Source organism: Coregonus clupeaformis, chromosome 7 (assembly GCF_020615455.1).
Source record: "Coregonus clupeaformis isolate EN_2021a chromosome 7, ASM2061545v1, whole genome shotgun sequence".
Taxonomy (NCBI): domain Eukaryota; kingdom Metazoa; phylum Chordata; class Actinopteri; order Salmoniformes; family Salmonidae; genus Coregonus; species Coregonus clupeaformis.
Genome location: NC_059198.1, coordinates 2,166,510 through 2,299,826, shown reverse-complemented (window position 1 = coordinate 2,299,826; position 133,317 = coordinate 2,166,510). Strand labels below are relative to the sequence as shown.

Here is a 133,317-nt window from a genome sequence, read left to right as displayed (position 1 = left end):
TTTTGGGTTAAGTGGGCGGGTGCTAAGAAGCGCGGTTTGGCGGGTCATGTTTCAGAGGACGCATGACTCGACCTTCGCCTCCCGAGCACGTTGGGGAGTTGCAGCGAAGAGACAAGATCGAAAAAGGGGGTAAAATACAACAACAAAAAATATATACTGTGGTTGATACAACAGGAAGCACTGTGGTTGATGCAACAGGAAGCACTGTGGTCTCTGTGCAGAGTTTGCTCTTATAAGGACAGCAAATAAGGAGGCAGGTGACTCATTTGGGTAAAGAAGGCCTAAACTAACTCTGTCCTTCTGGTCTGTGGGATGCTGTGGTGTGGAAGGAGAACAATGTAGGAGATTCACCATTATCCATCCTGGCCCTGGGCTGCATTCAAAACACAACAGGGATGCTGTGAATAGGACAAGCAAGCAAAAATCCAGTGGGGAAAAACTTGGCAAAACAGTTTAATGACGGCTGGGGGGGGGGAGCTGAAGAGGTAGATCAACTGCATGAGCCTCACCTGCCCGGCCAACACTCCTCCGATCGACAGGTGGTGTAGGTACGCACCAGTGGAGGCTGCTGAGGGAGGACGGCTCATAATAATGACTGGAACGGAGCAAATGAAATGGCATCAAACACATGGTTTCCATGTATTTGATACCATTCCACCTATTCCGCTCCAACCATTACCACGAGCCCGTTCTCCCCAATTAAGGTACCTTCAACCTCCTGTGGCACGCACCAAATCAAATTTGTCACATGCGCCGAATACAACAGGTGTAGACCTTACCGTGAAACGCTTACTTACAAGCCCTTAACCAACGATGCAGTTCAAGAAATACAGTTAAGAAAATATTGACTAAATAAACTAAAGTAAAAAGTAAAATAAAAAAGGCAACACAATAAAATAACAATAACGAGGCTATATACAGGGGGTACCGGTACCAAGTCAATGTACGGGGGTACAGGTTAGTCGAGGTAATTTGTACATGTAGGTAGGGGTAAAGTGACTATACATAGATAATAGGCAGTGGGTAGCAGCAGTGTAAAAACAAATGGGGGTGGGGGCGGGTGACTGGAGTCTTTGACAGTTTTTTGGGCGGTCCTCTGACACCGCCTGGTATATAGGTCCTGGATGGCAGGAAGCTTGTCCCCAGTGATGTACTGGGCCGTATGCACTACCCTCCATAGCGCCTTATGGTCGGATGCCGAGCAGTTGCCATACCAGGCGGTGATGCAACCGGTCAGGATGCTCTCGATGGTGCAGCTGTATAACTTTTTGAGGATCTGGGGACCCATAGCAAATCTTTTCAGTCTCCTGAGGAGGAAAAGCTGTTGTTGTGCCCTTTTCACGATAGTCTTGGTGTGTTTGGACCATTATATTTTGTTGGTGATGCCAAGAAAGTTTCACCAAAGAAAGTTTCACCAAGAAACTTGAAGCCCTGTCGATGTGAATGGGGGTGTGTTCGTCCCTCCTTTTCCTGTAGTCCACGATCAGCTCCTTTGTCTTGATCACATTGAGGGAGAGGTTGTTGTCCTGGCACTACACTGCCAGGTCTCTGACCTCCTCCCTATAGGCTGTCTCATCGTTGTCTGTGATCAGCCTACCCCTGTTGTGTTATCAGCAAACCTAATGATGGTGTTGGAGTCGTGCTTGGCCATGCAGTCGTGGGTGAACAGGGAGTACAGGAGGGGACTGAGCACGCACCCCTGAGGGGCCCCCGTGTTGAGGATCAGCGTGGCAGATGTGTTGTTGCCTACCCTTACCACCTGGATCCAGTTGCAGAGGGAGGTATTTAGTCCCAGGGTCCTTAGCTTAGTGATGAGCTTTTTGGGCACTATTGTGTTGAACGCTGAGCTGTAGTCAATGAACAGCATTCTCACATAGCTGATCCTTTTGTCCAGGTGGGAAAGGGCAGTGTGGAGTGCAATTGAGATTGCGTCATCTATGGATCTGTTGGGGCGGTATGCGAATTGGAGTGGGTCTAGGGTTTCCGGGATGATGGTGTTGATGTGACCAGCCTTTCAAAGCACTTCATGCCTACCGACGTGAGTGCTATGGGGCGGTAGTCATTTAGGCAGATTACCTTCGCTTTCTTGGGCACAGGGACTATGGTGGTCTGCTTGAAACATGTACAGTTGAAGTCAGAAGTTTACATACACTTAGGTTGGAGTCATTAGAACATGTTTTTCAACCACTCCACAAATTTCTTGTTAACAAACTATAGTTTTGGCAAGTCGGTTAGGACATCTACTTTGTGCATGACACAAGTAATTTTTCCAACAATTGTTTACAGACAGATGATTTCACTTATAATTCACTGTATCACAATTCCAGTGGGTCAGAAGTTTACATACACTAAGTTGACTGTGCCTTTAAACAGTTTGGAAAGCTTGGCCTGTCATGGCTTTAGAAGCTTCTGATAGGCTAATTGACATAATTTGTGTCAATTGGAGGTGTACCTGTGGATGTATTTCAAGGCCTACCTTCAAACTCAGTGCCTCTTTGCTTGACATCATGGGAAAATCAAAAGAAATCAGACAAGACCTCATAAAAAATTTTTGGGACCTCCACAAGTCTGGTTCATCCTTGGGAGCAATTTCCAAATGCCTGAATGTACCACGTTCATCTGTACAAACAATAGTACGCAAGTATAAACACCATGGGACCACGCAGCCCTCATACCGCTCAGGAAGGAGACGCGTTCTGTCTCCTAGAGATGAACGTACTTTGGTGCGAAAAGTGCAAATCAATCTCAGAACAACCGCAAATGGACCTTGTGAAGAGGCTGGAGGAAACAGGTACAAAAGTATCTTTATCCACAGTAAAACGAGTCCTATATCGACATAACCTGAATGGCCGCTCAGCAAGGAAGAAGCCACTGCTCCAAAACCGCCATAAAAAAGCCAGAATATGGTTTGGAACTGCACATGGGGACAAAGATCGTACTTTTTGGAGAAATGTCCTCTGGTCTGATGAAACAAAAATAGAACTGTTTGCCCATAATGACCATCGTTGTGTTTGGAGGAAAAAGGGGGATGCTTGCAAGCCGAAGAACACCATCCCAACCGTGAAGCACGGGGTGGCAGCATCATGCTGTGGGGGTGCATTGCTGCAGGAGGGACTGGGGCACTTCACAAAATAGATTGCGGAAGGAAAATTATGTGGATATATTGAAGCAACATCTCAAGACATCAGTCAGGAAGTTAAAGCTTGGTTGCAAATGGGTCTTCCAAATGGACAATAACCCCAAGCATACTTCCAAAGTTGTGGCAAAATGGCTTAAGGACAACAAAGTCAAGTGGCCATCACAAAGCCCTGACCTCAATCCTACAAAATTTGTGGGCAGAACTGAAAAAGCGTTGGAGAGCAAGGAGGCCAACAAACCTGACTCAGTTACACCAGCTTTGTCAGGAGGAATGGGCCAAAATTCACCCAACCTATTGTGGGAAGCTTGTGGAAGGCTACCCGAAACATTTGACCCAAGTTAAACAATTTAAAGGCAATGTTACCAAATACTAATTAAACTTCTGACCCACTGGGAATGTGATGAAAAAAATCATTCTCTGTACTATTATTCTGACATTTCACGTTCTTAAAATAAAGTAGTGATCCTAACTGACCTAAGACAGGGAATTTTTACTAGGATTAAATGTCAGGAATTGTGAAAAACTGAGTTTAAATGTATTTGGCTAAGGTGTATGTAAACCTCCGACTTCAACTCTAGGTATTACAGACTCGTCAGGGAGAGGTTGAAAATGTCAGTGAAGACATTTGCCAGTTGGTCCGCGCATGCGCTGAGTAAACCGTCTGGCCCCACGGCCATGTGAATGTTGACCTGTTTAAAGGTCTTGCTCACATCGGCTACGGAGAGCGAGATCACACATTCGTCTGGCACAGCTGGTGCTCTCATGCATGCTTCAGTGTTGCTTGCCTTGAAGCGAGCATATAAGGCATTTAGCTCGTCTGGTAGGCTCGCGTCACTGGGCAGCTCACTGCTGGGTTTCCCTTTGTTTGCAAGCCCTGCCACATCCGACGAGCGTCATAGCTGGTGTAGTAAGATTCAGTCTTAACCCTGTATTGACGCTTTGCCTGTTTGATGGTTAGTCTGAGGGCATAGTGGGATTTCTTATAAGTGTCCAGATTAGTGTCCCGCTCCTTGAAAGCGGCAGCTCTAGCCTTTAGCTTGGTGCGGATGTTGCCTGTAATCCATGGCTTCTGGTTGGGATATGTATGTACGGTCACTGTGGGGACGTCGTCCTCAATGCACTTATTGATGAAGCTGGTGACCAAGTTGGTATACTCCTCAATGCCATTGGATGAATCCCGGAACATATGCTACCAAAACAGTCGTGTAGCGTAGCATCCGCGTCATCTGACCACTTCCGTATTGAGCAAGTCACTGGTACTTTCTGCTTTAGTTTTTGCTTGTAAGCAGGAATCAGGTGGATAGAATTATGGTCAGATTTGCCAAATGGAGGGTGAGGGAGAGCTTTCTATGCGTCTCTGTGTGTGGAGTAAAGGTGGTCTAGAGTTATTTTCCGTCTGGTTGCACATGTGACTTGCTGGTAGAAATGAGGTAAAACAGATTTGTTTGCCTGCATTAAAGTCACCAGCCACTATGAGCATTTTCTTATACGCTAAAGGCCTTATATAGCTAGTTGAGTGCGGTCTTAGTGCCAGCATTGGTTTGCGGTGGTAAATAGACGGCTACAAAAAATATAGATGAAAACTCTCTTGGTAGAGCTTATCATGAGGTACTCTACCTCAGGTGAGCAATACCTCGAGACTTCCTTAATATTAGACATCGCGCCACCAGCTGTTATTGACAAATAGACACACACCCCCACTCAGACGTAGCTGTTCTGTCCTGCCGATGCACGGAAAACCCAGCCAACTGTATATTATCCGTGTCGTCGTTCAGCCACTACTCGGTGAAACATAAGATATTACAGTTTTTAATGTCCCGATGGTAGGATAGTCTCGAACGGAGATCATCCAGTTTATTCTCCAGTGATTGCACGTTGGCCAATAGAACAGATGGTAGAGGCGGGTTACCCACTCGCCGACCAATTCTCACAAGGCACCCCAATCTCCGCCCTCTGTATTTCTGTCTTTTCTTCACGCGAATGACGGGGATTTGGGCCTGGTCTCGGAGAAGCAGTATATCCTTCACGTCGGATTTTTAGATTTTGAAGGTGTAAGCATTATGGTGGACGCACCACCACTACACTCCCTATCGAGACCCTTCAGATCGGCCAACATCGAAGGGTAAGGCCCAAGGGACCAGCTGTCTGTGTTCATCTCCATGTCTTTTAGTCATAGGCACAAACCTGATAAATGATTTAGATCTGTGTCTTTGACTGGCCAGAATCCATGCCCAATCTAAGAGGAATAGCCTCTGTCTGCTGTTTCATACATTTTGACGGAATTTCCTATCCTGTCTGCTTCTGGCATAGATTTATACAGCATGTATGGGTCTGGCATGACCACATCTATTATTCTACCAATCTGATCCTAGGATCTGTTGTGATAGAATATGAATTGATGGGTCTGTCAAACACTGATGCGATATGAGAGATTATGAGGGTGGGTGTGAGAGGTAGGGGGGCCAAGAGAGGACAAAAAGGGCCAATTCAATGCGTGCCCAGTCTACCCACAGTCAAATGACGTGAGGATGGCACAAGCTGGTCCAGACTGGGCGACAGGTGGCACCGGGTTTACACAGCGGGCCGTGGGTGTGTGCGCTCTGCCACACAAGCCCTCACACAGGCACACAACACACACACACACACACACTCCTCCAGGGTGACTGAGTCACCAGGGGAACAGGTTCCATGGAAAGCTACTCAGAGGGATGTCAGCTGGGGTGAGCAGAAAGAGACAAAGAGACATAATAACATACAGCAGGACAGTAGTCATGGTGACATGAGGGTGGTGTTCAGTAGGCACAAAATGGAAGATAATGGGGATCTTCTGGTTTCTAGATAGCACACCACAAAGTAAAAATTGGCTAACAAAAAGCCCACGCAACTCAGCCTTCCTGTGTCCCCACCCGCCTGACACAGGAAGTCCCACCCAGGTGACATACTGTAGTACATATGCTTCAGACAACTGAACAATTTTCAGAAATTTCCTAGTCTTTACATAAAGGGCAATTCCGCCACTTTTGAACCTCATATTCATTATTTTCAGCACCATACCAGTGTCAAAATATGTGAAAAATGCACGTTTCTATGATCTGTGGTTAAAAAGACAAGAGTTCTTAAAATATGCTTCTCTGTGACATCACACGGTAGGATTAAAAGTAAGAAAAACAGTGATTTTTAAAAACCTGCAACGAGTTTCTAGCCAGTTAAGGGTATTTTCTTGCTCCCTACGTCACTGCGAATCTCAATGTTTGAAAATCACTGTTTTTAAAATGTTTTATCTTTTGATGCCATCAGGTAGAACTTTTTAACTTGATATATTTTTACTACAAAACATAGAAATTGGTATTGTGCTGGCGATAATGAAAATGAGGTTGAAAAGTGGTGGAATTAAATCAAATCAAATTAAGTAATTTATTATTTATTATTTGTTATTTGTCACATGCGCCGAATACAACAGGTGTAGACCTTACTGTGAAATGCTTACTTACAAGCCCTTAACCAACAATGCAGAGGTTGTTGTTTTTTTAAGAGAAAAATGTGCTAAATAAACTAAAGGAAAAATTGTAACAAAATAAATGAACCTTTTAAGTTTTCTGTGTAACTGTTCTATATTCCTCTTACTCAACTGTTATCTTTCTCTCACTCCCTCTTGCTTTTCCTTTTAGTAATTGCCCTAAGGGGACAACAAGTTGATTGAATTGAATTCTCCTCTACTCTCTATTATTTCTCCGCCTGGCACTTTCCTGTGATTTGTCCGTCCCCTCTGTAATTTGAATGGGGGTGCAGAAGAACAAAACCTATAGTGCTTTCTAAATAGCAGTGTCCAAGTACACAACCACAGAAACCATGCTGCGTTACCAAGAATCCACCTCGCTTTTCATTGAGCCTTCTTTCTCCTTCACTCCTTCTCTCCCTCCCGCTCTTCTCTGACACCCCTGGCCCTTCTCACCCCATCCATCCCCCTCCTCTTCCCCTCCTCTCCTCCTAAATCTCCTGTATGCCTTTCTCTGTTGGTATTCCGTTACAGCAGGCAGCTAGTGTTGAGTCACGCTGTTTCATCAATTACCCCTTCAGCAATGTTTATTATTTGATTTCCTCCCTGACCACCCTGCCTGTGTGTGTGTGTGTGTGTGTGTGTCAGTTTACTCCGTCACAGAGAGCTTTTCACCGGAGGACAGGGCGAGGCAGGGAGGGAGAGAGGAACGTCTTAATAAAGGTTCAATCTTGTCATTGTGTGTTTGTGGAGGAGATCTATTCCCATGACCTCCTATTTCCTTTCAGACTATGGAGGAAAAGATATTCAGCAACTCTTGCTTTGTTTGTTATTGTTGAAACCAACACGTTTTAGTAAATAAATAATACTAATAGGTCATTGACTGTCCCCTGACCCCTCAGTAAACCCCCTTCAGGTTGTTGTGACCAGTGGAGGCTGCTGAGGGGAGGACGGCTCATAATAATGTCTGGAACGGAGCAAATGGAAACCATGTGTTTGATACCAGCTCATTGATTCCGCTCCAGCTGTTACCACGAGCCCGTCCTCCCCAATTAAGGTGCCACCAACCTCCAGTGATTGTGACTATAGACCTAGTTTTATTTCTAAGGTTGTGAGTGACACCCTCCACCTCTCTGGTAGTGTGGTAGTATATTTTGTTAATCTCTCTGCCAGACATGAGGGAGACATGATGACAGGTAAAGAATGTAGGTGGGCTTCTGTTCAATGGCTGACATCAATAACCAGTTATCCCCCTGTCTATGAACTGGTTCTGTTCAATGGCTGACTTCAATAACCAGTTATCCCCCTGTCTATGAACTGGTTCTCATCATTGGCTGACATCAATAACCAGTTATCCCCCTGTCTATGAACTGGTTCTCATCAATGGCTGACATCAATAACCAGTTATCCCCCTGTCTTGGAACTAGTTCTGTGCAATGGCTGACATCCATCACCAGTTATCCCCCTGTCCATGAACTGGTTCTCATCAATGGCTGACATCAATAACCAGTTATCTCCCTGTCTATATTACCGCAGGACATCCGTGCAGGGACACTCATCCTCCTTCTCAGCCCCGACACAGACACACACATGCATGTACTCATACAAACACACACACACATGCACACTGTGCACAGATAGGCATGTACACAATGGAGGAGATGTCTGGGACCATATGGCGTGGCTCTTTGTAGATGGCTTTAAGACGTGACATTCTTGGTTAGCATGACATGGTCTATTTAGTTAAAATGACACTGTCCTTCCTCTTGCATATTAAGGAACACACACCCACACACGCACACGCACACACCCAGACACAAAATGACTATCTGTGCTAATCATTCATTAAAATCATGCGTACAATATTCATAGTTGAATTAATATATCCCATCCCATTCTACTCATCCCATGAGCGTGCATTCTAAATTAAACAACATTCAAACTGGTTAGAATGTCATCCCAGTAGAGCCTTACACACCAGTAGTCCCTAGCGAGGCATCTTTCTGGAACTGGGTTTAGGTGAGCTGGTATAGAGGCTGAAGGCTCCAGAGGCTGGTCCTGGTGGTATAGAGGCTGAAGGCTCCAGAGGCTGGTCCTGGTGGTATAGAGGCTGAAGGCTCCAGAGGCTGGTCCTGGTGGTATAGAGGCTGAAGGCTCCAGAGGCTGGTCCTGGTGGTATAGAGGCTGAAGGCTCCAGAGGCTGGTCCTGGTGGTATAGAGGCTGAAGGCCCCAGAGGCTGGTCCTGGTGGTATAGAGGCTGAAGGCTCCAGAGGCTGGTCCTGGTGGTATAGAGGGGATCAGTGTCTCTGTCATCCATACGCTGCCTTCATTCCATTTAGTTCCATTCAGCCATTTGGCAGGAGGCTGTGTGTGTGTGTGTGGTGGTGGAGGAATAGGTGTTGCGTCATGTGTGTGTGGGCGGAGAATGAATGAATGCTGCGTGTGGGCGGAGGAGGAGGAGGAATGGGTGCTGAGTGTGTATGTGTGCAATTACTGCAATTACGTGCATTTGTGTGTAAATCAGAGGGATCACTCCAGATCTAAGGCGAAATTCACAGTTTGTGCAGGTCCGCTGGACGTCGGGAGACACTGTCAAAACCGCCCCCAAAATTAAATAAATAAATAAAGAGCCCTGCACTGGGATTGAACCCACAGTCTACAGAGCAGGAGTTCATGGCCACTCCACCAACCGTCCACAACAATTTAGCAAGCCCAGTCAGAGTTGTCTCTGTTTTAACCCTATCCCAAACCTTAACCCCTAATTAACCCAGTCGGAATTAATGCCTACACTTCACACTAGAGTTGTTTCTGTGTGCCTACATTTTACAAGTCAGTTTACTCGTCAAAAATAGACGTTTGTCCAAGGACCTCAGGACACCAAGTCAGACTGTAATATCTTGTTGGTATAAATATAGGTTTGCATGTATGGACTGTATGTCTGTGCCTATACTGTATGTCTGTCTGTGAATGTGTTTCTAAATGTATCTGTGTGTGTGTGCGGGGGCGGGTGTGTGTGGGTTCCACTCTGTGTGTTTGCGAGTGCGTTTGCGCGCATCCGTGGGTTCTGCTCTGTGTGCGCACATGCGTATGTGTGTGTGTGTGTGTGGTCCCTCTGTGTTGTGGCAGGGTGCAGTGGGAGTGCCGTTGGTGTATAATTAGTATGTCGAGCGTGATACAGCTGTGCCGTTGCGGCGAGGTGTGTGTGTGAGAGAGAGAGAGAGAGGTGACAGATGCTCCAAACACTCCCCTTCCTCTCTCTACTCTTTGATAAAAGAAACGCTAGCTCTACCTCCAGTGATTTAGGGAATCTATTCCCATTGTGCTTGTATCTTTTCTATATTTGAATGCTGGCAGAATCGTGCTCCCCTCCCTGCAGAAAAGGTAGCAGTAGTTGTTTCCTCTATTCTCCAGGGGAGACTTTAACTCTCTACCGCATGGAGGTAAAAAACAGAATAAAGGAGAGGGAGGATGGAGAGAAGAAACGGAGAGGGAGCAGTTAAATTGTTCTTCTCCCTTCCCCCTTCCCCCTTCCCCCTTCCTCGTCTCTCTTCCCACTTCCTGTTCTCCCACCACTCCCCATTCCTCCCTGCCCCGGTCTTTGACATCACGTGCTGCGGCCAATCGGAGGCTTTGGTCCGCCCACTTTCCTCTCCCTGGCTCCACCCCCTCCGCTGGGCCCTTATATATCTCCCCACAGTCCCGGCAGCAGAGTGTACAATGTGCTGCCAGAGAATCAGCAGCAAGCAGAGCACAGCACAGCAGCAGAGGGAGAGACAGGGAGAGTGTGAGTAGGATTTCTGCGCTTTCTGACCAAAACCTCACAATACTTTCCACTCTAGCTCTTCCTCCCTGTCTCCTCTGTGCTCTGAGACAGAGAAACCTCCTCTAGTTGTCTCGATTTCTTGCTCCAGGCCAGTGCTGACTACTACTCAGGAAAAGATAGCAGAGGCAGAGGCAGCACCAGGAGGATCTGCTGCCTGGTCTGCACCTCCAACCTCCACCTCCTATCCCCTTGCGGAAGGCCGGGTTAGTCCGCTAGGATGGGCTGCACCACTGGTAACCTGGCCTGCCAGCCTCCACCCCAGCCCCCAGGAGCACCGGCCCCTGGACAGGACAACCAGGCCCTGAGCCAGCTGGAAGCCCAGGGTCCCAAAGTCCCGGAGGTCCTATCCAGCCTGGAGCGCCTTTCCCAGGCCACGGGCGGCATGGAGAAGTCCTGGTACCGCTGCATCTTCCCCTTTGGCATCATCTCGTTGGTGATTGGTGTGTCCGGCACGGCTGTCACTTGCACATATAACGACCTGCCCCTGACCAAAGTGGTGACAATAGTGTTGCTTATAGCCGGCCTGGTGCTGACGCTGACCGCCACCGCCTGCTGGATGGTCCACAAGAGAAAGAAGAGGAAACAGACAGAGAGGGCTGCAGGAGCCGGAGGAGGGAGCTCGTTTACCTCGGAGCAGTGCCCCTTGTGAGGAACGCCTGGAGCCTGGGATATTCAGACGACACAGGGACATGAGAGAGGAGAGAAGCCCCAGGAAGGGAGCACCGCTGGGGGGTGGGCTAGCCACCCCCACCAGCCCTCCCTAGTCTTTATGGAGCCTGGCTGCTCTTGGCTCAGCTCATAGCTCAGGAAGAGGTGTGGAGATGAGGAGGTCGAGGACTCAGGAAGAGGTGTGGAGAGGAGGATGTCGAGGACTCAGGAAGAGGTGTGGAGAGGAGGAGGTCGAGGATGACTCAGGAAGAGGTGTGACGAGGAGGAGGTTGAGGACTCAGGAAGAGGTGTGGCGAGGATGAGGGCTCAGGGTTCACGGACAAACGAGCGGACGGGACTCTGAAGTACCTATGGAACTCTGAGGAGAGAGACAGAGAGAGGGAGATGGATGGGTCTTGCACGTGGGTTCAGCACCTCCTCACACACACACACTTTTACCATCAGACAGCAGGTGTCCAGTGTCAAAACAACCTCTCAGGAGACACGCACACACACAAACACCCTGAGACCCCTTCACACACACTGACAAACGCAGCGGGAGCCTCACACAGACACTTGACCTGCTATGCCGAGCTGCTGCCGGAGTCAGTGCTGCCGTCACCGGCCGCGTCAGTCGCGGCATTCCTCCCGGCCAGGACAGGTGACAGGCCGTCCGACCGGGGAAAAGTGGGCCAGCGACGGCAACTCGACACCGGGCCGAAAGAGGAGTGCACCCGTGTCAGTGCCCCGCGTCATTCACTCGTCCTGTGACACCGCAGCAATGTGTTGGGGCTTTTTTTACGCAACGGGAGAGTGGAACCTGAGTCCACCAGGATCTTACTGGCAGCTGGTGGGAGAGGAGCAGGAGAGGGCAGGAAAATTGTGTATTTATTTGAGAGAGAGAGAGAGAGAGAGAGAGAGAGAGAGAGAGAGAGAGAGAGAGAGAGAGAGAGAGAGAGAGAGAGAGAAGGGGGGGGGGGGGGGGGGGGGGGGGGGGGGGGGGGGAGAGAGAGAGAGAGAGAGAGAGAGAGAGAGAGAGAGAGAGGGAGAGAGAGAGAGAGAGAGAGAGAGAGAGAGAGAGAGAGAGAGAGAGAGAGAGAGAGAGAGAGAGAGAATCTGTGTGCAAGCATATATGTGTATATGTATGTGTGTGCGCATAACAAGAAATACATTCTGCTGGACCGAAAGAGTATGTATAGAACCTGTGGACTTTTTCCAGTGTAAGGACACAAGGAGTAATGTATGGAACAAAGAAATCACACATCCAGTGTGACCAGTCCCTTCAGTATTACAGTAGTAGGTCAATGTCTGTGCCTTTCAGAGGCACAGAAAAGACTACTATTCTAGATGGTGGAATACAGACCAAGGAGGAGAATATTCCACATGGAGACATAAAGGCCCTAAAGGAAACGATGTCTCTCTGCCTCATCCATTGGTAACACAAAAGTCTGAGTTTTTAGGTCAAGCACCGGTGTTACTCCCTGTAGTGGAAAAGGGACGTAATGGCATTTCCCCCCATGTTTTTCTCCATGAAGCCAGTCTGAGAGTGGAGTAGAGAGAGCTGAGTGAGTGACTGGACTGCACACCTGACACACTGTAGTGTGACTATGAGCCTTGACCTCTGTCAGTTTCTCTGCAGTCATAGGACCTCAGCTCCTCTCTCATGGAGGGAGATCTCACAGAGAGAGAGAGAGAGAGCAGGGGACAGGATGGGATTAATGAAGGACATTACTGCTGAGGGGACATGCCACCGAGGGACACTTTGACTTGGTGACACTTCACTCTGAGGGACCCCTCCCGTCCCCGTTTCAGTGCCTTGAGCGAGTGGAGCTGGATCATGGAAAAAGGCTCTGACTCTTTCCTCCACCTCGACCCTGACAGACAGACAGCTATCTCAGGGGGAGATCAACCCCCCCTCCCTCCCTCACATTACTATTACCATTCAAACATTTCACACTCCCTCCTCCTCACCCCTCACCATTTTTCTAATCTCTCTCTGAACACCCCATTATGACTGGGGCTACTGCAGCACGACACACACACACACACACACAAACACAAACACACACACACACACACACACACAAACACACACACACATGCACATACACACGCAAACACACACACACGCAAACACACACACACACAAACACACACACGCACAAACACACGCAAACACACACACGCAAAAACACACACGCAAACACACACATACACACAAACACACACACAAACAAACACAAACACACCAAGACCAGTTTTCCATCCTTTCCTCCATTTCCTCAATGTTCCCGAAAAATGTGGAATTGCGGAATTTTCTCTCTCTTAGAGGAAACTGCTCAGTGATTTGATTGGACCATCCTCCTTTTGTACTGATGAATCAGTGTTTTAAAATGATCTGTACAGGTTTGTGTCATTAGGGAATAGAAGTAATGTACTCATCTAGCTTCTCTCAGTAGATGTTCTGAGAATGAGTAGGCTAGGCTACACAGTGTTACTGAGACAACCACTTGGACTGATTGTATTGATGATAGAACTAACATTGATGGTTGTCTTGATGATAAAACTAACATTGATGATTGTCTTGATGATAGATCTAACATTGATGGTTGTCTTGATGATAGAACTAACATATTGATGATTGTCTTGATGATAGAACTAACATATTGATGGTTGTCTTGATGATAGAACTAACATATTGATGGTTGTCTTGATGATAGAACTAACATTGATGGTTGTCTTGATGATAGAACTCATTATGTTGTCTGATAGAACTAACATATTGATGGTTGTCTTGATGATAGAACTAACATATTGATGGTTGTCTTGATGATAGAACTAACATTGATGGTTGTCTTGATGATAGAACTAACATTGATGGTTGTCTTGATGATAGAACTAACATATTGATGGTTGTCTTGATGATAGAACTAACATTGATGGTTGTCTTGATGATAGAACTAACATATTGATGGTTGTCTTGATGATAGAACTAACATTGATGGTTGTCTTGATGATAGAACTAACATATTGATGGTTGTCTTGATGATAGAGCTAACATTGATGGTTGTCTTGATGATAGAACTAACATATTGATGGTTGTCTTGATGATAGAGCTAACATTGATGGTTGTCTTGATGATGAACTAACATGCGTAGAGAGAGTTATATGGGAAAATGGAGGACTGAGTGTAGATTAGAATGCACAGACACGTGAACAGAGGTAGAGAAGGGAGTCTGGCCTTCGGTCTGGAGCGGAGCCTGTATTGAACGGGCTCTCCCCTTGAGAAAAGGGTAATTGATTAGCCAAGTAATGACCCAGTCCCATAGATCACCAATGGCGTCTAGCAAGGTGTTAAATGTGTCTATAGATAAAGAGAAATCCGATACATAACCTTTCAGTGCCAAAGACTCTGTCTGCGTCCCAAATGGCACCCTATTCCATATACAGTGCACTACTTTTGACCAGAACCCTTGTCATATATAGTGCACTAAATAGGGAAAAGGGTGCCACTTCAGACGCAGCCTCTCTCCCCTCATAGGTCAGCCTCATCTCTATGGTTACATGTCTAGTGTAGTAGGATAGACATGCAATGGCATGGATCAGCCCATTCTCCTGATTTTGCCTTTGGCCTCAATATGTTGCAGCTTATTGTGTGTAAATGTACTGTAAGTATGGCGTCTATTGAAAGTGTTAGTCAGCACAGCTTTTTCTTATATCGTCTATTCTACTGATCCGAACCAAACTGAGGTGAGCTGTACTGCGCTGGCCTACTGGAATTATGCTGGAAACATTTTATGAACTAGCACAGTATGGTTCGGGTTAGAGAGAGAGAGAGAGAGAGAGAGAGAGAGAGAGCACCAAGGCCAGTCATGCAGAAGGGAATACAATTATTCTTCGGAGTAAGAATGCTTTACTGGAAACGGCACAAAAAATGTCAAGTTAACTGATTTCTAAACTCTGGCGCAGGATAAAGGCAGCGGTCCAGGCGCCAAGCCACAGAGGAGGAATGCTGCCTTCTTGTCCTTTTTGTTAATGGACAGAGTAACAAGTTTACTAGCTTGTTGGCGTTTCTTAGTGAAAAGACTTTCCGGCTTTACTGGCTGAAGTAACTGGGTTCTCCAGTACTCCCACTGGGCACAGATGTCAATTGAACGTCTATTCCACGTTGGTTCAACGTAATTTCATTAAAATTATGTGCAAACAACGTTGATACAACCAGCGTGTGCCCAGTGGAATGTGTGTACTATTCTATGTGCTTTACAGCCAACTCTTCTGACTTGCGTCGTCACGGCATGCCATACATTGTTAGTCATGTTTGGCATGACAACGGACACGACCAAGGAGTCAGGCTGAAGCTCAAACAGGTCTGCCACCAGCAGGCTAGCTTCAAAAGGCCTTTTCACATTGTGGTTAGCCCAAGTCTATCCTTAACCCCAGACGCTCTTAGTCCAGGGCCATACCAGCTAGAGCAGGGGTCCTCAAAGTGGAGTCCGCCGACCCCTGGGGGAGGGGAAAACTGAAAAGTAGCTGTTATTGGCAGAGAGGTTTGGAACTCTCTTTCTTATTGGTCTATTAACTAATTTACCGTCAGGCAGGCCAAAAGTCCATCCCACCAAAACAGGCTGAAATTTCAGGTGGTCTTTTCAAACAGCTCTTACACTAAAAGGGCATTATCATAATTTTCACAGTATTATTCCAACCTCATAGTGTGGAAATAATACAGTGTGAACACGATTAAAGAAGACTGAGAAACATATTTATTTTATGAGTCTCTGGTAAGTTATGCTCCTGCATCAGCATTTCTCTTTCCGTTGAGTATTTACCACAAATAGTAAGAGAGAGAGAGTATATACTTGCTTTGGCAATGTTAACACACGTTTCCCATGCCAATAAAGCCCTTAAATTGAAATTGAATTGAAATTGAAATTGAATTGAATTGAATTGAAATTGAATTGAGAGAGAGAGAGAGAGAGAGAGGGCCCCAGGTGGTTATGATGTTTACTGATTACATTTTAACCAAATCTTTCTCTCCCTCTCTACCTTTATATCTCTCTCTCGGTCTTGGTCTGTCTCCACGCTGTGCAGGGTGTTAATCTATTAGTGTTCAGCCTGAGGCTCTCTCCAAGAGACTTTCTAACAGGCTGCTGCTAACAGTAGGATTAAGCTAAGGGATCACTTGAAAGATCTGTCCTAAATGGCACCCTATTCTGTTTATAGTGAACTACTTTTGACCAGGACCTATAGGGAGAGAGAGAAAGGAACAGTATGAGAGAGGAGAGTTGTGTCATTTCATTCAGAGAAACACTGCAAAGTGCTACATGCTGGGAATACAGTCACAAGCAGTTAGGCTGTCAATTCTAGACACACACACACACACACACACAGACAAACAGGGACACACACACAAACAGGGACACACACACGCGCGCACGCACACGGATACGCACAGTCCGACACGTAGGTCTCTGAATACCTACGCAATCCCACATGCATGTACTCTGTGTGTGTTCAGCTGTGTGTGTTCAGCTGGGGAAAATCTCATTATGTAATCATATATACTGTACATAGTAGTACTTGATGTGATGCTTGAATAGCACTTAGGTCGTATTCATTAGGGCACACTGTAGGAAAATGTTTTACAACGGAATATGAAAACTAACATTTCTCATTGGACAAGTTCAGGTAATTCCACACTGCTTCGGTCTGTTTTCTTCCATTCGGTCCCTAATGAACACGTCCCTGGTATGAGATGATGTGATGTAAAGATGGAATGATGATTATGCTGCAAAAGAGAAGAGAGAAAAAGAGGGAAATCTACCTCTACTACGGGTGAGGGATGTCTTTAACAAATAGTGGACAGCCATGTCTGTCTGCTGAAACCAATGCTGTTTATTTGTCACTCTAGTGACAGAAAATATATGTCTGTCTGCCCAATATGAATATTCTATGGTGAATACAACTGTATTTATATTTGTATATTTATATATCTGAACGTGTATATTTTAATTGTTTTAGTAGCCCTTTCCTGCAGTCAAATGACCTATTGGCCTCATGGGTGGAATGTTATTCATATTTTTTATAATTTCATAATTAATAAACATTACTTTTTTTTTACCCGCAGAAAATTCAGTGTTTCTGTGTCAAACAGTTTTGTTATATTTCACTCTTCTGTGATGTATTTAAAGTGTAATATTGGGATACATTTTAACTCTATATCTGACATCTTATTTTTTTGTGTGTGAGGTGTATACTTTTGTTCCAAAGTAGATTTGCTTAAGACTAACAAGAAACACTGTGTGACCCTGATTTAGCCCACTGCAGTAAAAGGTTATTTAAAGCAGTGATATGAAAGTCCTGTCTCTTTCTGTCATCTCTTGGTATAAGGATTTGATCGAAGAAAGGATAACTCTGTTTTGGCTAAGAGGTTTAAAGGGATAGTCTGCCTTCAAAGTAAGGAAACACTTATCTAAATATGTAATTTAGCTGAACTGTCCCTTTAATTTGACCATAACACAATTAGTGTTTGTGCATTGTGAGGTGTTTACAGAGCTGCTGAGTCTCCATTGATGCTCAGGCAAACCTGGACTCTTGGTTTATCCCTATAGATCTGTCAGGATTTCTGTTCCGTAGGACTGGGCTAAAAATAGAGGAAGAGTAGGGGGAGGGAAGGAGTGGGTGGAGAAAGAGAGAGCGAGAGAGGGGGAGAGAGAGAGAGCGAGAGGGAGGGGGGGGTCGAGAGCGAGAAAGACAATGTGCTATTTTTCTTGGAAAGCCTGGAGACCGATATATGCATGTTTGTGTGAATGGTGGTCATGTCGTATTGAGTCATTTTGACTAATTGTTTTTCCAAATAATTATCTGTTTATTTAAGGGACAACAGAATTCACAGAACACAACCTCTTCGTCATAACTAGATCATAACAACATTATACCAACAGTATGAAGAGAGAGAGAGTGCTTCCATTCATAAACACGTCTTCATTGCATCACCTCTCAGTGCCAGAGTCATTAAACCAGCTATGTTCTGTCTTGATTCATGTAACCTGTTGTGTGAATTCTAACTGTCATTTCAAAACAGGAAACCTGTCTCATCACAGAACATTGTAGTGAAGAAACTCAAGGAATAAATAAATCTGCTATCACTAAGGCCCAGAGATGTTCCATGTCAAGTCACATGGTCAAGGAAAACCTTAGGGCCCGGGAAGTTGGCTCAACGAAAGGCACCACCTACTGGTGAAATGGGGATATCAGAAAATCATATTCACAACAAAAGCCATCTATCCTCATTTGTCCGGCCCTGCCTCTGACACAGACACACACACACACACACATATTATCACTCTCTCATTATCATTATCATTCTGTCCCATTCTCCTCCTCTGTCTCTTTCCCTTAGTTTTTTCCTCCCATCTCTCCTGCTCTATTTAACTATCCCTTCCTTCATTATCTCTTCCTTTACTATCTCTTCCTTCACTATCTCTTCTTTCACTATCTCTTCCTTCATTCTCTTCTTTCACTATCTCTTCCTTCACTATCTCTTCTTTCACTATCTCTTCTTTCACTCTCTTCTTTCACTATCTCTTCATTCACTATCTCTTCCTTCACTATCTCTTCTTTCTCTCTGTCTTCTCATCACATGGTAGGAGTGATGCATGGTGGGTGTTCTCTTTTGTGTTGAGGCAGCCATGCAACATGAAAACACCATTCAGCAGCGTTGCTTAGCCTACATGTGAGCCACCAGATTATCATATCTATTCACCAATTTCAGCTCAGCAGAATCTCATTTTTGGTGTATCATGAACACTGCACTGAAAACCACATAGAGATCCAGCCATAACTATAACAACACATTACCTCCAAATGTAGCATAAATCATTGTTGTCAATGATCACCACAGATGCCGTATAATGCATGTATTATTAGTCGCTCTGAATAAGACTACATGACTAACATGTGAAATAGGTTATAGATGTCAGGTGGCATTCACATCAACCGAAAGCACTGTACCAAATAGATGCCATATAATGCTCTTATTGTAAGTTGCTTTGGACAAGACTATAGCCTAGGTGACTGTAATGTGAAATATACATGTGTTGATGTAGCATTCCATGAACTGAAAGCCCTGTACAAGGTACAGATGGCCTAGTAGTCAGTGGTGATGGGAAACGGGTGTGGATGTAGGGACTGGGGTGAGTGTGTTTGGGGTTGGGTGGAGGGAGGGTGGAGTAGAGGGGTGGAGCAGAGGGGTGGAGAGGGGTGAAGGGATCAGTCTGGCCAGAGTGCAGATGGAGGGGAAGTAGTTAGCTGGATGTTCGAGGTCTGTACAGATACAGATTACAGGAATTTGGCTGGGGTGCTCATCCGCCCCCTGCAGCCTCACCCATCCACAGAGACTTGACACACTATTCTGCCAACTTGGTTAAATCATGTACTGAATTACATACTGTCAGTGTTCTATTCTGACATACTGTCAGTGTTCTATTCTGACATACTGTCATTGTTCTATTCTGACATACTGTCAGTGTTCTATTCTGGCATACTGTCAGTGTTCTATTCTGGCATACTGTCATTGTTCTATTCTGGCATACTGTCAGTGTTCTATTCTGACATACTGTCAGTGTTCTATTCTGACATACTGTCATTGTTCTATTCTGACATACTGTCAGTGTTCTATTCTGGCATACTGTCAGTGTTCTATTCTGGCATACTGTCATTGTTCTATTCTGACATACTGTCAGTGTTCTATTCTGGCATACTGTTAGTGTTCTATTCTGGCATACTGTCAGTGTTCTATACTGGCATACTGTCAGTGTTCTATTCTGACATACTGTCAGTGTTCTATTCTGACATACTGTCAGTGTTCTATTCTGGCATACTGTCAGTGTTATATTCTGGCATACTGTCATTGTTCTATTCTGGCATACTGTCAGTGTTGTATTCTGGCATACTGTTAGTGTTCTATTCTGGCATACTGTCAGTGTTCTATTCTGACATACTGTCAGTGTTCTATTCTGGCATACTGTCAGTGTTCTATTCTGACATACTGTCAGTGTTCTATTCTGACATACTGTCAGTGTTGTATTCTGGCATACTGTCAGTGTTCTATTCTGGCATACTGTCATTGTTCTATTCTGGCATACTGTCAGTGTTCTATTCTGACATACTGTCAGTGTTGTATTCTGACATACTGTCAGTGTTCTATTCTGGCATACTGTCAGTGTTATATTCTGACATACTGTCAGTGTTCTATTCTGACATACTGTCAGTGTTCTATTCTGGCATACTGTCAGTGTTCTATTCTGGCATACTGTCATTGTTCTATTCTGGCATACTGTCAGTGTTCTATTCTGACATACTGTTAGTGTTCTATTCTGACATACTGTCAGTGTTCTATACTGGCATACTGTCAGTGTTCTATTCTAACATACTGTCCGTGTTCTATTCTGACATACTGTGTCACGCTCTGGCTCCGGGACTTTGTATGTTGAGCCAGGGTGTGTTCGTTTCGTTGTGTTCTGTTTGGTTGGGTTGTCTATGTGGTTGTTTTTCCTTGTTTGTATTGAGTGACTCCCAATCAGAGGTAACGAGTGTCAGCTGTTGGCTCGTTAGCTCTGATTGGGAGCCATATTTAAACTGTGTGTTTTCACCTTGTGTTTGTGGGTTTTTGTTCCTTGTCAGTCATTGTTACTGTGGACTTTACGAATCGTCTATTGTTTGGTTTTGGCACTTTAATTAAATAAAGTCATGTTCGCTCAACGCGCTGCGCTTTGGTCTACTCCTTTGGAAGACGATCGTGACAGAAAAACCCACCTAAAAAGGACCAAGCAGCGTGTCCAGGAGCAAGGAGACTGGACATGGGAGGAAGCGCCGGGTAAGGAGATAGAGAGGCTGGCGATGGCCCAGGTGGGCAAATCGTGGTCCTGGGAGGACATGCTCGGGGGCAAGGGACCTTGGGGTAGGATCAAGGCCCTGGCGAGAGAGGAGCAACGGCGTCAGCAGGGCCATCGTCGGAAGGACGAGAGGCAACCCCAAGAAATTTTTTTGGGGGGGCACATGGCTTGGGCGGCTGGGCAGCAGGAGGCTGCCACAGGGCAATTTGGAGAGGAGGCCACCGGGTTTTGGGGGCCAGAAGGCAGGTTGGCGAGGCCGGGATGGAGAGCGGAACCAACTTCCCGTACTCAGGCATGGCAGCATGGGACGGGGCAGGTTCCGCGGTATGCGGAGCAGCGTACGGTGCCACGAGTGGTCCGGCACAGTCCTGTACGTCCTGTGCGAGCACCCCGCACGTGTCGTGCGAAGGGGGGTATGCAGCCAGGACGGAGTGTGCCGGCTCAACGCTCGTGGTCTCCTGTGCCTCTCCGCGGTCCCGGATATCCTGCTCCAGTATCACGTGCTGTCATGTCGGTACGGGTACACAGCCCTGTACGTCCTGTGCGGATGCCTCACACAGAGTGTGTGAAGGTAGGCATTCAGCCGGGACGGGTTGTGGCCGCTCTTCATTCCAGGTCTCCTATCCGTCTCCACAGTCCGGTGAGGCCTGTCCCTGCTCCACGCACTAAGTTAATGGTGCGCGTCGCCAGCCCAGCCCGGCCTATCCCTGCTCCACGCACCAAGCCTACGGGGTGCGTTGCCAGCCCAGCCCGGCCTATCCCTGCTCCACGCACCAAGCCTACGGGGTGCGTTGCCAGCCCAGCCCGGCCTGTCCCTGCTCTACGCACAAAGCCTACGGTGTGCGTCGCCAGCCCAGCCCGGCCTGTTCCTGCTCTACGCACAAAGCCTACGGTGTGCGTTGCCAGCCCAGCCCGGCCTGTCCCTGCTCTACGCACAAAGCCTACGGTGTGCGTCGCCAGCCCAGCCCGGCCTGTTCCTGCTCCACGCACAAGGCCTACGGTGTCGCGCGCGGCCTGTTCCTGCTCGCACAGAGTTGCGCGCCAGCAGTTCCTGCTACTCGCACCAAGCCAAGGGTGCGAGTCGTCAGCCTGGTCCAGCCTGTTCCTGCTCCACGCACAGAGCCTACGGTGTGCGTCGCCAGCCCAGCCCGGCCTGTTCCTGCTACTCGCACCAAGCCAAGGGTGCGAGTCGTCAGCCTGGTCCAGCCTGTTCCTGCTACTCGCACCAAGCCAAGGGTGCGAGTCGTCAGCCTGGTCCAGCCCGTTCCTGCTACTCGCACCAAGCCAAGGGTGCGAGTCGTCAGCCTGGTTCAGCTCGTCCCTGCTACTCGCACCAAGCCAAGGGTGCGAGCCGTCAGCCTGATCCAGCCCATTCCTGCTACTCGCACCAAGCCAGGGATGCGAGTCGTCAGCCTGGTGAGGCCCGTTCCGAATCCACGCATCAAGCCTAGGGTGCGTATCGTCGGCCAGGTCCGGTCCGTTCCTGCCTCACGCGCCAAGCCAGGGGTGCGCGTCGTCAGTCCAGATCCTACCAGCTGGGTCAGATCGGACCGGGGGCGCTACGGGGGGATTGAAGAAGGGTGGTGGTCAAGCCCGAGCCGGAGCCGCCTCCGAGGAGTAATGCCCACCCAGCCCTCCCCTGTTTGGGGTTTTTGAGGCGCGGTCGCAGTCCGCGCCTTTAGGGGGGGGTACTGTCACGCTCTGGCTCCGGGACTTTGTATGTTGAGCCAGGGTGTGTTCGTTTCGTTGTGTTCTGTTTGGTTGGGTTGTCTATGTGGTTGTTTTTCCTTGTTTGTATTGAGTGACTCCCAATCAGAGGTAACGAGTGTCAGCTGTTGGCTCGTTAGCTCTGATTGGGAGCCATATTTAAACTGTGTGTTTTCACCTTGTGTTTGTGGGTTTTTGTTCCTTGTCAGTCATTGTTACTGTGGACTTTACGAATCGTCTATTGTTTGGTTTTGGCACTTTAATTAAATAAAGTCATGTTCGCTCAACGCGCTGCGCTTTGGTCTACTCCTTTGGAAGACGATCGTGACATACTGTCAGTGTTCTATTCTGACATACTGTCAGTGTTCTATTCTGACATACTGTCAGTGTTCTATTCTGCCAAACACTCTGAGACATCAGGGCCCATATTCATAAGGCGTCTCAGAATAGGAGTGCTAATCTGGGATCAGTCTTGCCTTTTAGATCATCATGAATATGATTACATGGACAGTGAGGACCTGATCCTAGATCAGCATTCCTACTCTGAAGCTTCATGAATATGGGCCCTGAATGAAAGATAATTAATTCAGAAGCAGCACTGTGCGGGATAATGCACTCCAGACCATAGAAAGAGGAATTGTGAATAGTAATTGAACAGGATCTCTATGCTCCAGACACTGCTGTACTGAGCAGCAGTGTTGAGTGTAAATTACTACGATAATCTCTCTCTTTGTTTGGGAGATATCCAACAATGCCTGGTAGGGGAAATTTAAAAAGGACAATTATTTCTCAGTGCTGATGACTCACTGCCTCTCTGCTGCTTTGTTCATACTGTATGTTGATGATGGTGGAGGTGGTGGTGGTGGCGATGGTGGTGGTGATGAAGATGATGATGATGATGATGGAGCAGAATGGAGCAGGTCAGAAATCAAGTACTAAACAAACAGCATAGGGCTGGGATGTTTGGATGAACATTACAGATTAAGAAAAAAGCTGCAACATTAATCACAGTCCACTTACTCTGTCTTGGTGCTTTCTACTCTGGTTGACAAAATTGAGCACTGTAACCACAAACATGGGTGCTCTCTCTCTTTCTCTCTCTCTCTCTCAATTCAATTTCAGTTTAAGGGGCTTTATTGGCATGGGAAACATATGTTTACATTGCCAAAGCAAGTGAAATAAATAATAAACAAAAGTGAAATAAACAAAACAAAACAAACAGTAACCATTACACTCACAAACGTTCCAAAAGTGTCATATTATGTCTATATATAGTGTTGTAATGACGTGCAAAAGTACAAAAGGGGAAATAAATCAACATAAATATAGGTTGTATTTACAATGGTGTTTGTTCTTCACTTGTTGCCCTTTTCTTGTGGCAACAGGTCACAAATCTTGCTGATGTGATTGCACACTGTGGTATTTCACCCAATGGATATGGGAGTTTATCAAAATTGGATTTGTTTTCAAATTCTTTGTGGGTCTTGGTAATCTGAGGGAAATATGTGTCTCTAATATGGTCATACATTTGGCAGGAAGTTAGGAAGTGCAGCTCAGTTTCCACCTCATTTTGTGGGCAGTGTGCACATAGCCTGTCTTCTCTTGAGAGCCAGATCTGCCTTCGGCGGCCTTTCTCAATAGCAAGTCTGTACATAGTCAAAGATTTCCTTAATTTTGGGTCAGTCACAGTGGTCAGATATTCTGCCACTGTGTACTCTCTGTTTAGGGCCAAATAGCATTCTAGTTTGCTCTGTTTTTTTGTTAATTCTTTCCAATGTGTCAAGTAATTATCTTTTTGTTTTCTCATGATATGGTTGGGTCTAATTGTGTTGCTCCTCTCTCTCTTTCTTTCTCTCTCTCTCTCTCTCTCTCTCTCTCTCTCTCTCTCTCTCTCTCTCTCTCTCTCTCTCTCTCTCTCTCTCTCTCTCTCTCTCTCTCTCTCTCTCTCTCTCTCTCTCTCTCTCTCTCTCTCTCTCTCTCTCTCTCTCTCTCTCTCCCTCCCCCCCCTCTCTCGTTGGTACATCCAGTATGTCCTATTCTCTCCTGAAAGCTTTTAGTCAGGGAAACCTGAATAGATCACACACTCTACTGAATACGTGGTTACTTCTGAATTGGCCGAGAGAGCCTGTGTGTGGTAAATTGCTCTTCCATCTGTAGTAATTTCTCTGAACAGGTAGAATTATAGCTTCTGATAGTGTGTATGCCTCACTCATCTCTTCCACCAACCATGGCTTTTTATAGAAATTACACTTTTTGAGAGCAAATGTATGTTTGTAAAGCAACCTGAATGACACAGTCTGTTGAATTGTATTACCAAAAGAACACAGCTAAATATTACATGCAGATTCTCCAGAGAGAGTAATAATTCCCACTAAGCAACAATGTTTGTTCTCACTCCAGAATGCAATTAAATGGAGCTGTAACGTCAGTGGAATAACTAATCAACATGCTACAAAGTATGAACATAGCCGTACTTTTAGAAATAAGCCTGGGGACAATAGAACTGTTCTTTTGCAGTAAACACCATAAATGTATGCTTTGGACTGCACTGGAGAATACAACTCATCCAACCAGATTGCTTATCATATGCCTACCTCACCTTATTTTAACCCTGAGGAGTTGCTTTTGAAACAGTAAATGGGTCATAATATAGATGAAATATCATAGGTCACTCACCAACAACAAAAATCTGTTTACAATTTCAAACAAACAGGCCTGTGTAGCCATGAAGAGTGGTACAGTTGTAATATGTACATGCAATGTACATTACATTACAACACCCTTTACATTACATAGGTAATTCCCCTTTACATTACATAGGTAATTCCCTTTACATTACATAGGTAATTCCCCTTTACATTACATAGGTAATTCCCTTTACATTACATAGGTAATTCCCCTTTACATTACATAGGTAATTCCCCTTTTCATGACATAGGTAATTCCCCTTTACATTACATAGGTAATTCCCCTTTACATTACATAGGTAATTCCCCTTTACATTACATAGGTAATTCCCTTTTCACTACATAGGTAATTCCCCTTTACATTACATAGGTAATTCCCCTTTACATTACATAGGTAATTCCCCTTTACATTACATAGGTAGTTCCCCTTTACATTACATAGGTAATTCCCCTTTACATTACATAGGTAATTCCCCTTTACATTACATAGGTAATTCCCCTTTTCACTACATAGGTGATTCCCCTTTACATTACATAGGTAATTCCCCTTTTCACTACATAGGTAATTCAGTATAAAAAATAAATATATAAAAATATATAAAATAATGTATGCACTCACTAACTGTAAGTCGCTCTGGATAAGAGTGTCTGCTAAAATGACTAAAATGTAAAATGTAAATGTAATGGTAGTGGTGGTGGTGGTGGTAGTGGTGGGTGTTGTGGGGGTGGTGAAAGGATGAGAGCGTATCTTGGGTCAGGTACTGAAGATTAAATGATGAACTAGGGAGAAAATAAGGATTAGGCTTGTGGCTGTCCTATATGGGATGTTTAAAAATTTTACCCAGACAGGTCAACAAATTCTTATTTACAATGACGGCCTGGCAAATGTTGGTTCAGGAACTGAAGATGAATGGAGGAAAAATACAAGATAAATATATAGAGAGTACTAGGGAGAAAGGAAAGGTTAAGGGTGGGGTAGGGTGAATTCGGAAAGAGTAGGACATCATATAAACTGGGAAAGCTTAATCCTGACACATTTATTTATTGGTCTGACAAGAGAAAATCTAAGATATTGTTACTAAGCCCTTGCAAAGAAACCACATGATCAAAATCACATAACTTAATTGGTGTTATATCCTAGAGGGGGGCAGAGCAAGCTTCAAACAGGAAGCTCACCCCACAAAGCACACGGTAAGATCAGTGACATAGCTTTTTTCTGTTTCGATGTTAAGGTTACAAAACTGTCATAAATAATGCACTGTGCCAAATTGTGATGTAAATGTGCATACTATGAACTTGTGCATCAAAATACATTTTAAAAAGTTGCCAATATTATGTTTCAATTTTGTAATTCAGTCATTTTTTTGGTTTACCAACCATAGCTAGCTAAAGTAGTACAGAATTGAGTAGTTAAAGTGATACCATTTACATTGGGTACCCCCTGTACTTAGGTTAGGCAGGGCTCTTGTTCTTGTAGTACTATATCCTGTGAATTGTTTTATTGTAGTACTGTTATTACTACTGTTATTAGTTCTGCTATTTGAGTGAAATCAGAATAAATGGGACACTATTTGCATTTCCGTCCTCTGTAACCTCTTCAGACATCTATCCAACATATTAGCCCAACACATCATACATTTCTGAAAATCTCAGATGTTTCCTAATAACACAAAATTGAATTGAATTGTCATTGGGGTACAATTAGGACTATAATAATGGTGTCCCAGTTTATATATTCTGCTGTCCCAGTCTACCAAATGCGAACTGAAAATATGATTTTGACTCAGTGTACACAAATGGGTGTGTCATGCCTCCTGTGAATATGCTATCATGATTTTGTGTGTGTGTGATTAGGAAACATATTGAGGGTTTCAGAAATGTATCATGTGTTGGGCTAACATGTTGGATAGATGTTGAAAGAGGTTACAGAAGACGGAAATGCTAAAAGAGTCCCACTTTTTCAGAATTCACCTTACAGAAGAAGATGAAGGTGAGGTCACTAAAGAGAGAGCCAGGAAGAACATAAGGACCACATTGTCTGTGGTGGTTCAGCTGCACTGTGCTCGCTTTGATGACATTCAAGTGGTCAGCGATCAAAGGGAGCTACTATTATTGGAAATACCATCGCCCTCTTTATTTCCATGGGGAACAGAGTAGACCTAACCATCACATCATGTCCACAGACACAGCAGCTGCTGTCTCACTTAGGGTAAACATCCAATCTCTGCCTCTGCCAACTACCTGTCTGCATCATCACCCCTGATTATGATTCATGTTTATGTGTGTGTGTGATGGAGAAGGGTCTGGAATGTGTCTGTGTGTGCTTGAGGATGAAAATGACTTCATACGATGCCTGTATTGATTATTTATTGTGGTGTTTGATTATTGGGAGGACAAATGAATGATGCTGATGCATGGCTGCTCATCCATAATACAACTATCTACATTTCCCTCTACGTCATGGTATTTCTCATTTGCTCATTCTTTGTCTAGCGTCTTATTACAGAGTCTTTGACCACCATGGTGCTATATTTCCGCCATCCGTTCCATGATAACTAATGAATGTGTCCTTGCCTCCTCGTCTCTATGATGAGAAGCTGTCTGCAAAGGTTAATCTATGCATCCCATTTCATTCAAGTCCACCATTTAGTATTCAGGTTCATCACTTCCTGTCACGGAGGTGACTCCACTAAGATAGATCAGGAGATATTTTGGATCTTCTGAGAATGTGAGGTTGCAATGTGAGGGGAAATTCTGACTGCACTGATTTCAAATGGTTAAGATGGCTTCTATTTTTAGTAATGAAGTTCTGACAAGGAGGAAAAAATTCAGAATATTAATAGGATATTCACATTATTCACACATTGTCACGAGACATGAGTCATTATAAAAAGTATATGGCATGGTGGGGAAATTGTGAAGAAAACCATTATTCAGATAAAAAAATCACTGTTGCTTGACAAGACCCATATCTGTAATAATCGCAGCTGACTGTGACCTTCTGAGTTGTAAACTTTTCAGAGGAACCCCAACCCAGTCATGTCCCTTGGGACTTAAATGATACGTAGGCCTGTTCTTCAATGTGGAATGATTTAAAAACTTCACTTAGATTTGATTTGACCTGTCAAACACACATAGGTAATCAAACACCAAGCCAATCAACTTCTATAGAAGTTTTGCCTGAGATGATGAAACAAAAACAAACAATCGGCAATCATCTTTCCATCTTCCTCCTCAGAGCCAGTTTCACTCCTTTCCGTCTTGGATTGACTGGGTTTATTCAAGTTTGAAGCTCATCATTTTGGAAAAGATTGCTAGAGCTCATATTTGAAAAGATTGGTTTGAGTCAGTCACAGTTTATCTGGCTTGCCCCCCTAATCTTTCTGGTTATTTCCTACCCCTCCTTTCCTTCCCCATAAGACCCATTTAATAAGCATCCTGTCTGGGTTTCTGAAAAGAGTTTCAACAGAGACGTAGGCCTATCTGTAAACTTTGCTTCATAAAATGTATCCTAATAAGGCATTTTTTGTTTCATTATTATTTAATTCTAAGTAATTTATTTCATTTTATACAGCCTAAATACGAAATGTATAGGTATGTTGTTAGGTTCTGTTGTTGATGTGTTGTTGAAATGCTGAGCGCTCATGCCAGCGTGTCACAAATGCTTCACAATTGATTTCATAAATGGCAGGCTATAGCCTTGAAATAATAATAATATAGCCTAAATATTTCATTTTCGTTCCTTCTTAGGCTAGCTGGCTTGCTCCTGACTGATTTGGAGTTAGTGTGTTGTTTAATAGCCTGTTAAAATGTTGAATGTCAATTGATAGTGACAGAATCACACATTACTTCCCAAGCAAAGTACATTCTTTGTCTCCTTGGCTATAGAAGGTTGCAGTGTAGCCTCTGAATGTCATAGAGATAAACCAAAGATATCCCATATGCATCGAAGTCACGTCTTGCCCCAGCATTTTACAGCTTGTTTGTAGCATTGCGGACTAAAGCCTCGTTATAGATGGCTTTATATAATCAGGTCCATCATTTTGTAGATTGTTTTATTTTAAGCTAACAAGGGGTAGGCCTCTGCTTTTAGCCATTTTCTTTTTTTTAAAGCCCCAATACCCTCACATGCTCTCACATACCCCCTCAATTCCAGCCCTGGTTTTAACTTAACACACCAAGCCCTTCACTGACACTGAGATCTTTAAGGAGTGCATGGTGACTGAAAGAATTGGCTGACAAAATCTATGGATAGTAGACTATAATTTTGTTTGTCAAACAGGTAGGCCTACCTCTTATGTCTTGAAAGCCCTCTTGTTGTTAGTAGCTTAATGTCAAATTAAAATTAACTGTTTAAATGAATTAGGCCTTTTCAAATTAGCCTACTTTCAGCACCCATGCACTGTCCATCTCCACGCCTGCCGCTTCATAGTAATGTAAGTTATGCAAATTACTTGAATATGCCTTATTGTGAGGTCAATAACGCTGATAAATAGCTTCATTATGGGCAATGAAACATTTTGTTTTTATTCAAAACAATTATAGCAGTAGCAAGCTTACCTCCGGTCCTCCTTTTCATCTTTGGCTCTCCCTTTCAAACTGAACAGGACATCAGTAGTCCTAGTCTGCCCGCACAAATATAATTTTTTACTAATATTTTTTTTTCCGGAAGAAGCCTTTGACTCGGCTCCTGAAGTGCCACAGCACAGCCATTGGTTAGGCAGCACAAAAGGGTTTACATCAGCAAGTGCAGGGCTTATGGTTGGAATAGCCTATCCATTGCAGTGTGTAATGCAGTGTTGCCTAGTTTTATATGCACCATCCCAGCAGCGGAAAAAATCGGGAAGGAAGTACATTTTCTTAGAAATATTAATTTGCCCTGTACTTCTCCGAGCATGCTCTTCGTATAGCCTAGGCCTATAGCCTATAGTATAGGCTATGGATAATTTGATTGAGAACACACTAGGTGACCCTTGATATTGTGCGCCCAGCAGAGAATCAGGGATGAGGGGCAGCATCAGGCACACATCGAGATATAATAAGCAACTAATTCTCAAACACTGAGCAATATGATATTTAATCGATTACAAATGACATGACCCTCCCCTGGACTAAATAAACAAATACTAAACCCTCCCCCTTACTGGAATTGAAAAAGCCTGACCCTCCCCCATTTTCCTCCAGGTAATAATTCTGTAAATGTCGACGCTCCCTTAGCTATGTAAAATTGTCATTAATAAAAATTATACCATTAACATATTTAAGAAATATGTTTTTATTCAATTAATAATCTTGAGCGATACCCTATTTTATTTTTAATGTCTCTTTAAATATGGCACGTTTAAAACGTAAATTGTGACTACTACATATCCCAAAATTCGTCATCGTTTTTGGTAACCCCTTTGACCAACCAAATGCATCTATTTGGAAGCGCGTACTTCGAAAATGGTTTGATGTTATCCAATCAGTGGTCTCTATTTAATTATTTGTAACGACAAACCAATCGAAGTTGTCGCTCTTCTCCTAGACGAATCGGAAGCTCGCTAGATAATAGCTGGGCTTTCTCGTTTTCCGCCAATAAAATCGAAGTTGATGTTTAAACTCTGCGCGCAGGCGGTGCTTAGCCAATTTTGGGAGGATCTCAAAAGTTGAGAGGGATGCATGCATGGATTTGAATTCAAGCTATCAATTTCACAACATCACAACAAGCTAGACAGCCCTCTCAGGCTGTGTTTTAGAATTAGACAAATTGACCATTCATTAGAATTGCCATAGTTTATAACACAAGTTATATTTACTCGTATTTTGTTCACACTGTCAGCTTTGTGTTTGCACAACTTTAAAGCTAGGGAGCTTGCCAGAATTAGGGTGATCTCTCCACGAAATGAAAGCGGGCGGTAAGTATCTATCGGACTCAATTAGCTAGCGTGTGAATGTGTTATCTATCTAGCTAAACATTTAAACGTTTTAGTCAGAAACCTGTTTCAGCTTATACAATTTAGGTTAGAGAACTTGCACTGTGTAAGAGTGAATAACATGAACAGTTTATAGCTACAGTAGCTAACTGACTTGGTAACGTTAGCTGCTAACTAGCCTGCTAGCTAGCTATCTATTCTGGTTTGCTAATGTAATGATGGCTGGTTAGCTAGCTAGCTACTACTGGTACCCAGCTTGGTGCCAATACTAGAACCAGTCGTTAATTCAGTGGCTAACGTTATAAATGTGCCTTATTTGAAAATAGAGCATTCGTAACATTTATATCATAGTTAACTACGTTGTAAAGTCAATACCTTTGTGTGGTTTTGAAAGCGACGCAAATAGATAATTCATGTTTTTGGATTTGACTGAAATAAGAAGCTTTACAGTTGCTTGTAAGTGAACGTAGGTTTGAGGAGGGAAATTTGGGCGCTGAGTTAAACTGAGCTCAAACATTAGGCAGAACTCGGCCAGCTAACTTAATTAGTCAAAATAGATTCCATTGGTTATAACTACCGATATATCATGCAATTATTAATTATATCTAACTGGGTCACTTTTGCCTGTTTTGATTTAGTTTGAGCCAGCAAGCTGTAGCAACCGTTAACTGACATTCAGGTTGGAATTACTGTTTCTGGTGCAGCACATAGATGAGAACTGTAAACAAATACTATTGAATAAACAGTGTCTGAAACATTGTCAGTAGTAAACGGTGTCCCACAGTTAGGATGAAGACTAAATGTATTGGGGCACTGTGAGTAAGAGTCAGTTTAGTTGGAGAGTCAGTTGAGTAGGAAAGAGGGATGTTTTTTGCATTTGATGGTTATCTGTATCTAAAATGGCAAGAGTGATTAAATTTTTTATTTCTCCCTCTTTCCTTTCTTCTTTAGTGCTACACTGTCGTTGTTCCAAATGCTTCACGGTTCCAGCACGGAAGCGGATCCGTAAGCGTGTTCCAGGCCTGACACTGCTGTCTCTACCCGAAGAGGTGCTTCTGTGTGTGCTCCAATGCCTCTCTGCTGAGGACCTGTTGGCTGTCAGAGCTGTAAGTCACACAAACACACAGTCTTGTTTAACTAACGTTGTGGCAACATACAATTCAGGCCCATTCAAAATCCCATTTTCCCTAACATTAACCTGAAAACCAAATGTTTGTTTTTAATATTCTTGTGGTGACTTCTGGTCCCCACAAGTATAGTTAAACACGTCCACATACACACACCTAAAACACACGCCTAAACCACACTCACACTCCTAAAACACTCTCACACACACTCAAACAATTGAACAGCCTCTGGAGTACACATATCATTTGAGCTAGTCTCTTCTGAACATCTTGTCACCACCTGAATTGGTGAGTCACAATGTGTGTCAGTCTCCTCTTATATACACCTCCTTTAGCATGTATAAGGAATGTTATGTTTACTCAGTTATTGAAAGGAAGAAGAACATGCATAGAGGATTGCCATGTTGGAGGCTAACTGAGGCATTTGGTTGTTATCTCCCAGGTACACTCTCAGCTCTGTGACATCATTGATAACCACTCCAGTGTTTGGGCCCGGGTCAGTTTCAGGGATACCTGGCCATCCCCCAACACAGTCTGGCTCTTTGAGAGGTAGGATAGACTCCTCCCACACCCCAACCATGCCCTCAACTCTGTACATCTTCCAATATGTTAGTTTCACATCAGGGAGACTGAAGGTCTGCATACCCTAATACGTTTCTCGAATTCTGTCTCCTCTTTCAGGGCTGCAGAGAAGGGAAACTTTGAGGCAGCTGTGAAACTAGGGATTGCATATTTGTACAATGAAGGACGTAAGTCTCACTGCACTTGTCTTCCATTGTTTCTCACTGAATTGGTTATGAGGTTGATCACTGATTGACATTGACCAAATCACTTAATATATTCCTGTATAATAATCACCCTCTTCTCTGTCCCAGCGTTGCTGAGTGACGAAGGGCGGGCCGACGTGTGCGGCCGGAAGGCATCCCAGTTCTTCAGCCTGGCGGAGAGCCTGCGTTCCCCTACCGCCGACCCCTTCATCTGGGTGTTCATCCGTCCACCCTGGTCCCCCACTGGGAGCTGCTGCAAGGCTGTGGTGTTCGATAGGCTCAAGGCCGAGTGTGAAACCAATGTGGTAAGTGGTTACCAGGCTAGGCCTGGTTGAGCTTGGCTGGGGGAGATGGGCAGCCATAGACACAGCCAACCTCAGCAACCATCACTGTCATCTCCCTTGGTTCCTATTGGATAAACACAAGTTTAGTCTAATATCCTGGATACAAATTAGAGGGCTGTTTTACCCATAGAAATACAGTGGGGAGAACAAGTATTTGATACACTGCCGATTTTGCAGGTTTTCCTACTTACAAAGCATGTAGAGGTCTGTAATTTTTATCATAGGTACACTTCAACTGTGAGAGACGGAATCTAAAACAAAAATCCAGAAAATCACATTGTATAATTTTTAAGTAATTAATTTGCATTTTATTGCATGACATAAGTATTTGATCACCTACCAACCAGTAAGAATTCCAGCTCTCACAGACCTGTTAGTTTTTCTTTAAGAAGCCCTCCTGTTCTCCACTCATTACCTGTATTAACTGCACCTGTTTGAACTCGTTACCTGTATAAAAGACACCTGTCCACACACTCAATCAAACAGTCTCCAACCTCTCCACAATGGCCAAGACCAGAGAGCTGTGTAAGGACATCAGGGATAAAATTGTAGACCTGCACAAGGCTGGGATGGGCTACAGGACAATAGGCAAGCAGCTTGGTGAGAAGGCAACAACTGTTGGCGCAATTATTAGAAAATGGAAGAAGTTCAAGATGACAGTCAATCACCCTCGGTCTGGGGCTCCATGCAAGATCTCACCTCGTGGGGCATCAATGATCATGAGGAAGGTGAGGGATCAGCCCAGAACTACACGGCAGGACCTGGTCAATGACCTGAAGAGAGCTGGGACCACAGTCTCAAAGAGAACCATTAGTAACACACTACGCCGTCATGGATTAAAATCCTGCAGCGCACGCAAGGTCCCCCTGCTCAAGCCAGCGCATGTCTAGGCCCGTCTGAAGTTTGCCAATGACCATCTGGATGATCCAGAGGAGGAATGGGAGAAGGTCATGTGGTCTGATGAGACAAAAATAGAGCTTTTTGGTCTAAACTCCACTCGCGGTGTTTGGAGGAAGAAGAAGGATGAGTACAACCCCAAGAAAACCATCCCAACCGTGAAGCATGGAGGTGGAAACATCATTCTTTGGGGATGCTTTTCTGCAAAGGGGACAGGACGACTGCACCGTATTGAGGGGAGGATGGATGGGGCCATGTATCGCGAGATCTTGGCCAACAACCTCCTTCCCTCAGTAAGAGCATTGAAGATGGGTCGTGGCTGGGTCTTCCCGCATGACAACGACCCGAAACACACAGCCAGGGCAACTAAGGAGTGGCTCCGTAAGAAGCATCTCAAGGTCCTGGAGTGGCCTAGCCAGTCTCCAGACCTTAACTCAATAGAACATCTTTGGAGGGAGCTGAATGTCCGTATTGCCCAGCAACAGCCCCGAAACCTGAAGGATCTGGAGGTCTGTATGGAGGAGTGGGCCAAAATCCCTGCTGCAGTGTGTGCAAACCTGGTCAAGACCTACAGGAAACGTATGATCTCTGTAATTGCAAAAAAAGGTTTCTGTACCAAATATTAAGTTCTGCTTTTCTGATGTATCAAATACTTATGTCATGCAATAAAATGCAAATTAATTACTTAGAAATCATACAATGTGATTTTCTGGATTTTTGATTCTGTCTCTCACAGTTGAAGTGTACCTATGATAAAAAATTACAGACCTCTACATGCTTTGTAAGTAGGAAAACCTGCAAAATCGGCAGTGTATCAAATACTTGTTCTCCCCACTGTATATAATGAGGAATGTTGATTCTGTTTCTATGGTTGTACCTTCCTGGTTCATTCACTCAGAACTGTCCATCGTCTATCCATCCATTATCAACACTGATTAAGATGTGTAAAGCTGGCAGGTAGCCTAGCATTTAAGAGCGTTGTGCCAGTAACCGAAAGGTCGCTGGTTCGAATCCCTGAGCCGACTAGGTGAATGTGCCCTTGAGCAAGGCACTTAACCCTAATTGCTTCTGTAAGTCGCTCTGGGTAAGAGCGTCTGCTAAATTACTTAAATGTATGCATCTAATACTGCATGGGAAGAAAGGCGAGATGGATAGGGAAACATGTTGCCAAAAATAGTCTGCCGAAGGCCTACTAGACCTTGGTAGTGAAGACAAATGGGGAGAGACTGTTATGCTGCTTTGTGCAACGGTGTGTCTCGCCCCCCATTTATTTATGACCAACAGGCACCGCCAGAAAGTTCCATCCCTTATAGCCTGTTTTTGCCTGTCCTCTCTTGTTGTGCCCTGCATGTATCACCTATGTTTTGTCCAGCGATTTTGTAAATAGATGGGCCTGTCTTATTTGCTCATTGGAATGAATGGACTTTAATGAAAACTCCAGTGTTTCTATAAAAAGAGTGAAATGTTTTGTTGACGATATGGTTGCGCTCTAACAATGATTTTATTAAGCAACATTTTCACATTTTGCCGTTGCAATTTTTTATAGGAGAGGAGGGGACCGTTGCTGCACTGTCTGGCCAGAGTCCTCCAGCTTTTTGATGTAAGTGCACACACACACACCTCTGCGATTCTTCCAGAAAGGCACAGGTGTTGCAGTGTGGTGATTTTTTTTGTATAACAGCTGTCTTCCATTTCTATGGTAACCAAACCACCACACAGTTCCAGTTAGTTTCTGATGAGGCTGTGAAGGCACCGTCACACTGTAGGCAGCCCTGCTAGTCATCAGCCCAGATGGGATAAATGTTGTTTTATACGTACACACATTCACACTCACAAAATATATATTAATTATTATTATGATGGGCTGGTCTTGACTAACATACTGCATACTCAGAACCCTGTGTTACATATTCAGTAGGCCTTGTGCTGGATAGAGAGGAGTATTTAATATGCTGTATGCTGTGTGAAACATCCAATATTGAAAACATGGTTTAATGTGTGTGTGTTTCAGGAGGATGACAAGCGCTCCGAGGCCCTGACATTACTAGAAGAGTCGTCTCAGTCGGGCTGTCTACAGAGCTCTTACCTGCTGTGGGAACATAACCGTAAAACCGCAGTGAGTTTCACTCCTCTCTGGTTGTCCCCATCTCAAAAGGCTTTGTTTATGTTACAATGTATGTTGTGTAGCTAAAGGTTGTAAAATGTGATGGGAAACCCATGTGTTGTGTTGATGTAAGTGTCGGGTAAGTCAAAAAACGACCTCATAACTTACTGTGGTTCTGTGCTGTCTCTCTTCTCAGATGGCGGACCCAGGCAGGTACCTCCAGTTCATACGCACGCTCAGGGACTACGCAGCCAAAGGATGCTGGGAAGCACAGGTGTGTGTCTATTTGGCTTCGTTTACACAGACAGGCCAATTCTGATTAATTCTGATCTTTAATAAAAAAAGATCTGATTGGTCAAAAGAACAATTAGTGGAAAAGGGTCAGAATTGGTCTGTCTGTGTAAACGCAGCCTTGGTGTGTGTTTACGGAGAGAGACTCCTCTATATCCAATGGCATAGACATGATAATGTATCCATTGACTGTAACAGGCAGTCCAAATCTACACACAAACCAAATCTATGGTTTTGTTTATTCTCCCAACCAATTAAAGTGGATGAGTCATTGAGGCTGTTACTGAGCACAGGTGATGTTTAATTACATTTGCCCTCCTGTCCAGCTTGCTTGGTAAGCCTGGCATGACTTTTGACCTGTGCCCTTTGACCCTCTCTATCTCTTTCTGTGTGTATGTGTGCGTCCAGCTGTCCCTGGCCAAGGTGTGCAGCAGTGACAACCCGCTGGGTCTGGAGCAGAGGGCCTGTGCCGACCTTGTGGCCCAGCTGTTTCGCTCCTGTCCCCCCGTGCCCCGACGCAGGGCAGAGGAGGTGCTCCGACAGGGCATCAATGACACTATGAGGTAATATACCGGTTTGGTCTGGAACTGACGCTGAAGATCACTTGACTCTGTACCAATTGAGTTGTTTTATCAATTTTGGTTAATGGCTCGAGTTAAGGGCGAAGATTCTTAGTCTGAGGTGGCTTTCAAAATTCTAAGCACTCTTTCTCATGCAATTTACTACCATAACCACACATTTTTCTAGGTACGTAACAGTATGAGTCTCTCTCTCCCGTCCCTCTCCTCTCCCCTCTCTAGGTACATAACAGTAGGAATCTCTCTCTCCCGTCCCTCTCCTCTCCCCTCTCTAGGTACATAACAGTAGGAATCTCTCTCTCCCACCCCTCTCCTCTCCACTCTCTAGGTACAGTGCCTTGCAAAAGTATTCATCCCCTTGGCGTTTTTCCTATTTTGTTGCATTACCACCTGTAATTTAAATATATTTTTATTTGGATTTCATGTAATGGAGATGCACAAAATAGTCCCAATTGGTGAAGTGAAAAAAATTAAAAATAAAACTTGTTTCAAATAATTCAAAAAAATACATAACGGAAAAGTGGTGTGTGCATATGTATTCACCCCCTTTGCTATGAAGCCCCTAAATAAGATCTGGTGCAACCAATTACCTTCAGAAGTCACATAATTAGATTGCACACAGGTGGACTTTATTTAACTAAGTGTCACATGATCTGTCACATGATCTCAGTGTATATATACACCTGTTCTGAAAGGCCCCAGAGTCTGCAACACCACTAAGCAAGGGGCACCACCAAGCAAGCGGCACATTGAAGACCAAGGAGCTCTCCAAACAGGTCAGGGACAAAGTTGTGGAGAAGTACAGGGTTGTGTTATAATTATTTTTATCCGAAACTTTGAACATCCCACGGAGCACCATTCAATCCGTTATTTAAAAATGGAAAGAATATGGCACCACAACAAACCTGCCAAGAGAGGGCCGCCCACCAAAACTCACGGCCCAGGCAAGGGAGGGTATTAATCAGAGGCAACAAAGAGACCAAAGATAACCCTGAAGGAGCTGCAAAGCTCCACAGCGGAGATTGGCGTATCTGTCCATAGGACCACTTTAAGCCGTACACTCCACAGAGCTGGGCTTTACGGAAGAGTGGCCTGAAAAAGCCATTGCTTAAAGAAAAAATAAGTAAACACATTTGGTGTTCGCCAAAAGGCATGTGGGAGACTCCCCAAACATATGGAAGAAGGTACTCTGGTCAGATGAGACAAAAATTGATCTTTTTGACCATCAAGGAAAACGCTATGTCTGGCGCAAATGCAACTCCTCTCATCACCCCGGGAACACCATCCCCACAGTGAAGCATGGTGGTGGCAGCATCATGCTGTGGGGATGTTTTTCATCGGCAGGGACTGGGAAACTGGTCAGAATTGAAGGAGTGATGGATGGCACTAAATACAGGGAAATTCTTGAGGGAAACCTGTTTCAGTCTTCCAGAGATTTGAGACTGGGACGGAGGTTCACCTTCCAGCAGGACAATGACCCTAAGCATACTTCTAAAGCAACACTTGAGTGGTTTAAGGGGAAACATTGAAATATCTTGGAATGGCCTAGTCAAAGCCCAGACCTCAATCCAATTGAGAATCTGTGGTATGACTTAAAGATTGCTGTACACAAGCGGAACCCATCCAACTTGAAGGAGCTGGAGCAGTTTTGCCTTGAAGAATGGGCAAAAATCCCAGTGGCTAGATGTGCCAAGTTTTTATTGAGACATACCCCAAGAGACTTGCAGCTGTAATTGCTGCAAAAGGTGGCTCTACAAAGTATTGATTTTTTTTTGGGGGGGGGGTGAATAGTTATGCACGTTTTCTTTTTTTTCTTTTTTCTTGTTTGTTTCACAATCAAAAAAATAATTTGCATCTTCAGTGGTAGGCATGTTGTGTAAATCAAATTATACAAACCCCCCCCAAAAAAATTCAATTGTAATTCCAGTTTGTAATGCAACAAAATAGGAAAAATGCCATGGGGGGTGAATACTTTAGCAAGCCACTGTACATAAGTCCCCCCCCTCTTCTCTAGGTACATAACAGTATTCATCTCTCTCTCTCCCATCAACCTCTCTAGATACATCCTGGTGGACTGGCTGGTGGAGGTAACCACCATGAAGGACTTCTCCAGCCTGACCCTCCACGTGACGGTGAGCTGCGTGGACCGCTACCTGGCCCTGCGCTCTGTACCCAAGGCCCGCCTGCAGCTGCTGGGCATCGCCTGCATGGTCGTCTGCACGCGGTACGAGACAGAAAAACGCTGTATGTCGATGTAGCATGATTAGGGTTGCAACATTCTTGTAATTTTCCCAGAATTCACAGGTTTTCCAGAAATCCTGGTTGGAGAATTCTGGTTTTCCTGCTTATTCCTTCCTGATTTTGGGAAAGTAACTGGAATTATGCAACCCTAAGCATGATACAAACTGGTCTGTATTTGATCCTCTATGTAATCTGCCCCGATGATGTACTTCTGTATTCACTTGATCAGCTTTGGCTAAAGGCTCGAGCTGAAGTGCAATAAAAAATCTTTCTGAGGGGTTTTTAATATTCAGAGTTCTGAGACAAGCGTTTTATTTATTGGACTAGTTCAGGTAGTTCCTCCGTGTTTGTCTGTTTTCTTCAGTTTGGTGCCTAATGAATACGACCCACGTCTCTCTCTAGGTACATCAGTAAGGACATCCTGACCATCCGGGAGGCGGTGTGGCTCACAGACAACACCTACAAGTATGAGGACCTTGTCCGCATGATGGGGGAGGTCATCTCTGTGCTGAAGGGCAAGATCAGGGTGAGTGGAGTGGACACGCACCACACATACAGCCACACACACGTAGTCTATACTCATCTTCTGTAAAAATTTTATAATCTGCCCCAATGATGGCTTCTGTATTCGTTTCATCAGCTTGGGCTAAAGGCCTCTGTTGAGGGGTTTTCAAAATTCACAACAGTCTTGGCTGTTGATGTCTTGTTGTAGTCCTGTCTAGTCATTGTATATTTATGGGTTTAACTCATTTGGTGTTGTGCCTCTGCAGACTCCCACCCTGCTGGACTACGGCCAGGTGCTGCTGTCTCTGTTACCCCTAGAGAGGCTCAGTATCCACATGTTCAGCTACTTGTGTGAGCTCACCCTGCTCTACTCAGCCCTCACTACATACTCCTCAGCCCACCTGGCCAACGCCACCCTGCTGCTCACACGAGCACTGCACCACTACGGTAAGGCGGGTGAACACGCGGTCTACGGCTGTGTCCCAAATGGCACATAGGGCACTATATAGTGAATGGGGTGCCATTTGGGACACGGCCCGTTTGTCTTCTACACACTGTCTGTTTGTCTACAAACTGATATGTAATCTGCCCCGATGATGTACTTCTGTATTCACTTGAGCTGAAGTGCAACAAAAAAATCTTTCTGGGGACGTCTTCAAAATTGAGAGTTATCTACAGTGAGGGAAAAAAGTATTTGATCCCCTGCTGATTTTGTACGTTTGCCCACTGACAAAGAAATGATCAGTCTATAATTTTAATGGTAGGTTTATTTGAACAGTGAGAGACAGAATAACAACAAAAAAATCCAGAAAAACGCATGTCAAAAATGTTATAAATTGATTTGCATTTTAATGAGGGAAATAAGTATTTGACCCCCTCTCAATCAGAAAGATTTCTGGCTCCCAGGTGTCTTTTATACAGGTAACGAGCTGAGATTAGGAGCATACTCTTAAAGGGAGTGCTCCTAATCTCAGTTTGTTACCTGTATAAAAGACACCTGTCCACAGAAGCAATCAATCAATCAGATTCCAAACTCTCCACCATGGCCAAGACCAAAGAGCTCTCCAAGGATGTCAGGGACAAGATTGTAGACCTACACGAGGCTGGAATGGGCTACAAGACCATCGCCAAGCAGCTTGGTGAGAAGGTGACAACAGTTGTTGCGATTATTAGCCAATGGAAGAAACACAAAAGAACTGTCAATCTCCCTCGGCCTGGGGCTCTATGCAAGATCTCACCTCGTGGAGTTGCAATGATCATGAGATCGGTGAGGAATCAGCCCAGAACTACACGGGAGGATCTTGTCAATGATCTCAAGGCAGCTGGGACCATAGTCACCAAGAAAACAATTGGTAACACACTACGCCGTGAAGGACTGAAATCCTGCAGCGCCCGCAAGGTCCCCCTGCTCAAGAAAGCACATATACAGGCCCTTCTGAAGTTTGCCAATGAACATCTGAATGATTCAGAGGAGAACTGGGTGAAAGTGTTGTGGTCAGATGAGACCAAAATCGAGCTCTTTGGCATCAACTCAACTCGCCGTGTTTGGAGGAGGAGGAATGCTGCCTATGACCCCAAGAACACCATCCCCACCGTCAAACATGGAGGTGGAAACATGCTTTGGGGGTGTTTTTCTGCTAAGGGGACAGGACAACTTCACCGCATCAAAGGGACGATGGACGGAGCCATGTACCGGCAAATCTTGGGTGAGAACCTCCTTCCCTCAGCCAGGGCATTGAAAATGGGTCGTGGATGGGTATTCCAGCATGACAATGACCCAAAACACACGGCCAAGGCAACAAAGGAGTGGCTCAAGAAGAAGCACATTAAGGTCCTGGAGTGGCCTAGCCAGTCTCCAGACCTTAATCCCATAGAAAATCTGTGGAGGGAGCTGAAGGTTCGAGTTGCCAAACGTCAGCCTTGAAACCATAATGACTTGGAGAAGATCTGCAAAGAGGAGTGGGACAAAATCCCTCCTGAGATGTGTGCAAACCTGGTGGCCAACTACAAGAAACGTCTGACCTCTGTAATTGCCAACAAGGGTTTTGCCACCAAGTACTAAGTAATGTTTTGCAGAGGGGTCAAATACTTATTTCCCTCATTAAAATGCAAATCAATTGATAACATTTTTGACATGCGTTTTTCTGGATTTTTGTTGTTATTCTGTCTCTCACTGTTCAAATAAACCTACCATTAAAATTATAGACTGATCATGTCTTTGTCAATGGGCAAACGTACAAAATCAGCAGGGGATCAAATCCTTTTTTCCCTCACTGTAAGTGCTGTATCCCCAGTCCCAAGGGAGTTGCTGAACAACCATACATGACACACACACTGTTGACCTAGGTTTTCAAACACCCCTAGAGCAGTGGTATTCAAATATTTTCAGCAGGGACCCCGTTTATTTCCCACCAGAAGTTCTGGGGACCCCATTTTTTTCCAAAAGAATTTCTCGCAACCCACATTTTTTTGACCACCCCACTGCAGTTCCCCGCGACCTGACTTTGAATACCACTGCCTTAGAGTCTAGCTGTAGTTCATCAGCTTCTCATTAAGACTTCTGAGGCATTATTTTATTATTTGCTGAACAGTTGGACGTCATATCAGTATTAATGCTCTAGTGTAGTTTATCCTTGACCCCTGCTCTAGTTTATATCCTTGACCCCTGCTCTAGTTTATATCCTTGACCCCTGCTCTAGTTTATATCCTTGACCCCTGCTCTAGTTTATATCCTTGACCCCTGCTCTAGTTTATATCCTTGACCCCTGCTCTAGTTTATGTCCATGACCCCTGCTCTAGCTTATATCCTTGACCCCTGCTCTAGTTTATATCCTTGACCCCTGCTATATTTTATATCCTTGACCCCTGCTCTAGTTTATATCCTTGACCCCTGCTCTAGTTTATATCCTTGACCCCTGCTCTAGTTTATATCCTTGACCCCTGCTCTAGTTTATATCCTTGACCCCTGCTCTAGTTTATATCCTTGACCCCTGCTCTAGTTTATATCCTTGACCCCTGCTCTAGTTTATGTCCTTGACCCCTGCTCTAGTTTATGTCCTTGACCCCTGCTCTAGTTTATATCCTTGACCCCTGCTCTAGTTTATATCCTTGACCCCTGCTCTAGTTTATTTCCTTGACCCCTGCTCTAGTGTATATCCATGACCCCGGCTCTAGTTTATATCCTTGACCCCTGCTCTAGTTTATGTCCTTGACCCCTGCTCTAGTTTATATCCTTGACCCCTGCTCTAGTTTATTTCCTTGACCCCTGCTCTAGTTTATATCCTTGACCCCGGCTCTAGTGTATGTCCTTGACCCCTGCTCTAGTTTATATCCTTGACCCCGGCTCTAGTGTATGTCCTTGACCCCTGCTCTAGTTTATATCCTTGACCCCGGCTCTAGTGTATGTCCTTGACCCCTGCTCTAGTTTATATCCTTGACCCCGGCTCTAGTGTATGTCCTTGACCCCTGCTCTAGTTTATATCCTTGACCCCGGCTCTAGTGTATGTCCTTGACCCCTGCTCTTCCCCTCCTCTCTCTGCATTGCAGCTCCCATCTGGCCCATCCAGCTGGCTGAGTATACAGGCTTCTCCAAGCAGGACCTGGTCCCCTGCGCTGTACTACTCTATGTCAAGTGGTAAGTTATACTACATACCACGGAGATCTTAGAAATCACTATTACAGGTTATAAAACAGTTATATATGGAATTCAATGTTATATACATACTAGATACACTGGCTAATGTTAGTCTGGGTCAGAGTCCAGAAAGTCTACTACCTCTAGTATATCTTTGTCCCCCTCTCTCTTGGACTGTTCTTTCTCCAACATTTATTCCTTCTATTTCTCTCCCTTGTAAATCCAATGTCTGACAAGCAAGGGGTACTCGCTGTCAAGTGGTAAGTTATACTACATACCACGTAGATCTTAGAAATCACTATTACAGGTTATAAAACAGTTATATATGGAATTCAATGTTATATACATACTAGATACACTGGCTAATGTTAGTCTGGGTCAGAGTCCAGAAAGTCTACTACCTCTAGTATATCTTTGTCCCCCTCTCTCTTGGACTGTTCTTTCTCCAACATTTATTCCTTCTATTTCTCTCCCTTGTAAATCCAATGTCTGACAAGCAAGGGGTACTCGCTGTCAAGTGGTAAGTTATACTACATACCACGTAGATCTTAGAAATCACTATTACAGGTTATAAAACAGTTATATATGGAATTCAATGTTATATACATACTAGATACACTGGCTAATGTTAGTCTGGGTCAGAGTCCAGAAAGTCTACTACCTCTAGTATATCTTTGTCCCCCTCTCTCTTGGACTGTTCTTTCTCCAACATTTATTCCTTCTATTTCTCTCCCTTGTAAATCCAATGTCTGACAAGCAAGGGGTACTCGCTGGCTTGACTCTGTTCTGATGAGTGTTACCTAGGTGATATAGTGACATGGGAGGAGGGGGGGGGGCTGGTGTATAGGAGTGCTAGCTGTGAAAGCAAAACACACAACCCTCACCCCACTGCGACAAATACACAGTAAAAGTTGATTGGCTAGAGAGATTTGACCTTAGGTCTTCAAGCTGATAGTTCCACGATGTTAGCAATTACATAGAGAAAAGAAAGTCCTCCATACTGCAACTGCCAGTATGGCTTGTTTTATTAAGTTTACACATCGTCCAGCCTTAGTCTGAGAGCTTTTGTGACCATTCATTGTTGACTACAATTGAAACCCAGCTGTTTCTATTGAAGCTTGTCTGGTGGTTGTGGTAGTAAACAACCTTGTTAGCATGCAAGGCTAGCTGTGGTGAGTATCAATAGCCCCTCTTCCTGGAGATCCCCATTGTTCCTCAGCAGGCCCATCCTGCTAGCAATTAGTATTCTAGCAATTAGCATTTCCCCCCTTTTTCGGGTTGTTACTAGTTAACACAGCCACAAAGCCATAAACCCTGCCTATTTCAGATTTTAAGAAGATACACTTAACCTTAACCCACACTGCTAACCTTGTGCCCAATCCTAACCGTAAATGATTTTTTGCGATGTAGCTAATTTTTGACTTTGTGGCTGTGTTATCTAGTGGCAACTCTTTCGGGGAAGCAGCAATGGGGGAATAACTAAGACGGAGGGTAGTTGTGCTAATTCACTAGGCGATAATTAACGCTGTCAGCTAACTGCTAACCCTCCACAGACTCTCCTGGAGGTTCCCTTTGACAGCTCATCACCTGCTGCTCTGGGTTTGATTAGCCGGGCCTGTTGGATAGGAGGATCAGGCAGATGGGAATGCAACAGGCGTTTAGCTCCTATTGAGTAATTAGCCAATTAGAGCAAATCATTAGCTTGATTTTTTTTTTAAATACTTAACTTGGAGTCTTCATTAGGGGAAAAAGGCAACGTTAACGTACATGCAGCTGTGTTCTTTAGAACGTGTTTGTGCAAAGACAACTTGATATAACTTACTGAGATGTTTTTTTCGTTCCTCGGTTCATTTTCCACACACGGTAGTCAATGTGAAGTGCTATTTAAATGACTGCTACAGTAGATTTCATTATTACCATCTGAAGTGCTCTTTGGGCACCATTACTGTGGGACCCCCTGCAGGTCAGAAAGGTAGCAGTTCTGATGAATGCCTTGCTTCTTTTCAATACGAGTGTGATTTCCAGCAGGCGAGGAATGCCAATCTCTATAGTGATTTTATTTGAAGAGGTGAAAGGTGTTGTTTTGGTCCTCTTAGCCCTTTGATCAGACTGGGTTTGTTCTCGGTGTGTGCTTGTGTGTGGCAGGTTGTTTTACCACAGGGATGGTTGTTAAGACTGCCCACTCACAACCTCCCCCCACCTCCCTCTCCTTCATGGCCCCGGCTGGAGGGCTGTCCGTTGCCGTCTCATTATAAAGCCAGTAAAATACACCGACCGCTGTTTGTCATTCACCGCACACGTACAGAGGCCAGCTCTTAACGTTCTGCGTTTTCCCTCCTGCAGTTCTTTGAGCACTCGTTGTATTTCCACAGCCACTGTTGAAAATCACATGAAGTCACATACTTATAAAGACAAATGAACCAAGTGGTGTGGCGATGTCTTGGACTGTTGCTAGCCAGCGCTGCAGACAGACAAATTGGACAATGGTATTGATTAGAAGATCAGGTTGGTTGTTTGTGGCTGTGTCCTAAATGGCCTCCTATTCTCTAGTGCACATGTTTTCCAACGTAGTGCAATGTGTAGGGAGTGGGATGGAGACTGTTTATCTGCTCGTGTTAATCACGATGTAGATCATCATTAGCGAAGGGCCACAGTGACCAGGATGCAGAGAGCCGTAGGGGTGGGGTGTTGGCTGGGATCGAAAGGTGAGTGGGAGGGAGCTGCACCTAGGGTTTGTGTGTAACAGGGAGGGAGGGGGTGTGTGTGCGGGATGGTTAGGTGTGTGTAAGGGTGGATGGGAGGCTGCTGGACTTTGGGTGTGTGGGTGATGATGACTCAGCCCTGCACCATACGTGTGTGAGTCAGACTAGTGAGAGGCACTGCACTTTATCGACAACGTCCAATTTTCAAACAGAAGGTAATATCATATACTAATATGATTTCCCATTGGGTATAACACAGTTGGAGAACATATAGACTGGATGATTAACCACGCTCCTCTTGTTCTCCTCTCTCTCTTTCTCCTCTCTCTCTTTCTCCTCTCGCTCTCTCTCTTTCTCCGCTCGCTCTCTCTCCTCTCGCTCGCTCTCTCTCTCCTCTCGCTCGCTCTCTCTCTCCTCTCGCTCGCTCTCTCTCTCCTCTCGCTCGTTCTCTCTCTCTCCTCTCGCTCTCTCTCCTCTCGCTCGCTCTCCTCTCGCTCGCTCGCTCTCTCTCTCCTCTCGCTCGCTCTCGCTCGCTCTCTCTCCTCTCGCGCTCTCTCTCGCGCTCTTTCCTCTCGCGCTCTCCCTCTCTCTCTCGCGCTCTCGCTCTCTCCTCTCGCGCTCTCCCTCTCTCCTCTCGCGCTCTCCCTCTCTCCTCTCGCGCTCTCTCTCTCTCCTCTCGCGCTCTCTCTCTCTCCTCTCGCGCTCTCTCTCTCTCCTCTCGCGCTCTCTCTCTCTCCTCTCGCGCTCTCTCTCTCTCCTCTCGCGCTCTCTCTCTCTCCTCTCGCGCTCTCTCTCTCTCCTCTCGCGCTCTCTCTCTCCTCTCGCGCGCTCTCTCTCCTCTTGCTCGCTCTTTCACCTCTCTTTCTCCTCTCTCTTCTCTTTCTCTCTTCTCTCTTTCTAACAGCTTCAGTAAGGATGTACCCAAAGACTACAGGCACATGTCTCTGACAGGCGTCAAGCAGAGGTTCGAGGATGAGGCCTACCAACACATCAGCAAAGAAAAGGTGAGCTTGTCATCTCCTCTTGACATGGACTGTTGCTCTTTTCAAACTAGTATGTCGACCCAAAGTGCACTGTGCTGGGCTGCTGGCCCGGATATTCTCCTTTTGGCTGTACCGGTGTTGTGCTCATTAGGACACACCGTCGCAAAACCAGGGCTGGGAATTGCAATACGTTATTATTACAATACTTTGGTGCTGATACGATATGTATTGCGATTCTCACGATTCTATATGTATTGCGGTTCGATACTGTGATTCTGTTGCGATTTGATGTTCCAAACATATTGGTCACTATATGTCTGCTACAGAGAGAATGAGTTTTGATTAGCCAGGGAAATAAAAGTGCTAAAAACATGTTGGCTCACAAAAAAAAAAAAAAAAAAAGATGGGAGTGTCGTTACCTAGCTGTATGTGTATGTATATATATATATATATATATATATATAATATTATACACACACATACACACACACTACATTAATGTTCAAAAGTTTGGGATCACTTAGAAATGTCCTTGTTTTTGAAAGAAAGAAAAAAAAAAAAGTCCATTAAAATAACATCAAATTAATCTGAAATACAGTGTACATTTACATTTTAGTCATTTAGCAGACGCTCTTATCCAGAGCGACTTACAGAAGCAATTAGGGTTAAGTGCCTTGCTCAAGGGCACATCGACATATTTTTCACCTAGTCGGCTCGGGGATTAGAACCAGCAACCTTTCGGTTACTGACACAACGCTCTTAACCACTAAGCCACCTGCCGCCCAGGTGTAGACATTGTTAATGTTGTAAATGGCTATTGTAGCTGGAAACGGCTGATAAAAAAAAAAAAAAAAGAATATCTACATAGGCGTACAGAGGACCATTATCAGCAACCATCAGTCCTGTGTTCCAATGGCACGTTGTGTTTGCTAATCCAAGTTGATAATTTTAAAAGGCTAATTGATCATTAGAAAACCATTTTGCAATTATGTTAGCACAGCTGAAAACTGTTGTGCTGATTTAAAGAAGCAATAAAACTGGTCTTCTTGAGACTAGTTGAGTATCTGGAACATCAGCAATTGTGGGTTCGATTACAGGCTCAAAATGGCCAGAAACAAATAACTTTCTTCTGAAACTCGTCAGTCTATTCTTGTTCTGAGAAATGAAGGCTATTCCATGTGAGAAGATCTCGTACAACGCTGTGTACTACTCCCTTCACAGAACAGCGCAAACTGGCCCTAACCAGAATAGAAAGAGGAGTGGGAGGCCCCGGTGCACAACTGAGCAAGAGGACAAATACATTAGTGTCTAGTAATGGGCCTCTGTACGCCTATGTAGATATTCCATAAAAAATCAGCCGTTTCCAGCTACAATAGCCATTTACAACATTAACAATGTCTACACTGTATTTCTGATTAATTTTATGTTATTTTAATGGGCAAAAAAATTTGCTTTTCTTTCGAAAACAAGGACATTTCTAAGTGACCCCAAACTTTTGAACGGTAGTGTGTGTGTGCGTATAGACAGACAGACAGACAGACAGACAGACAGACAGACAGACAGACAGACAGACAGTCAGTCAGTCAGTCAGTCAGTCAGTCAGTCAGTCAGTCAGTCAGTCAGTCACTCAGTCACTCAGTCACTCAGTCACTCAGTCACTCAGTCACTCAGTCACTCAGTCACTCAGTCACTCAGTCAGTCAGTCGAACAAGTACCGGTATTTGATACACTGCAGGTTTTCCTACTTACAAAGCATGTAGAGGTCTGTAATTTTTATCATAGGTACACTTCAACTGTCACATTGTATGATTTTTAAGTAATTAATTTGCATTTTATTGCATGACATAAGTATTTCATACATCAGAAAAGCAGAACTTAATATTTGGTACAGAAACCTTTGTTTGTAATTACAGAGATCATACGTTTCCTGTAGGTCTTGACCAAGTTTGCACACACTGCAGCAGGGATTTTGGCCCACTCCTCCATACAGACCTTCTTCAGATCCTTCAGGTTTCGGGGCTGTCGCTGGGCAATACGGACTTTCAGCTCCCTCCAAAGATTTTCTATTGGCTTCAGGTCTGGAGACTGGCTAGGCCACTCCAGGACCTTGAGATGCTTCTTACGGAGCCACTCCTTAGTTGCCCTGGCTGTGTCTTTTGGGTCGTTGTCATGCTGGAAGACCCAGCCACGACCCATCTTCAATGCTCTTACTGAGGGAAGGAGGTTGTTGGCCAAGATCTCGCGATACATGGCCCCATCCATCCTCCCCTCAATACGGTGCAGTCGTCCTGTCCCCTTTGCAGAAAAGCATCCCCAAAGAATGATGTTTCCACCTCCATACTTCACGGATGGGATGGTGTTCTTGGGGTTGTACTCATCCTTCTTCTTCCTCCAAACAAGGCGAGTGGAGTTTAGAACAAAAAGCTCTATTTTTGTCTCATCAGACCACATGACCTTCTCCCATTCCTCCTCTGGATCATCCAGATGGTCATTGGCAAACTTCAGACGGGCCTGGACATACGCTGGCTTGAGCAGGGGGACCTTGTGTGCGCTGCAGGATTTTAATCCATGACGGCGTAGTGTGTTACTAATGGTTTTCTTTGAGACTGTGGTCCCAGCTCTCTTCAGGTCATTGACCAGGTCCTGCCGTGTAGTTCTGGGCTGATCCCTCACCTTCCTCATGATCATTGATGCCCCACGAGGTGAGATCTTGCATGGAGCCCCAGACCGAGGTTGATTGACCGTCATCTTGAACTTCTTCCATTTTCTAATAATTGCGCCAACAGTTGTTGCCGTCTCACCAAGCTGCTTGCCTATTGTCCTGTAGCCCATCCCAGCCTTGTGCAGGTCTACAATTTTATCCCTGATGTCCTTACACAGCTCTCTAGTCTTGGCCATTGTGGAGAGGTTGGAGTCTGTTTGATTGAGTGTGTGGACAGGTGTCTTTTATACAGGTAACGAGTTCAAACAGGTGCAGTTAATACAGGTAATGAGTGGAGAACAGGAGGGCTTCTTAAAGAAAAACTAACAGGTCTGTGAGAGCCGGAATTCTTACAGGTTGGTAGGTGATCAAATATTTATGTCATGCAATAAAATGCAAATTAATTACTTAAAAATCATACAATGTGATTTTCTGGATTTTTGTTTTAGATTCCGTCTCTCACAGTTGAAGTGTACCTATGATAAAAATTACATATCTCTACATGCTTTGTAAGTAGGAAAACCTGCAAAATCGGCAGTGTATCAAATACTTGTTCTCCCCACTGTGTGTGTGTGTGTGTTTTTTTTTTTTTTTTTTTTTTTTTTTATAAATATATATATATATATATATATATATATATATATATATATATATATATATATATATATATATATATATATATATATATATATATATATATATATATAATTATTTAAAAAAAATCGGTATCAATATAATATTGTCCAAAAATGTCTTATTGGACAAGTTCAGATAGTACCTCTCTATTTAAGAGCTTTGTCTTCCATTTCATGCCAACTGAACACTACCCTAACCAGTGCGTTTGTGTACCTGTGTTCTCTCACGCTCTCTCCCAGGTGATTGACTTCAAGGAGCTGTGTCAGATCCTGGAGGTGCCGGAGGTGGAGCCCCACATGGTGCTGCCCAGCCCCACGGGCCAGCCAACAGACATCCACACCTTCCTCTCCTCCCCCTCTAGCAACAGCAAGAGGTGAGTTACTGCCGTTAAGCCACACAAATGTAAGATCGGATTCATACGGAAAGTGCACAGTGGCTCTCTCACCCTAACCTAAGTCGACCCCACTACCCCTCACCTAGACAACAGGGTTCAAACTGTAGAACCCAGTTCCTACATTTTGAATATAAAAATGGATTTTATCAAACAAAACTATGCTACATTTTATCTCTGGGACCCTTAGGATGACAAATCAGAGCAAGATTACTGAATGTAAGTACATTATTTACCTTCAGAGGTGAATGTATCAAACCAGTTACTGTGATACGTTTTTGTTGTTGTGCACTCTCCTAAAACAATAGCATGGTATTTTTTCACTGTAATAGCTACTGTAAATTGGACAGTGTAGTTAGATTAACAAGAATTTAAGCTTTAGAGGTTAAATAGAAAATATGCCTACTCTGGTCTTGGCACGTGCGCTCTAGCCAACAGCCTCCAGTGCGGGTAGGCTAGTCTACATGATGAGATTATTATGGAGAAGAGCGAGAATATTTTCATTTGTGAAGCATTGATTGCCATGTCAATAGAATAAGACCCTCGATATTTATTGGAAAGGAGCATCAAGCTCATCGTGCACTTTCTCCACCCTGTGACGTTAATCATAACTTTCTTCTGTAGCCTAATAAACTGCATGGTTTCCCAAGTGAGAGGACCACACATCATATCGCGTGACTCCAAGTTTACTTCGATATGATGGGTATTATATCAATATTTGCGCATAAAGGTGTTTCCGCCGCCATTTCTTTCATAATTAATTTTACCGTCACAAGAAGATCCCACCGCGTCAAAAGAACAAATTATCTGTCTGCATTTATCAAATTGTAATGAAACTTCCTGTTTCCATCACAGCTGTTGTGGTTACTGACTCACTGCAATCTGCTGTGTTTCTCTCCCCCAGGAGACGGGAGGAGTCCTTGCCTGTGTACCGAGGCAGCTTTGTGGCCACACCCACGGCTGAGCTGTCCACTCAGGAAGAGACCCTGTTGGGGGACATGCTGGACTGGAGCCTGGACACCTCCTGCTCCGGATACGAGGGGGACCAGGAAAGCGAAGGAGAGAAGGAGGCCAAGGAGGGAGAGAGTGAGTGGAGGGAATCAACTACATGAGTTCTGATAATTTATGATCACCTCTATACCAGGGGTGTATTCACTAGGAACCAAATGGGCAAAAATGGGGAGGGACCTACCTGAATGTGTCCAATAAGAAACGCCTGTTTTCCGTTGCAAAACTTGCACTAATGAATACACCCCAGCCCTATCTATAGATGGGGGGTTAATGGAAGACGAGTGTGTCACGCTGGCCATTCTAACTGGTTTACTGGATGTAGTGGCATCACTATGTACTGGAAGACTTAGTCAGACATTATCCTCCAGATGTGGGGTACAGACCAGACTGCTCAGAGGCAGACACACATGCTTAACGCAGCATCATATGATGCAAAATGCATCGTACCGGCTGTATTTATGTATTTTGAAAGTGTATTGATGACATGCACAACATTTTGTGAATATATCAACTATGGACTAATTAAACAAATACCAATAGTTTTTGTGTGGAGTTTTCTTTTAAGGCATCCATAATTGATAGTGATTGGGGGGAGAATCGATAGTTGCATATCGCAATATCGATAGTTGACTCCCACGTATTGATTTGTAAAAAATAAATACAAAATATCTACTGTAACTAGCGCCAAATCTCCGGTATTTGGCGTCGTATAGCTTGTTCTCAATCTTTTTTAAATAGTGAGACATATTTTCAGCACTTATTTCCGTGACTGATCAAAACTCGTTTTCTTATGTTCTCTTGTCTCTCTGCAGCAGACAGTGAGCAATATGTTGGGAACATCAAATCGTAATATAATTGCAGTATCAAATCGCAATACATTGAGAATCGTAATACATATAGAATCGTGTATCGTGAGGTCCCTGGCAATTCACAGCCCTAATAATTGACATGGGTTGGATTTTTGTTCACAGTAAGTCAATACACTTCACTATGATATGCTGCCAAGCTAACGGTCTCTTCTTCTGTGCAGCCTCCGTTCTGGCCATGACACTGGAGCTAGCAACAGAGCCCGAGGACTCCAAACTGCACTGCCGAGCCCTCTCCAGCGACGATGACAGTTTCTGTGAGGGGGACAAAGAGGAAGGGGAGGGGAGCGCCAGGAGCCGACCGCGAGAGCCCCTCTCCTCCTTCATCACAACCGACCTCCACAGCTCGGGCTACTCCTCTGTCCAGAGTGTCAGCCCTTGCTCCAACTCCTCTTCCCTCCTGATGCCCTGCACCTTCACGGCGGTGCCCCCCACACCAGGCTCCGCCTCCAGCGCCACGGTGGCTCTGCCTGGGTTCCGCCTCCTAGTGCCGGTGCAAAGACCCCGGGCTGCAGCGGCTGCAGCTCGCAGACAGGTGAAGAGGAAGAACGCAGCAGCGCACAGCGGAGGAGAGATGGAGAGGGAAGGGGAAGATGAAGAGGTGGTATATGCCTCAAGTGTAGGTTTCCTAAGCCTATAAGAACTGACTTAACTGACAGTTGAATGGATCCCGATGTTTTTCTACCACCTTGCCTTAACTTCACCCTCTTTTGCCATGGTCGTGTTCATTAGGCACCAAACTGAAGACAAACAGACCCAAAAGCAGAGGGACTACCTGTTGTAAAACGTTTTTAAACGTTCCTGCCCTAATGAACACAACCCAGGAGCACTGTCTTGTCGTTGTTGACGATACTCTTCTTCACTCCATAAAGGCCTGAAATCTGCACTGGTTCCCGGAATGCCATAAGATCACAAAGACCTATTGTAAGCTTTAAGAAGATAAAGGGAAACGAGAACACGCCAACTCAAACAGTCATACCAGAATCCTGCCTTTTCTTCTTTCATTCCTCACATTTCACACGAGTACACAACAGACATCTTCTGCTTGACAAAGATAAGGTGTCTCCCTCTCATCTTTCACTGACTTTGTCTGCGTCCAAAATGACACCCTATTCCCTATGTAGTGCACTACTTTTGACCAGATTCCTACGAGCCCTGGTCAAAAGTAGTGCACTACATGGGGAATAGGGTGTTATTTGTGACAGACACTTCATCATCAGCCTGAACCACTGGAACAACACTTCACTCTCCACCTCAGGACTTTGTTACATTGCATTGATCCAGATTGTGTTCTGCGCTGGTCTCACACATTGACTTTTGCAACAACAACCTATCTCAGATGTCAAAGGATTGCAGCTACCACCTAAAAAAAAGACCTCATGGACCATTTTGAAATATGTCTGTATGAAGACTTTCTCATGTGAAAAGAACCACAACCTGCGTTATTGTGACTGTATTGACTATAATTGATTACAATTATTAATCAATGCAACAGTTTTGTTTTGCTCTCTGCAACTCTCCTAATGTTGGGAGTTTCATGAATCACCGTTTATACCAGTGAAGAGATTCTGATATATGCACTGCCTGTACAGAATGGTCAGGATTTGGCTACTCTGTACTAGCCTGGGGTCCAAACAGAGTAGTGAAACACAGCCATATTCAGTTTGGATTCCAGGTTCAATCAGTTCTTTAGATATCTACGATTGTGAAGTCTAAAGCCTTATTTTGATTGTATGAATTTTCTCTGATCCATTTTTGTCATTTGTCTGTTCACATGCCAAAGGTACTTTTAAAACTTCATTGAGGTGACTATTGGTGGGTAAATAGCTTTTACCTGTGAAGACTGATATGATAGTAATTCAAGTGTACGGAAATAAATTATTAGCTACAGTTTTGTATGTACTGAGACATTACCAATACAATATGCGGTTTGTGCTGCATCTACTGTACCCTGTTACTGTTCAGAGTTGGAGCACAGGAGAGAACCTATACTATAGAAACAAATCAATTCTACAAGCTTTAACAAGACCAAGGTATTGTTTCATTTGAAAACAGCATAAGATTTTGTAAAAGGAGAATATTTCAGTCAAGCCCCACCACTCCTAACCTTTGACCCCATAAGCTAATTCCATTGGTGAGAGCACATGATTTCATCTGTCTGTTAGAAACCACTAAAGTTGATGCCGTAGAAATATAATAGATTTATATAGATTTTATTTCTATGGGTGAATCATCAGTGATGTCATCCGAACATTTAGAGCCATGAACATTGACCAATGGGGTCACAGTTTAGTAACTAAGAGGTGCACAGTGCGACATGAAATTTGAAGTACAGAACATCTAACAAGTTTTGTCAAAGCAAGTCTTCATTTTGCCCACCGTCTTTCCCAATGGGTTCATCTTGAATGAGGTCTAGCACTCGCTTCTCCCAATGGGTTCATCTTGAATGAGGTCTAGCACTTCTACTGAATGAGAAGTGTTTTTGTTTTTCACAGTAACATTTTCTACGCTTGAACAATCAACTACTAGTGTTATTCAGATGGTGTAAGTGGAGTTGCATTGCCTCCTTTTGGAGAAATGGAAGTAAAGACACTACAAGGCAAATTATTACTTGATGTATTGTTGATAAGTACTGTATGCCTAGTTCAGGACACAGAGGAGTCCTTTGTCTCTGTCTGAAATGGCACCCTGTTCCATATGTAGTGCACTTCTTTTGACCATGGCCCCATTGGTCTCTGGTCAAAAGTAGTGCGCTAAATAGGGAATAGGGTGCCATTTCGGACGCACCCATTGTGCACAAATGATTGTGACTGACTGTAAATGTTTTAACTCTTAGATCAGACTGTTTTATATCCCTGGTCTGTTATGTACATATGTAAATTAATAGGGGGAAAAGAAAGAACTGTGACAACATGCCTTTTACTTGAAATTGGATGTTTTGTTTTGGCTTCATTCCAAAAAGGACAAGTAAACTGCCTTTTTCTACATAAAGGTTGACTTTTGACTTGTTTTTTCTACATTGTACCGTCAAGTGACTTGTGTGAAGATATTTCTGTGCACCATGTATCAATTTCTATTAAAACAAACATCTGCAAGTCTGCCTGTGTGTCTTCTGAGTTGAATATCAACTTTGACTGCTACACCCTCCACCTCTTCCAACTGCCCTGCAGGGGAGCAGTATGACCGCCAGGATAGTACTTGCACTTGCACATGAACACGAAATTATGTGCAGAGAGTTGCACTGATGAGAAATGGTTTCTTTCTCCTGAAATAATATTATCACATACTGGTAGAATTCAAGTATTGATGTTTATAGAATTATTGGACAATGCAATTGTCACAAGTTTAATTGATTATACGAAAGCACCCTATCTACAGAATACCCAGAGCCATACATGTTTAATGTCCCCAAATGACTTCTGTATTTGGAAAGAAAAGGGAACAGGCGGCCAAAACGGTTAACGCTATTCGGGATCTTTGGGACTTCCCGGATAGCAAGGACCCAGCCAAAACCCGCACACAGCTGGTGCGAGGTCACGTGATGGTTGACAGGATCAGGTCACGTGATTGCATCTGTTGACGATTGTATCTGCATTTGCACAATGAATTCGGCCTTGCACGGTGTCTGGTGCAATGTCATCACCTCAGTAACTGGCATTTACTGAGCAAAAATACACAGGGCTGTCAACAACACACATCTACAGGCTAACGAATGTAACCTCGGGTGTTTAGGCAAAAGTAAACGGAGAGGAAATGTGAAGCCATCGTTTTAATAAAGGAGGAATTTTATACGCCGACTAAGGACAGCCCATGAAGTTCACATACGGAGCCTTGCTTTTATAAGGTAAGGTTGCCTTGCATTTTGAATTATTCAATTAGGTTTCATAAAACTGTATTTAATAGTTGTTCTGAGACTGAAATAAATGAAATATCAGAAAGCAAACGTTATTTTAGGGAATTATTAGGGATTGGGGGTCGTTTGTCCTGTCATTTAGGCCGAATAATTCGGTTGGACCAATAACCGTGAAGACAGGAGGGCGTAATATCTATGAAAAATACAGATGTATTATTTGCGTTACATCTATGATGTTCATATCAAGACCAACATCATCACTTGGATGTTTAGATTAGTTTAGTCAGCAACTGACGTTCAAATTTCACACAAACGACAAATCGTATATAATCTAACTGCATCAGCATTGCATTTGTAAATGCATGTAGGTAATGCCCTTTATCTATCCCCTATACAATGATTAAAAATAAAACATTAATAGCTTAATTCTAGCCCTTAGACAGAGTATTTGTTGATTAAATGAATTTGGGCCTAATATTAGATCATGAAAGAGATGTATTCATCTTTGAGATTAATGACACTGCTTTTTCTATCATACATTCGTCTTTAATTAGCTCTACAGCACATGAACTTTAGCATGAAGACACTGCCTCTGAGACAGTTTTATTCCCTACCTTCCTCACCCAGTTAACAATTATTATTATTATTATTATTATTATTATTATTATTAGTAGTAGTAGTAGTATTCTGGTGTGATCCTCTGCATGTGACACAAGCAGACACACTGACAATTGGCAAGAAGCACAAGGGTTGATTCTTGTTTATAACTACCCTTTCACAGAGAGACCCTATTTCTTTGAGGCCAGTCACAACAGCAGGCCCTTTGTCTAAACAGAAAGACGTTATCGGATTTATAGCAACTGAGGATAAAGATGCCTTATATTTCAAAAGGAAATTACCTGCCTTGCCTTCACACACAGTGAATGTAGTGGTGATATAGGTCTTGGTGGTGGTGAATGATATGACAGGCGGTTGACGGTTGTCATCTGTCAGCAGCAGACAGTTTATTGTTGCTCTCCAAGGCTGTTGAAACACAGTGTCGGGGCCATTGAAGTAGAATGACAGGAAAGAGTATGGCTCACAACTGGATAATAACCTTTTTACACCGCCGAGTGTAGCCGGCCTGAGCCGAGCTGTACTGCACTGGCCCAGTTCTGCATCAAACATACACTACATGACCAGAAGTATGTGGACACCTGCTCGTTAATATGGAGTTGGTCCCCCCTTTGCTGCTATAACAGCCTCCACTCTTCTGGGAAGGCTTTCCACTGGATGTTGGAACATTGCTGCGGGGACTTGCTTCCATTCAGTCACAAGAGCATTAGTGAGGTCGGGCACTGATGTTGGGCGATTAGGCCTGGCTCGCAGTCGGCTTTCCAATTCATCCCAAAGGTGTTCGATGGGGTTAAGGTCAGGGCTCTGTGCAGGCCAGTCAAGTTCTATGCATTGGGGCAGGTAGCGTTCTCCTGGCATCCGCCAAAACCAGATTTGTCTGTCGGACTGCCAGATGGTGAAGCGTGATTCATCACTCCAGAAAACACATTTCCACTGCTCCAGAGTCCAATGGCGATGAGCTTTACACCACTCCAGTCGACGCTTGGTATTGCACATGGTGATCTTAAGCTTGTGTGCGGCTGCTTGGCCATGGAAACCCATTTCATGAAGCTCCTGACGAACAGTTCTTGTGCTGACATTTGGAACTCGGTAGTGAGTGTTGCAACCGAGGACAGACCATTTTTTAGCGCTTCAGCACTTGGCGGTCCCGTTCTGTGAGCTTGTGTGGCCTACCACTTCGTGGCTGAGCCGTTGTTGTTCCTAGAGGTTTCCACTTCACAATAACAGCACTTACAGTTGACAAACTGACTTGTTGGAAAGGTGGCATCCTATGATGGTGCAACGTTGAAAGTCAATGAGCTCTTCAGTAAGGCCATTCTACTGCCAATGTTTGTCTATGGAGATTGCATGGCTGTGTGCTCGATTTTATACACCTGTCAGCAACGGGTGTGACTAAAATAGCCAAATCCACTAATTTGAAGGGATGTCTACATACTTTTGTATGTATAGTGTAGTTGCCGGAACAGTGCGGTTCAGGTCACGATAGTATGAAAACTGTATAATAGCTAAGGACGGCCAAACACCAGAATTAAATCCAATCAAATGTTATTTGTCACATGTGCCGAATACAACAGGTGTAAACTTTACCCTGAAATGCTTACTTACGAGCCCTTCCCAACAATGCAGAGTTAAAATGTAAGAGAATTAGCAGCAAAAAAAAATTATGGTAACACAATAAATAACAATAACGAGGCTATATACAAGGAGTACTGGTACTGAGTCAATGTGCAGGGTTACGAGGTAGTTGAGGTAATTGAGGTAATACCGTATGTACATGTGGGTAGGGGTAAAAGTGACTAGGCAATCAGGATAGATAATACACAGAGTAGCAGCAGCGTGTGTGTGTTTGAGTGTGCATAGAGTCACTGCAAGGGAGTCCGTGCAAAACAGGGTCAATGCAAATAGTCCAGGTAGCCATTTGACTGACTGTTCAGCAGTCTTATGGCTTGTGGGTAGAAGCTGTTCAGGAGCCTTTTGGTCCCAGACTTGGCGCTCCAATACTGCTTGCCGTGCGGTAGCAGAGTGAAGTCTATGGCTTGGGTGGCTGGGGTCTTTGACAATTTCCAGGGCCTTCCTCTGACACCGCCTGGTATAGAGGTCCTGGATGGTAGGGAGCTTGGCCCCAATGATGTACTAGGCCATCCGCACTATCCTCTGTAGCACATTGCGGTCGGATGCCAAGCAGTGATGCAGCCAGTCAAGATGCTCTCAATGGTGCAGCTGTATAACTCTTTATGGATCTGAGGGCCCATGCCAAATCTTTTCAGCCTCCTGAGGGGGAAGTGGTGTTGTCGTGCCGTCTTCACGACTGTTGCTGTGTGTGGACAATGTTAAATCCTTAGTGATTTGGACACGGAGGAACTTGAAGCTCTCGACCCGCTCCACTACAGCCCCGTCGAAGGGATAAAGACAGGTTATTTTAGATGGGTGTGATAGGTGTGTGGGGTTTTTCTTCTTCTTAACGGTCGTCTGAACACGTCTAATTCGGCCCAATTTTATCCAATTAGCTCAACATTCCATAGAATTGGTCTATTATAACCTTTTTCCTGTCTGTCTGCCTGTCATAGGCCTACTCTGTGGAGGCAGTCCAAAAACATTTAAACAAGCATGTCCTGTCAACACTCACTAAACAAACTAGGTTCAACTGCTTTGGTGAGCGATTGTCAACAGTATACTTTTAGCTTAGTATTGTTTTCTTCTCACCCTCTCTTCCCTTGTTTGGCTCCTTCCCACATGTTTCTCCATGTCCTCCATTGAGCTCAGTGGCATCATTCCCCAGTTGTCAGACTCAGACATGGTGTTTCTCTTCCCCCACTTCAAATTCCTTTTGTAGAACCCGGAATTAGGTTTTCTGATTGTGTTTGACATGTACAGTCTATACAAATACCGAGCTGGGAAACTGTAGCCAACAACCAGTTTCAGTTCTTTCTTTTTTGCTTGTTTGATTTTCTTTGTTTGTATTGTGAAATGATGGTTATCTGGAGGTGAAAAGCCTCTGTGGACCTACTGTGTTTGGTAGGATAGCTCAAGTACAGGCACTATCAAATTTCCCTAAACACACCAAATGCATCAATAGGCATAGTTCAGAACCAGATAAATGTAGTAACTGAACATTTCTCTTTTTGTCTGTCCAGGTCCTGCAGTAGTTCTGGTCAGTCTCCAGTCTCCTCTCTAAATGGCGATAGCACGCCAGTTTGGATTACTCCTGTGGAAGAACTACATTCAGCAGGTGGGTGGTGTAGGGAGAACTGACTTCAGCAGGTGGGTGGTGTAGGGAGAACTGACTTCAGCAGGTGGGTGGTGTAGGGAAAACTGACTTCAGCAGGTGGGTGGTGTAGGGAGAACTGACTTCAGCAGGTGGGTGGTGTAGGGAGAACTGACTGACTTCAGCAGGTGGGTGGTGTAGGGAGAACTGACCCGACTTCAGCAGGTGGGTGGTGTAGGGAGAACTGACTGACTTCAGCAGGCGGGTGGTGTAGGGAGAACTGACTGACTTCAGCAGGTGGGTGGTGTAGGGAGAACTGACTGACTTCAGCAGGTGGGCGGTGTAGGGAGAACTGACTTCAGCAGGTGGGTGGTGTAGGGAGAACTGACTTCAGCAGGTGGGTGATGTAGGGAGAACTACCTTCAGCAGGTGGGTGATGTAGGGAGAACTGACTTCAGCAGGTGGGTGGTGTAGGGAGAACTGACTTCAGCAGGTGGGTGGTGTAGGGAGAACTGACTTCAGCAGGTGGGTGATGTAGGGAGAACTACCTTCAGCAGGTGGGTGATGTAGGGAGAACTGACTTCAGCAGGTGGGTGGTGTAGGGAGAACTGACTTCAGCAGGTGGGTGGTGTAGGGAGAACTGACTTCAGCAGGTGGGTGGTGTAGGGAGAACTGACTGACTTCAGCAGGTGGGCGGTGTAGGGAGAACTGACTTCAGCAGGTGGGTGGTGTAGGGAGAACTGACTTCAGCAGGTGGGTGGTGTAGGGAGAACTGACTTCAGCAGGTGGGTGGTGTAGGGAGAACTGACTGACTTCAGCAGGTGGGTGGTGTAGGGAGAACTGACTGACTTCAGCAGGTGGGTGGTGTAGGGAGAACTGACTGACTTCAGCAGGTGGGTGGTGTAGGGAGAACTGACTGACTTCAGCAGGTGGGTGGTGTAGGGAGAACTGACTGACTTCAGCAGGTGGGCGGTGTAGGGAGAACTGACTGACTTCAGCAGGTGGGTGGTGTAGGGAGAACTGACTTCAGCAGGTGGGTGGTGTAGGGAGAACTGACTTCAGCAGGTGGGTGGTGTAGGGAGAACTGACTTCAGCAGGTGGGTGGTGTAGGGAGAACTGACTTCAGCAGGTGGGGGGTGTAGGGGATATGAATATAAAGGTTCAGGGGGATGCTACAGTTATCCATCTGAATACGATCTATAACTGTATTGTGAGTTGTACTTTGCAGAGAGTGAAATGTGTACAGTACTATTATTATTATTGTTAATAATAATAATACATGGGACTTATATGGTGCTTTTCAAGGACCCAAAGTAGCTTTACAATTATAGAAATGAAAAGAAAAACAACAGAACAGTAGACAGAACATCAGACTAAACAGAAACATGAATAAAGAGAGGGGTGTGCTCAAAGAAGGGAAAGAGTGTGATGTATCAGTAGGGTAGGGTTGGAATTTGGATACGAACCTGGTTTAGGGTAAGGGGCGGGATTGGGGTTAGTATACGAAGCCTGTTTGGTGTAAGGGGCGGGATTGGGGTTAGTATATGAAGCCTGTTTAGGGTAAGGGGCGGGATTGGGGTTAGTATACGAAGCCTGTTTGGGGTAAGGGGCGGGATTGGGGTTAGTATACGAAGCCTGTTTGGTGTAAGGGGCGGGATTGGGGTTAGTATATGAAGCCTGTTTAGGGTAAGGGGCGGGATTGGGGTTAGTATACGAAGCCTGTTTAGGGTAAGGGGCGGGATTGGGTTATATCGCCTGTTTAGGGTAAGGGGCGGGATTGGGGTTAGTATACGAAGCCTGTTTAGGGTAAGGGGCGGGATTGGGGCTTAAGGGTAGGCCTTGTCAAAGAGGTGGGGCTTTAGGAGGGACTGAAAGATGGGATCAGCACTCATACTTTGAGACTCTTTATGAATACGGGCCCTGAAAGGTATCTCTGTTGACTACCCTCAGTCTTTTGATATATCGCCAAGCTTCATGCTGCATTGAAACAGTAGGTGGTGAAACACACTGGGCTGGGATATTTATTCACTGATGAAATATTGAATTGAATGTTAAGTAAATACACTTCTGTAGTCTTTCCTGTGTATATAAGACGTGCTGGTGTGTTTGAGTTTGTTACACAGTAGTTTGGGCTGTTTATTAACGATAGCTCCTCACAATGGCTCTCGTATCAAAGACTTAGTCAAACCCCTTCACAAATCTGGGAGGGTGGTTGCACAACGAAGCACGCACACACACACACATGCACAACAACATCACACCACAGTTCCTTGTGTTAGTGTGTGTGTAGCTGCTTCCATTTCCTGCTTTCTGCCTCCCTTTAAGATTGTTGCTTTACCCTTAACCCACACTCCTGCTGCTCCAGTTGTGGTTGCTAGGAGACTCCATTGAGCCCAGGCAGGAAGAGTGTGTCTATCTTGGCCCCACCACAGAGACACAGGTTCATACCAGGCAACCAGAGATTGACCCAGAGAGAACTGATCTGTGAGCGTCAAAGTCTGTATTCAAAAATAATCTAAGAGTAGGTGGAGTAGTAGGAGAGTGCTGATCTAGGATCAGGTAAAACCCTGTTCAGGTAATAGTATTCATTTTTATCTAAAAGGCAAAACTGATTCTATATTAGCACTCTTACTGTGAGACTGTTAATACAGACCCTAAAGTACATAGTTAGCTGACTATTGTTAATACAGACCCTGAAGTACATAGTTAGCTGACTATTGTTAATACAGACCCTGAAGTACATAGTTAGCTGACTATTGTTAATACAGACCCTAAAGTACATAGTTAGCTGACTATTGTTAATACAGACCCTGAAGTACATAGTTAGCTGACTATTGTTAATACAGACCCTGAAGTACATAGTTAGCTGACTATTGTTAATACAGACCCTAAAGTACATAGTTAGCTGACTATTGTTAATACAGACCCTGAAGTACATAGTTAGCTGACTATTGTTAATACAGACCCTGAAGTACATAGTTAGCTGACTATTGTTAATGCAGACCCTGAAGTACATAGTTAGCTGACTATTGTTAATACAGACCCCGAAGTACATAGTTAGCTGACTATTGTTAATGCAGACCCTGAAGTACATAGTTAGCTGACTATTGTTAATACAGACCCTGAAGTACATAGTTAGCTGACTATTGTTAATGCAGACCCTAAAGTACATAGTTAGCTGACTATTGTTAATACAGACCCTGAAGTACATAGTTAGCTGACTATTGTTAATGCAGACCCTGAAGTACATAGTTAGCTGACTATTGTTAATGTAGACCCTGAAGTACATAGTTAGCTGACTATTGTTAATACAGACCCTAAAGTACATAGTTAGCTGACTATTGTTAATACAGACCCTAAAGTACATAGTTAGCTAACTATTGTTAATGCAGACCCTGAAGTACATAGTTAGCTGATGCGAGGAGTTCATTGTAGGGGAAAAGCATTCCAGGTGACTACCTCATGAAGCTGGTTGAGAGAATGCCAAGAGTGTGCAAAGCTGTCATCAAGGCATACAGTAGAAAAGTTTTGAAGTCTATGATGTAAGAGTATTAATAGATACATTGCTTGAAAGTTTGCTCGCGTTCTTTTAACATCCAAAAATAAATAAATTGGTAGGGTAAATCCATTTGAATTCAATCATAGATGACATTTAAGAAGAATTTCTATATGGCCTAGAATTCAATCTAGGTTTGATCTTGTTTGTTTTGGGTATTGATCCCGCACTATAAAGCGCATGGGGATGTTATTTATTTTCAGAAACTTTTAACCTTAGACTTCCATTATTTTGGATTTCTCTTTTAGACAGTATACTGTATGTGTATCACACTGTAGGTGTTCTGACATTACACATGACTTAGCATGACTTGGGTGGTTGGAGTCTTTGACACCGCTTGGTATAGAGGTCCTGGATGGCAGGGAGCTCGGCCCCAGTGATGTACTGTGACCCCAGTACCATCGCCAAGGGGACTCAGTGGCCCCATGAAACTGTCTCTTGGATACTGTTGTTCTCTACTGTACACTCTGTATGGCAATGTCTCAGAAATGTCTGTTTAGGTTCAGCCCTGACCTGTGAGAGTGAGATGAGGGCAGCTCCACTGTGATTACTGAACACTGTCCAAGCTGCTGCTTTCTCCAGTCACTGTACAAGGGGTGGCGTTCACGTATCTTATGAGCAGAGGAACTTGTGAAATGCACCATATCTCTCCTATGAGCATTCAAATAATTGATGTCTCGACTCATCTGGTCAAATGGCAGCTTGGACATTTCATCCAACATTGTTAAATCACCCATTGTTTTCTGAAGCTATGGGAATGTACATTACAGTACTTCAAATGGATTGGCTTTTTCAGTCTGAGCCACCTCCGGTGTGTCAGAGGAGGTCATTGAGAAAATTCCTATGCCATAGTAATCACTGTGATTTACTGTCTACTGAGTCCAAGCTTTTGATTTAGATGACGAATGTTCTGTCATTTACAGCTCACTCATCTCGCTCGCTCGCTCTCTCTCTCTCTCATTTGCTCTCGCATTCTCGCTCTCTCTCTCTTGCGCGCTCTCTTTCGCTTGCTCTCTCGCTCTCCCTCTCTTCTCTCTTTCTAAAACCTTTGCCAATGTTCCTCTACCACTGTAGTTGTTCTCTCCCCCCTACAGAAGCGTCAGATCCTGGTGACTCTCGTGGAGATCGCCCTGCCCCTGCTCTTCGCGGGCATCCTCATTGTGCTGCGTCAGCGCGTGCCCTTCAAGGACTACCCCAACGCCACCCTCTACCAGAGCTTCTCTGTGGATGGCCTGCCCAACCCACTGGACCAGTTCTACCATCACTACCAGTTGGCCTACGTGCCGGGCAACGCCAGTGTGGTGCGGAGGGTGGCGGAGGACGTGCAGCGCAGCCTAGGCCCCGCCATCAGTTCAGGTGAGTAAAGGAGAGAGTGTGAGGGCTGTGGAGAGCCTAGAAATAGAATGGTGACGAGGATGTGGCAGAGTGGAGCTTTTAACCATGGTTGTAGCCATATGGTTCTGATGATGTGATGATGATAGTGATGATGATGGTTTAGATGGGAACGGATGATGATGTTGAGTTTGACTAAAACCTCAGAACACAAGATGATCCTCTGCTGGAAAAAACAATACTGTCTTATCATGAAAACAAGCTAATTTCTGCCAGTTTAAGTGCATCCTATAGTGAGAGGCCATCTCATAGAGAGAAGATGGGACTGGTCTACCAAGTCTTTGTAGCGGTTTGGGTCAGAGGCTCCGTCTGTAGGTCCAGCCTGTGTCTGTGTTCTGCTGTGAGGTGACTGGGACCTAATCTCTGTGCTGGTCACTGTCCTGCATGGAGTTGTATCTTATAATGGATACAAAAATTGATGGAAAATGTAATGCAAACCCTAATGCAAATGTCACAGTTTAGTTTGGGTTGCCCAGGTGTAGTCAGTGTGTCATTGTCTCGAACAGAGAACATTATTGCCTTTGTTGAGTTCAATTTCATTTTGGGTTACTTACAGCTTGCCTGTGTGTGCGTGAAAGCTTGTTACTGCATCCTGACCTGTGAATGATGACCCCTTAGCTGTTCAGAGGAAGGTTGTATGGCCATACACAACATCAGGACAATAATTTTATCATCACTTAAGTGCAGATTTGTGAGATTCTATAAGCATGGACCTGTAAAGATAATTGGCTATACTGTTAAAGAAAGCCCTGAGCATTTGAAACCCAGTCACATACAATACTGTTACTGTAATGACCCCATTTTCCCTGGAAAGCAAAGCCCACATTGCCATTCATTGAATTACTAGATTGAATCACAGTTTTGTCCCAGTGCCACTGTAGGTCAATAATCTCTTCCTGTGGCATGCATTTAGCCAATTACACTCTATGCTAGGCATTATGGGTGGAAGTTGCTGTTTCTGTGACCAGTGGCACAGCTTTGATACTGTAAAGGCAAATCTATTCAATAGGAATCTACTATGTTATAGTTAAGCCTGTGTCACTGCCTTGTATGTTGTTGTACTGTTGTAGGCTGATCTATTCAATAGGAATCTACAAATGTTGTTATAGTGGGCTCTGTAGCCTGTTATAGTAGGCTGTTATAGTAGCCTGTTATAGTGGGCTATGTAACCTATTATAGTAGGGCATGTAGCCTGTTGTAGTGGGCCTGTAGCCTGTTATAGTGGGCTCTGTAGCCTATTATAGTGGGCCTGTAGCCTGTTATAGTGGGGCCTGTAGCCTGTTATAGTAGGCCCTGTAGCCTGTTGTAGTAGGCACTGTAGCCTGTTGTAGTGGGCCCTGTAGCCTGTTATAGTGGGCCCTGTAGCCTGTTATAGTAGGGCCTGTAGCCTGTTCTAGTGGGCCCTGTAGCCTGTTCTAGTGGGCCCTGTAGCCTGTTCTAGTGGGCCCTGTAGCCTGTTCTAGTGGGCCCTGTAGCCTGTTCTAGTGGGCCCTGTAGCCTGTTCTAGTGGGCCCTGTAGCCTGTTCTAGTGGGCCCTGTAGCCTGTTCTAGTGGGCCCTGTAGCCTGTTCTAGTGGGCCCTGTAGCCTGTTCTAGTGGGCCCTGTAGCCTGTTCTAGTGGGCCCTGTAGCCTGTTCTAGTGGGCCCTGTAGCCTGTTCTAGTGGGCCCTGTAGCCTGTTATAGTGGGCCCTGTAGCCTGTTATAGTGGGCCCTGTAGCCTGTTATAGTGGGCCCTGTAGCCTGTTATAGTAGGGCCTGTAGCCTGTTATAGCGGGCCCTGTAGCCTGTTATAGCGGGCCCTGTAGCCTGTTATAGCGGGCCCTGTAGCCTGTTGTAGCGGGCCCTGTAGCCTGTTGTAGCGGGACCTGTAGCCTGTTGTAGCGGGACCTGTAGCCTGTTGTAGCGGGACCTGTAGCCTGTTGTAGCGGGCCCTGTAGCCTGTTGTAGTGGGCCCTGTAGCCTGTTGTAGTGGGCCCTGTAGCCTGTTGTAGTGGGCCCTGTAGCCTGTTGTAGTGGGCCCTGTAGCCTGTTGTAGTGGGCCCTGTAGCCTGTTGTAGTGGGCCCTGTAGCCTGTTGTAGTGGGCCCTGTAGCCTGTTGTAGTGGGCCCTGTAGCCTGTTGTAGTGGGCCCTGTAGCCTGTTGTAGTGGGCCCTGTAGCCTGTTGTAGTGGGCCCTGTAGCCTGTTGTAGTGGGCCCTGTAGCCTGTTGTAGTGGGCCCTGTAGCCTGTTGTAGTGGGCCCTGTAGCCTGTTGTAGTGGGCCCTGTAGCCTGTTCTAGTGGGCCCTGTAGCCTGTTATAGTAGGCCCTGTAGCCGTTATTTTGGATACCATGGCTATGCCCCCATAGGATGACAATGCCCCCATCCACAGGGCACGAGTGGTCACTGAATGGTTTGATGAGCATGAAAATGATGTAAACCATATGCCATGGCCGTCTCAGTCACCAGATCTCAACCCAATTTAACACTTATGGGAGATTCTGGAGCGGCGCCTGAGACAGTGTTTTCCACCACCATCAACAAAACAACAACTGATGGAATTTCTTGTGGAAGAAAGGTGTCGCATACCTCTAATAGAGTTCCAGACACTTGTAGAATGTATGCCAAGGCACATTGAAGCTGTTCTGGCTCGTGGTGGCCCAACACCCTATTAAGACACTTTATGTTGGTGTTTCCTGTTACCTGTAGGCTCATCTATGAAATATGGCTGAATGTTGTTGTGCTAGTATAGCATGTACCACTGCCCTGGTGTTATTGTAGGCTCACATAACAGCCTCAGCTGACCTGAGAATACTGGTTCCTTCAGAAACGTTTCCTGAGTCCTCAGGACCCACAGGACACATTAACACACACACACACACACACACACACACAATGGAAGTGCATCTAGGCTGAGCTGCTCCCATAGAGTGCTTGTTTACACTGGTGTGGTTTGGCAGCAGCTTTCATTGAACTGTTTTAAAATGAGAGCGCTTGTATGTGCGTGTGGGCCTGAATACCAGTGCTCAAGATAAGGTAAACAGAGTAAGTTGAAATCTATGGGATAGGTAGACAAATATATAAATAAATGGAAAAGATCATTTGAGCTGAAGATGTGATATTGTTTGTTTTCCATAACTGGAACACGGGGTGAAATTGAGGCTTATTTCAACACTTCACTGTGTCTATATCATACCACTGTTATATCAGCCTGTTGTGTGTTCAGCTGGCTTTCATATCAGGGTAGTACAGATAGTGTGTGTGTGCGTCTCTCTCTCGATGTCAACTGGTAGAATTCACAAGGTTAAAGGGAGAGTCCGGTGTGGGTAGACATGTCATGGGAATTTCTCACTTCAACTAATGTCAATCTCTCTCTCTGTTTGCCCCAACAGTGCGTGGGTTTGAGACGGAGGAGCAGTTTGAGGACTTTGTGAGGAAGGACCCTCTGTCTCGGAAGGTTCTGGCTGCTGTGGTGTTTGAGCACTCCTTCACTCACGATGACGAGCCACTGCCCCAACAGGTTGGTTTAACAGTGTATTCATATAGTTTGTATTGCACTTAGGGCTGACCCCAATTAGTCGACTGGTCGATTGTTTGGTCGATAGGCTGTTGGTTGACAAATATTTTTTTTAGTTGCGCTGTAGCAAATATAAATTATATACACTGCTCAAAAAAATAAAGGGAACACTTAAACAACACAATGTAACTCCAAGTCAATCACACTTCTGTGAAATCAAACTGTCCACTTAGGAAGCAACACTGATTGACAATAAATTTCACATGCTGTTGTGCAAATGGAATAGACAACAGGTGGAAATTATAGGCAATTAATAAGACACCCCCCAATAAAGGACTGGTTTTGCAGGTGGTGACCACAGACCACTTCTCAGTTCCTATGCTTCCTGGCTGATGTTTTGGTCACTTTTGAATGCTGGCGGTGCTTTCACTCTAGTGGTAGCATGAGACGGAGTCTACAACCCACACAAGTGGCTCAGGTAGTGCAGCTCATCCAGGATGGCACATCAATGCGAGCTGTGGCAAGAAGGTTTGCTGTGTCTGTCAGCGTAGTGTCCAGAGCATGGAGGCGCTACCAGGAGACAGGCCAGTACATCAGGAGACGTGGAGGAGGCCGTAGGAGGGCAACAACCCAGCAGCAGGACTGCTACCTCCGCCTTTGTGCAAGGAGGAGCAGGAGGAGCACTGCCAGAGCCCTGCAAAATGACCTCCAGCAGGCCACAAATGTGCATGTGTCTGCTCAAACGGTCAGAAACAGACTCCATGAGGGTGGTATGAGGGCCCGACGTCCACAGGTGGGGGTTGTGCTTACAGCCCAACACCGTGCAGGACGTTTGGCATTTGCCAGAGAACACCAAGATTGGCAAATTCGCCACTGGCGCCCTGTGCTCTTCACAGATGAAAGCAGGTTCACACTGAGCACGTGACAGACGTGACAGAGTCTGGAGACGCCGTGGAGAACGTTCTGCTGCCTGCAACATCCTCCAGCATGACCGGTTTGGCGGTGGGTCAGTCATGGTGTGGCATTTCTTTGAGGGGCCGCACAGCCCTCCATGTGCTCGCCAGAGGTAGCCTGACTGCCATTAGGTACCGAGATGAGATCCTCAGACCCCTTGTGAGACCATATGCTGGTGCGGTTGGCCTTGGGTTCCTCCTAATGCAAGACAATGCTAGACCTCATGTGGCTCGAGTGTGTCAGCAGTTCCTGCAAGAGGAAGGCATTGATGCTATGGACTGGCCCGCCCGTTCCCCAGACCTGAATCCAATTGAGCACATCTGGGACATCATGTCTCGCTCCATCCATCAACGCCACGTTGCATCACACACTGTCCAGGAGTTGGCGGATGCTTTAGTCCAGGTCTGGGAGGAGATCCCTCAGGAGACCATCCGCCACCTCATCAGGAGCATGCCCAGGCATTGTAGGGAGGTCATACAGGCACGTGGAGGCCACACACACTACTGAGCCTCATTTTGACTTGTTTTAAGGACATTACATCAAAGTTGGATCAGCCTGTAGTGTGGTTTTCCACTTTAATTTTGAGGGTGACTCCAAATCCAGACCTCCATGGGTTGATAAATTTGATTTCCACTGATAATTTTTGTGTGATTTTGTTGTCAGCACATTCAACTATGTAAAGAAAAAAGTATTTAATAAGATTATTTCATTCATTCAGATCTAGGATGTGTTATTTTAGTGTTCCCTTTATTTTTTTGAGCAGTGTATATTTCTTATGGCACATGAGACGCCTGTCTTATTCGCACCCAGCTCAGTGAAATAATCCATTGCGGTGGCAGAGACTAGTCCATTGCGGAGGCCGTGGGGATGTTTACTTCACCTCAAACAGCAAGCAAACAAAGTCTATTTTTACATCCATTGAGAATGAAAATAGTTCCTCGATGTATTTGAAAAATTGTTCCAGCTCTCTCCCTTTCAATAATCACTCAGTGTGAAAGGGAAAAATGTCATGTTCTGATCCAGTGGAAACGTCATAAAATAGGCTTACCTGGTTACTTCTTATCCCTTGCGCAAATAGCCTGCAAATAGCCTACAGCTGTGTCTGTCCCAAGCTCCCTGGGGCAGGAAACTCTGAGGGCCCAGAATATTTTATACAATGTTGCAAGTTTGCTAGCTTCGGGCCAGACCCAAGTTAATAGTTGTAAACCATAACTGGCATGCGGATTGGTAGAAATAGTAAGATAAATTGTCATTCCACATGAGAAAGGTTGCCAACTCCTTGTGTAGACTATTACCGGAAACTTCAGGAGAGTAAGGGCAGAATCTGCGAAAGCCATCAGTTGTGGGAGGAGGATGGTCAGGTTACGTTTATTTTTAATTTTTCTGGTTATCTTGATGTCTTGCTCCCTCTTGAGTCATGTGTGTCTTATTTCATCAAAGTGTGCTTAAAGCATCAGACAAGCTCAATTACCAGTCGTGGTCAAACGTTTTGAGAATGACACAAATATAAATTTTCACAAAGTCTGCTTCCTCAGTTTTTATGATGGCAATTTGCATATACTCCAGAATGTTATGAAGAGTGATTCTTCCCTCTTTGCCATGAAAATGAACTTAATCCCCAAAAACATTTCCACTGCATTTCAGCCCTGCCACAAAAGGACCAGCTGACATCATGTCAGTGATTCTCTCGTTAACACAGGTGAGAGTGTTGATGAGGACAAGGCTGGAGATCACTCTGTCATGCTGATTGAGTTAGAATAACAGACTGGAAGCTTTCAAAGGAGGGTGGTGCTTGAAATCATTGTTATTCCTCTGTTAACCATGGTTACCTGAAAGGAAACACGTGCCATCATCATTGCTTTGCACAAAAAGGGCTTCACAGGCAAGGATATTGCTGCTAGTAAGATTGCACCTAAATCAACCATTTATCGGATCATCAAGAACTTCAAGGAGAGAGGTTCAATTGTTGTGAAGAAGGCTTCAGGGCGCCCAAGAAAGTCCAGCAAGCGCCAGGACCGTCTCCTAAAGTTGATTCAGCTGTGGGATCGGGGAAACACCAGTACAGAGCTTGCTCAGGAATGGCAGCAGGCAGGTGTGAGTGCATCTGCACGCACAGTGAGGCAAAGACTTTTGGAGGATGGCCTGGTGTCAAGAAGGGCAGCGAGGAAGCCACTTCTCTCCAGGAAAAACATCAGGGACAGACTGATATTCTGCAAAAGGTACAGGGATTGGACTGCTGAAGACTGGGGTAAAGTCATTTTCTCTGATGAATCCCCTTTCTGATTGTTTGGGGCATCCGGAAAAAAGCTTGTCCGGAGAAGACAAGGTGAGCGCTACCATCAGTCCTGTGTCATGCCATCAATAAAGCATCCTGAGACCATTCATGTGTGGGGTTGCTTCTCAGCCAAGGGAGTGGCTCACTCACAATTTTGCCTAAGAACACAGCCATGAATAAAGAATGGTACCAACACATCCTCCGAGAGCAACTTCTCCCAACCATCCAAGAACAGTTTGGTGACGAACAATGCCTTTTCCAGCATGATGGAGCACCTTGCCATAAGGCAAAAGTGATAACTAAGTGGCTCGGGAAACAAAACATTGACATTTTGGGTCCATGGCCAGGAAACTCCCCAGACCTTAATCCCATTGAGAACTTGTGGTCGATCCTCAAGAGGCGGGTGGAGAAACAAAAACCCACAAATTCTGACAAACTCCAAGCATTGATTATGCAAGAATGGGCTGCCATCAGTCAGGATGTGGCCCAGAAGTTAATTGACAGCATGCCAGGGCGGATTGCAGAGGTCTTGAAAAAGAAGGGTCAACACTGCAAATATTGACTCTTTGCATAAACTTAATGTAATTGTCAATAAAAGCCTTTGACACTTACGGAATGCTTGTAATTATACTTCAGTATACCATAGTAACATCTGACAAAAATATCTAAAAACACTGAAGCAGCAAACTTTGTGAAGCCCAATACTTATGTCATTCTCAAAACTTTTGACCACGACTGTATATAGTTGATTTTATTCAAACACATACGGTGTGTCTATATATAGAAAAATACAATCGATTGGTCAAAAGAACAGACTACTTTCGGTCGACTAAGATGTTTTTTAGTCTGGGACAGCCCTACATTTCGCACTGTATGCCTGCCCGTTTCCTAACAAACCAATAAACTGTGTCTTAGTTTGTTCATTCATCATTGATGAAGGAGAGATGCAGGCTTCAAGACTGGGAAGGGAAGGGGTGAGGGAACGGGCGAGAAGGTAGAGGGGATGGGGTAGAGGAGATTCATGGCAGTGAGCGTATTTGGGGGAATTGGGAAAGTCTCTTATCTGAATCCTGTCCTTTCTGGATAGAGGGGGAAGACCTACCCTCTGAACCACGTGGATGTGGTGTTGATAGACAGATAACACATGCATTTATTACAGTATGTTTGTGACCAGTCACACTGGCTGGACAGCTTCACTGTACTTGAACCTAGGGTGACCACATTTAAAATGCCCAAATGCGGGACAACGGTATGATTTTGCGGGACATTCATGGGACAGTGTAGCCTACACTTGAATAGTTTTTCCCAAGTTACACGCACACAAATCTCCCTACTGCTGCACCGAGCGAGCTAATTGAAGTGTACCTTGCCTACTGTTTTTCCTCAAGCAAAATGTTGTGATGCATAAACGAGAGACCACTTGCGTGGCAGTTTTATGGAAATCTGGGAATATATGGTCAAGGAAACATTTCAGGTTGGTCTCAGGAAATGTAAAACAGTTAGGAGGAGAGACTTTTTAAAATGGGATTGAGTGAAGTAGTAGCAAATATGTTGAGCAACTAATGAGCATGAAGAGTCTCACAAGTTTGACGAAATGACCTTTCAGTCTAATACGGCTATTTACTTACTTTTGTAGCTCTTCGTTAGACGCACGCACGCTTTTTGTAAGTAGTTAACGATCCTCTCCAAGTTTAGCTGGAATTTAGCCTGAAAGGATTTGACAAATGTGATTGGGTGATGATATGACATTGGCCTACTTCTCTTCTTGCGCTGTGCAGAATATCAGATCTCAACAACGATTGGAGAAGTGTTTAACATCACCAGCCCCACATCCTTGATATTTATCTTGTCATAAGTGCAACGTGACTGCAAAAGAGACAGGTTGGAATGTCAATTCTCATCAAATGAATAGGAAGTCTGACCGAAATACGTGACAAATGTACCTTTTTCCTAAATTAGTGGTGTTTTATTTTGTTGATAAAATGCGGGACATGATTGTTTGGTTGCGGGACGAAGGGCCAAAATGCGGGACTGTCCCACACAATCCGGTACATGTGGTTACCCTACTTGAATCTTGAACCCTGAATCAGCTCTTTGTTTACAAATGAAAGCATCTGGTTCTCACTGACGGTATTATTGCCACTCATTCAAATACTTTAATCCTGGAGTCACCTGCAGTCCAGCCAAGTCCTTGACGTGCTAACATTTAACCACACTTAGTATTTCCTCCTGGTTGAAGAGGCTATACAGAACTTTTGCCTCTGGGGGTGCTCTTGAGCCAAAAGGGGTCCCCTATAGAGACAGAAATATTCTACAGAAATGACCTCATTGGACAGAAAGCGGCTGACCTCGCCACACCCATTTAGGTGCACCAAAAGCTAAAGTTTCACAGTGTATTTTTAACCTGTGCAGCAGGAATTACCTGCTGGAAGGAAATCAGGAAAAAGAGACAACAGAATTCCCTGGCTGGGTTGATACTGTTAAATCTCCATAGGGAGGATGGTGTCTGTCTGAAACAGTAAGTCTATTGCGCTCTCCCAAAAGTTTGGTTGATGAGTAAAACGCTCTGTGTATGCTATCCTGATGCAGTAAAAACAAAAATATAAAAATGAAGTAAGCTTTATGCAACGTCTTTTTGAGTGCAGACCAATCACACTCTATTGCTTATCTGAAGCAGTTAGTCTGACTGACAGGTTTATGAAGCTGGACCATGTTTAACCTGAGAGAGGCTCACTCACAGCCCGCTCTGATGGGTGGATGGAGAGCTTGGGTGTGTCCCAAAATGGCACCCTATTCCCTATATAGTGCACTACTTTAGACCAGGGCCCGTTGGGAGATGAATCGCAGTGTGTCTTGTCTTCTTTTCTCTCTCTCATTCTCCCTCTCTCTCTGCCTCTTTTCATCTGTCTTTTAGCGAGACCTGTGGTCAGTCAGTCATGAGCAGACTGAGCTGATAGCTTGGTGATCTCAGGCCCAGCGTCTGTCTGTCTGTCTGTCTGTCTGAGGAGTACAGAGAGAGGGTGTGTCTGTCTGTCTGTGTCATAGTGGAATGTGGTGGTGCTTAGGTGTGGGGTGGGCAGAGAGGTAGATGGTGGTGGATCAATATACACTACCGTTGAAAAGTTTGGGGTCACTTAGAAATGTCCTTGTTTTCAAAAGAAAAGCAATTGTTTTGTCCATTTAAAATAACATCAAATTGATCAGAAATACAGTGTAGACATTGTTAATGTTGTGACTGGCTATTGTAGCTGGAAACGGCAGATTTTTTTATGGAATATCTTCATAGGCGTACAGAGGCCCATTATCAGCAACCATCAGTCCTGTGTTCCAATGGCACGTTGTGTTTGCTAATCCAAGTTTATCATTTTAAAAGGCTAGTTGATCATTAGAAAACCCTTTTGCAATTATGTTAGCACAGCTGAAAACTGTTGTGCTGATTAAAGAAGCAATAAAACTGGCCTTCTTGAGACTAGTTGAGTATCTGGAGCATCAGCAATTGTGGGTTTGATTATAGGATCAAAATGGCCAAAAACAAAGAACTTTCTTCTGAAACTCGTCAGTCTATTCTTGTTCTGAGAAATGAAGGCTATTCCATGCGAGACATTGCCATGAAACTGAAGATCTCATACAACGCTGTGTACTACTCCCTTCACAGAACAGCGCAAACTGGCTCTAACCAGAATAGAAAGAGGAGTGGGAGGCCCCGGTGCACAACTGAGCAATAGGACAAATACATTAGAGTGTCTAGTTTGAGAAACAGATGCCTCACAGGTCCTCAACTGGCAGCTTCATTAAATAGTACCCGCAAAACACCAGTCTCAACGTCAACAGTGAAGAGGCGACTCCGGGATGCTGACCTTCTAGGCAGAGTTGCAAAGAAAAAGCCATATCTCAGACTGGCCCATAAAAAGAAAAGATTAAGATGGGCAAAAGAACACAGACACTGGACAGAGGAAGATTGGGAAAAAAGTGTTATGGACAGACGAATCGAAGTTTGAGGTGTTCGGATCACAAAGAAGAACATTTGTGAGACGCAGACCAAATGAAAAGATGCTGGAGGAGTGCTTGATGCCATCTGTCAAGCATGGTGGAGGCAATGTGATGGTCTGGGGGTGCTTTGGTGGTGGTAAAGTGGGAGATTTGTACAGGGTAAAAGGGATCTTGAAGAAGGAAGGCTATCACTCCATTTTGCAACGCCATGCCATACCCTGTGGACGGCGCTTGATTGGAGCCAATTTCCTCCTACAACAAGAAAATGACCCAAAACACAGCTCCAAACTATGCAAGAACTATTTAGGTAAGAAGCAGTCAGCTGGTATTCTGTCTATAATGGAGTGGTCAGCACAGTTACCGGATCTCAACCCTATTGAGCTGTTGTGGGAGCAGCTTGACCGTATGGTACGTAAGAAGTGCCCATCAAGCCAATCCAACTTGTGGGAGGTGCTTCACGAAGCATGTGGGGAAATCTCTTCAGATTACCTCAACAAATTGACAATTAGAATGCCAAAGGTCTGCAAGGCTGTAATTGCTGCAAATGGAGCATTCTTTGATGAAAGCAAAGTTTGAAGGACATAATTATTATTTCTATTAAAAATCATTATTTCCTATTCAAACTCATTTCATGTATGTTTTCATGGAAAACAAGGACATTTCTAATTGACCCCAAACTTTTGAACGGTAGTGTACATCAACTGACCTTTCACATCTACAAAAAGAAAATATACTCTTCCAGTTGTTCATAATGTCTTTCTCTTTCTCTCTTTTACTCTCCCTCCCTCCCTCCTTCTCTTCCTCTCCTCCTCCTCTTATACCCTACAGGTCAGCTACCACCTACGGTTCACCTTTAGTCCCCGTAACGCCCCGGCCAAGGAGAAGTCTGAGCTAAACATCAACAATGACTTTGACTGGCACACCCTCAACCTGTTCCCCCTCTTCCAACTTCCCGGTCCCAGGGAGCAGTACGACCTCCAGGGGGGCACGCCCGGTGAGCCCTAACCCTAATTGTAACCCTAAACCTATCCCCTAAGTTTAACATGGCCTTTGTACTCGTGGGGAAGTGGGAAATGTCCCCACAATGGAGAATTTTCCTTGTTTTACTATCCTTGTGGGGACTTTCAGTGATTTCCGGTACCCACGAGGATAATAATACACACACACACACACACACACACACAGTCAGTCTCAGGCTTTATATGTTTGTCTGTTTGTCTGCTCCAGGTCATCTATAAATCACTGCTAGGAAAATCCACGTCTTATCTTAGCTCACTGGTCACCATAGCAACACCCACCAGTAGTCTGCGCTCCAGCAGGTATATCTCACTGGTCATCCCCAAAGCCAACACCTCCTTTGGCCGCCATTCCTTCCAGTTCTCTGCTGCCAATGACTGGAACGAACTGCAAAAATCTCTGAAGCTGGAGACTCTTATCTCCCTCACTAACTTTAAGCGTCAGTTGTCAGAGCAGCTTACCGATCACTGCACCTGCACACAGCCATTCTGAAATTAGCCCATCCAACTACCTCATCCCCATATTGTTATTTATTTTGCTAATTATCACCCCAGTGTCTCTATTTGCACATCATCTTTTGCACATCTATCATTCCAGTGTTAATACGAAATTGTAACTATTTTGCACTATGGCCTATTTATTGCCTTAGCTCCATAATTTACTACATTCGCACACACTGTATACAGTGGGGGAAAAAAGTATTTAGTCAGCCACCAATTGTGCAAGTTCTCCCACTTAAAAAGATGAGAGAGGCCTGCAATTTTCATCATTGGTACACGTCAACTATGACAGACAAAATGAGAAAAAAAAATCCAGAAAATCACATTGTAGGATTTTTAATGAATTTGTTTGCAAATTATGGTGGAAAATAAGTATTTGGTCAATAACAAAAGTTTCTCAATACTTTGTTATATACCCTTTGTTGGCAATGACACAGGTCAAACGTTTTCTGTAAGTCTTCACAAGGTTTTCACACACTGTTGCTGGTATTTTGGCCCATTCCTCCATGCAGATCTCCTCTAGAGCAGTGATGTTTTGGGGCTGTCGCTGGGCAACACGGACTTTCAACTCCCTCCAAAGATTTTCTATGGGGTTGAGATCTGGAGACTGGCTAGGCCACTCCAGGACCTTGAAATGCTTCTTACGAAGCCACTCCTTCGTTGCCCGGGCGGTGTGTTTGGGATCATTGTCATGCTGAAAGACCCAGCCACGTTTCATCTTCAATGCCCTTGCTGATGGAAGGAGGTTTTCACTCAAAATCTCACGATACATGGCCCCATTCATTCTTTCCTTTACACGGATCAGTCGTCCTGGTCCCTTTGCAGAAAAAACAGCCCCAAAGCATGATGTTTCCACCCCCATGCTTCACAGTAGGTATGGTGTTCTTTGGATGCAACTCAGCATTCTTTGTCCTCCAAACACGACGAGTTGAGTTTTTACCAAAATGTTATATTTTGGTTTCATCTGACCATATGACATTTTCCCAATCCTCTTCTGGATCATCCAAATGCACTCTAGCAAACTTCAGACGGGCCTGGACATGTACTGGCTTAAGTAGGGGGACACGTCTGGCACTGCAGGATTTGAGTCCCTGGCGGCGTAGTGTGTTACTGATGGTAGGCTTTGTTACTTTGGTCCCAACTCTCTGCAGGTCATTCACTAGGTCCCCCCGTGTGGTTCTGGGATTTTTGCTCACCGTTCTTGTGATCATTTTGACCCCACGGGGTGAGATCTTGCGTGGAGCCCCAGATCGAGGGAGATTATCAGTGGTCTTGTATGTCTTCCATTTCCTAATAATGTCCTTTGAGAGCTCTTTGGTCTTGGCCATAGTGGAGTTTGGAGTGTGACTGTTTGAGGTTGTGGACAGGTGTCTTTTATACTGATAAGAAGTTCAAACAGGTGCCATTAATACAGGTAACGAGTGGAGGACAGAGGAGCCTCTTAAAGAAGTTACAGGTCTGTGAGAGCCAGAAATCTTGCTTGTTTGTAGGTGACCAAATACTTATTTTCCACCATAATTTGCAAATAAATTCATTAAAAATCCTACAATGTGATTTTCTGGAAAGAAAATTCTCAATTTGTCTGTCATAGTTGACGTGTACCTATGATGAAAATTACAGGCCTCTCATCTTTTTAAGTGGGAGAACTTGCACAATTGGTGGCTGACTAAATACTTTTTTTCCCCACTGTATATATTTTCTGTTGTATTTTTGACTTTATGTTTTGTTTACCCCATATGTAACTCTGTGTTGTTTTTATCGCACTGCTTTGCTTTATCTTGGCCAGGTCGCAGTTGTAAATGAGAACTTGTTCTCAACTGGCTTACCTGGTTAAATAAAGGTTAAATAAAAAAAATTAATAAAATAAGATATTGCCTGTGTGCATGTTAAGACGGATTACTGATAAGACAGACAGAGCGAAGAGAGAGATGGTGAGGGAAAGTGTTGGGAGGGAGGGAAGAAGATGAGGAATGAGGGTGATAAATTCAGAGCGAGTCAGAGGGAATTGGAGAGAAGGGTGTCAACATATGTTTATGGGTGATTGTCCATTCCAATAATTTCTGTAATCAAAATCCTGATTATTTGACAGGGCAGAGGAGCAATATAATATTTAAAAGATAAGTACTGCATTATAGATTCACTGGATGAGAACTCCAGGGTTGTGTTCATTAGGCACCAAACGGACTGAAACAGGGAGGAACTATCTGGACTGGTCCAATAAGAAATACTCCTTTTTGTGTTCCATTGCAAAACATTTTCAGTTGCGTGCCCTAATGAACACCACCCTGATCTGTCATCCATGTTGGTTAATGAGACATTATTGACAGTGAATCTTTTCAAGCATAAACACAGTAAATATAGTAAACAAACACCAACTGTTTCTGCAGGCTCCTTCGGGAACAGTGGATCAGAGCCAGATACGAGAGGAATGAGTTTGTGTGTGTGGAGAGACAGTAGCTGTCTGAAGCATGACAAACACTTTTTTTTTATTAAACACAACTCTACTTTGCATAAAAGTGTCTCCTAAGTGGCATATACTATATCAAATGTCAAAATCTGTACTCCTACACAGGTGGGTTTAACCAACTGCCGTCAGCATATGTTAATATGAACTTTTGGTGGGGTGAAGGAATGATCTGGTAAAAAGGTCAGATAATGAGTCATAATTTCCTGTTTATCTCCATGGTAATGGAAGAGTGTCATACTTAGAACCAGATGTTTTTTCCCACCAAAATATGACATGAACAGGAAAAACAATGGGCCCTAGGGATAGGCTCTAACTAGGTCTCTGAGTTTTGCCAGGTCAAGTCAGGTGGTCAGGAAAAACTTGTGTCCGTGTCGTCATGACTTGTGTCCGTGTCGCCATGACTTGTGTCCGTGTCGTCATGGCTTGTGTCCGTGTCGCCATGACTTGTGTCCGTGTCGCCATGACTTGTGTCCGTGTCGTCATGGCTTGTGTCCGTGTCGCCATGACTTGTGTCCGTGTCGCCATGACTTGTGTCCGTGTCGCCATGACTTGTGTCCGTGTCGCCATGGCTTGTGTCCGTGTCGTCATGGCTTGTGTCCGTGTCGCCATGGCTTGTGTCCGTGTCGCCATGACTTGTGTCCGTGTCGCCATGACTTGTGTCCGTGTCGCCATGACTTGTGTCCGTGTCGCCATGACTTGTGTCCGCGTCGTCATGGCTTGTGTCCGTGTCGCCATGACTTGTGTTTGACAACATTGTCAGGAGACTGATGAAAGAAACTCCCTAGGCTCCAGCCCATGCTTGCACTGATCCATAGGGAGGAATGCACAGGGGCCCACATTGTGAGAATTGAGACGCATTTATTCTAACATAACCTGGCTCCTCTTTGTAGGTTACTTCCGCGAGGGCTTCCTGGCGGTGCAGCATGCGGTCAACCGGGCCATCATGCGTTCCTATAACAGCACGGGAGCAGCCTGGCTCCTCTCCCGCACCCGGGTGGTCCTCCGCCGGTTCCCCTTCCCACCGTTCATCTACGACGTGTTCATACTGGCCATCCAGAACCAGCTGCCCCTCCTCCTGGTGCTCAGCCTCACCTACACCTCCCTGAACATCGTGAGGGCCGTGGTGCAGGAGAAGGAGAGGAAGCTCAAGGTGGGTGAAGGGGTGAGGTGGTGGATTACCTGTCTGTCAATCAAGCAAACTGTTAATCTCACTCTACTCACTCTCTACAGGAGTACATGCGGATGATGGGCCTCAGTAACTGGCTGCACTGGATGGCCTGGTTCCTCATGTTCTTCCTCTTCCTCTCCATCTCCATGTTCTTCGTCACGCTGCTCTTCTGCATCAAGGTGAGTTTACACTTTACATAACTGTTATGTTACAAAACAAAAACACTTCACTTGTTTTTTCTTTCTATTGCTTAGAGAAGGGGCATGATTCTAAATTGTCAATTGTTTTTTCAACTGTTCACCTCTTGACTAAGGAGGTCACGTCAAGAGAATGTCTCTGACTAACAGTACCTGGCTGAATAAGGTTGTTATAATAAAGCTGAGTGTCCTCAACAGTACCTGGCTGAATAAGGTTGATATAATAAAGCTGAGTGTCCTCAACAGTACCTGGCTGAATAAGGTTGATATAATAAAGCTGAGTGTCCTCAACAGTACCTGGCTGAATAAGGTTGATATAATAAAGCTGAGTGTCCTCAACAGTACCTGGCTGAATAAGGTTGTTATAATAAAGCTGAGTGTCCTCAACAGTACCTGGCTGAATAAGGTTGATATAATAAAGCTGAGTGTCCTCAACAGTACCTGGCTAAATAAGGTTGATATAATAAAGCTGAGTGTCCTCAACAGTACCTGGCTGAATAAGGTTGATATAATAAAGCTGAGTGTCCTCAACAGTACCTGGCTGAATAAGGTTGTTATAATAAAGCTGAGTGTCCTCAACAGTACCTGGCTGAATAAGGTTGTTATAATAAAGTTGAGTGTCCTCAACAGTACATGGCTGAAATAAGGTTGTTATAATAAAGATGAGTGTCTAATTGATCGCGATCTGTCCAGGGTTGTGTTCATTAGGCACTAAACGAAAGAAAACCATCTGAAACGTGGAGGGACTACCTGAAATTGTCCAATAAGAAATGTTTTCGTTTTGTGTTGCAAAAGGTTTTCCTACGTTTTGCTACAGTGTGCCCTAATGAACCCAAACCAAGGTGTCGGTGTCCAATACAGTGTGTTTAGTATTGATGATGATAATGATGTTCCTTCCTGTCCTGGCCTTTTCTAGGTCAGCCCTAATGGAGCTGTGTTGACCTATAGTGACCCCACCCTGGTATTAGTCTTCCTGCTCGTCTTCGCCGTGGCAACCATCAACTTCAGCTTCATGATCAGTGCCTTCTTCTCAAGAGGTGTGTGTGTGTGTCTCAAGAGGTGTGTGTGTGTGTGTGTCTCGAGGTTTGTTAGTGTGTCTCTCAAGATGTCTGTCTGTCTATCCATTCTTCTGTCTGTCTGTTTATTCATGGTTTTCTAAAACCTTAGCTGTTCTCTGCTATCTGAGAGATGCTCCATTGTGTATAGTATGTTCTGTTCAATGTACTGTAGGTCATATTATTTGACTCTCCTGTGGTTGTTAGTCTTTCCTCTCTGAGTGAACAGCAGTAAACCAGCTCCATCAATCATTGGAGCCTGGAAGATGGTCAATCAAATGTCAATTCAGCTTCATGGAATAATAGAACAATCACTCAGCGTGACGAACTGGAACAAAGGGGAGAGGAGATGTGGTGAAAAACATGTATGTGAACAGCGAATACGCTTGCTTGGGCGTTTAGAATAATGAATTGTTTATGTTATAATCGAAGGCGATTGATGCTATATGATACATTACATTTCCAGTTCTACACATCCTGGGTCTTGAGCTAATGTAGGCTCGGCACAATGCGGATGTTGCTTTCTTAGCCCTGCTGGTGTGGTCAGAGTTGTGCTGTACTGTAATGATGACTTGTGAGGTCAGCAGACAGTCATGTCAACAAGTCTACGTACTGACTTTTACAGAGGCTGTTTGGTTGTTTCTGTCCACCGTTGTCAGGGTCCAGAAAGGCACATTGTAGCAAAACGTTTCAAAACGTAAAACAAAAATAAGTGTTTCTTATTGGACAAGTTCAGATGGTACCTCCTCATTTCACTCAGTTTGGGGAGGTTTTCTTCTGTTTTGTGCCTACTGAACACGACCGAGGATTAAAGCACAGCCAATCACACACAGCCAATCACACACAGGCTCATTTGGTTATTGCTAATATAATACCCTCACACAAAAAGGAAATTGTGATTTATTAAGTGGCCTTCAGTTGATTACACTTGATAGTCCTTTATCATTTCTCCTTCTATACTTTCTTATCATTTCGAACAAAAAAGTCCAGTCCAGACCCTCCAATTTCTCCAAATCGTTCTTCAACAAAAGAGTGCAGATAGAGTTTCAAATGATCTGTGATTGTGTTCAAGGCCATTTTGGACTCTGGTGTAATCAGGCAAGCTGTTATTTACTCCCAGCAGTCATACAATTTCTGTCAGGCTTTGGCTTTTAAAAGAGTAGCTGAAAGCTTAGCAAATTAAAATCTTGAAATTGCGTCTGATTGCAATGTGAATTATATGTATTTTCTCCTGCACCTTCTTTGAGCCTATTGGTTGGGTGTGTGACATACAGTATAATGTCATTATTAGAGTAGAGTGAGAAAGGGCTTTTAGCTGGCCTCAGCTGTGCCTGGCCCCTAGTCACAACAGGACCCCTCTCCAGGTGGCCTTCCACTGCCCGAAACTCTGACCTCCTGCAGAGTTAGGTGAGTGGGTACTCACATTCAGATCTGACCTGCAGAGTTAGGTGAGTGGGTACTCCCATTCAGACAGGCTCCTCAGCATGACTCGGCAAAGGGTGCTTCATTTAAATTCAGGAAGCAAACTGAAACATTATTTCTTCATTGCTTTTTGCTTCTTGCTGGTAGTAATGGAGGAATCAACCAGGCCTGAACATTGGGGTCCACTGGGGACTGGATCAGGGGCTGATATGGGAGGAGCGCCCCTTTGTGGGCTGTAGTCTGAGGTTTTTAGTGTCTTGCATTTAAAGATGAGGCATTTCTTCCTTTGTCTTTCTTTCTCCCTGTCTCTGTCTCGTGCTCGCTCTCGCCTAATTTATTTATATTTTCTACCACTCTCCCCCATTTGTCAGGAAAAGGTAGAGTAGCTCATATCCCCTTCTCTCTCCACCTCAACCTCTCTCTTTCTCTCTCTCCTACTGTCCGGTAGGCAGCCTGGGCTCTCTGGGGACTGAATTATTAATGTCCCTAGGTGGGAAAGCAGGTGGAATCTCTGCTCAAGATGATGAATGTTTTCTGTGAGTAATGTTTCTCTCTTTCTCTCTCTCTCTCTCTCTCTCTCTCTCTCTCTCTCTCTCTCTCTCTCTCTCTCTCTCTCTCTCTCTCTCTCTCTCTCTCTCTCTCTCTCTCTCTCTCTGTCTCTGTCTCTGTCTCTGTCTCTGTCTCTGTCTCTGTCTCTGTCTCTGTCTCTGTCTCTGTCTCTGTCTCTCTGAATGTGTGTGTCCGTGAGTGCTAGTCTGAATGGAATGCAGAATGACGAAGGCCTTGTATATTATCAGGAAGTGTCTTTTGTGTCAGACGGTGAAACTTTCTCTGTCTCTCTTGAAGAAGATATTTTATCTCAACGAGGCTAACCTTGATAAATAAAGGTTGAAAGAATCACAGATAACAAATACAGATAGCCTATCTCTTGTTCAGCAGACGGGCACAGAATAACTATATCCAGTTATCTTAAGATGAATCTTCGACCCTGGCATTGCACACACAGGACCAATGAATCCCCTGTTCTAACTACCTCTCCCTGGCCCAGAGTTGTCTTCTATGTAATTTCGTAAAACTACAATTATCAAATCAAATCAAATTTGATTGGTCACATACACATATTTAGCAGATGTTATTGCGGGTGTAGCGAAATGCTTGTGTTCCCAACAGTGCAGTAGTATCTAACAATTCACAACAATACACACATCTAAAAGTAAAAGAATGGAATTAAGAAATATATAAATATTAGATTGAGCAATGTCGGAGTGGCATTGACTAAAATACAGTAGAATAGAATACAGTATATACATATGAGATGAGTAAAGCAGGATGTAAACATTATTAAAGTGACTAGTGATCCATTATTAAAGTGGCCAGTGATTCCAAGTCTATGTATATAGGGCAGCAGCCTCTAAGGTGCAGGGTTGCGTAACTGGGTGGAAGCTGCCTAGTGATGGCTATTTAACAGTCTGATGGCCTTGAGATAGAAGCTGTTTTTCAGTCTCTCGGTCCCAGCTTTGATGCACCTGTACTGACCTCACCTTCTGGATGATAGCGGGGTGAACGGGCCGTGGCTTGGGTGGTTGATATTTTTTGCCTTCCTGTGACATCGGGTGCTGTAGGTGTCTTGGTAGTTTGTCCCCGGTGATGCATTGAGCAGACCGCACCACCCTCTGGAGAGCCCTGTGGTTGCAGGCGGTGCAGTTGCCGTACCAGGCGGTGATACAGCCCGACATGATGCTCTCAATTGTACATCTGTAAAAGATTGTAAGGGTTTTAGGGGCCAAGAGAATATTCTTCAGCCTCCTGAGGTTGAAGAGGCTCTGTTGCGCCTTCTTCACCACACTGTCTGTGTGGGTGGACCATTTTAGATCGTCAGTGATGTGTACGCTGAGGAACTTGAAGCTTTCCACCTTCTCCACTGCGGTCCCATCGATGTGGATAGGGGCGTGCTCCCTCTGCTGTTTCCTGAAGTCCACCTTGTTTTGTTGACGTTGAGTGAGAGATTATTCTCCTGGCACCACTCTCCCAGGGCCCTCACCTCCTCCCTGTAGGCTGTCTCGTTTGTTGTTGTTAATCAGGCCTACTACTGTTGTGTCGTCTGCAAACTTGATGATTGAGTTGGAGGTGTGCGTGGCCACGCAGTCATGGCTGAACAGGGAGTACAGGAGGGGGCTGAGCACGCACCCTTGTGGGGCCCCTGTGTTGAGGATCAATGAAGTGGAGGTGGTGTTTCCTACCTTCACCACCTGGGGGTGGCCCGTCAGGAAGTCCAGGACCCAGTTGCATAGGGCGGGGTTCAGACCCAGGGCCCCGAGCTTAATAAGCTTGGAGGGTACTATGGTGTTGAATGCTGAGCTATAGTCAATGAACAGCATTCTTATATAGGTATTCTTCTTGTCCAGATGGGATAGGGCAGTGTGCAGTGCGATGGCGATTGCATCGTCTGTGGATCTATTGGGGCGGTAAGTTTATTGATGTGGGTCTAGGGTGTCAGGTAAGGTAGAGGTGATATGATCCTTAACTAGCCTCTCAAAGCACATAATGATGACAGAAGTGAGTGCTACGGGGCGATAGTCATTTATTTCAGTTACCTTTGCTTTCTTGGGTACAGGAACAATGGTGGACATCTTGAAGCAAGTGGGGACACAGACTGGGACAGGGAGAGATTGAATATGTCTGATGAACTCAGTCACCGTATCCGTGTATTCGTCAATGTTATTCTCAGAGGCTACCCAGAACAAATTCCAGTCCACGTGATCAAAACAATCTTGAAGCATGGATTCCGATTGGTCAGACCAGCGTTGAATAGACCTTAGCACGGGTACTTCCTGTTTGAGTTTCTGCCTATCGGAAGGGAGGAGCAAAATGGAGTCTTGGTCAGATTTGCCGAAGGGAGGGCGGGGGAGGGCCTTGTAGGCATTTCGAAAAGTTGAGTAGCAGTGGTCCAATGTTTTCCCAGAGCGAGTGCTACAGTCAATGTGTTGGTAGAACTTCGGTAGCGTTTTCCTCAAATTTGCTTTGTTAAAATCCCCAGCTACAGTTGAAGTCGGAAGTTTACATACACTTAGGTTGGAGTCATTAAAACTTGTTTTTCAACCACTCCACAAATTTCTTGTTAACAAACTATAGTTTTGGCAAGTCGTTAGGACATCTACTTTGTGCATGACACAAGTAATTTTTCCAACAATTGTTTACAGACAGATTATTTCACTTATAATTCACTGTATCACAATTCCAGTGGGTCAGAAGTTTACATTCACTAAGTTGACTGTGCCTTTAAACAGCTTGGAAAACTCTAGAAAATGATGTCATGGCTTTAGAAGCTTCTGATAGGCTAATTGACATCATTTGAGTCAATTGGAGGTGTACCTGTGGATGTATTTCAAGGCCTACCTTCAAACTCAGTGCCTCTTTGCTTGACATCATGGGAAAATCAAAAGAAATCAGCCAAGACCTCAGAAAATAAATTGTAGACCTCCACAAGTCTGGTTCATCCTTGGGAGCAATTTCCAAAAGCCTGAAGGTACCACGTTCATCTCTACAAACAATAGTACGCAAGTATAAACACAATGGACCACGCAGCCGTCATACCGCTCAGGAAGGAGACGCGTTCTGTCTCCTAGAGATGAACGTACTTTGGTGCGAAAAGTGCAAATCAATCCCAGAACAACAGCAAAGGACCTTGTGAAGATGCTGGAGGAAACACGTACAAAAGTATCTATATCCACAGTAAAATGAGTCCTATATCGACATAACCTGAAAGGCCGCTCAGCAAGGAAGAAGCCACTGCTCCAAAACCGCCATAAAAGCCAGACTACGGTTTGCAACTGCACATGGGGAGAAAGATCGTACTTTTTGGATAAATGTCCTCTGGTCTGATGAAACAAAAATAGAACTGTTTGGCCATAATTACCATTGTTATTTTTGGAGGAAAAAGATGGGTGGCTTGCAAGCCGAAGAACACCATCCCAACCGTGAAGCACGGGGGTGGCAGCATCATGCTGTGGGGGTGCTTTGCTGCAGGAGCACTTCACAAAATAGATGGCATCATGCGGAAGGAAAATTATGTGGATACAGTGAGGGGAAAAAAGTATTTGATCCCCTGCTGATTTTGTACATTTGCCCACTGACAAAGACATGATCAGTCTATAATTTTAATGGTAGGTTTATTTGTACAGTGAGAGACAGAATAACAACAAAAAAATCCAGAAAAATGCATGTCAAAAATGTTATAAATTGATTTGCATTTTAATGAGGGAAATAAGTATTTGACCCCTCTGCAAAACATGACTTAGTACTTGGTGGCAAAACCCTTGTTGGCAATCACAGGGGTCAGACATTTCTTGTAGTTGGCCACCAGGTTTGCACACATCTCAGGAGGGATTTTGTCCCACTCCTCTTTGCAGATCTTCTCCAAGTCATTAAGGTTTCGAGGCTGACGTTTGGCATCTGGAACCTTCAGCTCCCTCCACAGATTTTCTATGGGATTAAGGTCTGGAGACTGGCTAGGCCACTCCAGGACCTTAATGTAGTTCTTCTTGAGACACTCCTTTGTTGCCTTGGCCGTGTGTTTTGCGTCATTGTCATGCTGGAATATCCATCCACGACACATTTTCAATGCCCTGGCTGAGGGAATGAGGTTCTCACCCAAGATTTGACGGTACATGGCCCCGTCCATCGTCCCTTTGATGCGGTGTAGTTGTCCTGTCCCCTTAGCAGAAAAACACCCCTAAATCATAATGTTTCCACCTCCATGTTTGACGGTGGGGATGGTGTTCTTGGGGTCATAGGCAGCATTCCTCCTCCTCCAAACACGGCGAGTTGAGTTGATGCCAAAGAGCTCGATTTTGGTCTCATCTGACCACAACACTTTCACCCAGTTCTCCTCTGAATCATTCAGATGTTCATTGGCAAACTTCAGACGGGCCTGTATATGTGCTTTCTTGAGCAGGGTGACCTTGCGGGCGCTGCAGGATTTCAGTCCTTCACGGCGTAGTGTGTTACCAATTGATTCCTCACCGTTCTCATGATAATTGCAACTCCACAAGATGAGATCTTGAATGGAGGCCCAGGCCGAGGGAGATTGACAGTTCTTTTGTGTTTCTTCCATTTGCGAATAATCACACCAACTGTTGTCACCTTCTCACCAAGCTGCTTGGCGATGGTCTTGTAGCCCATTCCAGCCTTGTGTAGGTCTACAATTTTGTCCCTGACATCCTTGGAGAGCTCTTTGGTCTTGGCTATGGTGGTGAGTTTGGAATCTGATTGATTGATTGCTTCTGTGGACAGGTGTATTTTATACAGGTAACAAGCTGAGATTAGGAGCACTCCCTTTAAGAGTGGGCTCCTAATCTCAGCTCGTTACCTGTATAAAAGACACCTGGGAGCCAGAAATCTTTCTGATTGAGAGGGGGTCAAATACTTATTTCCCTCATTAAAATGCAAATCAATTTATAACATTTTTGACATGCGTTTTTCTGGATTTTTTGGTTGTTATTCTGTCTCTCACTGTTCAAATAAACCTACCATTAAAATTATAGACTGATCATTTCTTTGTCAGTGGGGAAACGTACAAAATCAAATACTTTTTTCCCTCACTGTATATGGAAGCAACATCTCAAGACATCAGTCAGGAAGTTAAAGCTTGGTCGCAAATGGGTCTTCCAAATGGACAATGACCCCAAGCATACTTCCAAAGTTGTGGCAAAATGGCTTAAGGACAACAAAGTCAAGGTATTGGAGAGGTCATCACAAAGCCCTGACCTCAATCCTATAGAACATTTGTGGGCAGAACTGAAAAAGCATGTGCGAGCAAGGAGGCCTACAAACCTTACTCAGTTACACCAGTTCTGTCAGGAGGAATGGGCCAAAATTCACCCAACTTATTTTGGGAAGCTTGTGGAAGGCTATCCGAAACGTTTGACCCAATTATTACTACTATTATTCTGACATTTCACATTCTTAAAATATAGTGGTGATCCTAATGGATTTAAGACAGGGAAGTTTTACTAGGATTAAATGTCAGGAATTGTGAAAAACTGAGTTTAAATGTATTTGGCTAAGGTGTATGTAAAATTCTGACTTCAACTGTACAATAAATGCGGCCTCAGGATATGTGGTTTTCAGTTTCCAGTGTAGTTCTTTGAGGGCTGTCGTGGTATCGGCTGGAGGGGGAATGTACATGGCTGTTTCTACATCCGAAGAGAATTCTCTTGGGAGGTAATACGGTCAGCATTTGATTGTGAGGTATTCTAGGTCGGGTGAACAAAAGGACTTGAGTTTCTGTATGTTATCACAATCACACCAAACATACACCCCCGCCTTTCTTCTTCCCGGAGAGTTCTTTATTCCTGTCTGTGTGATATACTGAGAACCCAGCTGGCTGTATGCACGGGGACAGTATATCCCGAGAGAGACATGTTTCCGTGAAACAGAGTACGTAACAATCCCTGATGTCTCTCTGGAAGGAGATCCTCGCCCTGAGCTCGTCTACTTTATTATCCAGAGACTGAACATTAGCGAGTAATATACTCGGAAGCGGTGGATGGTGTGCACGCCTCCTGAGTCGGACTAGAAGTCCACTCCGAATACCTTTTGGAGCAGCCTCTGGAATAAGTTAAATTGCCCTGGAGGGTATGAACAAATGATCCAATTCGGGAAAGTCGTATTCCTGGTCGAAATGATGGTGAGTTAGCACCGCTCTGATATCCAAAAGTTCTTTCCGGCTGTATGTAATAACACAAACAAATTCCTGGGCTAAAAATTGAAGAAATAACACACAGAAAACCAAAATACTGCAAAGTTGCTTAGGAGCTAGAAGCAGAGCTGCCATATCTGTTGGCGCCATATTATAAAGATGAATTAATAGTCCAGTGTTTATTTGCTTCAATAACTAAACACAACAAGCACTTACTAGACAGGCTTCTATTTGAGCCAGGCGTCTATTTTCTTACTAACCTTCAGTTCAACTTTTTGACTTTGCCATTCTGTCTCTCGTTTTGGATCAATCCCAAAATGCCTGGCTGTTGCCTGGCCCGAATTTTGCTCTGCGAATTTGATCACTGCTAGCTTGATTTTGATGTCGTGTTTTCTTATTGATGGTGCCATGGCTAGCAACGTTGACAGAATAAAAAAATAAAAAATGACAGTGGGAATATGAGCTGTGTCCATGGTAACCGTGTAAACAATTAATTTAGACCCAGCATTTATTTGAAACAGACGTTTATTTGCTGACATGTGTGCCGATGCCCGACTATTAAAAGGGACAGGCGGATATTTGAGACTCAACGTTTAATTTAAGTTTTACGGTACAATGAAGTTATGGGTTGGGATTAGGTGCCAGACTAGATAGTTATGGGTTGGGATTAGGTGCCAGACTAGATAGTTATGGGTTGGGATTAGGTGCCAGACTAGATAGTTATGGGTTGGGATTAGGTGCCAGACTAGATAGTTATGGGTTGGGATTAGGTGCCAGACTAGATGGTTGTGGGTTGAGATTAGGTGCTAGGCTAGATAGTGATAGGTTGAGATTAGGTGCCAGACTAGATAGTTATGGGTTGAGATTAGACGCCTGACTAGATGGAGTTATGGGTTGAGATTAGGTGCCAGACGATATACAGTGGGGGAAAAAAGTATTTAGTCAGCCACCAATTGTGCAAGTTCTCCCACTTAAAAAGATGAGAGAGGCCTGTAATTTTCATCATAGGTACACGTCAACTATGACAGACAAAATGAGATTTTTTTTCTCCAGAAAATCACATTGTAGGATTTTTAATGAATTTATTTGCAAATTATGGTGGAAAATAAGTATTTGGTCAATAACAAAAGTTTCTCAATACTTTGTTATATACCCTTTGTTGGCAATGACACAGGTCAAACGTTTTCTGTAAGTCTTCACAAGGTTTTCACACACTGTTGCTGGTATTTTGGCCCATTCCTCCATGCAGATGTCCTCTAGAGCAGTGATGTTTTGGGGCTGTCGCTGGGCAACACAGACTTTCAACTCCCTCCAAAGATTTTCTATGGGGTTGAGATCTGGAGACTGGCTAGGCCACTCCAGGACCTTGAAATGCTTCTTACGAAGCCACTCCTTCGTTGCCCGGGCGGTGTGTTTGGGATCATTGTCATGCTGAAAGACCCAGCCATGTTTCATCTTCAATGCCCTTGCTGATGGAAGGAGGTTTTCACTTAAAATCTCACGATACATGGCCCCATTCATTCTTTCCTTTACACGGATCAGTCGTCCTGGTCCCTTTGCAGAAAAACAGCCCCAAAGCATGATGTTTCCACCCCCATGCTTCACAGTAGGTATGGTGTTCATTGGATGCAACTCAGCATTCTTTGTCCTCCAAACACGACGAGTTGAGTTTTTACCAAAAAGTTCTATTTTGGTTTCATCTGACCATATGACATTCTCCCAATCCTCTTCTGGATCATCCAAATGCACTCTAGCAAACTTCAGACGGGCCTGGACATGTACTGGCTTAAGCAGGGGGGACACGTCTGGCACTGCAGGATTTGAGTCCCTGGCGGCGTAGTGTGTTACTGATGGTAGTCTTTGTTACTTTGGTCCCAGCTCTCTGCAGGTCATTCACTAGGTCCCCCCCGTGTGGTTCTGGGATTTTTGCTCACCGTTCTTGTGATCATTTTGACCCCACGGGGTGAGATCTTGTGTGGAGCCCCAGATCGAGGGAGATTATCAGTGGTCTTGTATGTCTTCCATTTCCTAATAATTGCTCCCACAGTTGATTTCTTCAAACCAAGCTGCTTACCTATTGCAGATTCAGTCTTCCCAGCCTGGTGCAGGTCTACAATTTTGTTTCTGGTGTCCTTTGACAGCTCTTTGGTCTTGGCCATAGTGGAGTTTGGAGTGTGACTGTTTGAGGTTGTGGACAGGTGTCTTTTATACTGATAACAAGTTCAAACAGGTGCCATTAATACAGGTAACGAGTGGAGGACAGAGGAGCCTCTTAAAGAAGAAGTTACAGGTCTGTGAGAGCCAGAAATCTTGCTTGTTTGTAGGTGACCAAATACTTATTTTCCACCATAATTTGCAAATAAATTCATAAAAAATCAGATAATGTGATTTTCTGGATTTTTTTCCCTCAACTTGTCTGTCATAGTTGACGTGTACCGATGATGAAAATTACAGGCCTCTCTCATCTTTTTAAGTGGGAGAACTTGCACAATTGGTGGCTGACTAAATACTTTTTTCCCCCACTGTAGTTATGGGTTGATGTTAGGTGCCAGACTAGATAGTTATGGGTTGAGGTTAGGTGCCAGACTAGATAGTTATGGGTTGAGGTTAGGTGCCAGACTAGATAGTAATGGGTTGAGGTTAGGTGCCAGACTAGATAGTAATGGGTTGAGGTTAGGTGCCAGACTAGATAGTAATGGGTTGAGGTTAGGTGCCAGACTAGATAGTAATGGGTTGAGGTTAGGTGCCAGACTAGATAGTAATGGGTTGAGGTTAGGTGCCAGACTAGATAGTAATGGGTTGAGGTTAGGTGCCAGACTAGATGGAGATGAAAGGAGTTGATGGGTGAACAGAGGCTAAATACTGCCTTCACATCTAATCTGAAAGGATGGAGGAGGTTATTTTTCTCTTCTCTCTCTCTCGTTCTCCAAAGGAACAGATAATGGAGACGTAATAGTTTCTCTGTAGGTTGGCTCCATTCAGGCCTAAAGCAGCACATTGTCAGCCGACAGTGGGTTTTCACAGGACCCTTCTTTCACAGGAACAATGAGGAGCAAGATGAACGTGTTGAGTGATTTCTCTTCTTGCACAATGCATCTCTCCTCTCTGTTTTCTCTCCTCCCTTTCTCCAACCGTTTCTCCCCTCCTTTACTGTCTTCTTGTCTGAAGGTTCTGTAGTAGCTGACGAGCCAACGACAAAAAAGTTTGACAATTGCTTTATAAAGCACTGATGGTGCAGTGGACCCATGCGTTGTGACTATAGCTCTCCCGACGTTGCGCCATGTCACAACTTTTCGGGAATCCTATCGGTGTAGACTATTATCATACAGACTTTTCTAAGCATGCAGACCATTCGTATACAGACCTTCTCAAGGCTGTGCCTGTGGGGTCATTGCCTGGATGTCGGTGAAGCTGAAGAGAAGCGTTGATTCACACTTTATGTACCCGTCATCACACTTGTCATGTTTCTCACACCTCTTTGTGTGTGTGTGTGTGCATGCCGAGATGTTGCCTCTGACAAGGATGACTAGTGTGACAGGAGCTATAAAAGCCACAAGTACCACATACTTTTGTTATTCATAAAATGTTGAGCATTTACCACAGACTGTCTATTGATTTGGCATCCATTTTGCATCTACACTGTTTCCCCCCCCCCTCCTGACCTTTCCCTCTCAGCGTGTTTAAGGAGATCAGTTTGATCAAGGCCAGCTGCAAAATCACTAATCTTTATCACATAATGAGTAGTTATTTGGTATGCAAGGTGATTTGTAGATCAGTGATTCTGTGCAGTCCGACTGCTATAATCTATCTCAAACACACTCTGTCTCTCTCCCTCTCCAGCCAACGTGGCGGCGGCGGCGGGAGGCTTCATCTACTTCCTGTCCTACCTGCCGTACCTGTTCCTGTGGCCTCGCTACGACCTGCTTAGCCACGCCCAGAAGGTGTCCGCCTGCCTCATCTCCAATGTGGCCATGGCCATGGGAGCGCAGCTACTGGGCATGTTTGAGGGCAAAGGTGAGCCATGGTCACATGTTAACACACATGCAGCCACATACACACAGATAGACTCACAGAGAGACACACAGAGAGACACACCAATTCCCTCATACCAATGTTGTGTTTAAATACCAACACTCCAATTATGAGTCTTCACAATGTATACATTTCAAATTTCTCTACCCAACTTTACTCACTCTCTCCCCTCCCGTCCATCTCCCCCTTCCCTCAGGCACGGGGATCCAGTGGTGTAACCTGTTTGAGCCGGTGACAGTGGACGATGACTTCTCCCTGGCCCAGGTGCTGGGGCTGCTGCTGCTGGATGCCCTGCTCTATGGTCTGGTGGCCTGGTACGTGGAGGCTGTGTTCCCAGGGGAGTACGGAGTCCCCCTGCCCTGCTACTTCTTCCTACTGGTACGAAGGGGTGGGTGTAGGTTGGGTCTGGGGTCATTAGGGTTAGGCGGATGTCTTTGATGGTTTCTTTAAGTTCCACTAGGGTTAGGGTTAAACAGATAGCAATTTGAGTTCAACCAATGAGCTTCAGAGTGACAGCTAGCAAGAGGCGCACACACAGCAGAGTGAGAGAGAGAGCAATGACATGGTGCACATATCTGCACATATGTGACGTGGAACGCAATTTTCAGGGACCATGGGTGCTACTTTCATAACTACTGGCTAAAAAAGTAGGGCTATGGTTAGACGGATGACTTTGATGGTTCCTTTAAGGTCCACTAGGGTTAGGAGAATGTCTGATGGTTCCTTTAAGGTCCACTAGGGTTAGGAGAATGTCTGATGGTTCCTTTAAGAGGGGAGGGAGATGTTCTTAATAGCCACTTAGCATTAAACAGGCCAGACTAGGATGACTTAGATTGACTACCAGTAAAATAGACTAAGATGATCACATTTTCATTGACTCTCTGCTGGAAGGGAAACATGTATTTCATTTGCTGACGTTGCATCCAGTAATGAACAATAGTCTTAGTCAGCATGAGTTGGCTTGATAGAGAGAGAGAGATGAGAATAGACAAGGAAATGACTCTAGACAACTATACAATGCAATGCTTGTATTGTCCATTTCCATGGAAATTAATTTTGTGAGGTCAGCAATACTTTGCAGCAATAGTGCTTATTCCCTCCCTACTCAATTAAACATTCCATAGAGTCCTTTAGATTATTGTAATTGATATGCTAACTGCTTAACGAGAATGGGATGGATAACTATTTAATTAAGCATAAAACAGCCCACCCACATCGCAACCTTAATTTACAGTCACAGCTGTTGTTCTCCTTCAAGAGGGACGTTTTGTTGATTTAGTTTGGTGTGTGTGTTTCCAAACTCGGTCCTCGGGACCCCAAGGGGTGCACATTTTGGTTTTTGCCCTAACACTACACAGCTGATTCAAATAATAAACAAATCATCCAGCTTTGATAATTTCAATCAGCTGTGTAGTGTTAGGGCAAAAACCAAAACGTGCACCGAGTTTGGGAAACGCTGGTGTAGTGTCTTGATAAGGAGCAAAGAGACAGAGAGACAGTTTTTCTAACAACTCAATTACTTCCCCATTAGCGGCTGTATAGGGTGGTTTTGTTTTGTTTTGTTTTGGATGCATTGCCATTGACCTTAGTTTGGGTCTCATTGAATTGTTTTCGATCCAAAGCCCCTGCTAATACACCTGACTCCAATAACCAACTAATCATGATCTTCAGTTTAGAATGCAATTAGTTTAATCAGCTGTGTTTGCTAGGGATGTGGAAAAAGTGTGACACCACTCCGGCCCGAGGACTGGAGTTACCCATCCCTGACTAGGTCAAGGTTTACTCCATAGACAAGACCTTTGATAGAGGCATCTTTCTGATACTGACCATAAGGGTACGAGCTGAGGAAAGAGAAGCATTCCACTGATTCTCTCCTCTCTCTCTCTCTCTCTCTCTCTCTCTCTCTCTGTCTCTCTCTGTCTCTGTCTCTCTCTCTCTGTCTCTCTCTCTCTGTCTCTCTCTCTCTCTCTCTCTCTCTCTCTCTCTGTCTCTCTCTCTCTGTCTGTCTGTCTATTAATCTAATCTAATCTATAGCCATCCTACTGGTGCAGTAGCCCCCGCATGGCCATGGAGAAGGAAGAGGAGGACGTGGAGAAGGCACTGAAGGGAGAGTTCATTGAGGAGGAGCCAGCCGGCCTGGTCTCAGGAGTCAAGATCAAACACCTGAACAAGGCAAGGTCTTAAATGCAACCTGTCCACCCAGTCCCAAAATCGATCCCTACCCCTCCCCTTGGCTGTAACCCTATGATGTCTTTAGATCTGTAAGGTGGAAGCAACACGGCGGAAGCTCCTCCACTACACTGCTTATGCTGTCCAGACCCTTCAGTTCCCTAAGCATAGAAGGTTAGGGCCAAGGAGTTGGGAGCGCATTGGGACTGAGACATCAAGTGATAGAACACGTTAAAAAAATAAAGAACGAAACCCCCTTGTAGCTTTACCATTATGGGAGTGTGTGTTTATTTCAGAGTGGTCCTCAACATGTAAAAGAGCATCTCATTTCATATTGTTATGTAATGATAACTTTGAACCTGAACTAGGCAGGAGGAGATTTTTTGTACGTTTTTAGTAAGTTTTCTTCCGTTTGAAGATTAATGAACACAACCCAGGGCTGGGTGGATAAAAAACGTGGCTAAATTTGGGAGAAGGAGATGAGGAGAAGGTGATTATGATGCTGGGCCCTTAGACCCAGGGGTGGAGATGGACAATAAAGACCATAATAATGACTTCCCCCAGGGATAGGTTGGCCATTGTAATCATTTATATGTAATGCTTTTAATCCAGGATTGGCTGGCCATTGTAATCATTTATATGTACAGGGCGGCAGGGAGTTTAGTGGTTAAGAGCATTGTGCCAGTAACCGAAAGGTCGCTGATTCTAATCCCCGTGCCGACTAGTTGAGAAATCTGTCGATGTGCCCTTGAGCAAGGCACTTAACCCTAATTGCTCCTGTAAATCGCTTTGGATAAGAGCCTCTGCTAAATGACCAATTTATTTTATATGTAATGCTTTTAATCCAGGGATAGGCTGGCCATTGTAATCATTTATATGTAATGACTTTAATCCAGGGATAGGTTGGCCATTGTAATCATTTATATTTAATGACTTTAATCCAGGGATAGGTTGGCCATTGTAATTTATATGTAATGACTTTAATCCAGGGATAGTTTGGCCATTGTAATCATTTATATGTAATGCTTTTAATCCAGGGATAGGCTGGCCATTGTAATCATTTATATGTAATGACTTTAATCCAGGGATAGGTAGGCCATTGTAATCATTTATATGTAATGCTTTTGATCCAGGGATAGGTTGGCCATTGTAATCATTTATATGTAATGATTTTAATCCAAGGATAGGCTGGCCATTGTAATAATTTATATGTAATGCTTTTCATCCAGGGATAGGTTGGCCATTGTAGTCATTTATATGGTTGGCCATTGTAGTCATTACATTTTAATCTTGCCAGGAGTTCAAAGTGGGTAACAAGACGTGGCAGGCTGTCAAGGACCTGACGGTGAACATGTTCGAGGGCCAGATCACGGTTCTGCTGGGGCACAATGGAGCCGGAAAGACGACCACACTGTCCATGCTGACAGGTGGGACACACGCACACACAGCCATACACATTGCTACTTTTCCCTTGTACAATCTACAGACGGAATTGAAAACAGTAATGATGCTAACAGAACCAAAAGCATAGACAGTCCAGTGTTTTCACTCTAAAACCAAACTCACAATAGGCTTTGTATTGTATAACTCACTCCTTATGTTTCTCTGTGTATCCTCCAGGTCTGTTTCAGTGGCAGGGCCTACATTAACAGCTATGTTTCTCTGTGTATCCTCCAGGTCTGTTTCCTCCCAGCAGTGGCAGGGCATACATTAACGGCTATGACATCTGTCAGGACATGGCTCTGATTCGCCACAGCCTGGGCCTGTGTCCGCAGCACGACGTGCTCTTTGACAACCTCACTGTCCGGGAGCACCTGCTCTTCTACGCACAGGTAAGACATGCAAACACGCACGCAGAGACAGACAGGCGCAGAGACAGACAGGCGCAGAGACAGACAGGCGCAGAGACAGACAGGCGCAGAGACAGACAGGCGCAGAGACAGACAGGCGCAGAGACAGACAGGCGCAAAGACAGTCAGACAGACACCATTCCTTTCCCCTCTACGTTCCTTATCTTCTGTCCTCTTATCGTTCCTTCTAAGTTTACTTTCTCATTTTCACTTCCCCACACTTTAACTTTTCCTCACATTCCATACTTCCCTTCTTCCCTCTCTCTTGCGCTCTCGCTCTCTTTTTTTTGGTCATTTTAGCAGACGCTCTTATCCAGAGTGACTTACAGTTAGTGAGTGCATATATTTTCATACTGGCCCCCCGTGGGAAATGAACCCACAACCCTGGCGTTGCAAGCGCCATGCTCTACCAACTGAGCTACAGGGGACTACATTACTGAGTACCACTCTTGCGCTCTCTCTCTTATGCGCTCTCTCTCTCTTATGCGCTCTCTCTCGCACGCGCTCTCTCTCTTGTGCATCTCTCCAGCTGAAGGGGTATTCCTTATGTCTCTCTCTCTCGTCCCCAGCTGAAGGGGTATTCCCAGGAGAAGATTCCGGCGGAAGTGGACCGGATCATCAGGATCCTGAACCTGGAGGACAAACGGCATTCCCACTCCAAGACCCTGTCAGGTGGGATGAAGAGGAAACTATCCATCGGCATCGGCCTCATCGGAGACTCCAAGGTCCGTATTGGTCTGCGTCCCAAATGGCACCCATTTCCCTATTCAGTGCATTACTATTGACCCAAAGGTATTGTCTCGTCACTCAATTCAAAATGACTTTATTTATCGCAGAGGGGTAGTTAGCATGGCATTGTCAGTGTACAAGCATACAATAATACCATGAATAAATACATATTCACATGCACAGTGCCTTCAGAAAGTATTCACACCCCTTGACTTTTTCCACATTTTGCCTGAATTTAAAATGGATTCAATTGAAATGTTTGTCACTGGCCTACACTTTATACCCCATAATGTCAGTGGATTATTTTTATTTTTTTATCTGTACAAATTAATAAAAGCTGAAATATCTTGAGTCAATAAGTGTTCAACCCCTTTGTTATGGCAAGCCTAAATACGTTCAGGAGAAAAAATGTGCTTAACAAGTCACATAATAAGTTGCATGGATTCACTCTGTGTGCAATAATTAGTGTTTAACGGGATTTTTGAATGACTACCTCATCTCTGTACCCCACACATACAATTATCTGTAAGGTCCCTTGGTCGAGCAGTGAATTTCAAACACAGATTCAACCACAAAGACCAGGGAGGTTTTCCAATGCCTCGCAAAGAAGGGCACCTATAGGTAGATGGGTAAAAAAAAAAGCAGACATTGAATATCCCTTGGAGCATGGTGAGGTTATTAATTACACTTTGGATGGTGTATTAATACACCCAGTCACTACAAATATACAGGCATCCTTTCTAACTCAGTTGCCGGAGAGAAAGGAAACTTCTCGGATTTCACCATGAGGCCAATGGTGACTTTAAAACAGTTACAGTGTTTAATGGCTGTGATATGAGAACTGAGAATGGATCAACAACAATGTAGTTAGTCCACAATACTAACCTAATTGACAGAGTGAAAAGAAGGAAACCTATACAGAATACAAATATTCCAAAACAGGCATCCTGTTTGCAACAAGGCACTAAAGTAATATTGCAAAAAATCTGGCAAAGAAATTAACCTTTTGTCCAGAATATCAAGTGTCATGTTTGGGGCAAATCCAATACAACACATTACTGAGTACCACTCTCATATTTTCAAGCACAGAGATGGCTGCATCATGTTATGGGTATGCTTGTAATCGTTAAGGACTGAGGAGTTTTTCAGGATAAAAAGGAAACGTTATGGAGCTAAGCACAAGCAAAATCCTAGAGGAAAACCTGGTTCAGTCTGCTTTCTACCAGAAACTAGGAGATTAATTCACCTTTCAGCAGGACAATAACCTAAAACACAAGGCCAAATCTACACTGGAGTTGCTTACCAAGAAGAAGTGAATGTTCTTGAGTGTCCGAGTTACAGTTTTGAATTAAATCTGCTTGAAAATCTATGGCAAGACCTGAAAATGTTTGTCTCGCAATGATAACAACCAATTTGACAGAGCTTGAAGAATTTTGAAAATAATATTGGGCAAATGTTGCACAATCCAGGTGTAGAAAGCTCTTAGACTTACCCAGAAAGACTCACAGCTGTAATCGCTGCCAATTGTGCTTCTACAAGGTATTGACTCGGGTGTGAATACTTATGTAAATTATACTTTTCTGTATTTAATTTTCAATACATTTGCAAACATTTCTAAAAACATGTTTTCACTTTGTCATTATGGGGTATTGTGTGTCGATGGGTGAGAAATCTATGTAATCCATTTTGAATTTGGGCTGTAACACAACAACATGTGGGATAAGTCAAGGGATATGAATACTTTCTGAAGACACTGTATGTGCAACACACAAGGCTATTTCAACACATTTTACCCCTCTGGCTCTTTTTCTGTCCCTTCCCTTCCCTTCCACCCCCTCCCTCTCTCAATCTCTGTCCATCCATCCCTCCATCTCACGACTCCTCCCCTCCAGGTGGTGATGCTGGATGAGCCCACGTCGGGCATGGACCCGTCGGCGCGGCGGGCCACCTGGGACCTGCTCCAGGGCGAGAAACGCGGGCGCACCATCCTGCTGACTACGCACTTCATGGACGAGGCCGACCTGCTGGGGGACCGTATAGCCATCATGGCCGGGGGAGAGCTGCAGTGCTGCGGGTCGCCGCTGTTTCTCAAGAACAAATACGGTGAGAGAAAAGAGTGAGAAAAAGAGGGATGGTAGAGAGGATAAAGGATGGGGCAAAGGGAAGAGAGGAGGGAAGGTAAAATGAACAGGTGTGATGGAGAGGTTGTAGAAAGTGAGAGAAAAGAGGTGGAATAGAGTGGTGAAAGGAAATGGGTTGGACAGAATGGGTGGGAGGTGGAAGAGTGGGGAGTGAAGAATACAAGACAGAATGTGCTGAATGTGAATAGTGTGAATAACTAGTAGTTGTAGAATGTCTTGAGGTGATAAGAGAATGTTTCAGAGATCTAACTTCATCTTCCTTCTCCTGCATCTCAGGTGCTGGCTACCACATGGTGATCGTGAAGGACGCGCTGTGCAACGTGTCTGAGATCACACGGCTGGTCCACATGTACGTTCCCAATGCCACGCTGGAGAGCAGTGCCGGGGCTGAGCTCTCATACATACTGCCCAAAGAGAGCACCAACAGGTAAGACAGATGCACGCAGACACACACACACACACACCTGTATGTCTCATTCCCTCCCAACCTAAAATCAATACCCAATCTTACACAGGCTATCAGTGCCGATGGCCACAGCTCTGAGTTTAGTGTGACATACTATTTCAAGTTGGGTCCAATCTGAGGGTGTTGCTACTTGCTACAGTATGATTACAGAGACCTCTACTTCTAGAGGTGAGGGTGATATTTCAAGTAGATACAGTTGGGGAAAAAAGTATTTAGTCAGCCACCAATTGTGCAAGTTCTCCCACTTAAAAAGATGAGAGAGGCCTGTAATTTTCATCATAGGTACACGTCAACTATGACAGACAAAATGAGAAAAAAAAATCCAGAAAATTACATTGTAGGATGTTTTATGAATTTATTTGCAAATTATGGTGGAAAATAAGTATTTGGTCAATAACAAAAGTTTCTCAATACTTTGTTATATACCCTTTGTTGGCAATGACACAGGTCAAACATTTTCTGTAAGTCTTCACAAGGTTTTCACACACTGTTGCTGGTATTTTGGCCCATTCCTCCATGCAGATCTCCTCTAGAGCAGTGATGTTTTGGGGCTGTCGCTGGGCAACACGGACTTTCAACTCCCTCCAAAGATTTTCTATGGGGTTGAGATCTGGAGACTGGCTAGGCCACTCCAGGACCTTGAAATGCTTCTTACGAAGCCACTCCTTCGTTGCCTGGGCGGTGTGTTTGGGATCATTGTCATGCTGAAAGACCCAGCCACGTTTCATCTTCAATGCCCTTGCTGATGGAAGGAGGTTTTCACTCAAAATCTCACGATACATGGCCCCATTCATTCTTTCCTTTACACGGATCAGTCGTCCTGGTCCCTTTGCAGAAAAACAGCCCCAAAGCATGATGTTTCCACCCCCATGCTTCACAGTAGGTATGGTGTTCTTTGGATGCAACTCAGCATTCTTTGTCCTCCAAACACGACGAGTTGAGTTTTTACCAAAAAGTTCTATCTGACCATATGACATTCTCCCAATCCTCTTCTGGATCATCAAAATGCACTCTAGCAAACTTCAGACGGGCCTGGACATGTACTGGCTTAAGCAGGGGGACACTGCAGGATTTGAGTCCCTGGCGGCGTAGTGTGTTACTGATGGTAGGCTTTGTTACTTTGGTCCCAGCTCTCTGCAGGTCATTCACTAGGTTTGAGGTTGTGGACAGGTGTATTTTTATACTGATAACAAGTTCAAACAGGTGCCATTAATACAGGTAACGAGTGGAGGACAGAGGAGCCTCTTAAAGAAGAAGTTACAGGTCTGTGAGAGCCAGAAATCTTGCTTGTTTGTAGGTGACCAAATACTTATTTTCCACCATAATTTGCAAATAAATTCATTAAAAATCCTACAATGTGATTTTCTGGAAAAAAAAATCTCAATTTGTCTGTCATAGTTGACATGAAAATTACAGGCCTCATCTTTTTAAGTGGGAGAACTTGCACAATTGGTGGCTGACTAAATACTTTTTTCCCCCACTGTATATATAGCTGACGTTCCAAATGGCACCCTATTCCCTATTTAGTGCACTACTTTTGACCACTTTTGACCTGGTGAAAAGTAGTGCACTAAAAAGGGAATAGGGTGCCATTTTGGTCACAGCCATAGTTGTTGGTTTTATCTGTATTGAGTGACTGTTGAGAGGTGGTTTAACGGCCTGAGATGTATCCATAGCTCCCCCATGACACAAGACTGTTTTAGATCCGGGTCTGATTGATCTCTGATGGATCAATGTTTTTACCTCTCCAGGTTTGAGCTGCTGTTTGCAGAGCTGGAGATGAACAGAGAGGAGCTGGGCATCGCCAGCTATGGAGCCTCTGTCACCACCATGGAGGAGGTCTTCCTCAGGTATGGGACCACACTCACCACAGCTCCCAGGGAGAGTACCAGCTATGTCTGGATCTCTCACCACAGCTCCCAGGGAGAGTACCAGCTAAGTCTGGATCTCTCACCACAGCTCCCAGGGAGAGTACCAGCTATGTCTGGATCTCTCACCACAGCTCCCAGGGAGAGTACCAGCTAGGTCTCTCGGTACTGGTTCATATGAGTCAAATATTGATAATACACTTTACTTAAAGCCTGCCGTTGTAATTAAGACTTGTCATGAGTATGTATGTACCTGCAGGCTTTTAAGTGTACACACACACACATACATACACACACACACCAGTGGTGGTCGGTGCCGTCTAAGATGAGGGAGGATGATTATTTCTATTACAGCATATTGGATGACTGTCTTTCATATTCCATTCACCCAATTCAATGTAACAGCGATAGGTTTAGGCTACTACGTGATACAAAAAATTTCCCTATACCCATCATGAGTTTGCTACAACCTACGAATGAAAGTTTACAACATAGATGCACGCAGGTCGAGAGAAACATTTGAGGTGACAGACAGTATATACCGCCTTGCACACTCTTGCCTGCATCTAGCTGATCTAGGGTGTAATCATTAGTCTAACAGTTGCAAACAAGAGTTTCTATTGGACAAATTCAGGTATGTTTATCCCCGTTTCGTTCCGTTTGCTTCCGTTTAAGAAAAGTTTTTCAACAGAATCGGCGGAATGAATACACCCCTGATCACGCGTAAACACAGTTCACTTTCATAGCAGCCGCGTTGTATTCCTTCTCACATCTATGTGCTGTCCTCCTCTCACCTTTTCTCTTCGTTTGTGGACTTCAATGCACAACACATCAGCTGTATGTGACCAGGCGAAAAAACCTTTCCAAGCCAAACCATATCATAACCACTACAGCCTACATCGTTGTCACCATATTAGTAGTCAACATACAGTTGAAGTCGGAAGTTTACATACACCTTAGCCAAATACATTTAAACTCAGTTTTTCACAATTCCTGACATTTAATCCAAGTAACAATTCCCTGTCTTAGGTAAGTTAGGATCACCACTTTATTTTAAGAATGTGAAATGTCATAATAATAGTAGAGAGAATGATTTATTTGAGCTTTTATTTCTTTCATCACATTCCCAGTGGGTCAGAAGTTTACATACACTCAATTAGTATTTGGTAGCATTGCCTGTAAATTGTTTAACTTGGGTCAAACGTGTCGGGTAGCCTTCCACAAGCTTCCCACAATAAGTTGGGTGAATTTTGGCCCATTCCTCCTGACAGAGCTGGTGTAACTGCGTCAGGTTTGTAGGCCTCCTTGCTCGCACATGCTTTTTAAGTTCTGCCCACACATTTTCTATAGGATTGAGGTCAGGGCTTTGTGATGGCCACTCCAATACCTTGACTTTGTTGTCCTTAAGCCATTTTGCCACAACTTTGGAAGTATGCTTGGGGTCATTGTCCATTTGGAAGACCCGTTTGTGACCAAGCTTTAACTTCCTGACTCATGTCTTGAGATGTTGCTTCAATATATCCACATAATTTTCCTTCCTCATGATGCCATCTATTTTGTGAAGTGCACCAGTCCCGCCTGCAGCAAAGCACCCCAACAGCATGATGCTGCCACCCCCGTGCTTCACGGTTGGGATGGTGTTCTTCGGCTTGCAAGTCTCCCCTTTTTCCTCCAAACATAACGATGGCCAAACAGTTTATATTTTTGTTTCATCAGACCAGAGGACATTTCTCCAAAAAGTAAGATCTTTGTCCCCATGTGCAGTTGCAAACCTTGGTCTGACTTTTTTATGGCGGTTTTGGAGCAGTGGCTTCTTCCTTGCTGAGCGGCCTTTCAGGTTATGTCGATATAGGACTCGTTTTACTGTGGATATAGATACTTTTGTACGTGTTTCCTCCAGCATCTTCACAAGGTCCTTTGCTGTTGTTCTGGGATTGATTTGCACTTTTCGCACCAAAGTACGTTCATCTCTAGGAGACAGAACGCGTCTCCTTCCTGAGCGGTATGACGGCTGCGTGGTCCCATGGTGTTTATACTTGCGAACTATTGTTTGTACAGATGAACGTGGTACCTTCAGGCATTTGGCAATTGCTCCCAAGGATGAACCAGACTTGTGGAGGTCTACAATTTATTTTCTGAGTTCTTGGCTGATTTTGTTTCATTTTCCCATGATGTCAAGCAAAGAGGCACTGAGTTTGAAGGTAGGCCTTGAAATACATCCACAGGTACACCTCCAATTGACTCAAATGATGTCAATTAGCCTATCAGAAGCTTCTATAGCCATGACATCATTTTCTGGAATTTTCCAAGCAGTTTAAAGGCACAGTCAACTTAGTGTATGTAAACTTCTGACCCACTGGAATTGTGATACAGTGAATTATAAGTGAAATAATCTGTCTAAACAATTGTTGGAAAAATTACTTGTGTCATGCACAAAGTAGATGTCCTAACCGACTATCCAAAGCTAGTGGTTGAAAAACGAGTTTTAATGACTCCAACCTAAGTGTATGTAAACTTCCGACTTCAACTGTAGCTACAATCATGCAGTAACGTTACAGTGTACAGTCAGTAAGCAGTTTAGTACTTGCACCGGCGGGCCCCGGTGGCAATAAATTAGTAAAACCAAAAGCTTACCTTGACTTGGAAGAGTTCCAGTGTTGTTTTGGATAGTCATAGCCAGCTAGCTAACATAGCATCCCTCTATTTGAGCAGGGTGTTTGAGTAGGCTTAACTAGCTAGCTGCATTTGCTAGCTAAGTAAGTGAAACTGAAAGTAAAAAAACTAAATGACAATCTCTATCGCTCTCTTGCTTCTCCTTCATCTTTCTCTCTCTTTGAGTCAACTACTCACCACATTTTATGCACTGCAGTGCTAGCTAGCTGTAGCTTATGCTTTCAGTACTAGATTCATTCTCTGATCCTTTGATTGGGTGGACAACATGTCAGTTCATGCTGCGAAAGCTCTGATAGGTTAGAGGACATCCTCCGGAAGTCGTCATAATTACTGTGGAAGTCTGTGGAAGAGGGTGAGAACCATGAGCCTCCTAGGTTTTGTATTGAAGTCAATGGACCCAGAGGAGGACGGAAGCTAGCTGTCCTCTGGCTCCACCATGGTGCTACCCTACAGAGTGCTGTTGAGGCTACTGTAGACCTTCATTGTAAAAAAGTGTTTTTTTAATCAATTATTTGGTGACGTGAATATACTTTGTGTATTTGTATCTAAAAAGGATAACTTTTTTAACGTTTTACCATGTTTATTTGTATGAAATTCACAGAGGAGGATGGTCCTCCCCTTCCTCCTCTGAAGAGCCTCCACTGACACCCACACTTATTCCAGTTCTCATCTTCCGCTCAATTACTCCATCACCAGCCAGCTGCCTTCAGCCTACTTCTGAGCAATTATTTCTGTCTGTGTGTTTAAAGCCTGTTTGTCTGTGTGTGTTTTGAGAGTAATTTCATGTGTGTGTGTGGGGGGGTTTAGTACAGTTTGTGTTACTGTCTGTTAGTACAGTTTGTGTGCGTGCACACGTTCTTGTAGGCATGTGTTCTTTCAGTAGGACACAGCTGTAAAGGCTCTAAACAGAATGTAGCAATTACGTCCAAAATGTCTCATTTCAGGCGTCATTATTTTTACATCATGCTGTGGGTCTATCAGTGAGTGTCTCAGTCATTAACCGTATACAAAAGCCTCATTAGTCCTCTATTTGTTTTCAACTACACTAAAAGCCACCATCTTAACACATGTTCAATCTGTTCACACTGGTACATACTGTAGCTGAAGGTGTAACACCATTTAAATTAATCCTATCATTAGGGTTTATTTTTAACTACACTAAAAGCCACCATCTTAACACGTGTTCAGTCTGTACATACCCTGGCTGGTACATGCTGTAGCTAAAGCCTTAACTGGTCTTTTCAGTTTATTTTCAGCCCTACAACATACAGCCTCTTTCCATTATTAATTTCATTCAGCTTTATTCCCACCCTGCTCTTTGAAGGGGTGGACCATCTACATTAGTCCTGTCATTTCAGTTTCTGTTCACATATGCTGAAAGCTACCTAATTTAACACCTGTTCAGACTGTTCTTACTTTGGCTTAGTAATATCTGCTTCTTTTCATCTTACTACATACAGTGGGGAGAACAAGTATTTGATACACTGACAATTTTGCAGGTTTTCCTACTTACAAAGCATGTAGAGGTCTGTAATATTTATCATAGGTACACTTCAACTGTGAGAGACGGAATCGAAAACAAAAATCCAGAAAATCACATTGTATGATTTTTAAGTAATTAATTTGCATTTTATTGCATGACATAAGTATTTGATACATCAGAAAAGTAGAACTTAATATTTGGTACAGAAACCTTTGTTTGCAATTACAGAGATCATACGTTTCCTGTAGGTCTTGACCAGGTTTGCACACACTGCAGCAGGGATTTTGGCCCATCCTCCATACAGACATTCTCCAGATCCTTCAGGTTTCGGGGCTGTCGCTGGGCGATACGGACTTTCAGCTCCCTCCAAAGATTTTCTATTGGGTTCAGGTCTGGAGACTGGCTAGGCCACTCCAGGACCTTGAGATGCTTCTTACGGAGCCACTCCTTAGTTGCCCTGGCTGTGTGTTTCGGGTCGTTGTCATGCTGGAAGACCCAGCCACGACCCATCTTCAATGCTCTTACTGAGGGAAGGAGGTTGTTGGCCAAGATCTCGCAATACCTGGCCCCATCCATCCTCCCCTCAATACGGTGCAGTCGTCCTGTCCCCTTTGCAGAAAAGCATCCCCAAAGAATGATGTTTCCACCTCCATGCTTCACGGTTAGGATGGTGTTCTTGGGGTTGTACTCATCCTTCTTCTTCCTCCAAACACGGCGAGTGGAGTTTAGACCAAAAAGCTCTATTTTTGTCTCATCAGACCACATGACCTTCTCCCATTCCTCCTCTGGATCATCCAGATGGTCATTGGCAAACTTCAGACGGGCCTGGACATGCGCTTGCTTGAGCAGGGGGACCTTGCGTGCGCTGCAGGATTATAATCCATGACGGCGTAGTGTGTTACTAATGGTTTTCTTTGAGACTGTGGTCCCAGCTCTCTTCAGGTCATTGACCAGGTCCTGCCGTGTAGTTCTGGGCTGATCCCTCACCTTCCTCATGATCATTGATGCCCCACGAGGTGAGATCTTGCATGGAGCCCCAGACCGAGGGTGATTGACCGTCATCTTGAACTTCTTCCATTTTCTAATAATTGCGCCAACAGTTGTTGCCTTCTCACCAAGCTGCTTGCCTATTGTCCTGTAGCCCATCCCAGCCTTGTGCAGGTCTACAATTTTATCCCTGATGTCCTTACACAGCTCTCTGGTCTTGGCCATTGTGGAGAGGTTGGAGTCTGTTTGATTGAGTGTGTGGACAGGTGTCTTTTATACAGGTAACGAGTTCAAACAGGTGCAGTTAATACAGGTAATGAGTGGAGAACAGGAGGGCTTCTTAAAGAAAAACTAACAGGTCTGTGAGAGCTGGAATTCTCACTGGTTGGTAGGTGATCAAATACTTATGTCATGCAATAAAATGCAAATTAATTACTTAAAAATCATACAATGTGATTTTCTGGATTTTTGTTTTAGATTCCGTCTCTCACAGTTGAAGTGTACCTATGATAAAAATTACAGACCTCTACATGCTTTGTAAGTAGGAAAACCTGCAAAATCGGCAGTGTATCAAATACTTGTTCTCCCCACTGTATGTGGTCTCATGGCCATTATCAATTTGATAGAGCTACTGCAGAGGCCCCTAATCCATTTTCATTGCTGATCTCTTATAGAACTGTTAGATGAAGCTCCTTGAAAATTTAGCTGTAGATGGAATCAAATGTTGCCGCTCTGTCTCTCTCCTCTACCTGTCTTTGTCTGCCTGTTGTAACAGACAGATGTCTGTCAGGCATTGTGGGAGTGGAGATTGGCTGGCTGAATTCATCATAGATTTGTAACGAACAGAAATAGTGTTCTGGCTATTGTGGTTGTCCAAGCTCCTGTCCATCCCCTCTGAGAGGGAGAAGGCAAGAGAGTTAGCAGGGCTGGAACGACATAAAATGCTCACCATCACCAATAACACACACACTTATTAAGTACTCTCCGATGTGCTCCTTTGTTTTGTGTACAATAGACACCCCCCTGGGGTGTGTTCCTGAGTCCTGTGAAGAGATTTCAGCATCAAAATCCCATCTGATTCGCACAGAGTGCTCTCTCCATAAGCCACTTCCTGAACACGATGATTCATCCAATTATGAATTAATGTTTAATGTCTATAATTAAGTTTTGTACAAACTGTCAAGATGTCATACAGTACAAAGAAAGGGTCCTACGTTCTTCCGGACCACCTGACATGATTAGGAAAAACTAAAGTTTCCTGGTCAGATCACATGTTCTGGGAAAAACTCAGCATAGTTCATTTAATATACAGCTGAATTAAATTGTCATAATCTCATCATTTAACACTAGGTATCTAACTACTTTAAATTGTATATTTCCTTATATGTTGTCATGATAAAGCTCAGTTCAGTAGGGTAGCTCAATAAAATTGTTATAACTAAGTTGTATTCGTCCCTGTGTACTGTCAGACTAGAGAAGTGCACTAAGTTGCATACAGTGCCTTGGGAAAGTATTCAGACCCCTTGACTGTTTCCACATTTTGTTACGTTACAGCCTTATTCTAAAATGGATTAAATAAAGGTCCCCAAGAACACAGTGGCCTCCATTATTCTTAAATGGAAGAAGTTTGGAACCACCAAGACTCTTCCTAGAGCTGGCCGCCCGGCCAAACTGAGCAATCAGGGGAGAAGGGCCTTGGTCAGGGAGGTGACCAAGAACCCGATGATCACTCTGACAGAGCTCTAGAGTTCCTCTGTGGAGATGGGAGAACCTACCAGAAGGACAACCATATCTGCAGCACTCCACCATTCAGGCCTTTATGGTAGAGTGGGCAGATAGAAGCCAGTCCTCAGTAAAAGGCACATGACAGCCTGCTTGGAGTTTGCCAAAATGCACCTAAAGACTCTCAGACCATGAGAAACAAGATTCTCTGGTCTGATGAAACCAAGATTGAACTCTTTGGCCTGAATGCCAAGCGTCATGTCTGGAAGAAACCTGGCACCATCCCTACGGTGAAGCATGGTGGTGGCAGCATCATGCTGTGGGGATGTTTTTCAGCGGCAGGGACTGGGAGACTAGTCAGGATAGAGGCAAAGATGAACGGAGCAAAGTACAGCGAGATCCTTGATGAAAACCTGCTCCAGAGCGCTTAGGACCTCAGACTGGGGTGAAGGTTCACCTTCCAACAGGACAACGACCCTAAGCACACAGCCAAGACAACGCAGGAGTGGCTTCGGGACAAGTCTCTGAATGTCCTTGAGTGGCCCAGCCAGAGCCCGGACTTGAACCCGATCGAACATCTCTGGAGAGACCTGAAAATAGCTGTGCAGCAACGCTCCCCTTCCAACCTGACAGAGCTTGAGATGATCTGCAGAGAATAATGGAAGAAACTCCCCAAATACAGCTTGTAGCATCATACCCAAGAAGACTCAATGCTGTAATCGCTGCCAAAGGTGCTTCAACAAAGTACTGAGTAAACGATCTGAATACTTATGTAAATGTGATATTTCATTTTTTCATTTTTACTAAATTAACATTAACATTTAAAAAAAACAACATGTTTTTGCTTTGTCATTATGGGGTATTGTGTGGAGATTGAGGGAATAAAACAATTTAATCCGTTTTAGAATAAGGCTGTAACGTAACAAAATGTGGAAATAGTCAAGTGGTCTGAATACTTTCCGAAGTTACTGTATGTCCCTGTGTACTGTCAGGCTAGAGAAGTGCACTGAGTTGCATATGTCCCTGTGTACTGTCAGAGTGGGAAAGATAAGTTATAGATACAACATCAACCATATTATAATGTTTGTATTTCCTTGTGTGTGTCCTCAGAGTGGGGAAGCTGTTGGTCTCTAGCCTGGACATCCAGGGTTAGGGTTAGATATAATGCTACTGTACTAAGCTGTACATTCCTGTGTATTTCCAGAGTGGGGAAGCTGGTGGATTCTAGCCTGGACATCCAGGCCATCCAGCTGCCGGCGCTGCAGTACCAACACGAGAGACGCTCCCACGACTGGACCTTGGACGACGCCAGCAGCTACAGCGCCATGACCGACGTTACCGACTTCACTGACAGCGGCACGCTCATCTCTGAGGACTGCTCCAACATCAAGCTCAACACAGGGGTGAGAGAGGAGAGTTTTTTGTGTGGATTCAGGCAGAAAGTAAGCTGAATGTCAATATAGAAGGTTGCCTGTTAACACATCTTCTCTTTCTTTCATCAATATGGTTTATTAATAGGAAAGTTTAGGAGCTTACAAAATATAGGAACATACTGTATCAAATCACAGATGATATGGAAATAATCTCTCCTTTTCGTTCTTTCTTTCGTTCTTTCTTTCGTTCTTTCTTTCGTTCTTTCTTTCTTTCTTTCTTTCTTTCTTTCTTTCTTTCTTTCTTTCTTTCTTTCTTTCTTTTCTCTCTTTCTTTCTTTCTTTCCTTTCTTTCTTTCTTTCTTTCTTTCTTTCTTTCTTTCTTTCTTTCTTTCTTTCTTTTCTTTCTTTTCTTTCTTTCTTTCTTTCTTTCTTTCTTTCTTTCTTCTTTCTTTCTTTTCGTTCTTTCTTTCTTTCGTTCTTTCTTTCTTTCTTTCTTTTCTTTCTTTCTTTCTTTCTTTCTTTCGTTCTTTCTTTCTTTCTTTCTTTCTTTCTTTCTTTCTTTCTTTCTTTCTTTCTTTCTTTCTTTCTTTCTTTCTTTCTTTCTTTCTTTCTTTCTTTCTTTCTTTCTTTCTTTCTTTCTTTCTTTCTTTCTTTCTTTCTTTCTTTCTTTCTTTCGACCTCTAGGCCAGACTGTACATGCAGCAGTTCTATGCCATGTTCCTGAAGCGGGCGCTCTATAGCTGGAGGAACTGGAAGGTGATTGTTGCCCAGTTCCTGGTGCCCCTGGTGTTCACCGTGCTGGCCCTGGTGGTGGCGAAGACCTTCCCCGGGCGCCACGACTCACCGCAGTTGAGGCTGGCACTGGGCCACTACGGGCCCACCACCGTACCCGTGGCCCTGGAGCCCGGCAAGGGACCTCTGGCAATCGCCCTGGCACAGGTGTATTCCTCGCAATTGGCCGCCCAGAAAGCCCAGGATGTCAATATTAGCGGTAAGCGTGTCAGCATGTTGGAAGGGATCGCATGATCACATAATGAGTAGTTATTTGAGATGCAAGGTGATTTGTAGATCAGTGATTCTGTGCAGCCTGTCTGCAATCTAGTCAATCTCAAACACGCATGGTGGAATCTACTTCAGGCTTTAGACCATAGAGATGCACCCATGGAAAAAGCTTATCTTTACTGATCCACCCTATCCCCTGCTCCTTTTCCTTAGACTTCACTGAGTACGTGCTCACCAAGACCGAGGAGGAGGGCGGGGCATTCAACGAGCGCTGCGTGGTGGGTGCATCGTTCTGCGGCGGCACGGGGAAGTTCGCCGAGGTCACGGCCTACTTCAATAACCAGGGCTACCACACGGCCGCCACGGCCCTGATGATGGTGGACAATACCCTGTTCAAGATGCTGGCCGGGCCCAACGCCGCGATTATGACGGGAAACATGCCAATGCCCCGCAACGTCTCCGAGAGTGCTCAGAGTCAGCTGACAGAGTGAGTGGAGGATGGCAGGGATGTAGGGGAGGAAATGGGAGAGGAAGGGGGGAGGGAGGGATGGTTGGATGGGGGAATGGAAGTGGAGCGGGTGTTATGAAAAGAGGAGAGAAGTTGTAGGGACGGAAAAGTGGGTATAGAAGGAGCACAGGTGTTTTCTTTAACAAATTTGAGAAGAGGAGGGAATGTTTAGTTGGGTACTCTGCATGAGTCACTCTGACTCAGTCGATTATCTTCCTTATTGTTGTTAGATAGAAGTTGACTTTTCCATCAACCACCTTGTTTTGGGTCCCTATTATGGTCTCTCCTTTAAACACCTGCGGTCGACACTTCCGTTACAGCCACTAAATCCCAATTAAACCAGGGTATGTCCCAAATGGCACCCTATTCCTTATATAGTGCACTACTTTTCACCATGGCCCATAGGGCTCTGGTCAAAAGTAGTGCACTATGTAGGGAATAGGGTGCCATTTGGGATGCAGACCAAGTCAATGAGCTCCCGGCCCTGCTGGCTGGATCGATGGGGAAGCAACAGAGGTTGATGATAAGTTAGGGTCTGAGGGGGAGATATTGACCAACACCATTCATCAGGAGGTGTTTTTTAGAGGTGAGAGGATAGAGAGAGTGGTAGTGGTTCGGTCAGGGAAGGTATATTGATGGGAGGAAGGACTGAGTGAGAGAAGGATGAGAGGATAGAGGTCTGATGAAGATGTTCTCCTGGCTATCAGAATATTTCTAGTTTCATAATACTCCTCCATCTCTCTCTCTCCTTTTCCCCTCTGCCTGCCTACCTCACCACTCAATACATCATTTGCCTCCTCCCTTACTTTTCTTTCTCTTTTTCTGTCACTCCTCCCAGCTCATCCCCTTCTTTCTTTTCCTCCCGTCTCTTTCTCACTTGTTTACCCTCCTCTCTCTTTCATTGCGCTCTCTCTTTCGCTCGCTCTCTCTTTCGCTCTCTCTCTCTTTCTCTCTCTCTCCCCCTCACTCTCTCAATTCAAATTGCTTTTTTGCTTTAGGGACAGTTTAAATAATAAATAGTAATCCCCCCCCCCCCCTCTCTCTCCCTCACTCCTTCCCTCCTCGACACAGAGGTCAGACGGGATTCGCCATCGCCATCAACCTGATGTACGGTATGGCGTCCCTGTCCAGCACCTTCGCCCTGCTCCTGGTCACCGAGCGCTCAATCAAATCCAAGCACGTGCAGCAGGTCAGCGGCGTCTACCTCTCCAACTTCTGGTTCTCTGCACTGCTCTGGGACCTGGTCAACTTCTTCCTGCCCTGCGTGCTCATGCTGGTCAGTATACCATCTGGATTTACTGAAAGGCCCAATGCAGCTGTTTTTATATCAATATCAAATCATTTCTGGGTAACAATTAAGTACATTACTGTGATTGTTTCCAATGAAAATGCTCAAAAGGAAACAAAAATAGCTTGTCTGTGGAGTGGTCTGAGTGGGGAGGGTAAACTGAAAAATAGCGGCTATCCCCCCCAAACATCCCTCCCTCCCAACAGGTGGTGTTCCGGGCGTTTGCGGTCAAGGCCTTCGTAGCGGACAACCACCTGGTTGACGTGTTATTACTCCTGCTGCTATACGGCTGGGCCGTCATCCCCCTCATGTACCTGCTCAGCTTCCTGTTCTCCACTGCCGCCTCCGCATACACCCGCCTCACCATTTTCAACATCATCAGCGGCACCGCCACCTTCCTCACCGTCACCATCATGACCATCCCAGGTGAGAGCCAAGGCCAGCATACTAGATACTAGCGTTTCACACTATCGTGCCGACCCAAACCAAACTGTGCTGGCTCTGATATTTTCAGGATGGTCCAGCGACTGTGGGGTTGCGTAGCCAGTGCCAGCCTGGTGCTCTTATTTGCTTCACAACTGGGGATTAGGCTGGCAAAATACGCTGTGGAAATACATTTGATGAATTTCCCTTACCTTGATTCTCTTTTCTCATTACCTCTCCTCCTTCCCCTCCTCCCTCCTCTCCTCCTCCTGTTTCCCCTCCTCTCCCTCTCTCCTCTCCCCTCCTCCCTCCTCTCCTCCTCCTGTTTCCCCTCCTCTTCCTCTCCCTCTCGTTTACCCTCCTCTCCCTCTCCCCTCCTCCCTCCTCTCCTCCTCCTGTTTCCCCTCCTCCTCTCTTCTCCCCCTCTCAGAGCTAAAGCTACAGGACCTGTCTCGTATCCTGGACAAGGTGTTCCTGCTCTTCCCTAACTACTGCCTGGGCATGTCCTTCAGCCAATTCTACCAGAACTACCAGTTCATCACCTTCTGCACCTCCAACCCCATGGCCACGGGCGTCTGCCGTTTATTGAGTGAGTAGTGCACGATGCTCTGCTACAGCAGGGAGAGAGAAACCGTAGCTGTATTACATTTACATTTTACATTTTAGTCATTTAGCAGATGCTCTTATCCAGAGCGACTTACAGTTAGTGAGTGCATACATTATTTTTGTTTGAGTATTTTTATTTTTTTCATGCCCCCCCTTGGGAAACGAACCCACAACCCTGGCGTTGCAAACACCATGCTCTACCAACTGAGCTACATCCCTGCCGGCCATTCCCTCCCCTACCCTGGACGACGCTGGGCCAATTGTGCGCCGCCCCATGGGTCTCCCGGTCGCGGCCGGCTACGACAGAGCCTGGATGTTTGGAGGAAAAAGGGGGGCCGCTTTCAAGCCGAAGAACACCATCCCAACCGTGAAGCACGGGGATGGCAGCATCATGCTGTGGGGGTTCTTTGCTGCAGGAGGGACTGGTGCACTTCACAAAATAGATGGCATCATGAGGAAGGAAAATTATGTGGATATATTGAAGCAACCTCTCAAGACATCAGTCAGGAAGTTAAAGCTTGGTCGCAAATGGGTCTTCCAAATGGACAATGACCCCAAGCATACTTCCAAAGTTGTGGCAAAATGGCTTAAGGACAACAAAGTCAAGGTATTGGAGTGGCCATCACAAAGCTCTGACCTCAATACTATAGAAAATATGTGGGCAGAACTGAAAAAGCGTGTGCGAGCAAGGAGGCCTACAAACCTGACTCAGTTACACCAGCTCTGTCAGGAGGAACGTATCACAGTGTCCGTAGTTCAGTAGGACTACCTATTGTATTAGTAGTTTTTGGGGAGTGGGTGGGGACCAAAAATGTAGAGTATTATTTTATTGGACAATATACAAATGTTATTGAGAAAGATAATTTGAAAAATGTAATGTTATTGCATAAATATATGTATTGGTTCTCTTAATTTTGATAGGAGAGATACAAATGTAATGAGTAAAAGGTTGTTTGTTGATATTTGTTGATGTGAAAATCAAAATTTACATATTTTAAGGTTGTCATTAGATTTGGGGTGGGGTGGGGTCGCCACAATAAAAAAATAAAAAAAGGTGTCTCCAGAAATTCCTGCGTAAAAAATAAATAATGGGGTCCCCGCTGAAAAGGTTTGAATACCACTGTGTTACATGATATGTAGTTGTAGGAATATTGTGTTGATGATGATGATCACAATAATGTTGATGAGAATGATTCTGACTACGACGATGGTAATGAGGATGATGAAGAACCTGTCCTGCCATTTTCTAGTTAACCCTTCGTAGCCCTGACTGGTCTTGTTGCTCCTCCCTCCTCCAGACATCACGTACCAGGAGAACTACTTCTCCATGTCGGAGCCGGGGGTGGGCCGTTTCCTGGTGGCCCTGTCCCTGCAGGGTGTAGTCTTCATCACCCTCCTCTTCATCATCGAGATGCAGTGTGTCAAAACCCTCCGCCGCTTCCTCACCCACCTCGCCAGGAGACGTAAACAGGTCAGCAGGGGAGGGGCCAGAGAGTTGACCATATGGTGCTGCCTCATGCCCCAGGTGGGCGGAGTTTTCACTTTATGACCAATGGAATTGTCGAAAATGTGCATACTCCGCCCACCTGGTGCCCTGAGCGAGATGAAACTAATGCCCCCTTTGTTTCTGTAGGGCTGTATACAAGAGGAAATTATACACATTTCTTTGAAGAATTTCTGATTTCTGAAAAGCTGGTATATTTTGGTGTGGTTGGGTACAAAATTCAACATAATGTTCCCTGTTGCAAATTCTTACAGCTGTATTATGCCAGTAGTATAAAAAGAGCCCATTGATAGTAATAGTCTGTATGTGTCTCCTAGCTGCCTCTGATAGGGGATGTGGCCCTACTGCCGGAGGACAGGGACGTAGCGGAGGAGAGGAAGAGGGTTCTGGAGTGTCAGCCCATAGTAGAGTCTATGGTGGGGAGCCCTCTCATACTGCAGGACCTCAGCAAGGTACAGCACCTGTCTGTTAGTCTGTTCTCCCTCCCAGAGGCATCCAGTAGTGGTGAGGGTCTCTGTCTGTCTGTCTCTCTCTCTCTGTCTCTTTCTCTCCTCTCCCTCCAGGTCTACAGCAGTGATCTCCCACCCTCTCCTCTCCCTCCCTCCCTCCAGGTGTACAGCAGTGATCTCCCACCCTCTCCTCTCCCTCCCTCCCAGGTCTACAGCAGTGATCTCCCACCCTCTCCTCTCCCTCCCTTCCTCCAGGTCTATAGCAGTGATCTCCCACCCTCTCCTCTCCCTCCCTTCCTCCAGGTCTACAGCAGTGATCTCCCACCCTCTCCTCTCCCTCCCTCCAGGTCTACAGCAGTGATCTCCCACCCTCTCCTCTCCCTCCCTCCAGGTGTACAGCAGTGATCTCCCACCCTCTCCTCTCCCTCCCTTCCTCCAGGTCTACAGCAGTGATCTCCCACCCTCTCCTCTCCCTCCCTCCAGGTCTACAGCAGTAATCTCCCACCCTCTCCTCCCCCCAGGTCTACAGCAGTGATCTCCCACCCTCTCCTCTCCCTCCCTCCAGGTCTACAGCAGTGATCTCCCACCCTCTCCTCCCCCCAGGTCTACAGCAGTGATCTCCCACCCTCTCCTCTCCCTCCCCCCAGGTCTACAGCAGTGGTGAAACAGCATTGGCGGTAGACAGACTCTCTCTAGCAGTGGGGAAAGGAGAGTGTTTTGGCCTGCTGGGTTTCAATGGAGCAGGGAAGACCACCACCTTCAAGATGCTCACAGGGGACGAGACCGTCACCTCTGGTGATGCCTACATTGACGGCTACAGCATCCTGAGGGATGTCAAGAAGGTAGGAGAGCGAGAGGGAGGTAAGGAGAGGGAGAGAGAGAGGGAGGGGGAAATTAGCACTTTTGAAAAATTATTTAAATTGTTTTTGTCACATACACCGGATAGGTGCAGTGAAATGTGTTGTTTTACAGGGTCAGCCATAGTAGTATGGCATCCCTTGAGCAAATTAGGGATAACTACCTTGCTCAAGGGCACATCGGTAGATTTTTTATCTTGTCGGCTCGGGAATACTCAAATCTCTAAGCTAACTGCCGCCCTTACTTGAAAGTTCATTAGGGCACACCATAACAAAGCATTTTGCAACAGAAAACAAAAACTAGCATTTCCTTTTGAACACGTACAGATAGGACCTTCTCAATTAGGGGCTGTTTTCTTACACTTTGTGCCTCCTGAACACGAACCAGTTCTAATATACGATGAAACTCACAAAATCACCTTGCATGACACCACCCTCTCTCCCATGTGTCGTAGGTACAGCAGCGGATTGGCTATTGCCCGCAGTTCGACGCTGTCCTGGATCACATGACAGGAAGAGAAACGCTGTGCATGTACGCTAGGCTCCGGGGGATACCAGAGAAATACGTGTCGGGCTGCGTGGAGAACGTGCTACGGTCCTTACTACTAGATCCCCATGCTGACAAACTGTGCCGCAGCTACAGGTAAGCATTCAGGGGAGAGAGTAGGGGGGGAAGGGGTTGGGTGTGTGTGTGTTGGTTTTGGGGGTGGGGGACAGAGTGTGTGTGTGTGGGGCAATTGCTGGTCATGGAGTCCTTTTCTTGCTCTATATTTGTTGTGCTCCTTCTGTCCCTCTAGACATAGCATGTCCTATAGTGTACACTCCTCCTTCTGTCCCTCTAGACATAGCATGTCCTATAGTGTACACTCCTCCTTCTGTCCCTCTAGACATAGCATGTCCTATAGTGTACACTCCTCCTTCTGTCCCTCTAGACATAGCATGTCCTATAGTGTACACTCCTCCTTCTGTCCCTCTAGACATAGCATGTCCTATAGTGTACACTCCTCCTTCTGTCCCTCTAGACATAGCATGTCCTATAGTGTACACTCCTCCTTCTGTCCCTCTAGACATAGCTCACGAATGTCAAGAGATTGCGGAGTACAAACACACTCCCTTTCCTCCTTCCTCCCTCCTACATACATCTCTCCATCTTGCCCCCCTCCCTCTCCCTCCCCATCCCTTCCTATCCCTCTCGCTCTTTCCCTCCTTTACCCCCTCCCCTCTCTCTCTCTTCCCCCCTCTCTCGCTCTCTCCTTCCATCTTTCCCTTCCTATCCCTCTCTCTTTTTCCCTCCTTCACCTCTCTCTCTCTCTCTCCCTGCAGTGGGGGCAATAAGAGGAAGCTGAGTGCGGCTGTGGCTCTGATTGGCGGACCCCCGGTCATCTTCCTGGACGAGCCATCCACCGGCATGGACCCAGTTGCTAGGCGACTGCTGTGGGACGCCGTGACGCGCACCCGAGAGTCTGGAAAGGCCATCATCATCACTTCTCACAGGTGAGCATAGCGCGCACACACACACCATCCTCTTCATCGCTAACATGATCATCCTAATTTCTTCATCATCTTCCACCTTCCAGTACAGCCATTACTGTGTTTCAGGAAGGAACAGAGAGACTCAGAGATTAAAATAGATGTTGTCATGCTTGGTGTCTTCTTTTTATCTTTCTCAATCTTTCTCCCTCTCCTCTCTTTTTCCCACTGTTCTTCCCCTTCTGTCTTGCTCTCTCTGCTGTAGTATGGAGGAATGCGAGGCCCTGTGCACCAGGCTGGCTGTGATGGTGAACGGTCAGTTTAAGTGTCTGGGCAGTCCCCAGCACCTGAAGAGTAAGTTTGGCAGCGGCTACACACTGCTGGCTAAAGTACGAGTCGACAAGGAGGTGGAGGACAGCGACCTGCAACTCTTCAAGGACTTCATCGAGAGCACCTTCCCAGGTCAGAGACAAACACACACACACACACACACACTTTTCCCACATTTAGTTACGTTACAGCCTTATTCTAAAATGTATTACATTGTTTTTTCCCCTCATCAATCTACACACAATACCCCATGATGACAAAGCAATTTTTTTATTTTTTTTTATGTTTGCTAATAAAAAATTAATAAAAAACTGAAAGTATTCAGACCCTTTACTCAGTACTTTGTTGAAGCACCTTTGGCAGCATCGAGTCTTCTTGGGTATGACTCTACAAGCTTGGCACACCTGTATTTGGGGAGCTTCTCCCATTCTTCTCTGCAGATCCTATCAAGCTCTATCAGGATGGATGGGGAGCGTTGCTGCACAGCTATTTCCAGGTCTCTCCAGAGATGTTTGATCTGGTTCAAGTCCGGGCTCTGGCTGGGCCACTCAAGGACATTCAGAGACTTGTCCTGAAGCCACTCCTGCGTTGTCTTGGCTGTGTGCTTAGGGTCGTTGTCCTGTTGGAAGGTGAACCTTTGCCCCAGTCTGAGGTCCTGAGCAGGTTTTCATCAAGGATCTCTCTGTACTTTGCTCCGTTCATCTTTCCCTTGATCCTGACTAGTCTCCCAGTCCCTGCCGCTGAAAAACATCCCCACAGCATGATGTTGCCACCACCATGCTTCACCGTAGGGATGGTGCCATGTTTCCTCCAAACGTGACGCTTGGCATTCAGAACAAGGAGTTCAATCTTTCTTACATCATTTACATTTACATTTTAGTAATTTAGCAGACGCTCTTATCCAGAGCGACTTACAGTTAGTGAGTGCATACATAATTTTTTTGTTTTTCATACTGGCCCCCCGTGGGAATCGAACCCACAACCCTGGCGTTGCAAACACCATGCTCTACCAATTGAGCTACATCCCTGCCGGCCATTCCCTCCTCTACCCTGGATGACGCTCCCGGTCGCGGCCGGCTACGACAGAGCCTGGATTCGAACCAGGATCTCTAGTGGCACAGCTAGCACTGCGATGCAGTGCCTTAGACCACTGCGCCACTTGGGAGGCACATCAGACCCGAGAATCTTGTTTCTCATGGTCTGAGAGTCTTTAGGTGCCTTTTGGCAAACTCTAAACAGGCTATCATGTGCCTTTTTACTGAAGAGTGGCTTCCGTCTGGCCACTACCATAAAAGCCTGATTGGTGGAGTGCTGCAGAGATGGTTGTCCTTCTCCATAGAGGAACTCTAGAGCTCTGTCAGAGTGACCATCGGGTTCTTGGTCACCTCCCTGACCAAGGCCCTTCTCCCCTGATTGCTCAGTTTGGCTGGGCGGCCAACTCTAGGAAGAGTCTTGGTGGTACCAAACTTCTTCAATTTAAGAATGATGGAGGCCACTGTGTTCTTGGGGACATTCAATGCTGCAGAAATGTTTTGGTACCCTTCCCCAGATCTGTGCCTCGACACAATTCTGTCTCGGAGCTCTACGGACAATTCCTTCGACCTCATGGCTTGGTTTTTGCTCTGACATGCATTGTCAACTGTGGGACCTTATATAGACAGGTGTGTGCCTTTCCAAATCCTGTCCAATCAATTGAATTGACCACATGTGGACTCCAATCAAGTTATAGAAACATCGCAAGGATGACTAATGGAAACATGATGCACCTGAGCTCAATTTCGAGTCTCGTAGCAAAGGATCTGAATACTTATAAGGTATTTCTGTTTTTATTTTATTTTATTTTTACATTTGCAAATATTTCTAAAAAACCGTTTTAGCTTTGTCATTATGGGGTATTGTGTGTAGATTGATGAGGGGAAAAACGTATGTAATCCATTTTAGAATAAGGCTGTAACGTAACAAAATGTGGAAAAAGTCAAGGGGTCTGAATACTTTCCGAAGGCACTACACGCACGCACTCACCCCACCCCCCGAGGCGATCCAAGATGTATGACTGTCAATGGTTTAGGGGGTTGGTCTAACATGACATCAATTCCTTCTCTCCACAGGAAGTCTACTGGCAGATGAACACCAGGGTATGGTGCACTACCACTTGACTGACAAGACTCTCACCTGGGCACAGGTAACTATCTCTCTTTCTCAGCCGGTCCCTATTCACTCCTTAACCCTTCTCCTTGGCCCTAACATGTCAGCCAACCTGCCTTTTTAGATTTTAGATAGGGCTCCCGAGTGGCACAGCGGTCTAAGGCACTGCATCTCAGTGCTTGAGGCGTCACTACAGACCCCCTGGTTCGATTCCTGGCTGTATCACAACCGGCCGTGATTGGGAGGCCCATAGGGCGGCGCACAATTGGCCCAGCGTCGTCCGGGTTTGGCCGGTGTAGGCCGTCATTGTAAATAAGAATTTGTTCTTAACTGACTTGCCTTGTTAAATAAAAGTTTAAAAAAGACAAAGAGTGTAATGACTCTAGGCACTAAGTGTATTTGCAATTGATTTGTGTCTGACTGCTCCAGACTATTGAAGTTGTCAGAAACAGCTTGTGATTTCAGTCTAAGCACTGACTCACCCTATGTGACTCACCCTGTTACTCACCCTATGTGACTCACCCTGTTACTCACCCTATTGTTACTCCCCCTATGTTCCCCATCTTTCTCTCCCCTCTCTTTATCCCCCCGTTCTCCCCCAGGTGTTTGGCACCCTGGAGGCAGCCAAAGAGAAGTACAACATCGACGACTACGCTGTGAGCCAGATCTCCCTGGAACAGGTGTTCCTCAGCTTCGCCCAGTTCCAGCACTGCAGCAGGAAATAGATGGAGCGAGGAGGAAGAAGAGGGGGGGAGCTCCATCTCTCTGTTTCTCTCTCTTTCTCTCTGTCCATCCGTCGTGTGCATCTCTCCACTCTGTGTGGATGACCTGTGTACATGGACTCGACTATGTGACGCGCCACTGAGCTATGCTCAGCTCTTGATCTACACACACTTACATACATATACACAGACAGACAGACACTGTGCAGTGATGGAGCAGAGGTTGAATCCCTGGACACCTGGACTTCAACGTGGCCGTGTTCTTGGACCGCCACACAGACTGGACACGTTGATCCAAGCCTGGGTCTTAACCATCAACCACTCCTTTCTCTTCTGTTCAATCAGTTTGTGTGTGTTGGACATTTAGGCCAGTCCAGAGGGAATGTTAGGGAGTTTGGTTTAGGGGGGGGGTCTGCTATATGACCAAGTAACCAATCTTAGATGTTACATATTTCTTGTCTTTGACGTTAAAAGACCATGTATACCACTGGATACCACTGGATACCACTGGATACCACTGGATATGAGTGGTCTACTGAGAGTCTACTGTGTGACAGACAGGGTTGCCTCCTTTTGTGCACTTGTATGCAGTGTTGTGTTATTTATGATTTTTGTCTCCTCATATGATTCTTACTTTGGTCCTAAAGAATTGTGCCCAGTGGGTATTGTTCGTCACTGATATGATTGAAATATACAATGAAGCATTTCAAGTGAGGCAATTGTAAAACAAATCAACACAATGGTAGTAGCCCTTATAGCCTTATCAGAAACTATTGAAAGGGTGGATTTTTTTTTTTTTTTTTGGGTAAATGCCATGCGCTAACGCTTGCTCATCCTTTTTGGTCAGATGTAAATGATGTAATAGATTCATGGTACTGAAGCCACTTCCTGTAGGAAATCATTAGATTGGTTTGCAGAAACGTTGCAGGAACGTTAGCTAACAATTGCATATCTGAAATAACAACAACCTCTCTGCACTGCATTGCATGGCACAAAAAAAATTTGCTTGGTATTGAGATGCCCTCAAACCATCATCAAAATTCCTAATTGCAAGATTCACAAAGAAAAAATGTCTCTCGAAGGATTTGAGCATGTTGGACTGTTTGGTTCCTATGCTTAGCATTGGGTCTGTCCACTGACTGAAGCACAACTTCCCTTTCTAAGGGCTACAGTAAGTTTGATGCAGTGTCATAGTTACAGAATCACTAAATACACCTGTTGAGTTATATATTGGTGAACATGTTGTCATTCCTGACCTATAACAGTTAATTATTTGACTTTAAGGGATAGGTCAACGACTTTGTAAAATGTGAAATCGCTGAACTATCCCTTAAAGTGAGGCATATTTTGGTTTGTTTACCCACACAAATGTAACTGCAGCTTAAGCATTCCATGTTAACTTTATTTGTTTGTGTGCTGTCCCTTGACTGCTGTCAATTATACTACTACAGTACTACAATGTTATTCCTGAAGGCTGAAACAAAATGACGTTTTTGCTTATGAATGTGTAGATGCATTACAGCTATGGACCAATGCACTGTTACATCCTCTTAATATAGAGCTTAGAGTACTTTACTATAGAGTAAAGTAACACACCGTCCACTCAACAAATCAGTCACCTTTTTCCGTCCATTGGCTGTTGTTCTTTTCATTTGCAAAGCCTTTCTTAATGTAATTGAATGAAGAGGTTGAATGAAGCGAATGCAAGGTTTAAAGACAGTAGCTTCCACTGGAATGAAAGTATTTCTGTCCAGACAGAGAATTCCTGCTTCTTCTTGTCCCAGCATTCCATTTATTTATTATTTTTGCTTTGTGGAAAATGATTAGGCCTAGTCCAATATTTACTCCTCTTGTGTCTAGACATGCTAACTCTCCTATGTTATCCCAATGCTACACTGGTCGATGTGGTTATGTATCTGAACTATCAACAGTAATCATGGGAGAATAGTGTAAACGTCTTAAAGGGATAGTTTTTTGTTGACGTTTCTTACAAAAGTGAACTGTCCCTTTTAAAATAATGTTTCTGATAATGGTTAACTTATCAATGCAACTGACTGTAAAACAGCCTCACACATGTGAGAGTCATTGTAACTTGTGAAGAAACGACCATGGTCTTGTATTGCTTTCTGAACTGATGTTATTGTTAACAAACACCTATGTATTGCTGAAGGTGACATTCCTACTCATAGCTCACTCAATCTAACGAGTTGACGCTGTCTTTTTTTAAAAGCACTCTTGAAGTGAACCACTGTAACAATAGCTGTTTCTGGGATGGTTGAACTTAAGCAACTGCGTAGGATAGTTGACAAACTGATAGTTAGGTGGTTACAGACAACACTTATTTAGAGGCAGACGTTCATGCTTGGAAGACAAAAAGTAGGGCTTATTGATTATACAGGGCTCTGTCCTGACAAATTATGTTTTTGTTACGTTTCTACATATCATATAGATGCACAGTTCACCTATATGGACATGTCTTACATCTACTTCTTGAGAATCAACCCAAATGTCACATTTTGAGTTAAGTTAAAGAGAACTTGAAAACATTGTGATGATGATGCAAATGATTAGGATAAAGTACAATGTATCATATTTAAAAAAGGGAATCTTCATCATTGAAATCGTATGTACTGTATCATGGAACTAACCTTGTCTACTGTATAATACTGCTATTCTTTTTTTAATTAAATTTGCTCTATGCAAATAGAAGCAAAAACAAGTATTCCTTTACTTTAGAAACACCAAACCTTCATTATACATGATCAATTATGAGGTATTTCTCATTTTAAGACAGCGGTTCTATAACCTTATAAAACTGGACCTGCTGGACTCAGCCAGGAGTACACTGTGGTCATACAGTGAGGGAAAAAAGAATTTGATCCCCTGCTGATTTTGTACGTTTGCCCACTGACAAAGACATGATTAGTCTATAATTTTTATGGTAGGTTTATTTGAACAGTGAGAGACAGAATAACAAAAAAATCCAGAAAAACGCATGTCAAAAATGTTATAAATTGATTTGCACTTTAATGAAGGAAATAAGTATTTGACCCCCTCTCAATCAGAAAGATTTCTGGCTCCCAGGTGTCTTTTATACAGGTAACGAGCTGAGATTAGGAGCCCACTCTTAAAGGGAGTGCTCCTAATCTCAGCTTGTTACCTGTATAAAAGACACCTGTCCACAGAAGCAATCAATCAATCAGATTCCAAACTCTCCACCATGGCCAAGACCAAAGAGCTCTCCAAGGATGTCAGGGACAAGATTGTAGACCTACACAAGGCTGGAATGGGCTACAAGACCATCGCCAAGCAGCTTGGTGAGAAGGTGACAACAGTTGGTGCGATTATTTGCAAATGGAAGAAACACAAAATAACTGTCAATCTCCCTCGGCCTGGGGCTCCATGCAAGATCTCACCTCGTAGAGTTGCAATGATCATGAGAACGGTGAGGAATCAGCCCAGAACTACACGGGAGGATCTTGTCAATGATCTCAAGGCAGCTGGGACCATAGTCACCAAGAAAACAATTGGTAACACACTACGCCGTAAAGGACTGAAATCCTGCAGCGACCGCAAGGTCCCCCTGCTCAAGAAAACACATATACAGGCCCGTCTGAAGTTTGCCAATGAACATCTGAATGATTAAGAGAAGAACTGGGTGAAAGTGTTGTGGTCAGATGAGACCAAAATCGAGCTCTTTGGCATCAACTCAACTCGCCTTGTTTGGAGGAGGAGGAATGCTGCCTATGACCCCAAGAACACCATCTCCACCGTCAAACATGGAGGTGGAAACATTATGCTTTGGGGGTGTTTTTCTGCTAAAGGGACAGGACAACTTCACCGCATCAAAGGGACGATGGACGGGGCCCATGTACCGTCAAATCTTGGGTGAGAACCTCCTTCCCTCAGCCAGGGCATTGAAAATGGGTCGTGGATGGGTATTCCAGCATGTTAATGACCCAAAACACACGGCCAAGGCAACAAAGGAGTGGCTCAAGAAGAAGCACATTAAGGTCCTGGAGTGGCCTAGCCAGTCTCCAGACCTTAATCCTATAGAAAATCTGTGGAGGGAGCTGAAGGTTTGAGTTGCCAAACGTCAGCCTCAAAACCTTAATGACTTGGAGAAGATCTGCAAAGAGGAGTGGGACAAAATCCCTCCTGAGATGTGTGCAAACCTGGTGGCCAACTACAACAAACGTCTGACCTCTGGGATTGCCAACAAGGGTTTTGCCACCAAGTACTAAGTCATGTTTTGCAGAGGGGTCAAATACTTATTTCCCCTCCATTAAAATGCAAATCAATTTATAACATTTTTGACGTGTTTTTCTGGATTTTTTTTGTTATTCTGTCTCTCACTGTTCAAATAAACCTACCATTAAAATTATAGACTGATCATGTCTTTGTCAGTGGGCAAACGTACAAAATCAGCAGGGGATCAAATACTTTTTTCCCTCACTGTATATACTATGTTAACACCTATATGCGTCGTTTGCTAATCAGAACATGACCCGTCTATATACCCTCAGTAGTTACAACCCATTTATTTCTCTGGTGTTTTCAGAGGCGAAGGCACAGAAACTTTGACTAGGGACATAACTCTTGCAGGACCAGTTATCTGACCTCCCTATTCCATGCTGTATTGCCAGATTAGCATACAGTGGGGAGAACAAGTATTTGATACACTGCCGATTTTGCAGGTTTTCCTACTTACAAAGCATGTAGAGGTCTGTAATCCAGAAAATCACATTGTATGATTTTTAAGTAACAATTTGCATTTTATTGCATGACATAAGTATTTGATACATCAGAAAAGCAGAACTTAATATTTGGTACAGAAACCTTTGTTTGCAATTACAGAGATCATACGTTTCCTGTAGGTCTTGACCAGGTTTGCACACACTGCAGCAGGGATTTTGGCCCACTCCTCCATACAGACCTTCTCCAGATCCTTCAGGTTTCGGGGCTGTCGCTGGGCAATACGGACTTTCAGCTCCCTCCAAAGATTTTATATTGGGTTCAGGTCTGGAGACTGGCTAGGCCACTCCAGGACCTTGAGATACTTCTTCACGGAGCCACTCCTTAGTTGCCCTGGCTGTGTGTTTCGGGTCGTTGTCATGCTGGAAGACCCAGCCACGACCCATCTTCAATGCTCTTACTGAGGGAAGGAGGTTGTTGGCCAAGATCTCGCAATACATGGCCTCATCCATCCTCCCCTCAATATGGTGCAGTCGTCCTGTCCCCTTTGCAGAAAAGCATCCCCAAAGAATGATGTTTCCACCTCCATGCTTCACGGTTGGGATGGTGTTCTTGGGGTTGTACTCATCCTTCTTCTTCCTCCAAACATGGTGAGTGGAGTTTAGACCAAAAAGCTCTATTTTTGTCTCATCAGACCACATTACCTTCTCCCATTCCTCCTCTGGATCATCCAGATGGTCATTGGCAAACTTCAGACGGGCCTGGACATGCGCTGGCTTGAGCAGGGGGACCTTGCGTGCGCTGCAGGATTTTAATCCATGACAGCGTAGTGTGTTACTAATGGTTTTCTTTGAGACTGTGGTCCCAGCTCTCTTCAGGTCATTGACCAGGTCCTGCCGTGTAGTTCTGGGCTGATCCCTCACCTTCCTCATGATCATTGATGCCCCACGAGGTGAGATCTTGCATGGAGCCCCAGACCGAGGGTGATTGACCGTCATCTTGAAATTCTTCCATTTTCTAATAATTGCGCCAACAGTTGTTGCCTTCTCACCAAGCTGCTTGCCTATTGTTCTGTAGCCCATCCCAGCCTTGTGCAGGTCTACAATTTTATCTCTGATGTCCTTACACAGCTCTCTGGTCTTGGCCATTGTGGAGAGGTTGGAGTCTGTTTGATTGAGTGTGTGGACAGGTGTCTTTTATACAGGTAACGAGTTCAAACAGGTGCAGTTAATACAGGTAATGAGTGGAGAACAGGAGGGCTTCTTAAAGAAAAACTAACAGGTCTGTGAGAGCCGGAATTCTTACTGGTTGGTAGGTGATCAAATACTTATGTCATGCAATAAAATGCAAATTAATTACTTAAAAATCATACCACGTGATTTTCTGGATTTTTGTTTTAGATTCCATCTCTCACAGTTGAAGTGTACCTATGATAAAAATTACAGACCTCTACATGCTTTGTAAGTAGGAAAACCTGCAAAATCGGCAGTGTATCAAATACTTGTTCTCCCCACTGTATGTCATACAACCTGGAACCTATGGGCCGGTTTCCCAGACACAGAGTAAGCCCTAGTCCTGGACGTAATAGCATGTCTAATGGATATTTTTTTGTCTAGGACTATGCTAAATCTGTGTCTGGGAAACCGACCTATGTCCTACAACCTTTATTTGGCTTGGGTTATTCTTTCACTCCCCTGAATAGAAAAGTAGGGGTTGGTCAAAGACATTCATATTACCAGGAAGCGTGGAGAAAAGTCTAATAGTTGTGAGCGGGATTTGTGTCAGTTCTTTGTTCATGTTGTCGTGACGTGCCTTTCTCACAATCTGCTAATTGCTTCTTCAGAAAGTGAAACACATTCAGACCTAAAAGACAATCAAGATTAACCTGTATTGCTACTTCCTCTTATTCAGTTTTGTGATTACATTTAATCAGTGAGTTCTCTGTTTCTCATTATAGACGGATAACTAAATGAGATAATTACAGATAACTCCTGAGTGGCACAGTGGTCTAAGGCACTGCATCGCAGTGCTAGCTGTGCCACTAGAGATCCTGGTTCGTGTCCAGGCTCTGTCACAGCCGGCCGCGAACATGTATGCATTCACTAACTGTAAGTCGCTCTGGATAAGAGCGTCTGCTAAATGACTAAAATGTAAATGTAATAATGATATTGACGTGATATCCATGTTCTAAATTCTGTTGAGAGGCTGTTCCGTTATGTTGAGCAATATGGTCAGCATATACAGTGCCTTCGGAAAGTATTCAGACCCCTTTCCCACATTTTGTTATTTTACAGCCTTATTCTAAAATGGATTAAATGAATAAAAACCCTCAGCAGTCTACACACAATACCCCAGAATGAAAAAGCAAAAACAGGTTTTTAGAATTTTTGCAAACGTATTAAAACCATTTGCTATGAGACTGTGGTAAATTCAATTGATTGGACATGATTTGAAAAGGCACACACCTGTCTAGATAAGGTCCCACAGTTGACAGTACACGTCAGAGCAAAAACCAAGCCATGAGGTCGAAAGGAATTCTACGTAGAGCTCCGAGACAGGATTGTGTCGAGGCACAGAGCTGGGGAAGGGTACCAAAAAATTCCTGCAGCATTGAAGGTCCCCAAGAACACAGTGGCCTCAATCATTCTTAAATGGAAGCAGTTTGGAACCACCAAGACTCTTCCTAGAGCTGGCCGCACGGCCAAACTGAGCAATCGGGGGAGAAGGGCCTTGGTCAGGGAGGTGACCAAGAATCCGATGGTCCTCTAGAGTTCCTCTGTGGATATGGGAGTTCCTTCCAGAAGGACAACTATATCTGTAGCACTCCACCAATCAGGCCTTTATGGTAGAGTGACCAGACGGAAGCCACTCCTCAGTAAAAGGCACATGACAGCCCACTTGGAGTTTGCCAAAAGGCACCTAAAGACTCTCAGACCATGAGAACCAAGATTCAACTCTTTGGCCTGAATCCCAAGCTTCATGTCCGGAGGAAACCTGGCACCATCCCTACGGTGAAGCATGGTGGTGGCAGCATCATGCTGTGGGGATGTTTTTCAGCGGCAGGGACTGGGAGACTAGTCAGGAATGAGGGAAAGATGAACAGAGCAAAGTACAGAGATCCTTGATGAAAACCTGCTCAGGACCTCAGACAACGACCATAAGCACACAGCCAAGACAACGCAGAAGTGGCTTCGGGACAAGTCTCTGAATGTCCTTGAGTGGCCCAGCCAGAGCTCAGACTTGAACCTGATCGAACATCTCTGGAGAGACCTGAAAATACAGTTGAAGTCGGAAGTTTACATACACTTAGGTTGGAGTCATTAAGACTTGTTTTTCAAGCACTATAGTTTTGGCAAGTCGGTTAGGACATCTACTTTGTGCATGACACAAGTAATTTTTCCAACAATTGTTTACAGACAGATTGTTTCACTTATAATTTACTGTATCACAATTCCAGTGGGTCAGAAGTTTACATTCACTAAGTTGACTGTGCCTTTTAAACAGCTTGGAAATTTCCAGAAAATGATGTCATGGCTTTAGAAGCTTCTGATAGGCTAATTGACATCATTTGGGTCAACTGGAAGTGTACCTGTGGATGTATTTCAAGGCCTACCTTCAAACAGTCCCTCTTTGCTTGACATCATGGGAAAATCAAAAGAAATAAGCAGAGACCTCAGAAAAAAATGTAGACCTCCACAAGTCTGGATCATCCTTTGGAGCAAATTCCAAACGCCTGAAGGTACCACATTCATCTGTACAAACAATAGTACGCAAGTATAAACACCACGGGACCACGCAGCTGTCATACCGCTCAGGAAGGAGACGCATTCTGTCTCCTAGAGATGAACGTACTTTGGTGCAAAAAGTGCAAATCAATCCCAGAACAACAGCAAAGGACCTTGTGAAGATGCTGGAGGAAACAGGTACAAAAGTATCTATATCCACAGTAAAACGAGTCCTATATCGACATAACCTGAAAGGCCGCTCAGCAAGGCTACGGTTTGCAACTGCACATGGGGACAAAGATCATACTTTTTGGAGAAATGTCCTCTGGTCTGATGAAACAAAAATAGAACAGTTTGGCCATAATGACCATCGTTATGTTTGGAGGAAAAGGGGGGGGGGGCTTGCGAACCGAAGAACACCATCCCAACCGTGAAGCACGGGGGTGGCAGCATCATGCTGTGGGGGTGCTTTACTGCAGGAGGGACTGGTGCACTTCACAAAATAGATGGCATCATGAGGAAGGAACATTATGTGGATATATTGAAGCAACATCTCAAGACATCAGTCAGGAAGTTAAAGCTTGGTCGCAAATGGGTCTTCCAAATGGACAATGACCCCAAGCATACTTCCAAAGTTGTGGCAAAATGGCTTAAGGACAACAAAGTCAAGGTATTGGTGTGGCCATCACAAAGCCCTGACTTCAATCCTATAGAAAATGTGTGGGCAGAACTGAAAAAGCGTGTGCGAGCAAGGAGGCCTACAAACCTGACTCAGTTACACCAGCTCTGTCAGGAGGAATGGGCCAAAATTCACCCAACTTATTGTGGGAAGCTTGTGGAAGGCTACCCTAAACGTTTGACCCAAGTTAAACAATTTAAAGACAATGCTACCAAATACTAATTGAGTGTATGTAAACTTCTGACCCACTGGGAATGTGATGAAATAAATAAAGCTAAAATAAATAATTCTCTCTACTATTATTCTGACATTTCACATTCTTAAAATAAAGTGGTGATCCTAACTGACCTAAGACAGGGAATTTCTACTTGGATTAAATGTCAGGAATTGTGAAAAACGGAGTAAATGTATTTGGCTAAGGTGTATGTAAACTTCCGACTTCAACTGTAGCTGTGCAGTGATGCTCCCCATCCAA

The 133,317-nt window shown here is 44.6% G+C and overlaps 2 protein-coding genes across 2 annotated transcripts; both read left to right on the top strand.

Annotated features, from left to right (window-relative positions):
• Nucleotides 1-31,040: 31,040 nt before the first annotated feature.
• LOC121551543 (cyclin-F-like) lies at nt 31,041-56,186 on the top strand. The gene is made up of 17 exons (XM_045221049.1): nt 31,041-31,291; nt 32,261-32,415; nt 32,879-32,985; nt 33,118-33,185; nt 33,312-33,508; nt 35,991-36,044; nt 36,456-36,560; nt 36,745-36,822; nt 37,248-37,402; nt 39,477-39,641; nt 40,061-40,184; nt 40,429-40,609; nt 43,709-43,796; nt 47,403-47,502; nt 51,058-51,191; nt 52,114-52,295; nt 53,251-56,186. The coding sequence occupies exons 1-17, from the start codon at nt 31,279-31,281 to the stop codon at nt 53,724-53,726; spliced, it is 2,382 nt and encodes a 793-aa protein (XP_045076984.1). The 5' UTR covers nt 31,041-31,278; the 3' UTR covers nt 53,727-56,186.
• A 500-nt stretch (nt 56,187-56,686) lies between these two features.
• On the top strand, nt 56,687-126,450 carry LOC121570723 (phospholipid-transporting ATPase ABCA3-like). The gene is made up of 31 exons (XM_045221048.1): nt 56,687-56,930; nt 60,689-60,783; nt 65,410-65,671; nt 69,077-69,204; nt 77,249-77,414; nt 81,295-81,554; nt 81,635-81,751; nt 82,686-82,806; nt 94,787-94,960; nt 95,175-95,356; nt 97,013-97,150; nt 98,445-98,574; nt 98,825-98,979; nt 99,567-99,722; nt 101,619-101,829; nt 102,144-102,294; nt 104,085-104,183; nt 112,271-112,469; nt 113,124-113,430; nt 113,655-113,928; nt 115,021-115,225; nt 115,444-115,663; nt 116,091-116,249; nt 117,565-117,737; nt 118,088-118,222; nt 118,867-119,061; nt 119,532-119,719; nt 120,400-120,570; nt 120,812-121,008; nt 122,985-123,058; nt 123,624-126,450. The coding sequence occupies exons 2-31, from the start codon at nt 60,730-60,732 to the stop codon at nt 123,744-123,746; spliced, it is 5,124 nt and encodes a 1,707-aa protein (XP_045076983.1). The 5' UTR covers nt 56,687-56,930; nt 60,689-60,729; the 3' UTR covers nt 123,747-126,450.
• Nucleotides 126,451-133,317: the final 6,867 nt, after the last annotated feature.

What these genes read in the sequence shown, in the direction of transcription:
- LOC121551543 (XM_045221049.1), top strand. An exon ending in CCGAGTGTGAAACCAATGTG is followed by an intron (nt 33,509 to 35,990) that starts GTAAGTGGTTAC and finishes AATTTTTTATAG; the next exon opens with GAGAGGAGGGGACCGTTGCT. An exon ending in TGCATGGTCGTCTGCACGCG is followed by an intron (nt 39,642 to 40,060) that starts GTACGAGACAGA and finishes GTCTCTCTCTAG; the next exon opens with GTACATCAGTAAGGACATCC.
- LOC121570723 (XM_045221048.1), top strand. Translation starts at nt 60,730, where the DNA reads ATGGCGATAGCACGCCAGTTTGGATTACTCCTGTGGAAGAACTACATT. An exon ending in CAGTGCCTTCTTCTCAAGAG is followed by an intron (nt 82,807 to 94,786) that starts GTGTGTGTGTGT and finishes CTCCCTCTCCAG; the next exon opens with CCAACGTGGCGGCGGCGGCG. An exon ending in AGACTCTCACCTGGGCACAG is followed by an intron (nt 123,059 to 123,623) that starts GTAACTATCTCT and finishes GTTCTCCCCCAG; the next exon opens with GTGTTTGGCACCCTGGAGGC.